The sequence below is a fragment of the Hakea prostrata genome, chromosome 8 (genome assembly GCF_041222555.1).
Source record: "Hakea prostrata isolate BN-2017 chromosome 8, UWA_Hpros_2, whole genome shotgun sequence".
Classification (NCBI taxonomy): Eukaryota; Viridiplantae; Streptophyta; class Magnoliopsida; order Proteales; family Proteaceae; genus Hakea; species Hakea prostrata.
In genome coordinates, this window is record NC_142607.1 from 14,567,272 (window position 1) to 14,692,596 (window position 125,325).

Sequence of the window (125,325 nt, forward strand, 5' to 3'; positions counted from 1 at the left end):
CAAGGCGTTTTTTTATATAATTAATATTGGCGGGGCTTTGCCCGAGGGGATTCGAACTCTGACCTCTTATGTGGAAGCGTGGAAGCGGTCTTTAACAACTGAGCCACCCCTCGGGGTTACGATAGACAATTTGGGGCAGAGAGGATACAAAAGGGGTGTAAGCATCACAGGTTTCGCGTCTATGTAATGTATTTTAATTGCTTGCTCTCACATGATGGAAGATTTTCACGAGGAAGAGAAGGAAGGGGTCGCATGTTGATGCCACCAAGTGGGGATATTAAACATCAATTAGGTACTATTATTATGACAAACAAGATCAAGAAAGAACTGATCAGTTTGATGTGATGATAGCAAATCCACACCCGCACGAGCACGAGAAAGTTTTGAGAAAGCACAAAGAGGGTCCCTCCCTCCCTAGCCATTGTCTTCTCTCTCTCTCTCTCCCTCTCTCCCTCTCACAGAGATAAGATTGAAAGCTAAAACGGATAAAAAGGCGAATGGTGATCGAACATAGTGGTGGTTGGAGCGATAGCAAAAGCGATAGAAGCAAGTGGGTGGGTGGGTGGGTTAATGGTCTTCATCATCCCACTCGTGAGCCATGACAATGAGTCAGGGGGGGAAAAAGTCCAAATTTTAACTTTAAATTGAAGACAGACCAAACCCAAGGAGACCCAAATCCAAGACAACATCAGAAAGTCGATTAAGACTCTTTTGGACCAGTTCTTCAAGATTCAGTTTGAGACTTACTGCAACTGAAATCGATTCTCACTCTCAGCTCTCAACTCTCAAGTCACTTTTCAAGGTATCAATCCATATAAGCTCTTCTGTCTCCATCTTTAAATTGTCTTTTATAACAACTGTTTGATTTCAGCATCTTCATTTTGTGCATATTCTTCAACTCAGTGAATTTGAGTTGGGTATTTTGATTTAATCCCAGAAGCACTGTAAGCTTGCTGCTATCTGTGATCCATCCAAATCTGAAAATTCTACCAAGTGGGTCGCCTTGTTTCATCAGAAGACTGCCTCAAATATGATAGAACACTCCACTTCATGCTGATTTCCTATATTTATCACTTACTGCTTTATGTAAATGTCTCTGAGGCCAAAAATAGAACATCTGGGGAGACAACCATGTTTCAATACTCAGGGTTTTTCCTTTGTTTCTCTCCTAAAAGAAGGCACACCACCTTCAAATGTTCCTGCTTGGTCCATCTTGCCATGGTGCACTAACAGAATAGTCAGGCTTAGTTGCAGTGATTATGGTGCATAAAAATGGCTCGATCAATTTTATGTTATGGGCATTAAACATCTAATTTTGATTTATATGGTTGCTTTCAGCTCCCTCAAAGATAGTGCTTAACTCCAAGCAGGAAGAGACTGCTATGGAAGAGGTAGTGAAGGATGACACAACCTTTTGCAATGGTTTGAGGGTTGATATACCACTGCAGACGGTAAAGGATACAGAGATGAGGAACAATGTGACAGGGTTAGTGAGTCAAGCACCCACTTCAGGGCTTGTAAGACAAACAAGTGCAAAGGCCAACTGCCTCTGCTCTCCCACAACACATGCTGGTTCCTTTCGGTGCAGGCTCCATCGGTCACCCACTCTCCAACGCACCAAAAGTGCTACTCTTCGTGAGTCCCTTCCAAAGGAAAACACTGAGACCACAGTAGTGGCCGAGTGATAAAGTCTGCTGTTTCTGTAAACTCTGTAAAATTCTGGTCTTGATTTGGTTTCCAAAATTTTGACATGTAGTATGTGGTCTAAGTTGTACCCAGTGTTGTCAAGAACTCATCAGATCACAGAGAGATTAAACTCAAGAGGCTGGTTTGTAACTCCAAATATTATAGGATTCAATCTGGATAAAAATATTTTGACTGAATCTAATGACAGGTTTACAAAATGTGGAAACTCAGAAAAGCATGTAAGCGTAGTTCAGTACACGCTGTTACAGACTAGAGAACAGAACCATAATTCAGCAAACTGTGTAAACAATCTTAGAGTAGGTAATTACAAACAAGAGGACATTTATTGGATTCTTCAAGCAGATATCAAGTTCTGGTATAAAATTGAACAGCATAGGTACCACAGAGAAGGAGACACGAAGAACAAGAAAATATAATGGTCAAGAGCCTCTTCTCATGGTTTACAGATAAGCTCATCAGTACAACAGGAATGGACTACCCACATAATGCAAGATGTATTTCTGTGAGAAAATTGACCATCCAATGATCTTGTTATATGCACGTTATTGGAAGAAAACAAGTTTCAATATCCAACAGTTTCCAAAAAAATTTTCGGCAACAAATGATGAAAGGGAAGGGCGGGCAAAAACATTCCAAAAAGCACAGAAAGCAGAACTATAAGAGGGCAACAGCCAACAGAAGACAAAAAATAAGGCCCCTGCCCCCCCCCCCCAACCACTATAAAGCTTTAATCCCTATGAACATATTAGTATTTAATTTATGATCTGGTATGTTGATATTTATGAACTGAGGCAAATTGGAAAGCCACTGATAAGACAGTCCTCAGGAAATAATTAAAAAAAATATACTTAATTTAAAAGATATAAAATAGTCTTCAAGAATACTGAATGAAAAGGTATAAATTTTGAATACTTGCAGGCACAGCATTTATTTTATGGTCTCCTCTGACATAGTTCATTGGATTTTTACCATAATGTGTTCTGGCATTATTAACATCAATAAGCTGGAGAAATAGAGACTAACATGAATTAGACTCAAGAAATATGGTCTGGAATACTAAGCTTGGGCTAATATGTAATGCCCAAGAAAGAAAGAAGGCAATATTGCGATTCTCAATGTATAGGCCTCCCTGCTAAGTAGAATCGATGAGTTTAGACAGCAAAAAAGAGAGGGAACAATTGTTTATAACAATACAAAACTAACAATTGAAGCCCACTTTGGTCATTTACAAACTTGGGTTCCCAGGCATTTTGCACAATTGGAAACCCCCGTGGTTTTCCTTTTGTTTCCTGACGATTCAGTTGTTTATTAGGATAAAGTACACAAGCAATGCTAACTGGGATCTGATTTCCTATAGTTTACCAACAAAGTTGCAAGCCAAGGAAGATGAAAAGAAAACAAATAAACTATCTATTGACCTACCCAATGACATTTTCCTGCCTAATGTTACATGCATAATAAATCAATGCCTGTCATTCACATTTTTGTTGATAGACAACAACTTACTGAAGATTCTCTTGGGTCTAGTAGGAAGAGAGCAGAAGGCCTTAAGCCTAGAAGTCCTCCCAATTCCATCCTGCTGGACGTCATTCTCTCCCTCGTCATTGTCGTCTTCTGCTAGCTTCATCTTTAGAGTTGACAGCTTTGCCTTAGGAGATTTGAGGCCTGAAACGCTCCACTCATCTTCTACCAGACCATTGGTGTCAGATCCTAGGGGTGGGAGATGCTTTGATGGATCATGTTTTTGACCGGCAAGGAGTGCCTTGATGTTATTAGGGAGCTCAGTTACTTGGCCACCTGCCATGGCAGCACGCGCTTGCTCGAAGAAAAGTACTTGTACTACTACCCTCAGTGGGAGTAACTCATTCTGTGCTGCATGCATGCATGCTTGCATTGAAAGCTTCTTGCAGTCCAGAATGCGGCACAACCGTTTACGTTCACTCTTGTTGAGTTTTGGATGTGCCTGAACAATCAGATATAAAGAGACATACGCATGACTTCTTATTCTTGTTTTATTAACAAATGGGCATATAGGTACACATATACTAGGGCATGATTTGTGGAGTTATGGGAAATAATGTTAAGAATTTACTTCCAGTATACAGAATACCCTGGCAGGGCATCTAAGACCTCTTCAATGGGATATTCCTAGATTAAACTAAAATTTGTTCTGATGATTTGGTTGGTCACAAAGTGAGCTTTCTTTCTTCAGATCAAACCCCCTACCCAATATGGTGTCTCAAAGAGCAGGGTTAGGAGCATTTAATATTGTTGGTCTGACCTATTTGATCTCCCAACAGGAATTATCAAGTAGAAAAATCTACTGAATGGATCACACTTTTTCTAAGATTTGTTACCAACAGAATCAGCATGAGCAACACCCAGACTGGACATCCAATAAGCTAGATAAGCATATGTATGGTAGTCAATTTGAAAGTATGACCTCTAGCATGAGAGGTTTACTAATAATAAAGGGGTAGAATATACCAGCCACTAATTGACGAACCATGAAAAACATAAAATCGAGATGATCCAGGATGAAAGAAAATAAATAAATAAATTTGTGTAATGCATTTTCTTTCTCAAGCAGAGGAAGAACTAGGGGAGGCCCATGAGGAAAATAAATTGTCATAAAGACTTAATATATGAAGATTGGACAGAGTTTGTCGCTCTGAATTTACCTTGAGGTAAATATCAATTGCTCTGTAGAGATCATCATGGTCGGGCCTAGCGAAATCTGGGATAGCTTCAGCAAACGCAATCATCTTTGACAAAGGCAGATTGATATCTCGAGCAATCTCTTGAAGATAACCATCCACGAGTTTAGCTACCTTCAATTTTGAGCTATGAGATGCAGAGGAAGACCTCCTACTCTCCTGAAACTCAAAATCAACATTCTCTGCAGATCGAGACCTCCTCCTTTCAAACCCAAGCTTGGATCTTGGAGGGCTAGTGGGGGGACTCTGACCCTGCAACATGAATTGCTCCAATATGGTCATGACCATGTCAACATCATATAGAGTATCATTGGTGTACGAGAGTGACGGTATCAAAAGATCATTGACTGTTGCTTCCTCCAATTGAATTCCCACTCTTCTGGCTAATTCCATCTTAGAAGAAGAAGAAGCACCAAGTATGTTTGCAGCCTTTAAGAGCTTAAGCAAAAAGCTGCAAGAAACAGAACCTCTCTCCATGGGAAGTAAGCTCACTATTGATTCCAAAAGCAGCCGGTGCTTTGAGGTTATCTCTCCAATGGAGTCCGAATAGTTGTCTGGAGTTGCTTGTTTGCTGGTGGCAATCCCTTCCTTAGACATAGTGGGTAGCCATCGACATGCATAGATAAGCAATGCCTCACCGATGAGATTAGCAGGAATCCTTCCACCAGATTTAATAGCTACCATAGTTCTCCAATATTGGTCTATAACCAATTCTGCTATATCTTCAGCCCACCATCCCTTTGGTGCCAGCTTGTGTCTCTGGCTCTCTGTTCCGGTGCAGGAAATATCATCTCTACCCCCTCTTGAATAACTCCGTGACAAACAAACCTTAGAGGGATGGGTCAGTACTTTGGAAGCAATGGCATCAATACATCTACCTGTGATGCCAAGATCTTCTGACCACAAAGAGAAGGATTTGGTGCTCTGTAGTGTTAGAATGGAGTCCCTCCAACCCCGGAGAATGCATGAAGTGAAGAAAACTTCAAGCTTAAATATGAGATTTCCCTTCTCTGCATCCTCTGTCATCTGGAGATACTCAGCAGCACATCTTAATGAAACAATGTTGAAGGCACTTACGGTGATGGTAATTCCGTAGCAGAACTTGGCACAGGTCTCAAAGGCCTCAACCCCACCAGGGAAGTCTGGGAGTTGGACTATTTGGTGTTGGGAGGAATCTGGTGATTCAGAGCATAGCTGCTGTAAGCGTGAGCATTTGGAAAGCAGAGGAAACTGTTTCACAACAAAAACTGTAGTGAATCACAATAGTACGGTAAGAACAACACCAGCAGAGCTAGCAAAATCTCAAAACAGGAAGTTCCAATACTGGGTCTTGAATTTTATTTACCTTGTGAAGCAAATATCGGCAATCCTTGACTTGAATTATAAGATCACTGGCGACTTCTGAAGAGACAGACCTGCATTCGAGAAAAGAGAAGAGCCTCAGATTTTTCTATGCAAAACGAAGAACAAACAAATCCCTAAACAAAGAACAGAGATTCATAATCCATATTTCCTTGTACCTACCTTACTGCCTCGTTTGTGTAGAAAGTATCAGGACGAGATCCAAGTTTCATAAACTTCATCCTTCTGAGCTAAAATTTTCCGTTCAGAAATTCCTCAACGTGAATGAATAAGCAATAAATCCCCACTCCATGACAGGAGAAAGCTTTTCCTTGCTTACTGGAAGAAAACCCTCAAGTCAGTGTTCAAGGGGAGAAGATAGCTTGTTATACAGAAACAGACAATTAACAGAAGCCGAAACAGACAATTGACAGAACCCATTTTCGGCAACGAGTGCGCCCTACTTTTAGTTACGAAGGAACCAGTCCAAGATTCCCAGAAGAACACCACCCTTAGCAAATATGATCTTCTGAAAGTAGAAAAGCTTAAGAATTTCATCTGGATGTAAATCCAAGAACAGGGCCTGAGGTTTAAGGAATTGCAGTAAAAAACAAATACGCAAAGGAAAAGAAAAGATCCACACGGTCAAAAGGAGAAGGAAGAAAAACGAGAATTGATGTCATCGCAATCAAATCCCCTCCCCAGATTTTGATTTTGATTTTGACAGGAAAACAAAGGAATGAGAAGCAAGAAGCATAGAAACGTCGTCACCATTTCCAAATTTTGTAAAGCATAAAAAAAGAGAATAAAATTTATCTGGGTTTAATTAAGAAAGATAAAGGCACCTCAAAAACAAAAAAACAAAAAAAAACTGAGAAAAAAGCAAGTGTCTGGCACTCTTTGCAGTCGGAAAAGGCCGCCGGGAAACTTAACAGTTCATAACTGTGAGAAAGATGAGTTTTGTAGGCAATCATAGTAGTAATACCGTGGGGTTCAAACTTCAAAGTAGAACTCCAAGCGTGAGAAGCTATCTGCAAAGCTGCTGCAAAACTGCGAAGAGGGTGCCTTGTGGTGCAGCACAGCCCAGTCTAGCCAGAGCCCCTCCTCGCGGTGCTCTTCTCATCAATCATCATTGATCCACTCCCACACCCTCCTCTTCTTTTCTCTGCAAATTCTCATTGTTTCAGTTTAGATTATTTTAAGTCAAACACTAATTTATACGCAACATGGTACGTCCTCTCTCTCTCTCTCTCTCCTGTCAGAGACTCTGCTTTTTTATTTATTTTTTTGGTAAGAAGTAAGAACAGAGACTCTGCTTGTGCATCATCAAATCATCAACTGTCCTGTTCCAATAACAGATCAAAAAGAAAATATATATGAAACATACTAGAATAGGGTCATCGCTCAGTAAACAAACCTCAAAAATTGGAAGACCCAAGAAGAACAAAATCCTTTTGTTCTTTCGCTGTTGGCTTGGTGCTCTTGACTATTCAGTATTAGTATTTTATTTGTAAAAAGTATCTACACAAAATGAGACAATAACATCGATTAATTTTGGCTTGGTGCTCTTGATTATTCAGTATTAGTATTTTATTTGTAAAAAGATATACATAAAATGAGACAATAACATCGATTAATTGATCTCATATAATGGCCTAAAGCACTGATATTTGAGTTGATTTCATTGAATGATTCATGATAATACATTTTTTTTCTTTGTAAATATGATTACGGTTGTTGGAAGAATCCTATACCATGATATTTTCCTTAAATATGATGATTATTGGGTTCATGCATTTCATTATAAATACAAAGATCAAATGGAATGATGTGATTTACATTAATCTTTATGAATCTTCTACCAAAAGATAAAATGTTTCTATAAATCTTCCAATCAAGAAGACAGATTTTTCTCAACCGAGTTGAACCCAGTGGATTTCTGGGTTTCCATGGATTGGGTAGTCATTCGCCATCGTTATTCTTTTCCTACATCACACATCTTGAAGTAGCCAAAAGTGTCAATTTGTACAGCTGAGTATGAAACAGAGAAAGAAAACTTATACCACAAAAGTACAAAAACAGAGAAGTTAGAAAACAGGGGACTTGGAGACTTGGGCTGCTTCGCAAATCGCACTGCATTGGATTCTCCAGGCAAGTAGGGCCCATTACCACCAACCAATCAGCATTAAAAATTTTGTTCTTCTTTTCCACAGAAATTAAGCCGCAACAGCTCACAAATTGTCATTTACGAACGGGGTTTGTGGGTCACGGACAAGACCCAGCCGGGCAGGCACCCGGGTCCGTGTCAATGTCTAGTTTTGTTTTTTTTTGGTGAAGATGTCAATGCCTACCAAATAGGCAAATAGCTTTGGTTTTGTGAGTGGCATTTTCGAAATTAGAGTGAATGAGCAAGGGTAGAATAACACTAGAAATGGAGGGAACCCGTGGGGTCGGGCATGGGTAATGGAATCTGGGTATTTGTGGAAGAGCTGTCTAGTTTTTCCTTTTAAGGCTTTAAGGGAAGGGCGAGCAATCCGCACGCTGTACGGGTCACTATCCATGTCACCCGATAGGATACAAACCGACAGCTACTCCACTTGGTGGGACCCACCATTGCTCCTATCTCTCTATCGCACTCTCTACGACAATCTTTAGATCTTTCAATGTCTCATCCGTGATTCGATTATCAATGTAATCTATTTTAAGTATGATTTCTAATTTTTAGGAAAAATGATTTTTAATTTAAAGTAGGATTTTTAAGCTGGTTGGGCTCTATATGCCTCACAAGCGGAGTTGGAAGCGATGTATAATCCTTCAAGTTGATTTTGTTTTAATTCAACTCAAATATCAGTGTTTTTACTATAGGGATAAAGAATATCAAGCTCTTCTCTGATTGTAAGGCAGTGATTTCGAGTTTATATGGTGATTCTACTGCTCTAGATTGATTTTGTTTTAACTTAGTTTAACATATTAAGAAACCTTTTGTTGGGGTTTGACAATTGTATTGTATTACATATTTATTATGCATACAATGTTTCTGTCAATTTGTTAGCTAGAGGGGCCCGTTGTTTGATATGTCTAAAGTTTGGTGGATGTAGCCACCACGTCCACGTGGGCATGAGAATTTGTACAGTATTTCTCCTAGGCAGATCTCCCCAGATTTGTTTATTTTAATGAAGTTTTTATGTGTTTTGCCACAAAAAAAAAAAAAAAAAAAAAGGGGAAAATTTTCCTATAAGATCTTATGAAGAGAGAATTATTTACAAACATTATTGCCTCATAATATCAAGCCAAGGGTTTCAATTTGTTTTGAGGTTAAGGGTAAAACCTTATGTATATACAATTATTATGTTGTAACTCCAATTCTTATACCTGATTTTGAAAATAGATTCGCATTGACGTATTTTGGTGAGCAATATGAATAATCCATTTTTGGAGATCTATGATGGAAGCAAGGGCTTGGTCCGATCCATTTACCCGATTGAAGTCTATATATGTATTTTATATTCACATATAAGATTATTGGGATATTTGGAGATTTTTTTATTTTGGGCTTGGGTGAAAGTTTTTGTAATATTGTTTCTGGTGACTGATTGTAAAATCTCCAATGTTTTTTTAATTATATATTGTAAAAAACTTTTCTTCTTCTCCTGTGGACGTAGCACACCTCATTGGTGTGTGAATCACGTTAAGTCTTAGTGTATTTTTATTTATTTATATATTTTTTTGATTTACTATTCTTAATGTTCATTTCAACAAAAATAGTAATATCTCTTATATAAAACTATCAATTTCTATTAGTTTTGCAAATTCAAGATTACTAATCATTACCTATTAGTGAAAAGATTGTGAATTCAACTCTTGTTGTGGCATATATAATAGATAGAAGTTTATAATTTCTATCAATATTTTAGTTTCACATTAACCCCAATGCAAATCCAACACTAATTACCCTAACTTTGACTGAACCAAATTGAAGTGACATATTTTTAATACCCTAATTTCAAAATCTCTATCTACCAGAAGAAAATAAAATAATTAAAGATTATTAATCTAAAGTTAACAATCAAAGTGGGAGTGGAAGGGACCCACAAAGTCTCACTTCCTCGGCAAAAAGGCCAAAAAGCCACTAGTGTCACCAGAGAATTTCAAAAGCAACAGGGCCACTCATCAAGACTCACATTTGCCTAAAAAGAAAAAAGGAATTGTCTGTTCCTACTATTCTTTTATTCTTTGGAGAATTTTAGTTGTCCCCTCATATATGGGTTTTTATTTTATGCTAACAAAGAACAATTTGGGTTCCCCCCCCCCCCCCCCAAAAGAACAATATGGATTTTGTTTCTAGCTACAACATTGATTTGATCGATTTCTTAAAAACTAGACCTGTAAACGGATCAGATTCGGCTCGAATACGTTAGTATCCAAATCTGATTAGCAAAACCGTTATCCGAATTTCATCTCTAGTATATTGGAAATATAATTTGATTATATACTTAAAATAAATATTTGACTAATATATAAGATATAAATCGTATGACAATAATACCCTACATATGTAATGTGGTAAAGACAGTGCTGTGGTCAAGGAATTAGGTGGAAAAAGGTTAGGTAATATCTCATTTCTCATCTTTTGACTTAGATTATACCTAGAGGACATAATGCATTGGGCAATGAGGATATCACACAGCAATTAGGGGAAATCATTATTTCACTAACTGTTCTACCTTTGATTTCTCAAGAAATGAAATCATATGTGTTAGGTTAGATTGGGTTAGGTAACTAGCTTAGGTTAGGTTAGGTTAGGTTATTGACAAGGTAATTTGTCTTTAAGAAAAGTTTTATGTGATATGTATTATTTCCAATTCCCTATGGTTTTCAAAGTAATTCATTGGCTGTTTGATATGGATCTAGGGACAATAATATAGGACCCACATGATGAATGATGATCACACAGTTCCTACTTATTGTAGAATGATGGGACGTATTTGTTGGTTGAATGCCTCTTCCCTACAAGTCGGGATCCTCTACTCTCAAGCGAGAGAGGTCAATGAATTTTTTCTTACCTTTCTACCGCATATTAGGAGAAGGGTTAATTTTTACGTTCTGATAAAATGAATAAAAAAGTGGGAACCCCAGTAAACCCTACCTAATGCAAGGTCAAGACTCAAGAGATGTGAATGGATCACAAATCTCTACCTTGCTATTGATGTTAACTCATTCAAAGCTAAATCGAATATTTTTGCTTCACAAAAATACCAATATAGTTTAGCTTCTCGCAACTTCTATACTATAATATAGTAATCAATTAGTTATCAACATCGACCTTAAAACACCTATATCAAGCAAGCAAAGTAAGATAGTATACCATTTCCATTTTTTCTAAACCTAACACCAAACCCAAAACCCCAAAAACCCTAACACCAAACCTAAACCCAAAACCAAAAACCCTAAAACCCTAAAAACCCCAACCCAAAAAACCCTAAACCCCAAACCATAACCCTAAACATCAAACCCCAACCCCTAATTTTTTGTAATTTTATGCCTTTCGTTTCCGATTTTTTGAAAATTTTCCTATAGGCTTCTTTTCATTTATAATATTAGTACTTGCCCCCTCAATGTTAAATCTTGGTCTAGGGTTTAGGTTTTTGGATTTTTAAGGTTTAGGGTTTGGAGTTTAGAGTTTAGAAAAAGAAAAGTAGAAAAAGTGATGTAAAGTAGAAATTTTAAACAAATGGGAGAGGAGTGGGGGCCATGGCCCCTCTGGTGATCCAAATTCTTATATAAATCTTCATATTTTGAATTACATTTGTTATGTGTGATCCAAATTCTTATACTCAACTTTGAATATTGATCTATACTAAAATATTTTGGTGGGCTATTCAAATGACCTAAGATCTATGATGGAAGAAGAGTGATGAACTCAATGGGTAGATCCGATTACCCGATTGGATCTTTATAAATATACACCTTACATTTTCCTATGGAATCGTCATGAGATCTAGAGATTTTTGCTTGGGATTTTGGATGATAACCTTGTAATGTTGTTCTTAGGGCTAAAGATCTCCTTAGTAATCTTTTTTCTATACATTCTGAAAATTTTTTCTTCACCCATGTGTAGGTATATGAATTGCATTAAATGTGTGTATAATCTCCATTCTTTGGTGTCGGTTTTGATGACTATCTTTGATGTAACAGCCACTAACAAGAAGGCAAGGTGAGGTGGAATTGCAATGAGTAAACACTAACTGTTTCACGAATGGACCCATAGACAAATTGGTCCTTGACATTTACATCAATAATGACTCTATTTGCAATTTGCTTTCAACAAGAAACACTTAAATAATAAATGAATTCAGACTTCAGAGTGGGTTGACCAACAGCACAACCTCATGCTTCTCTTGGATGAGGAAATTAAGACCCCAGATTTGGTGAAATTTTAAGGCCAAGCGAGGTAGCTCATTCATGTAAAACTGTCACCATACTTTTGAGGAACCGACTTCCACTGATTCTGATCCTGATATGTTCTAGAATTATCAAGAAATCAACCATCAAATTTCGATTCTTAGAATTGATATTTTGAACCAACGGAGGTTGGTCCAAGTGGTAAGCAGCTTGGTTTGTTTAAGCAAGGTTTTGGTATCGAAACCTTGTGGATAAAAAAAATCACCGCTGAGAGACTCACCCACCATAACCAGGTGTGCAACCTGGGTCGAACACTGGATTAGTTAGGGCAAAGCCCTGAAAATCGAGATTGACAACCAAAAAAAAAGAATTGATATCTTGAGCAGTGAAAAGTTTGACATCAGAGAGAAAAGGATATTCCAATTCACCCGTGAGTGAATGATTGGCACATGACATGCCTGCCTAATAAAGGGTCTGGAATTCCAATGTAAGCTTATCACACTCATGATTATGGTCCAATTGGGTGGGCCTGGGCCCTGGGCCATCTCGTTTGAGGTCTTTAACACAAACCTTTTACTAACTAATAATGGTAACATATAATTTACTGAAAGGCTAATTTTTACTTGAAATTAAAAAAAAAAAAAAAATCAAAAGTGAAATTATATTAGACTCTCCATAGCTACCCTAGAGATTAAAAACCTGACTGTACAAAGAAGGGGGGTGGAGACAGCCACCAAACATGACATAAAGAAAACTTCATAGCTCCTCTGACCAGGTAATCTGCATAAATATTGTCCGACCTATTCATGTGACAAAAGACGACTGTCTGAGAATGAGTTTTAAGCCTAATTACATTTCTCACAACATCATCATTTGCCCCGAATCCAAAAATTCAGCACACTCATTGAGGGCATTAACAGCTACCAAACAATACGAAACAACTAAAATGCGAGAGAGGTTTAAAGAGATAGCTAAAAGTAAGGAGTCCGGAGAAACCAAAGCTAGCTACCGAACATGCAATAACATAATCTCCACCAGGATCCCAAATGACGCTTCCACAACCACCAAACTGAAAGGCTGAATCCCAGGAAGCATCACAACGTATTTTGAAATAATCCTCCACTTGAGTTTGATCAAAGTCATTTTTAGTCTAAATAAAATGATATTTTGCATTTGTTTCTCTTGTGGTATTTGAAAAGCTCAATTGAAGATATTATCTTTTCTCTTCAACTTACCTAGATTTAAAACAAAAGGTACAAGGTACCAATAATTCAGTATTGGAGTAAACACCTGCTGGCACCTTTTGAAGCACTTTCACGTGTGAACCGTGATAAAAATTTCATCTCCTTTCGCGCACGTTAGGAAGCGCCTAATCACAAAAATATATATATTTCAGAATAGAGAGCCATTGCGTGTTGCTTGCTTCGGAAGTAAGCTTCATCTTTCTTTTTTCTGAAAACCCCCAATCTGCTCTTGCTCACCACTACTAATAGGGTCTTGGTTGATTTCCCTTCCTTTAGCTACTCAGATGTTTTAGTTCGCTAACTTTTAAAAGTTCAAAGAGTTTTAATTGAATATGCTAACCATTAAAAAAAGGAAATTGAAAATTTATAAGGGTATTTATGGTCATAAAAATGACAATATGCTCTTAATTTATAAGGGTATTTATGGTTTAATTCTTTATCCTAAAGGGTAAATGTCTGTGCTCATCCCATACTTTTTCAAGACACATAAAAGTGAAGTCCATTAAGGTCTATCTTTGGTTTTTCTTTTGAGGATTAATGAGAGGTGGGTTCTCCTCATTATGTGTGGTGGATAGGTTTGAGAATCTCAACTCCCAAGCTTCATGGTCCAAATAAAAATTATAGAAATAAAGGGAGGAAAAACAAAATGAAAACAAATACGTGCTACATAGGATCAGTAGAACTCACCATTGATCTTGGTCTATGGAAGGGGTGTAGGGGGCGACATAGTATGACCAAACCCATTATCCGATTGGAGTCTATATATATGTATTTTATGTTTGTTTACCACATTTTTGAGTGATTTGAAATTTTTGATTAGGGTTTTGACTAAAAGTTATTGTAAGATTGTTTCTTGATGAATGATTATGAGATGTCTTTCTATACTTATTCCCCATAATGAAAAAGTTCTTCATTTTACCTCTTTTTTTTTTCCACTATGGACAACCAGAAACTGTAGAATGGTTGCAGATTTCTTCTTTTCTGTCTGGGAATTTGGTAGCCATGGATTTTCAACGAAAGATTTGCTCAGCTGTCTGTATTAAACGCCTCCAGGTACGATACCCGAACTGTTCTTGTCAAATTTGCTAATTCGGTGCCCGAAAGTAACTACAACAGATTGAAGAGCGAAGACTTTAAAGATGGGGGTCAAAGTCAAAACTAATCAAAATGGAATTGGTGAGCTGTAAAGATCGTAGCTCAAATTACTGTTCAAACACAAACACAGTTTGCCCATCACCTGTTCGATTAATTACCCCTTACAGTCTTAATTACCTCTTCTCCTTTGCATGGAATATCTATCTATCTCTATTTTCTTTTTTCAATCAAAGATGGCTTGCAAAGCATGCTAGACAACATGAGTGTGAAGCCGACACATAACCCTTTTGTTTGAAGAATAATATCCACAATTAGTCATGGAATGGTGAGGTTAACTGCATCATTAGTATTATTAACTGCCTGTCTTGCTATGACTCCATCCTTTAACTTTATTTTGAAGGACGGTTGGACATTTTTTTGCTCCCCCCTTTTCCTTTGAATGCTTTGGACTTTTGACCACTCTGTTTTACCTATTTGATCTAAGTTAGGAGAGTGACTAGGGTCTTGTCCATATCCCATATTGGTATCAAACTTGCTCATCGGTTCCTGTTTTGGTTACAACTACTGATGAAGGAATCTCAAGGAGTTCAATCTGCACTGCTATTTATGAGTAATGGGCTGTCCAAGAATTAACCACTGGCCTCTTCACACCTCAATCCCAATGGATGACAAGAACAGAACTCTCTCTCTCTCAGTATCTGCTTTTAATCTGATTCCAAGTTTCTTTTTAAATTACAACCAGTCATTCTACACTTTTGCAAAGGAATTGGATTGCTTGGTTTAATTTCCTTGTCATGTCTTTCGCTTTTTCTTCACCACATCCTTATCCTTCTTACTGATCACCTTCCCTTTTCTATAGTTATCCTTGGAGAAGAAGAAAGAGATCTCATCCACCGATCAATTTGATGTTGTTTGCTTTTGTAGTTGAAACAGTAAAATCTTGAATGCTTTTTCTTTTCCATCCTTTTAACTGGTAATACCTAGGGTTGTGTTCAATGTGAATCTTATGAATTTATCTTGAAGGATCAAGGCTATGGCTGTAAAAGCAAAAGCAGCCACCTTTCTTGAAAGAATGAGTTTCTCCATTTGAAAAAGAAACTAAAAAGATTTAAGAATGTAATTCTGTTTTGTTAATGGCAAACACATATGCTCTTTATCTTTCTCTTTCTCCCATCCTCTTATTCCTTTCCTTTCAAATTATGAAATAAAGCTTGTAATTTATTAAGTTGATCAGGTCAACTTCTAAATTGAATCATAAGTGGAATAGTTGATCATAATTATGATGATAATGCAAATCTAGCATCAGCCAGCACAGATAAACATTAATCCTTTTGGGTTTTATATTTGTTTTTCTACATAGAGAGATATGTCTGGTCCTCTACAGAGGCTCCATGAACCCACCAAGGAAAAGGCTATGTAAGTGTTGGGTTATCTTTAGCTTTAGAGAAAGTAGAACCAGATGTGAATTCTTGATACATGTTTTGAGGCTTTTAATCATGAAACAACTAGTTATCTCATCATGATCTATCCTTTATGTGACACATATGCTGACGATATGTCTCAATTCTTTAATATTTTAAGAATCATTGAAAAGTTTGTTTTGTGAATTGAAATAAAATGAGAAATCAAAATTAAAAATGTGTGATTTGAGGGGAATCCGATGATACTCACAGTGTCACACACATTGCCAGGACAAAATTGAAAAACAAGAGATTAAAAAAAGAAAAAGGAAAAATTTCCGTTGCCGGGACTTGAACCCGGGTCTTCCGGGTGAGAGCCGGATATCCTGACCAACTAGACTACAACGGAAGCTGTGCTTATTTTTTCGTATACAATCTTACTAATTCTTAAAGCGTTAACACTCACTGAAACGCCCATTTTTGTTTTTCGTTTAGGAGATCTTTTCTCGAAATGTTGAATTTATCATAACATTCACACAAGAACTCAAGAATTAACGTGGTTCGGCATTCATTGTGAAGCCTACATCCACGACAATAAAACCCCAATCAACTATATTTCTGGGATGATGTTTCATTATCTATAAATAGAAAAGAGTAAGAGTTTTACAAGAAGTTAAATTCTAATATAACTCTCACTCTCTTCTCTGTTAGTCTCCTTATAGAGTTGGAAGACTAGCAATTTACATTCATAACTCGAAACGAGATTGGTTTCTAGGATCACTTCTGGGCCTTTTAATAATCAATCTGACAAAGCACCTAGTCAACATTTTTTTTTTTAAAACAACGTCTTCAATAATGAGCCCAAGGTAGCTGCCACTTGGGTCCCCTTGACTTAACTATATTCAAATGTCACTGGTCATTGTCGTCTACTGTCATGAAACATCTTATTTTGAGAAGTGCATTTATCTTTGTTGCTTAGTTGATTTGGGACACATGACACCATAATCAACATTTAATGATAACAATATTGACCGAGATTGCAAGCCACAACACTTCACGATAATTAAGGAAACCAACTGACTAATGCCAAAGTTAAACCCAATTAGTTTGCGATAATTAAGGAAACCAACTGACTAATGCCAAGTTAAACCCAATTAGTTTGAATATTTATCCTATTCATTTCTGCTCCATTTTCTTTTAGAGGCTTTTTACGTGTGAATTTCTTTTGTGGACTTTAGTTTTTAGTGAATCATAAACTGATGTTGAGTTTTTTTTTTTTTTTTGGATAATTACTATTGCCCCCTATACTTTGATTTTATTACTAATGTATCCCCTGTATTTTGCAAAATTACTAATCCAACCTTTAACTTTGTCTATAATTACTAATGCCCCCTACTGTTAAGTTCCGTTAGTTTACTGATGATGTGGCATCTCCATATTTTTAAAAAAATCCCAATCTCTTTACTTATTTACCCTTTTGTCAAGTTACAGTAATACCCTTAATTAATTGTAGAGAAAAAAATAATCATAATCTGTTTTACTCTAAAAAAAAATCACCAAAATAAAGAAATAATAATTGAATAAAATTAAAATAGAAACCGAAGAGGAGGGAAGATAGAATTCCAACTCAGATTTGGAAACTGAATATCGCCTACTTCGTTAATTCCTTCTCTGGCAAGATTTTGTGTTTCATCAATGGTGGGTTAGTAAAGCGGTTAAAAGTCTAAACTCCCATGGGGAGGTGTTACGTTTCGTTTCCAATATTAAAAAAGCACCAGTCCCCCCCCAAAAAAAAAAAAATTTGTGGTTTCCTTCCCTACGTATGCTAGAGGAGAAGGTGGGAAACCAAATCGAATTTGAATTTTGCCAATTTCTTTAATTCAAAATAAATAAGTTTAGTGAAGGTGGAAAACCAATATTTTTTTTAATTCAAAATAAATGAAGTTAGGGTAAAATTGACATTTAATCTGGTTTTTATAAATGGGTAGTATCGTCTTTTGATTTCTTAATTTTAATGAAGGACAAAGTGGACATTACATATTCAAACTTAACGGCTACTTAACACCGTTATAAGGAAGGGGGGCAACAGTAATTTTGTAAAGAACAGGGTTTTATTAGTAATAAAATCAAAGTACAGGGGGGCAACAGTAATTATCCCTTTTTTTTTTTTTTTTTTTTTTTTTTTTTGTAACAAAGGAGCTTTTTATATATAGGGAAATTGGGGTTAAAATAATTACATATGCTGCCGGTAAGGATTGAACCCACAATCTCTCCACTGAGAGGTGAGTTCTCAACCACTGCACTATCCTTCCATTGGCAATATAATATATAACGTGTGGGTTCCAAGCAGACTAACACTTATTAAGTATATTCAAATTTCAAACATAAAATGATCAAAGTACCCTTCAGGTTATTTAATAAATTGTATTAATCTATGGTTTTAAAAAGAAATAAGTGATCATTAATCATTAATTATATGGTTAAAAAAGATATAATAAAAAAAAAAAAGAAAAAAATTATATTAACATAATGTATTAAATAACCTAAGGGGTATTTTGGTCCCTTAACGTTTGAAATTTGAATATACTTAACGGAGTCTAATGGTGTTAGTCTCGTTAGGATCCACAAATAATATATTGCACTAAGGGGACCCACACGTGAAAAACTCTTTATTATTTAATTTTATATTCTTTGTCAGAAATAAACCGGATAAATTTCCATTAGAATTCTGGGCTTTCCGTGTTGCTCCTTGCGGGATCTAGACATAGCTAGTATTCCAAGCTCATATATTTTCTCATTTTCATAGCCCATGCAAATGTCGGTTGAATGTTTGGGTTAGGCACTTCCTATTAGATTAGTTATGGCCCATGCAACAAGCCTGGGCTGCGAAGTTCATGGGTTGTCTACGTGTAGCATTGAATGAGCTTGGGCCCATACTTTCTGGGCTTAAAACGAGGCCCAAAAACCTTTATCCACGTGATTGGATCCAGGAAGTACCACTTGGGGGTCGACTAGTTTCGTTCGAGGTTGGTTGTTTAGCAGTTTAGGCAATCATGCTGACTCGGACGGGGTTACTTGGGCATTAAGTATCCCAGTAAACCCACTGGGCTTCCAGAACTGGAGCCCACCTATTGTGGGCCCGCGTTTTCCTTCTTTGAACACATGTTGGAATTGGGGAACATCACCCATTTTTCCAGGCAACTTGTGCTGTTTCACTGGACTGGCAGCTCAGACGCCTTTTGGTCCATGTACTTTGTTGACCGTTCGATGTGCATCCGCAACTCATTTCTCGATATAGCTTACGCATTATCCAATGCATTTGCGCCACGTGTATTCGCACTTCGAACGTTGGAGGTATGGTGCTATCATCCAGATGCTTGTTACCGTTGTTTGTTTGGCTTGGGGAGGAAGTCAAGGAATTATCCACTACATCCACGTCTATGATTAGACATCATGTTCATCAATAGGCGCGAACCCGAGGCTAGCTCAACGGTCGTGGACAACCAAACGAGGCTGTTGCTTCGGATCCGAGCCTACACCGACATTCTCCGAAGCCTCAGCTGTTTTTCCCGCTCTTGACTTGACTAGTTTACTTCGTTTAGTGGAGAAAGGAAATTTCCTTTTACTCTCTGTAGTCTCTGCCTCAGTCTTACTCTTGCAAGCCCTGACCTTCTCTGTCTCGCTACGAGATGCCCAGGTTAGAACTTAGAAGCTTCTAGTTCCTAAAGATTTAATGTTTCTAAATTCGTTCCGTTCGATCACTAGCTTATATTTTGTTTGATTTATTGATCTGAAATCTTCTAGGATAGTGAACATGTAGGAGTTCTTGATTGTTGGCTTTTTATTGAGCTCCCTTTCGTGTGTTTGCTAGAGATAGTTACATTGATTCTGATGTTGAGAAAGCATATCGTGTTTGAGACAATAGAGTGTTAATGCGCAGAAGATGTTAGTGCTACTGAACTCATCTAAAGCTAATATAGTGTTGGAAGGCTGCAATGCTTGAGTGATTTTCTGGGTGCTATGGTGATAGACTTGTCTTACTAGAACTTGTGCTTATTCTGTAACTCTTTGGATTCTGGAAGAATGTAGAGGTCTTAATGTTCTAAAATGAAGGGCCAACTCATGCATTGAAACCCAAGGCATTAAATTCTTCGGTGAATTTTTTGTGGTTGCAGTAGTTATTAGTCTTGTACCCAAAAATGAATGTGGTTAGAGGCAGAATAAATCTGTCTGGCTTTTTAGGTATCCGGTGACCACCCTCTGTACAATGTCTATACCTCAAGCGATTTCAAATTCTGCTTTATTCTTAATCTGATTTTTCTTCATCCAATCTCCCACAGAGCATTAATACTTTTGAATTCGCATTCATAGTTTCTGAAGTTTCTTGATTAAATCGTGTACTAGTGGGATACCTTGAATGCTCCTATGTATCATCGATGCTCTATCTATTCAACTTGTATTTAAGTCCTCCCCTTTTGTGTTGAATAGTTGAATGTTTACTTTATCTCTGCAAAACACAATTTTTTGCAGGACTTGGCTTATTGATAGTAGAGCAATTGCAAGGAAGGTTAGAAATGCTACTCAAATTACTGCATATCAAGTCAGAAATAATGGGGCGCAAAGAGAATGCCCGAATTGCCATTATCGTATTGACAACAACGATGTAAGCTTTACAGTTTTATTATTTTCATTAATGTGGTTATCCTCTTTATGTTTTCAAGCTGTGTTTCAATGACATGAACTAGGATGAGGTTGAGATCCAATCAATAGTGTCATAGTGATGCTAGTACCTGAAAGTAAATTCATTTTGCTGGGACAAAAATTTATGTTGATGCTTTGATGTAAATATCTAATGTGAATGAACCAACCTTCTCTATCATCTTTGATTTTGATGCATGTTCCAAGCAATGACATACGTTTTTAATGGTTGGGAAGAGGGGTAGTGAGAAATACCAGAATCTTGACACACCTGGAATAATTGCATTGTGTTTACTCTGAAACTCATAACCCTCTAATGTGCAATTACCTTGTGGAACAAATAAATGTTCACAATTTTTTTCTTTCTTTGAGTATTTGTCATAATAGGAGTCCTACTGTCTTTTGCAGATTCATGAATACAGGACATGAGAGGATTTGAAAATGTATATCGACACCCACAATATGAACTACAGTAATTACCTGCAGTTATATTGAGCTGTTGGGTAACAGGATGACAAGTTTGTTTTTACCCATTCTGGATGTCCAGAACACAAACATTGGTGACATTAACATACCATAACTTTGTCTAAATACCAACGATCATCTTCAATTTCAGAATCAGTAATTTTTCCAATGTATCTCTCCCACATCACCCTCCCCCCCCCCCCCCCCAACCTGAAAAGAAAAAAGGCAAAACAGAAACAGAAAAAAAAGAAGAAGCCTTGTGAATTGTTCCCTAAATTCTACTTTACTTTCTAATTGGCTGAGTGTGAGAGGGATAAAAGATCGCCTTTGGTCCAGCATGAGATGGAAAGTCTGCTGTACAAGATCTTGTTGGCAAAAATCTACCAAAAGAGATATCCTGACCATCCAAATTCAAGACTTACGCTTCTCTTTTTGGATAGAGCTATATATAAGCTAACTAGAAACACAGCTCGATGAATAAAATTAAGATTACCTTCTGTTTCTGAGTGCATATCAATGTCTCACTTTAGCTATCCCCTATGACTATTTTAATATTTGTTGAATTTGGAAAATGTTTTATGGAATGTAGCTGGACTAGTGTAGCAAATATTTATTTAACTGAAACTGCATTAATTGTTCTTGCTGTGGAGCTTGTAATGTGCAGGTTTCCATTGACTGGCCAGGTCTGCCTGCTGGTGTTAAGTTTGATCCATCTGATGTAGAGCTTTTAGAGCATTTAGCAGGGAAGGTTGGGCTAGGGAATTCAGAACCACATTTATTTATTGATGAATTCATCCCCACACTTGAGGGTGATGAGGGAATTTACTATAAACATCCTGAAGATCTTCCTGGTAAGTGAGTTCTCAGATTCTTCTGAACCAAGTTGATAAAAATACCATAGTTCTCTGGGACGTTGAAATTTATTTAATTAGAAAACAGAACGATCAGATTTCTCAAGGTCAGGCGATTTATAAATCATCTTTGGGTTGTTCATAAAATACTCTAATATGGGTTCACCAGATGAGGCTGAATTTCTGTGACAGGTGTGCCCAAGGTCCCTTGGATGAGATATCAAATTCCAGCCCAAACAAAATCCATTCCATCTCTGGGACAATGTGCATTCTTGTTTTGATAAGAATGAAGAAGCCCTTCTCTTATATTGGTTTATTTAAAAAAGATCAATTCTTTAAGCTGAATTACTTAGCTCTTACCTGGTCGGGTTCCAATGCCAAAAAGATTTCATTTCTCATCTTTTCCAGACAAAATGTGATCGAGTTGGTGTTTGCTGATTCAATTACTCTATTTGGTTTCCCTTTAGGTGCCAAGAAAGATGGAAGCAGTATCCATTTCTTTCACAGAACAACTAATGCATATGCAACTGGTCATCGCAAGCGCCGCAAAATTAACAATCAATGTCCTTTGACAGAGGAGCCTGTCCGCTGGCATAAGACTGGTAAAACAAAGCCTGTACTACATAATTGGAGTTCATAAGGGATGGAAGAAGTTTATGGTTCTCTATAGAAGTTCCAAGAAGGGGTCCAAGCCAGATAAGTTCAATTGGGTGATGCATCAGTACCATCTAGGCATGAAAGCTGATGAACAGGAAGGCGACTATGTTGTTTCCAAAATTTTCTACCAACAGCAGCAGAAGCAACAGGATAAGAGTGATTTCAATCTAGCTACTGAAGAATCTGATGGAGTAAAAGTCCAACCCAGTCCATGGACACCTAAAACAGATACTCCAAATCTACATCGACCAGGAAAACGTCCTTTATTTGATGAGGACAACGAAGAGAAGGTAAAGTATTCAACTTTGCGGCCAATTTTTATTCTGAACTGTTGGACAATGAAATGCAAATGCTCCACAGGTGGATGAGGAAGGATGCTTAACTGATGGCATGTGATAGGTGTGGTGTATGTGTAGCAATTTTGACTGATTGTCTGATCACTTATTGCCCTCCTCATCCACTTTTGAATTGTCAGACCAAGAAATTATAGAGTGGAAGCCCTAAAAGTAGGGTTGGGATTTTTCTGATATAGGGGGCTCTACGTGAGAATGATTTGTCATGCCTAAGGGTATAGAACACCGATATGGAGGTTCTGCTCTCTTGGACTTCCCATGTGGCTTCTCTAAATGGGATTATCGGTTCCTTTGCCACTTCTTGAGTAACTATTACTGATTGATGGGGGGAAGAGACATATGTAGATTGGTACAACCGGAGGTATCATGAGAATTTTTCCATCTACATCCATTGACTTAGAATGTTTAAATCGAAGTTCTTGTTGTGAATGTTGACATAGAAACCTCCTGGGCTGAAAACTGATTCAGCATAGAGCATGCCAACTCTTACATTGATCATCAATTAGGTTAGCTTTAGTTTGTGATCTCTCCCCATGTATCCAGGGGTGGATGCTGAGTCCTGGACCTGCCAGCAAGCAAGGCATATACATGTCTTGGTTAGATCAACTTCCATTTTATTATCATTAAAGTAAAATAGTTTAGTCATATTTCTGGAAATTGATCAATTTTCTGTATACCCTTGCATGCAAAATTGCAGAATCTCAGATATGACCCTTTTTCATCATATGGATCTTTACTGAAATTGTTTCTTGTGGATTAGGAATCTGAATTCATCCGGGAGGCAACTCAAACCCCTCTGCCTGCTATTCATCTTGATGATGAAAAGCTGGATGTGTCATGGTGGGCATGCGATTCTCAGGCTGTTGTGGACCCTGATCCAAATGGTGTAGATGACTCATTGTTATGCAAGGAAATTCTCGAGTCTTATGCTCCTATTAATTATCCAGGACTAAGAAATGCCTCTCAGCTCCTGGACTCCAATGGAAACCAAAACGATACAGTTGAAGGAGATGTCACTGCAGCTGACGGGATCCCTGATCTTGATGGCATTGATCTTGGTACTCCACCAGATTTTGAACTTGCGGTAGGCCTCTCTTCCTTAGCTTTTTCATTGTTGGTTTACAGTAATAATGGACGAACTAGATGTAGGGAATGTGTGCTTTGTGGTTCCCATGTGAAAGTATGAATATTTACATCACCAAATGAAGGAGCAGATTTTTTTTTTTTTGTTCATTCTACCTTTCCTTCCCCCCCACCTCCCCTTTCTTTTCTGGCATAAGATAGGTACCTGTTTCTTGGGGGATGGACGGAAGCTTCCCTGGAAGTTTGAACTCAAGACCTCTTAGTGTTTTGGCCTTTTATTCTCCTCAGTGTTCTCAGCCTCGTGCATAGAGTTTATCACCTCTAGCTCGAAGTCTTTTTGTTCCAGTTAGGGTAAGGATTGGAGGTGGAGACAGTTGTTCATGTTCACTTTGTTATGTACAAATCTAGTGGGAGTCAACCCTTGGAATTTGTTTTCAAATTTTTTGTGTTATATTTCCACAGTATAGTTTGTGATTTCACCTCATAAAGACAGACAGCTTTGATTCCATATTACTATCAAGCATTGCAATTTAAGCAGAACATAATATTCTATCTTCTTATTCTCATATTGCAGGATTTGCAGTTCGGTTCTCAGGAAAGTATTACGGGTTGGTTAGACAGGCTTTAAGGAGATGAAGTTAGGCAAGGTCCCCATGGAATGCATGCAGTAGCCCAATTTTGTTTCAGTTAGTGGAGTGATGGAACTTTGGCTCTGCAGATGAAGTTTACAGTCTTGGCCACAGTGAGTGGGTCAACTGTGTTTTGGATATCTGAAAAGGTTTTAGAGCTGCCAGTGCCATTGAAATTGAAGAACTAGTTGAAGCTCTTCTAACTGCAGCTCCCTCCCAGTTTCCCAATGATACATGGGAGATTTTGGCATGACTGCAGTTTGGCTGGACTGGGAAATGATCCTTAGCTTTTCCCAACTCTCAACTTTCTGTCCTTCCGGTGCAGAACTCAATGTTTGGCCTTCCCTCAAGTGGAGCAACCACTAACCAGGCTAATTGCAGCCTCAGGTATAATGGTTCTTCCAGGAAACTGGAGAGCAGCAACTTATAAATGTATTATCTACCAAACAAGAAGTGTATGTGTGGCTTCATGCTGAACTTATTGCTTTGTTATGAATATTTACATAAAGATTGTGGTATCCCTATAGTGGCAGAATCAAGTTTCAATGTGAAAGCTTCAGTTATGGGCCGAAGCTGAGGATGGGCTTTGCAGGATGTGTAGAAGCCCAATATTGTTGGTTTTGGCTTGTAGTCACACCAACCTTGATTGGGGTGGGGACCATAACAAAGATGGGTGGCCTTAACTGGTGGGCCATATTAATTCCCAACCATGTGGGCCCTAAAATTTCTTACCAAAAAATATGTGGGCCCTAAAATACTCAATCCAGATGTTAGTCTTCAGAGCTCTCACAGCCCCTATTTTTCTTTTCTGGTAAACACACGGCTCCTATGATGGCTAACAAGGAGTAGAGTCACTAATATCTTACACGTAATATATGTTTCCATTCCCACTAAGCTTGGTGAGATTCTCACGCTTCTACCTCAATAATTTCTCTCGTCCACCACAATTTTCACATGAATTCAACCTACCCACCTGACAGCAGATCCATGGCTGTTGAGTTCCTTACATTAGTGGTTTTGTGTCCATCCATGCTTGCCTTGTTTCTATTTTCTAGTTAGAATGCAATCTGCTTTGGTACAACCTGATGTGAATATGGTTTATCAATTCAGTTCGGATTCCATTTAGTTGGGACAAGACTTATTGTTGTAATCCATCTGGGAATTTCTGATAATGTGTATAAATCACGGTTGATCCAATCCAGATACCTGCAACCATGTTCCATATAACTTCTCCAGTACTCTTCACATGACACTTCATTCATTGGATGAGAAGATATCTTGGGCGATTAAGAATCAGATTCTAATATATATACTAAAAAGGTCTAATGCTGTAAGCTGCGTGCTTCTGACCTGTATAAGAAAAAGAAAAAAATTTAACAATTTATACAGTATTTTAAGGTTTTTTTTTCACCAAGCTTCACCTTCAAGGAGATCGAATTAGCCAACAAAAGCAGCAGTCAAGTTCCATCAATGAAGACAGGGCATGAAGGAGCTATCTATTTTTTATTTTTTTTTGGGTAAGATAAGCAACTATGTACTTATGTTCATCTTTTGGTCAATTTTTATTTTTGTTTGTTCCACGAGATCTTTATTGCAATGCAAATATAAAAAGGGGAAAACACACTGTATAAGGTTTCAACACAAGCAGAGTTCTGAAGACAGTTTTCATAAACTTTTGCTGGAGGCTGTTTTGTTCCCTTAATCTCGGGGTCAAAGGCGTCTACATTGGGACTGTTGAAACTACATTTTTTTCCTTTTAAATTTTTTAAAATTTCTTTTATAATCTTCGTTTTTACACATAGCACTTGCCCCCTTCCCCCTATTTTTTTTGAAACTCAGAAAATTCATTGTCTTCTATGTAAAGTATCAATACTTGACCCCCTCCCAAAGTTCAATCCTAGTTCCACCCCTGCTCGGGTTACAATTGCAGTGCAAATATCCTGGCTTCAAAGGCTTTTTATACCATATATATAATTGAATAGCTCTATTTTAGTATTTTAACAGGAAAAATAATAATATCTATCCATATTACATTTCCCACCTTCTTTGCTCCCCCATTTACACCATGGACCCACACATTATCTCCACATAAAATGTCGTCTCTAAAAGTATTTTCCATCACCCCTAGTAGTGGGAAAGTGCACTTACAAATTACAATAATGTTAGAAACTTATCCCCAATGTTTTTGATATTCCTTTAGCTCTTACATCTTTATGCTTCCTTTTTTTCTTTCTTTAATACTTTTCATCGAACACAAAGAAGACATAAAATATTTGCAAAAGTTACTCCACCGATGGCCATGTCATTGATTCCCACGGTAGCACCATAAGATTCACGAAGAAAAGGAAGCCCAAATGGCAAACTTTCATGCGTCGACGAAACCAGTGGAGGTTCCATTCTTCATTTATCAGATGTTCTTTCTGTTTCTTAATGATATATCTACAAGCTTTGCCGCCTCAAATTAGTCATCAAACAACCCCCAAGTTCTGAACTCTTTCCTGGGACAAAACTCTGTTGAGTCCTGAGTTGAATGAATTTTCACTGCTCGGGGCACTTGTGAATGACCAAACACTCAAATCATCTCATGTCCCTCTAATGATGGAGCCATGGAGGCCATATACCACAGGGATCTAGAAAACAATTACAACAGGAGGTAACCTGTTACAGGTATAGACTGCATTTCAACAAACCAAGACTAGACTAGACCCACATGCCAGCTTCATAATCTGAGAACTTGTAGAGCCTCAAAATAATTTTGGAAGTCAATTTAATATTTCTCAATCAGTCTCTAGGGTTTACAGCAGGACAGTGATGAGGCAAATGGAATATACCAGTTGATAAACTGCAAATACATCACAGAATAATAGATTGAAAATGCTGGCAGGATAAACACAGCAAATTCACAACTAGAAACTAACAACCCCAGACAAGTGGGGATTTTCCAATTGTCTTGTTTCACTGTCACCTGAACAAACTCAAACCCTATGGAATGTAAGAATATCACCACCACAAAGACATCCAACTATATTATTCCCGATTTAGAGGTTTCTTAGATTACTTCCAGGAGAAATAAAACAATGTTCAAAACCACCACAAATTTCTTCTAATTGACACAAGAAAATAGTGAAATCAACATTATCAAGAGTTCCTATTTTAAGCATCTCAATGTACATGTCAACAAATTAAAATGAGAAGAATACAAGAATAGATTAGTCTCAAAGAACCAAAATTCCCACCATACAAAAGCTCGGGAAATGTCATCAGTTTTCAATTTGGGGGAATTAATCATACCACCTCCAAGGTGATTTTCCCCACATAGCAAGCTTGTTTGGCAAAAAGACATGATCTCCACATGGACGAAACCAAACAACAGGAAAAGAAAAGAAAAAACAAAGGGGAAATATACAAAGTTTCACGCAGGATATACTCACCCAAGCTCCCCCCTCTCTTCCCTCAAAAGAATGATGGGTACATGGTCTTTCTAATCTCAACACCACAACACAGTCATCAATTGCCCCACAGGAACACTCTGGAGGTGTCAATAGTTCTGCCCTTTATAAACTTTACACTGTAGAAACTCACTCAACCTCAAAGAGACTTAGCCACTGTCTCTTTTGCAGTTGCCAGGCAAGAGAAATTTATACTTGTCAGCATTGTTTAAAAGAAATGCTGGGAGATGAACTGCTGAATGGGAAGATGGTATTGGTCCTAACTTTCCAATGATCTCCTTGAAAGTGTACTCCTCAGGAAGCATGTCAAATAGGTCGGCACCTTTGCAGATTACATCTTGAAGCCGTTTCGGATTTAAGAAATGAGTAAATCTCACTCGATCAACATGGCTGTAGGCTTTTATCTTAAATATGAATTCACTGATACGACGGAAACAAAAGCTACAATGCCACCCAGCATCTGCCAGGAGATCATCCGTCTGACGATAATGTGCATACCTTGTCTTCCCCGTCTGATACCTGTGGACTGAAGCTCTCCAACTCTTGTCATCCAGAAAAAATTCAAACGAATACAAATAGTTCTTCAGTTGAAGATGGAGGATGGGAGGGATTTCATCACACCACCTCAAGAGATTAATCGTGTGGCTGCTTGGTATCTCATCAACATCTGACATAATCAACAAGTCATCATCAGTGATGCCAGCTATTTTGAGGAGCTGATCAAGTGCGACTCGCTGGTATGCCTCCTCAACAAACGGGTTTTCTCCTTTTTTAAACCTCCCTCCAAAGGTCCCATAAGTTAGCCGGGGCTCAACAAATTTGAATTGATGTCGATGGCTTGCAAAGATCAGAGGCTTTGGCAATCCAGTGAAGGTTGAATTCGATTCTAGCAGAACAAATTGGGTGATGTAAGGATACAGTTCCTTCCACCGTAAGGTAAGGATATCCACTTCATTGCTGAACAAGACTGCATCAAATACTCGTCTGGGTGACTCACGAATTCCCCATCCATGAAGTTTGCAAAGGTGCTCCATTGAGACATTCTCGTGATAATAATGCGGAATATTATTAAAAGGTTTGGGTGGAGATTCCCATAATGGCCGTAAGAAATATGAGATCTTCTGCCCATGCATATAGATAGCTAAACTGCATGTTGGAATCATAATGAACAGAAGCATGAAGATCTTCAAATCCAACCCCCGGAGAATACAACGGAGTCTTGACAAGCCCAATGCAGCACGCGTTTTCTGCAAATTGAAATTCAAGGATACTTAGTTTCTTTCCCCGGAAACCTAGAATAAAATAAATAGAGACGAAAACAATAGAAACGCGACCCATCCCCAAAATGACGATTGAACATCGACGAAAGTAGATAGAAGCCTAGACCATAATCTATCATTTTTTCCAAGTTGAAATAAATAGGAAAAACTGAAAAGGCCTGGACGAGGGTCATTTTGCTAGCATGAATAAGCTCTCTCCAGTTATTCAATCGCTAATGGAAATAAAAGAGAACCTTCCCCGTTCAATTCCTTTTTTTTCTGCAACGAAAAGAGGTAGAGCTTCGGATCCTCATACCCAAAATCCACAACTGAATTACTCCAAATCATAGATTTCAAAATCTCACTAACACACATTGTAGGTAAACCCTTGAAAAAGGGTCCAAAAGGGGGATTTTTAGGGCCACAAAAATTTACAAATACATTCGAAATTCTAAAGAGAAAACAATACAATAGCTAAGCAAACCCTTATGTGGACAGAATTAGGGTTCATCTTATGATGACGACTACCAGGAAAGTGAACACAAAACAGAGACACCAATTGAAGAAAACAGGAAGTCGTTTTCCATTGACATAAATTTTTAAATTAACAAAAATCGGCGAAGTAAAGGGCAGACGAGAGACCGAAAGAAGATCCTATCTTAAACTGAAAATAAATAATAAAATAAAAGGAAAAGAGCAAAATACCTCGCCACAATAATCTTCACAGATATCATCCGTCTTCTTAGAGCTGTAATATCCACCGTCAGGCATTATGAACACCCAATTTGAAGAAGAAAAAAGAGAGTATTTGGGGATCAATTCACGCTCCAATCTGCCTCTTTTTTTTTTTTTTCTCTTCTATCTCTCTCCCTCTCAGCAAACCAAGAGGAAATAATAGATCAAAGTTCAAATCTCGCCAAAGGATAGAAAAAAACCCACTTGAAAACCCAGGCAGAGAGCGTTACAGAGCTCAGCGATCTTCGTATAACCCCGATCGTCTCTTCGGCTTCTCCACCAGCTTCGGCAATTATAGCCGTTTGGTGGTTTTCGCCTTGATGCAGATACTCCACTTCGCAAATACAAAACCGCTCACCCAACAGAAAAAAAATTGGAGGAATATAGAGAAGAGAGAGAGAATCGAAAAACCCTAAAAAAAATCTAAATTTTTTGAAGTGAAACCACAAATGAAATAAAAAAAAAAAAAAAAAGAAATAGTGAATCTTTTTAAAAAAAATTTAAATGTACAGAAAAAAGAGAAGAAAGCCTGTGCCTCTCTGGAATGGATGGCAGTTGTAACTTGTAAACAAATACAGAAGAGCCGTTTCTCTTTGTTTTTTCTGTTTTTTTTTTTTCTTGTTTCTCTTCTCTCTCTCTCTCTCTCTCTCTCTCTCTCTGTAACGCTTCCTTCCCACTTGTTTTTTCTTTTCTTCTACTCTCTCTCTCTCTCCCTAATCACAGCTTTATATACACTTCTATCAGACATTGCCTGTCTTCTACCATTTGATTCATTTGACCATTATACCCTTCTCCTAATTCCCAACAGATATAAGGGTATTTTAGGTATTCAGAAGATACGCTGGGCCCACGCGCCAATAGACCAGGTCGGTAGACCCAAATGCATCCGTTATGTCGTTTTGAGTTGATATTTTCTTTTCTCCTCTTTATTTATTATAATAATAATAATAATAATAATAATCATTTGGATTCTTTAAAATAATACTTCAAATAATGAGGGGAGGTGGTTACCAATAAAACAAACAAAATAATGAGAGAAAAGGTGAAAACAGTTCCGGTTTTAATGGAATTAGGATCCGGATCCGTATACATCCGTCCGTTGATATTTCACTTATCATGTTTTAAGAAAAATCTCACCAATTTAGGTAGGAATTTACAGAAAATTTAAGGGCCTCATTGGCTACTTGAGTCAGCAGATTTCAAATATCTAAAGATTTCAATTAGATTCAATGGTGGCAATTCAATCAATAAAAAGACATTTCTCTATCATCGACTTGGTCAAGGAGATTAAGGAGTTTAAGAGAAATTTTAATCTTTGTAAATTTGTTCATCATGTTCGAGAGATCAATACACGTACCAAAGGTCTTGGGTTCGCATCTACTCGGCGGCATTGATATTAACTTGACCGGATAAACTTCAATTCAAAAAAAAAAAATCTTTTTTGTAGATGCTACCCGGTATGTTGTCCTCCCTTGCTAATAAAAAAAAGTTTTAAAGCTTGTAAATATTTTTTCCCCCTTTTTCAATAAAAAATTCATTTTTCTCAAAAAATATATTTTTTTGAGATTTACTAAGGCATAATTAATTGAACAGTAAGATTCATACTTGTTTGTAAGTGGGGAGGTCGTAGGTTCAACCCTTGCTAACGACATTTTCAGTATTTAAAAATCACCAGTACCACCAAAAAATATATATATATTTAGAGTTTTCAAATTTATAAAGTCATGATTCATTAAATTAACTTTTTGGTTAACCTGAATTTGTGGAATGAAAACCTTAGAAAACTCTTCGTTTTTGTTAGAAAGTTGAAGTTCGGACAATACCGTCCAATGTTTAACTCTTTTAATATTATGAGTGAAATTTTTGTGCTTTTTTATAGAAAGAGTGAAATCTCTATATTTCACCCTATACCCTTAAATTTAAGATTCATATTTTTAATGTAAAAAATAAATCTCTAGATTTTATGAATCCATGAATTTCTATAATTAAATAAGTATAAATCTTGCATTTATGAATGCAAAGATTCATGTACCTAAACATGCCTAAGATTTTTTGCCTTTTCTATGTCACTTTCAGTGGACCCCACTTTTCTATATTTTCCATCCTTTTTTTCCTTATAAACAAACGGGGCTTGTAAGTTGTAACACCAAAAAGGGGGGAACAAGAGAAATGTGGACTTGCGTCAGAGACGGGTCGGACTCGGTCATAGGTTGGTAGACATGGAAAGATGATTAGATGAGTTAGTGACGTGTTTTAGTTTGGTGGACTAATTAAATGTTTTTTAGAGACTATAACAACGCGTTTCAAATTTACAAACTAAACATTGAATCCAACAATACAGGACAACAGGATCCAAGTCTTAATTAAAAGTCATTAAACCAAATTTATTTATCAACGTTTGTTGGTTCAACTGATCATAATCAGTTCAACTGACACGTTTTATAACGTTCGATGGTTCAACTGACCGGCTTGAGTTGGTTTGACCATAATCAGTTCAGCTGACACGTTTTCTAACGGTTTCATGGTTCAACTGATCGGCTTGAGTTGGGTTTGATTTACCCTTTCTGTTAGTAAGAAAAATCAAGTTGCTACACCTATCCAGTATTTAATAAAGTAACTCCTTGAATGAGTTAATAGATGAAGAGTTCAAATGAGGAATCAAATATGGAATTGGAATCTTGAATGAACCAGGTCAATTACAACTCTTAGATAATCTTGAATTGAATTTTTATTTTTATTTTTATTTTTGATTTGGCGGTGATCTTGGTGAGTGTGGATTATCTCTCTTGACGACTCTTTTAATGATATTATAACCACAAATTATGTAAGAACCTACAAATAAAAATATTGTAAACTCCTTATAGTTCGTGGTCAACAATTGTCAGGGGAAACAATCCGGATATTATCTAGGTCTTGGTATTTAGGCTTTTTGGTTCAAAAGATCAAATGGACCACAGCTGATGTGGTTGACTTCGATCTTATTTTTTGGTTCTTAGATCGAAGGGTAGATAAAGTCAGTGGTTTATTTTTATCCGAAAAAATCTCATTTGAGTTGAAAATTGAAAATTTTCAAAAAATAGAATTAAGTACTCGACATGTTAGATAGACACTAGAATTCGTTTATTTAAAAAATATTTCAACTCAATTTAATTTATTTGACGACAGAAGAATTAAGTACTTGACCATGACTTGTCATTGGGACCACTAGACCCAAAAGAGCAACCCATAAATCTGTTTTTTTATTGGTTGAAAAACGCATTAACACTTTTTTTTTTTGTGAGGGGGTTGAATACACCGATAAATATGTTGAGGTAAAGTAATTGGACAAATCAAATTTATCAAATAAGTAATTGTATACAACTAAGGTCCTAGGATATTATTTTTTCGAAAATCGTCTTGGACCCCTGTAACCTCCCTCGTGGCTTGTCTGAACTAGTTTTAGAGGACACCTGTGGGAAGCGTTATCAAAGGATGTAATCTTTCTTTTCTTTCCAGTTTCTAATTCAAAGCACCTTTTACCACATAAAGATTAAAAAATTTAAAAAGTCTATTTTACTCCAAAGTTTATATGATTTCTAAGTCAAATTTAGCTTGAAATAATGAACAAATAGATTTTGTTCAATAATTCATAGTTTGATATACAAGAGACAATTGACATCAATAAAGAGAATGGTCGTGGTGGTGGGCCTGGTGGCAGTAGTGATAGTGATACTAGATGGTAATTACTTCATTAACATATAACCCCACCTAACCAAACTTTATAAGATAATGTAATGGCCTTAATTGTTTTCTTTATTCAAATTATAGTTTGTTTGTTATCAGTCACATTTTAAGCTTGTTTATATAGAGGGGGTAAATTAGACATACGGGAGAAGCCATAACTCCAAAGAAATTTGAACTCTTGACCTTTTACTTCTGAAGTGGTTGGTTTTTTTGTCAATTGAATCAAACAAAATTTAATTTAATTACTAATTTAAAACCAACATTTTTTAAGTTTATGCATCAATTAAAATGCCATTTTATTTGTTATCTTTATCATGCTATTTTCAATACCATCAAGATGTTATTTAATTATCCACAAGGCATGATTTCATGTCTCGATGTTGAGAGTGTGTAGCCATCATGCCTTGCACACGACCATGTACTAACATCATGTCATTTTCTTTGTAAATGTGCGATATGTGTCAATTACATCAAAATATTAAAATCCATTTACAAGTCACATTAATTTTATTTTTTTTAAATTTAATCACAAATCTTTGATGTAACTTATAAATAGATTTCAATCATTTGATGTGATATTAGAACACATATCATACATTTACAAGGAAATGAATGGTCCATTCCTGACAAAGAAATGGACTGAATAAATTTCTAGTTTCAAGCAAGAAAAACAAATTTATGAGTGCAATCTATGTAGATGTAATGGTGATAGTAACACTTGTTGGAATGCTTATGCCATGCCACATGCAACTATTACTGTTACTCCTTCAATGCATGTCACATGACAAATGTAGGAAGACAGGAAAATCAAACAAATGAAAACAGAACCCAAATAAATCAAATATCTTTTCATAAAAATATAATTTGTTTACCGTAAAAGCTTCATGTACTGTTGCATTCCCATTCAACTTCACATGGTTTATTGAATTTCAACCCCCAAGGGAAAAAAATTTTTGGGAAGGAAGAAAGATTTTCTATCTTGACCGGAGAGGTCTATATTTTTCTATACCTCTTCACCACATTATAAGAAAGAGAGATGCAAAATATGAAAGAAAATGATAAATAAATAATTCTAATATTTATTTTTTAAACCATTTAAAGAATCTTAATAGATCAAGATATTTTCATCTTAAATATGCAATTTGGTAGAAGCTTAGGATTGTAATGTTTTACGTTTTCCAATGATGATTCTTCCAAACAAAGATAATTAAAATTATTCATCAAATTAACTACATTAAAACACACCGCCCGCATTGAAAGTGAAGTCAAGTACACAAGTAAGATAATAGTAATAAAAGATTTAAAAATAATCATCTATACTAAACGTGGGAAACGAGATTGTTGCCATGTTCCCTTCATTAAGAGGTCGAATAAGATTAAACAAAATAATACTTTAATATTGATGTAATTTTTAATTTACATGTCAATTATATATTTCTCTTCTCAACCCCTTATTGTTTTAACTCAATTTTTATTAGAAGATGAGGTGGAAGGTTTATGTTTGATTTTGATCGAGTCTAATTCACCCAATCTAATCCAAAACCTATCTTTTTGACCATGACCAGGTTAGGCCCAAACCTTGACACTCAACTTGGTGACTTGTTTTCATACCCTATCTTCTCTGCTATTTTCTGTCTTTCAAAGCATGAAAAGGTTATCTTAATGGTGTCATATAGCCAGTGAAGCATGACAGTTTCAGAAGGCAAGAATTCTGGGAAGTCAACATATCAGGCCACATGTCAGTATCTTATGATATTAACTTCTTTTAAATCAAGATGATGACTAACTATATCTAATAGAATAACATATAATTCATATTCTAACATGGAGCAGCTAGACCAGGGTCGTCTTATTCTCACAAGTCGGCACCTTCTTTAATCATTCTTATATGCCTATTTTGGGTTTATTAGATAATAGATTGTTTCATCAAATTATCTTGTATTCAATCATTTGATAGATTTTTATTTAAAATTTTTAATGATACTTTATCATTTTCATTATTTTATTTGGATATTTATATTTCAGTCATATATTTTGAGTCCTGAAGACACATACCATCACTGTTCAGGTAGAAACATGGCATGCTGCAGGCATCCACCGTCTGAAGCTGTGTCTCTCTACACATACAGAGCCAGCAAAGCAAAAATCATGAAGAAACAACTAAAGAAAAAGTTTACTAATGCAATATCTCAACAGTTCTGGATAATACATGAATCATCTAAAAGAAATAAACCATACCAACTACCCTCTTTTCACTTTCCATATACTAGCAGTCCTTAATGAGACTCATGAACTATTGAATGCTGATGGGTCATCCTAAGATAAAAAAATTATTCAACAAATATTGATCTCATAGCATGTTTGAAATTTTTAAATGCATCAAGCTTCTATGGCATGTGTGGAACACAGCATTCCTAGGTGATTCTACAACACATCTTGTTATACAAAGCCATAGAAACAGCTTACCAGTAGTCGTTGCAGGAACAGTATCCTTCTTTGAAATGGTGGAAACGATTACGATCTCTGACAATAATTTCTCTACTATATAATTTCGATATGATCTTTGTTGCGGTGTGGCAGTCAGTACAGACTCTGAGGTTCTTAGATATTCGAATTGTGGTTCCAGGTGAAGTTCTAATAAGACCGAAGGCAATAGCCAACTTCTCACTATGGTGGGAGACTGATGCTTCTTTTCCATCTTCCTCTGCATCCAATCTTGCCTCTGCCGTGTTAGGCACATAACCAGCAGTCTTAATTCGCTCAATAATGTCCTCAATTGCACCATAAATCTCCTTTAATTGTGGATGGGAACTGTCTTCTGCAAAAAATTCATGAACCACTCCATCCAACTCAATTGAACTACATCCTGGTGTCTTCTTGATTCCCTTCTCTTTCATCAGATTCCTTACCTTTAAAGCATCCCCCCAGCAGCCCACAGATGCATAAATATTAGATAGGAGAATATAATCCCCACTATGAGTGGGATCCAGTCTTGCTAGCTGTTTCAAAGATTCTTCCCCAATTTCAACATTTTTATGAACCTTACACGAAGCCAAGAGTGTTCTCCAGACAACAGAATTAGGTTCAATAGGCATGTTTTTTATAAATTGATATGCCTCTTCAATAAGACCCGCTCGACTAAGAATATCAACCATACAACCATAGTGCTCAATCCTTGGCTCAATGCCAAAGTCTCTGTTCATACTAACAAAAAATCCCCGACCCTCATCGACGAGGCCAGCATGACTACAAGCAGAGAGAACCCCTATGAAAGTCACATCATTTGGTTCAATATTATTTTTCTGCATCAACGAGAAGAAATCAAGTGCCTTTCTTCCCTGACCATTGCTAGCTAGACCTTGGATTAGCACTGTCCAAGACAAAACATTTTTTGAGGGCATCTTTTCAAACACGTCAAGTGAAATATCTGCAGATCCACATTTTGCATAGAAGTCCATTAGGGCAGTCCCAAGTGTGACAGTGAGCTTCAATCTCTTCTTCTTTATAAAGGAATGGACCCATTTTCCTGTTTCAAAAGCTCCCAAGACAGCACAAGATGAAAGAACACTGACCAAAGTAATCTCGTTAGGATCCACCTTTGCCATTTGCATCTGGTGGAATAGAGTGAGCGCCTCCCTACATCGGTTTGATTGACTGTAACCAGATATCATGGCACTCCAGGCGACAACATCTCGTTGTGGCATCTCATCAAACAACCTCCGTGCAGTATCCACCTGACCACATTTTGCATACATGTCCACAAGAGACGTTATCAAATTTAGATTCCCCTTAAAACCCTTCGACCTAATAGACTCATTTATCCACTCCCCTAATTTCAAATTCCCCAACCTTCCGCAGGCTGTCAGGACGCTAATCAAAGTAACATCATCAAACTCAACATTACAATGTAACATTTCATGAAACAATTCCACAACTTCCTCCCAGAACCCACACTTAGAGTAACCTGCAAAAATGGAATTCCAACTAACAACACCTTTCACAATCATTTCATCGAACACCCGGCGAGCTACTTGAACTCTGCCACAGTTAGCATATAAGTGGATCAAAGTATTCTGAACAAACTCATGCGGCCCTAAACCAAATTTGAATAACAGTCCGTGGACTTGCTCACCCTCTTTCAAGGCTTTTAATTTGGAACAAGCTTTCAACACACAGGGGAAAGTGTACGTATCTGCGTCGATCGAGCTTTCTAGCATTTGCTTGAAGATGATGATGGCATTTTCTGGGCATGATTTCAAGGTAAAGCCTCTAATCAAGATGTTGTACGCAGCAGAGTTAGGTTCATCGATCGAACGGAAAATTGAAAGGGCGTAATCCATGCTTCCAGGCATAAGGATCGAGGAAGACTCAAGGAGGTGTTCGGCGAGTCTGGGGTTTTGAATTTGGCCGGTTTTGATGACATGGGCGTGGATTTGCTGGGTGTCTTTGAAGGTTTTGCATTGCTCTAGTATCAAGGTTTTCGGATTTTCTGGAAATTGGTGAACGACGGTTGCTGTTTTGGATGCAGAGGTGAAAGTCATGGACGACGATAAACTGAACGCCATATGACAGTTCACTGGACGTTGTTAGTTAGGCCGTTTGGGCTCAGGTCCGGGTTTTAAAACCTAGAATCGGTTTTCGTTGTTGTTGCGATCCGGACCGAGTCGGATGCTTGGTGGAATCGCCCTGGTTAGGCAAGGGCCAAGGGGAAAGGAGAATTACAAACTCGACAAAGGCTAAGTGTTAGGAAAAGGAAAGGGGGAGGAACCGCTGTGGGGGGGGTTGTTTGGGGGAAAAAAGGGGGGGGGGAAAAAAAAAAGGAAAAAAAATTAAAAAAAAAAAAAAAAAAAAACAACCCCCCCCCCCCCCCCCCCCGCCCCCCCCCCCAAGGGGGTTGGGGGGGGGGGGGGGGGGGGGGGGGGGAGAGGAGGGGAGCAACCCCCCTTCCCCCCCCTTGAGAAAAGCTCTAGTTTTTTTTTTCTTTTGGTAAAACAAAAGTTGTAGTCGAGTTTTAGGGAAAGTGGGCTTTAATCGTAGTAAAAATGGGAGTTTCATTTTAAAATACTTCACGTGATAGATTCTTAGACTTCATTGGGCACTTCTTGGAGATTTCTTCTGAAAGAAGCTGAACCTTCTGGATTCCCTACCCAAGCTGAATTTTCTGGATTTTGCACCTCACATGAAGAGAAAATTTTCTAACTCACGTTGTTAGATTCATGACACGTGTCTAATATTAAAAAAATTATTTTTTTAAAAGAAAATACCGAAAATCTTCTCTCCCGGGCTCAAAAGAAGATTTTGTTTTTAAATTAAACAAGTGTCATGTAATCTAACATGTGGGTTGAAATTTTTTCTATACATATGGGTAGAGGATCACACTCTTTATTATGGAATAATTATTAAAGCCCCCTTTTACAATAGCTTAATTAGGAACTCTATCCTACCTTTTATGCTGATGCAAAATTCTCCAATTGCTGTCATCCAGGTTGTGAATTCTTGATACTCTAACTCGAGAAGGTGGCACTAGGTCATCTTATCAATCATATTGTTTCTTGTCATAATCCATTGTCTGATATGTTTACTTTCTTCCTTGGAAGGAGATTTAGAGTTTGTGAACCAAACTAGGCCTAGTTTCAAGGAGTATATTAGGAAAGACCAATGTCCAAAAAGTTAGCGGTATATAGCCAAAACTTGACAATCCCAGACACGAAAACTAGCAATGATATGATATTTACCCAAAGTCAGTGGTAAATCACCGAAATATCGCCCGAAATATCGCGATATATTGCAAATAAATTCAAAATATCGCTAAAATTCTTAAAAATATCGAATGTTTTATAGACGTGGCACTGAAAAATTTCCCATTCTCGTAAATAGAAAACGAATGCATGGGAAAGTGGAAACCTCAAAACCTATGGCGGATTCATACTATTCCTTCTTCTCTAGCAAGGGAAAGGCGGTAGCACACGCTTCTGCAAATTCTTCTTCTAAATTTGTGATCTTAGCTTGGTTCAATCTACTCCAGGTCTTGTATCTTATACTTGCTATTTTCTCATCCCATTCTAATGCGAATTTGCAATGGTGCCTCCCAAATTTGATGAAATTTATGTTTAAGCTTTGCAGAATCGCTAGGAATCTCTCACTCTGTGTCTCTTTCTCTGTCTTTTCTCTCTCTCTCTCTCTCTCTCATGTCTTGGACTCTCTCACTCTTGCTGTTTCTCTTTGTAAAGTTGACTCTCCTCCTATGTCTAGGACTTTCTTGCTCTTGCTGCTTCTCTTTGTAAAATCAACTCCAGCGAATCCATGTTGGCAAAATTTCGCCGATACTTCGGGGTTTTGGTGGTTTCGCCAGCCACCAACACCCCTTCTGTCGGCCACATTTGGTACCTTGAAAAAGACACATGTCCTGTGGAGACCGTGTGACTTATATTTTATATATAATGCTGATGTACTCAAACATTACATTAATACTATTATTATTAACATTTGGGGTAAACAAATATTACATTGTTGAATAATATGCTATTCATTGTTTTTTCCTCATAAAACTAATGACAGGAGCAGGAGAGTGCCAAGAGAAGCTCTCATGGTTGCTGGCGTTGGATTTGCTTTTTTTTTTTGTCCCTCCTCATTTACCTCTCTTGTTTGTACAGGAGAGGACAAGAAGAACCCAAAATGCTGAAAGCATACACAATGCCGTCACAATCCCCACTAGAACTGCAGTTGATACAATCTTGATCGGACTACTGGGTTCCACCGCCGTCACCAGTGAAACAAGGATGGATGGAGACATTAGCAGGAGTTGATTGATGAGGCACTATATATCTTGTGTTTGATCCTGTCTCTGCACAGTAGAACCTCAGTGAATAACGGCTCATCTGGGCTTGGAAAACTAAGCAGGTTATCTGATTCTGCGGAGGGCAGAAGCTTCCTCTGTGGTAAAATTCAGATGCTCCACCGACGTCAAATAAGGGCCAACTTCGAAAATCAAAACCCATCAATGGTTAAGAGTCCAGATGCTCTATGATGCCTCTATCCACATGATTTTTAGGAAAATTCCAAAAATGGAAGAATCTCAAATCTTCTCTCTGCGTCATTCCAAAATGTGATTTTGTTTCTAAATTGAACACGTAAAATCTAACCATATAGGTTGAAAATCTTCTCTCAATGTGGATAGAGGATTTAGACCCTATTGTGGAGTTAAGGTAAATGGGTACAATCATGAATACAAAAAAAATAAAGTACATACATCCATTATTGAGGATATATGAGCCCTAGTAAAATACATAAGCCACTATATTTTGTGTACCTTCTCACAGAGTTTAGCAAAGCTGACCCCCTGGCCTAGAGAGGGCAAGACTTCACACTTTGGTTGTCTGACATCTGTTCAAGGCCTTTGCTTTTCATTCCAAAGAACTTTTGTTTACACAAAAATAAAGAACAGTACATGGTATAGACATATTCATTTTTTTCCTTTGCTAATTCTTTTTAAGTTTTAATTATCAAAATGCATTCTAAACCCAAAATCTATTGTAAGAATATACATTAAATGTATTTCACAAACACAAAATGAGTAAACATATTAGATTGGCCACACCCAAGCAGGACAGCTAATAGATACATTTATGTGTGACATGTTTTTTTGATAAGAAAACATCAAAAGATAGATTAAGACAGACAGTTACACAGTCTGTCTATAATACAATCAGTTCTACAGAAAGCCTTAGCAGCAATACATCTAAAAGTGTTCCTGAGTGTAGGGGATTTAAACATACTAACATCAACATTGTTAATACAAGAAGATAAATTTAGCAAAATAGGGATTAGATTGATTGACCATTACCGAACCTTCTGATGAGGAATTAGTTGGAATATGCCTTCATCATTGCATCACAATTCTTCCCATTGAACTCCTTTTTGGTTGGCATAGTAGATTTCTTGCTGAATTCCATAGATAATAGCCTATAATCTTGTCCTGTTGTTGATAAACTCTTTGTTAAGGGACTTTATTTTCCCTTCTAAAATTACCCCCACACTCCATGCTGCAGTGTCTAGATATGTGTTATGTAACCCTGCACATAATAAAGTTGATGAGTGCATCAATTTTAAACTATCACTGTATCACATATACATAAATTTGAAGGTTCTAAATATGAACACTCCTGTGGGACTTGGGTATTATTGGTATGCATTGATGGTGAGAGCTTTAAATCCATCACCAAGCTTTATCTATGACATGTTGGTCCCAAATAATGGAAACCATAAAATAGAGAATCTAATGCCAAAAGCAGTAAGAAAACAACATGTGCTCCATATTAATAAAATTCTCCGGAATACCCAAAAAAAAAAAAAAGAATAATAATCTCGCACGGATTTCTTTGTGTTCTAAACAATATTCAGATTGGAAAAAAAGAGCATTATCAAATTATTAAGAATGTAGACAATGAAATTGAACCATGGATCGATTTACAAACTCAAATCATCAAGCATTTTTCCCTAAAGAGGATTCTCTTTCCCAAGCTAGTGGATGAAAACTTTCACCTTCAGAATAATTCGAAATTGATCCAGTCCCTCGTTATTCTCTTCAAACCTCGTCCCTGTACGAAGACTAGATTTTTCAGATTAAATTTCAAAAGCCCATTTTTCTAAACAAAGAACAATATTTCAAACACGTAAAACCAGAAGACAACGTTATCAAATGCCTACCAGTATTCCAGAAATTGAGGTTGATATCATTGTTGCCATGGCCCTTCTGCCTTCTGGGAATCTCGTCTTGGATAGAGCATAACTTTGAAGGAGAATCTGGTAACAGAAAAAGCCTAACTTTTAAGGGAGACGATAATGTTTTAAGGAAAAGCAGATTCAGAGAACCATGTGAATGATCACAGCTATAACTGTCAACAATGCAAGCTCAGCTCTCTCCCGTCTTTAGTGCGCGGTCGCCGCTGGTAATCTTTATTCTCCCCGTCTCGATGTCTTTCACGATAGAGAAAGAATAATTCTTGAATTGATCGATACCCTGTACAGTCCACAAGGCCTAGGATTGATGACAGTAACAAGCAAGCACTATAAATAGGAGTGGCAAGTAAGCAGATCAAAACAACTACCTTCTTCTTCTCCTAGGCATTTCATCATCCACCTGATAGGCCAGAGCTCATTTCTCAACAGAAGCCAACCATGATGATGAAAAGGTGGTCCGTGGAAGAGGTCGAGGTAGATCAGGGGAAGCAGCAGAGGAGTCAGAGCGGGTGGCAGGATTCACATTCTGCAGATCAGTACCAGTCTTACGTGCGGACACTTCTAAAGTCGCCCAGCGTCGCCGAACCACCACCAGCTGCTGCACCTGCACCTGCACCTCCACCTGCACCTGCACCCCTTACCACCAAAACCACTACCATTACAACCACTACTAATCGTCAGGTGGAGTGGAACAACCGCACCTCAGATTATTACCATGCTCATGTCAATCGTATGTTGCGCTCGCCCAGCATCGTCGATGCACCTCCGTACCCAAAGGTCTATACCCTCTTCAAGAACGACACTGGCCGTCTGAACTAAGCATAAATCTGCAACTGGGATTATCTTTATACACATAATAAGCGATGTATGCTCTATCTTCTACCTAATGTCTCCTACTAGTATTACTTAAGACTACATCTCTGTATGTAAGATAATGGCAATAAGAATCGCAGCTCTGGCCGCGCTTGTTTATTGTCGAAATGTTATCTCACACAAGCACCAATACAAGCAGGTGATTTGCTAAATGGTAGGTAATCACTCTCAGTACTCTTTTTTTTCGTACAACCCTCATGATGAAGTGCATAAGCCGAAGCCTGTCAACTCTCAGTAGTTTAGAATTTTCATCGGAATTTTCCAAGCTCGTGAACTCTAGTAGTTTAGGGTTTTCGTCGGAATTTTTTCAATGCTCAATTTGTCGCAAGATGGACTCCATGCGAACTGAAATTCCACATCAAATCGTATCAACCAAAGAACTGTGTACAAAAGAAAATGTTTTCCAAGATAAAGGCAATTTGTTAAAACAAAGCCCTTTTCATACTAAACTTAAAATCTGACTTTGGACCATTTGATAACCTACCAACCAAGTGTTTCTCCATTGAATTCGATTGTGAAGGCGTCAAAATGTCGAGTTCCATGAATAATTCTACCCAAGCTCTTTCACTTAAGCCTTGCTTATGAACTATTTTTGCTTTGAGAAACAAATGCATATGGTCGTGAATTATTTTTTATACAAAACATTTCATAAATTTTAATTTATGTTTTAAAAATCATTTGAAATAAAACAGTTTTCAGTTATCAAACTCTTTAGTAAAGTTTTTGCGTTGACTGTTTACCAAAGTTATTGCGCTTTGAGGCAAATCAGAGAGATATCAGTAGGGGTGCAAGTTTGGCCCTGACCCATCGCTCTAAGCTCATTCTGAGCTCGAATAAGGCTTGGGCTCAAGATTTTGGCCTTGAGGACAGGTTAGAGCCAAAATATTCTAGTCCCGACTAAGGCCAAAAGAGGGCCTGAGATTATTTTTGGCTCATCGGGCTTGTTCCAACCTGTCCCTAATTTTTTGCCCTGACCCTAACCCTGATTTTGTCCCTAATCCTAGCCTTAATTTTGCTCTAAAGCTTGATCTCAATGAATTAGGATAAAGGATAAGGATACTGCCAGGGGTAGAGCCAAGTGTATGGCCAATCAAGACTAGGGCTAGGGATGGGGCCAATTAGGGCAGGGACAGGGGGTCAATCAGGAAGGGACAAGACCAATCAAGGTGGGAATGAGCTTGGCTTGGCCCTGTAAGGTTTAGGGTCAGGGCGAAAATGGGCTTAGATTAAAATATATATTGGGCTTGGGATTGCAAAAGTCTGCCCCTATTGCAGCCCTAGATATCAGAAATTGGAAGGCATGCTCCCCAACGCAGATTCCAAGTACAACCCACAAATAGAGACCAAATATAAAAGGTTCGCTTAGAAAGCTCATCGTTAGAAATGAAGATTTTTTTTAAGACATCCTTATCTTCCTCTTCAGCTCTTCTACTTAGGTTAGTAGAGACAAAAAGATAAATTGAAAATGGGTTCAAAAGATGAAGAGAATCTCATAAGACTAAGCAAAGGTAGACCTGGAAGAGAGATGGGTTTTGAACCGGGGGAGGTGAGGAAGGTGGACGGTTGTTGTCAAGAGGAAGGGGTGGTGGTAGCCCTTGATGGTAGAGTTTTCAAAGGCCTGTAGAAAAGAAATGGGTAAAGGAAAAATTTTAAGAACTGGATCACTTAAATGAGTGAAAGTACATTTTAATAATTTGACTAATAGAAGGATATTTTAATCACTTAACCCATAAAACTAACGGTCAAATCTTTGAATTGTAACAATGGATAACTTAAAATTTTACAAAAAAACGCCTTGAGGATCTAGCCGTGGTGCGCGCAAGCTGGCCCGGACGAACCTCATTCTAAAAAAGTATATATATATACTCAAAAGTAAAAAGTGGACAATTTAGAATTTTACCTACTTAAATGAATACCATAAAAAGACCTCTCAAATATACTCAAAAGTAGGGGTGTCAATTTATAGCTCAAACAATCGCACCGGCCCGTTATAGCCCGAATCAAAATGGGCCGTAATTGGGTTGAGAGTTGTGGAGCCTGCACCAACCTAAAACCGAACCGCAACCCATTATAATCAGTTTTACAACCCGTTTCGTAATTTTACATTAAATAGTATTTGAATCATTATATTATCATTAGGTAATTGGTATAGACAATTAAAAAAATTAAGCATGAATTTAAAGATCCAATAGTCATTTTACTACTTAATATCTAGGTTATTGATTTCTATAGAATGTGTGGGTTTTTTTTTAATGGAAATTGACCAATAGCAACTTTGCTTTCCATATAATTTTCGCTTTTGTTGTAGGATGTTCAATTGTTTCTTCTTATTCTTTTCCTTACACACCATAACCGTTAGTCAACTCGAATCTAAACAGTTAGTTAGCCCGAATCCAAACCGCACCAAATCGAAACCAACCCAAAACCGTTATTTTGTTAATGTGTTGTGTTTGGGCTAGTGTTTTTTAGCCCCAAACCACACCGTTGACACCCTTACTCAAAAGTTATGCTTAGCTTCGCCTTTTTTTAAAGTACCATAAAAGGACATCTATAAGACCAAGGAAGTCTCATGTTCAAACCTCCTACCCTTTCCTATCTTATAAGCTCCCAGTCCCAGTGACCGGGTTGAGGTTAAAGTGTCTAATCACAATGACTCTCTGATCCACATGTCCAACAACTCATCAGCTCATGAGAGTCTTATCAACATTTCGTTGCATGTAAAACGGATCCACCAAGACAAATATTACAAAAAAATTTTTTTTTAAGGGCTTGTTTGGTTACTTGAGTCTCGAGATTTCAAAAATCTAGAAATTTCAAATCTATGGAGTCATGGTTCATAAAATTAACTGTTCGGTTAGCCTAAATCTTTTGAATGAAATCTATAGATTCATCTTAAAAAAACATTTATGAGTCATGGTTCAAATGTTTAATGTTTTTATAGTAGAAGTGAAATCTCTGGATTTCACCTCATACCCATAAATCTACATATTCACATTTTTAGTGTAAAAAGGTGAATCTCTAGATTTCATGAATCCAAAGATTAACACAACCAAATGGGTATAAATCTCCCATTTGTGAATTTAGAGATTTGAAATCTCCTGGATTCATGTAACCAAACAGGCCCTTAAGAAAATACCGAAAATCTTTTCACTCTCTCACTCGAAAGAAGATTTTGATTTTAAATTGGACATATGTCATAAATCTAACATGTGGGTTAAAAATTTTCCTAACCATGTGGGTAGAAGATCCATACTCTTTATTATGGAATAATTACTAAAGCCCCCTTCTATTATAGCTTAATGAGTAACTGTATCCTACCTTTTATGCTGATGCAGAAATCTCCAGTTGCCATCACTCGGGTTGTGAATTCTTAATACTCTAACTCGAGAAGGTGGTGCTGGGTCATCTTATCATTCATATTGTTTCTTCTCTGTCATCTATTGGCAATATGTTTACTAAGGCTCTTCCTTGGAAGGAGATTTAGAGTTTATGAGCCAAACTAGGCCTTGTAGTTTGAGGGCAGATAATAGGAAAGACCAATGTTCAACAAGTAGATGATATATTGCCGAAACTCGACATTCCCCCACGTGAAAATTAGCAACGATACGATATTTACCCAAAGTTGGTGATAAATCACCAAAATATCACTATATATTGCAGAAAATTCAATATATTGCCAATAAATTCAGGATATCATTAAAATTCCTGAAAATATCGAATGTTTTAAAGACGTGGCACTGAAATTGTTTTCCTTTGTTAACTTTTTTAAGTGTTCATTATCAAAATGCATTTAAAACCCAAAGTTATTTTTTAAGAAAATTTATCAAATGTATTCCACAAACACAAAATGACTAAACATATTAGATTGGCCACACCCAAGTAGGACAGCTAGTAGATACATTTATATGTCACACGTTTTTTGATAAGAAAACATCAAAAGATGTATTAAGATAGACAATAGTTCATCCATAATACAACTAGTTCTACTAAAAGCCTTAGCAGCAATCCATCTAAAATTGTTGTGTAAGGCATTTAAACAAACTAACATTAACATTGTTAATACAAGAAGATAAATTTAGCAAAATGGTGATTAGATTGTGTTGTTCCATTGGCCTAAAATGAAGGTGTTGTCATTGTTGAGAAAGTAGTTGGCTTAATATGGAAATTAGATTTGAGAGAAAGAATCCAATGTCAAATAAAGAAAACTGACAAACCTTTTTTAAGGTCTCTTTCCATTTTTCCGATCAAATTACCTCTTCACTCGGATGGTACGATCCAGTGTCCGATTGAGCCGCAATTTTGGAACGGTGAGCTGCATCAACTTCTTAATCTATCAAATCCATACGGTGGGATTGATTCATGTGGGAGACCTCTAAGTTAGTCCGATGGGGACGTCAAAACACTCCTTGTTTAAGTGAGGAAGTAACTACCGAGTTCTGATTCATCCAACCTGAGTCCAGTTTTGATCAACCTCTTCATCGGATGGTCATCTATGTGTCCGATTGAGCCGATTTTGGGGAGCTGATAAGCATGGAACTTCTTGATCTTCAAATCCAACGGTGCGGATTGTGCCTTAACAAATCACATAGAAGATGCATCAGGATAGGAACTGGGACTTCTGATTCAAGTACTCCAAGGTGGAATTACATCTATAAAGGAGAGCATGGAACTCGAGCTGGAAAGTCACGCACCCTCCCCAAGACTGAAAAAATCTGTTGTGGTCGAATTTGTGCTGAAGGTTGTTGCCTATGGAGGTGAAAATCTGAGAATAACAACATATGTTTGGTGACTAAGAAGAGTGACAGAAGAGGCTGCAACCAAGAGGAAGATGGAGGTCATCTCTTCCTAGATTGTGCTTTTGTTAAAGAGAGAAAACTGAAAAGATTGCTAGAAAAAAGCCTTCGGCGACAAACCGCCACAAGTATTGTCAGCAGCCTCTTACAGCTTGCAAATTGGTTGGACCATCTGATTGACTATCCTTCCACCGGTTATGTTGGTAGTTATGAAGAATCTATCTCATGCCTGTAATTTGGGGAACTTGATTATTGGTTGAGATCTGTGACCTTGCAAGAAACGATCTCATATTCAGCCTTGGTAAGCGTACTCCACTTGATGTTGTCAACAGAGCAATTGGTCTTCATGGTGAGTTTTGGAAGGTGCAAGATGACAAAAGAAACAGAATTTTATTATCTACACCCACCCACACTCAGTTATTAAGCACTGCCTCTCCTCTTGATGTTCCCATTGGCTGGCATCTTTATCAAACTGATGCATCTCTTAAATCAGTCCCACTTGCTATGGGCTTGGGCTATGTGGGGTATAAGGAAGATGGCTTGCTGCTGAAGGCTGTTTCTATCAAGGCCCATTTTGAAAGTGCTTTAATGGGGGAAGCAATGGCGTTGAGGTCGGCTATGTTGGACGCGCTTGCTGAAGGCTATGATAGAGTAATTTTTCAATCAGATTGCACTACTCTCATTAGGTCTATTCAGAGTCCTATAATGGAAGTGCCATTATACATTGATCCAATAGTTCAGGAATATGCCAACAAAATTGCATCACAATTCTTCCAATTGAACGCAGATTTGATGTAATACCGATTTCTTGCTGAATTTCATAGATAATAGTCTGTAATCTTGTCTCGTTGATGACAAACCTTTTGTTAAGGCACTTCAATTTCTTCCACTCCTTGGCTATGTTCCTCAGCCTCGCCACCATGCCCAGCCTTAATGAATCTATGTTATATACCCCTGCACATAATAAAACTGGTGAGTGCATCAATTCAAAACTATCACATATACATAGATTTGAAGTTTCAAATGAACACTCCTGTGGGAGTTGGGTATGGATATGCATTGATGGTGAGAGCTTTAAATCCATCACCCAGATTTATCCATGACATGTTGGTCCCAAATAATGGAAACCATAAAATAGAGAATCTAATGCCAAAAGCAGTAAGAAAACAACATGTGCTGATGTGCTCCCTATTAATAAAATTCTCTGGAATACCCAAAAAAAATCTCCCACGGGTTTCTTTGGGTTCTAAACAATACTCAGATTGGAAAAAAAGAGCATTATCAAATTATTAAGAATCTAGACACAATGAAATTGAGCCATGGATCGATTTACAAGCTCAAATCATTAAGCATTTTCCCCTAAAGAGGATTCCTCTTTCCCTAGCTAGTGGATGAAAACTTTCTCCTTCAGAATAATTCGAAATTGATCCAATTCCTTGTTATTCTCTTCAATCCTCGTCCTTATATGAAAACTAGATTTTACAGATTATAAAGGATCATGCTTGGAAGCAGTGCACGGTCTAGATGCATTTTGGGGTTTAGAGCAAATCTCAACCGTTGAATAAACACTTTACTCAACAGTCCAGATTTTCTCTAGACTCCAAAATGCATCTGGGTCTTTGACAGCGCTGCTCCCAAGCAAAATCAGACTGTAAAGGTGAATAAAAAAGTTATTTCTAAAATAAATTTCAAAGCTTCATTTTTCTAAACCAAGAACAATATTTCAAACATGTAAAACCAGAAGACAGCGTTATCAAATGCCTACCAGTATTCCAGAATTGAGGTTGATATCATTGTTGCCATGGTCCTTCTACCTTCTGGGAATCTCGTCTTGGATAGAGCATAACTTTGATGGAGAATCTGGTAACAGAAAAAGCCTAACTTTTAAGGGAGACGATAATGTTTAAGGAAAAGCAGATTCAGAGAACCATGCGAATGATCACAGCTATAACTGTCAACAATGCAAGCTCAGCTCTCTCCCGTCTTTAGTGCGCGGTCGCCGCTGGTAATCTTTATTCTCCCCGTCTCGATCTCTTTCACGATAGAAACAGAATAATTCTTGAATTGATCGATACCCTGTACAGTCCACAAGGCCTAAGATTGATGACAGTAACAAGCAAGCACTATAAATAGGAGGGGCAAGTAAGCAGATCAAAACAACTACCTTCTTCTTCTCTTAGGCATTTCATCAAACACCTGATAGGCCAGAGCTCATTTCTCAACAGAAGCCAACCATGATGATGAAAAGGTGGTCCGTGGGAGAGGTCGAGGTAGATCAGGGGAAGCAGCAGAGGAGTCAGAGCGGGTGGCAAGATTCGCATTCTGCAGATCAGTACCAGTCTTACGTGCGGACACTTCTAAAGTCGCCCAGCGTCGTCGAACCACCACCAGCTGCTGCACCTGCACCTGCACCTGCACCCCGTACCACCACAACCACTACCACTACAACCACTACTAATCGTCAGGTGGAGTGGAGCAACCGCACCTCAGATGACTACCATGCTCATGTCAATCGCATGTTGCGCTCACCCAGCATCGTCGATGCACCTCCGTACCCAAAGGTCTATACCCTCTTCAAGAACGACAATGGCCGTCTGAACTAAGATAAATCTGCAACTGGGATTATCTTTATACACATAATAAGCGATGTATGCTCTATCTTCTCCCTAATGTCTCCTCACTAGTAGTACCTTAAGACTACATCTCTATATGTAAAATAATTGCAGTAAGAATCGGCAGCTCTAGCTGCGATTGTTTATTGTCGAGATGTTATCTCACACAAGCACAAATACAAGCAGGTGATTTGCTAAATGGTAATCACTCTCAAATACTTCTTTTTTTTCGTACAACCCTTATGATAAAGTGCGTAAGCCGAAGCCTGTCAACTCTCGATCAGTAGTTTAGAATTTTCATCGGAATTTTCCAAGCTCGTGAACTCTCAGTAGTTTGGGGGTTTTAGCCGGAATTTTTTCAATGCTCAATTTGTCGCTAGATGAACTCCATGGGAACTGAAAATCGACATGAATCAACCAAAAGATGAAGGTAATTTGTGAAAACAAAACCCTTTTTCATACCAAATTTGGAATCTGTATTTGGACCCATTCGATAACCTACCAACCCAGTGTTTTTGCCTAATATTTTCGATTGTTCTTGGAAGAGAAACACCGTGACTGGCGTTAGAATATTGTCAAGTTCCATGAACACTCCTTCCTAAGCTCTTTCACTTAAGCCTTGCTTACCTACAATTTTTGCTTTGAGAGATAAATGCAATAACAAATGGTCAGTTACATCAAAATTATTTTTTAATTTATGCTTTAAAAAATCACTTGAAATAAAACAGTCTTATCAAACAATTTTCATTAGCAAAGTTATTGCATGCTCTTTGAGAGAAACCAGATAGATATCAGATACAGGATAATAGCAAACGCAGCTCCAACGCAGATTCCAAGTACAACCCACAAACAGAGACCAAATAAAAAGGTTCGTCTAGAAAGTTCGTCGTTTAGAAATGAAGATTTGCTCCCAGACATCCTTTTCTTCATCTTCTATTTAGGTTAGCAGAAAACAAAGTTACGCTTAGCTTTGCATTTTCATTAAAGTAACATAAAAAGGACCGACCTCTATAAAACCAAGAAAGTCTCATGTTAAAACCTCCTACCCCTTCCAATGGTATAAGCTCCCAGAGCCGTTTTTAACCGGGTTGAGGTTACAAGTGACTAAATGTGTTCTTTAATCCAACAATGGCTCACTCCAAAATACCACAAGAATCAAAAAGAGAAGAAGACTCAAAGTATGAGGATGAAAATGAGCAAGCATAGAGTGATCCATTTCATCTAAAACAAAGGTCTACAAGAATCCAAATCTAATGCTTAAAATAGAGTCCCCCAAGTTTGGGGCCCCAATTAAACAAAAAAAAAATCCAAAAATCCAATGTTAGTTTTCTAACCTTTATTACTAAGTTTAAATGTATTCTGACCTAAATGCCCTTACCCACTCAAGTTACTATATTATCTTGACCTAAATGCCCTTACCCCATTCAAATTACTATATTGCCCATGGTTTAAAGTTCCCTCCCAACATCTTTGTCTTGCCGTGTATCCAATCCCTAGGAGGGTCCCTTCACCCATCTTCCTACACCTTGCTTGGAATCAAGAGCTCCACTTCCCCCAAGGATTAAGATAAATCCGGACAAAGCAACTAAACCACACAAGTCAAAGGATGTTAAAAAACAAAGCACAAAGAAAACCCTAGATTGCTGAATGTTGTTTCTTCCCATTTTGGCAAACCCCAAACCCTAACCTTAAATAGGAAAATAAGAAGAAGAAGCCCATGCTCCAAGGTATCTCTAAGAGTACAAACCCTTGACTCATGACCAATACTGCCACAATTGAAATAGAAAGACCGAAGTTTCAAGTCCGAGAACCAAACCCAAATAGGAACAAGTTTTGAACAGTTTAGAAGCATGCTTGGTCAAAGAGGGTAGAGTATTTTTCAACTCAACCGACCAGGGAAGGGGCGATTGAAATCATTAAGCTTTTTAGGGTATTGATGGTAAAAAGATGGGGAAAAAAATAAAAAAGGGTTAGGATTTTAACAACTCATGGGAAGATGAAGGCCCAATTTGGTATCAATTTTCATTCTCTTGTTAAAAGAAATCAATGCTTTCTACCCAAAAAAAAACTGAAATCAATTCTAAAAATCATTTTTTTTAGGGATAATTATTGTTGCCCTCTTGTACTCTGATTTTATTACTACTTTATCCCCTCTACTTTTTAAAGTTGCTAATCCAACCTGTAACTTTGTCTAAAATTACTAATGCCCCCTTCCTTGATGTGGCATCTATATATTTTTTTCCAAAATCCAAAAATAACCCTATAATTATCTCTTTACTTATTTAATCTTTTGCAAGTTATAATATTATCCTTAATTAACTATAGAAAAAAATTAACTTTAAATTTTTATTTTTTTTTCTAAAAAGAAACTACCTAATAAAGAAAGACTTGATTTTTCTTCTCTAAAAAGAATTAGCCTAATAAAGGAAATATGTGATTAAATAAAACTTAAAATAAAAACTAAAATATTAGGAAATATCAAATGTAATTCAAAGTTGAAAATTGAAAATCTCCTAATATATGCTAACCATTGTACAAAGTGTGTGGTCCCACTAAAGCCAAAATTTATTGTAAAATATAAGATTTTAAGGATATAATTATTCAATATACTTTCTAAAAATGAAGGTAATGTCATATTTTTTAACTTCTTAATTTTAATGAAGGGCACAATAGACATTACATATTTGATGTTAACAAATTATGATAGTCATAAAAACAAAGATGGGGCAATAGTAATTAATCCTTTTTTTTAATAAAAAAATTAAATTGATTTGGTAGCTATTGTCAAGAATAAATTATGAAGTCAAAAAGATTTGGTTAGTGAATAGCAATAAATAGTTCTATACTTTTTAATTTTTTTTGGCTCTCTTTAATGAGTTCCCATTTATTACCTTTGACAGCTGCAACAGTGTTTAACTTCAAAGTTCCTCTTTGGGGTTGCCATGTTAAAGAAGTATTCATTCTTACTGACAGCAGAAACAGGGGAGCAGACTTGAACCATTGCTGTAGCTTGTGAAAAGACCAACATACTCTTGACAGCAGAGCTGACTTGAACCACTGCTGCAGCTTCTGAAAAGGCCAACATACTCTTGGCAACAGCTTGTAGAATCTCGATAGCAGAGACAGCAGTTCCCTCACATAGGAGCTTGTACCTTGCATTCCAAGCTCGAAATCCATTCCTTTGTGTGCTTCTCCTCTGTAATGTCCTTCCATGCTTCAATATAACAAGGCAAAGAGACGTTAGAATTAGATGCAGTATAGCCCAACTCTGATAAGAATTATGCAGCTCTGGCCACAATGCAGTCCAGAAGTAAATGTTCCACAGTTTTCTCCTCATGCCCACATCTATCATAGCAGGGATCTACCTTAAGATTCCTATATCTTAAAGTTACTTTTGTGGCCAATCCATCCGATAGAGCTCCCCATAAAAAAATTCTGAAGCTTGGGAGGGGCTTTAACATTCCAAATTGTTCTCCAAACCCTCCTAGGTACCTGAATTTGCTGAAGTTCCCCTTCTCAGTTGACCACTTCTCTATCTACTTGATCTCAAAGGAAGAGGTAGATTGATTTGGTGGAGACGATCCCATTAGTTGCAGGCCCCTAAATTAGAGGATATCCTTCATCTCTTATTTTAGGGGGAAAAAGGTGAGGGACATGTTTTCTAATTTTGGAGTAAATGGCATTCTTATCCTTGTTTTTGAAGTCATATAAGCACATGCTCATAAAGTTACTGCAAAAAGTTGTCAGATTTTTTCTAATTTTTTAGATAAAAATAGGCTTGGGAATAGATATCAAACACACAAAAATGAAAAATTATCACAAGATGAGAATGAAAATTGATTCTGAAAAGGATTTTTCATCCAACTGAGTCACAGACTCTTTGTAGATAAACTGAGTTGAAGGAGGGGAAAATAGAATCAGTGAAGACTCCAGGTGATTCTCGGATCAGGAAAGTGGGTTTAATTTTTTGAAATTTGAATTGTTGCTTATGTTCGAAGGATCTCTACTGACCAGGTGTTGACGCCCCACATATCCCTGGTTACTCCCAGGGGACGAGCTGAATCCGGGGAGGAAAGGGGAACCAAGGCACACGTGACTCCAGGGAGTAGGGAAGCCAAGTGGAAAAAATGCTTCTGCACCATATATAGAATTTTCAGAGGTTGTCAACAAATTGAAGCATCAAGGAAAAGTTCTGTAAGGTAGAATAGTTAGAAGGGCAATTTCAAAAACCCAACTACATTCAACCAAAAATCATGTACTAGCAACACTACTAGAATTGTAGAAGTAAAGAGGAGGGACGGCAAGTAAGCATAAGAAAAACCATCTAATTGCATCAATAGGCACTTCTTTGCACTTTTTACCCGGAGAATTAGTATATCCTCTGTTTTTTTCATGTTCTTTTTCAATGACCATCCATGTATCCTCATGTACTTACTTCTGTTAACAGATACTAGGTTTGATCAGTTCATCAGAGTGGACATGAAAGGCCAAAGAGTTGACTTACCAGAAGAAAGGAGCATCATGAGAACTAACTGCAAGCATGCCAACACTCCTCGTGCTGCTTCCATGCTCTTCATGGAACTCTCTTGCTATTCTTCACATTTAGGTTTTATCAACCCACTAAATGCTTTGTTCATTTGGCTACAAGGAATGTAAGGTACAGTAGAAATCAACATTGTTTGACTTCACCTTACTTAACAAAATAAAACAATAACTAAAATAAAAATAAAAAAAGACTATTCAAATTTATCACACTTCCATAAAATGTAACCAGACCCCAAAGGAAGCATATCTCTGCTTCTCCCTTGTTAAAGCAGAAAATGTGTTTCTCATTCATTAAAACATGGTCTCAACAACAATCAGTTCCCCCCCCCCCCCCCCCCCCCAAAACAATGCATTGATGGTAAGAGGTCACCAGAATGCTGGTCATTTTACTAGTCTGCTTTTTGGGCACTCACAGCTGCTAGAAAAGGGCATAAATAAGTATCACATACAAAAAGACATAAAAACTGGTGAAATCTGGGGCAATATGACTCTGTCATTAAGGGTTCAAGTTGGAATTGTGGGCAGCCAAGTACACCAAATGGATCAGAATTGACCCTAAACTCATCCTTAGTTGCTTAAGTTGCATATCTATTTCCAGCTGCCAATAAGTCCATTCTATCAACAAATATTTCATGGAAGTTTACATCATGCATGAACAAACTGTAAAAATGGCAAGCTGGTTTTCCAAATCCAACGTATAATCATAAAAGGTTTCAAAAAGCACATACAAAACTCCATTCCCCACAGCCTAATCAATTGATTTGATCACCAAACATTCTCTCGACCAGTAATAGTGTAGTTGGGATTGAAACCATACATCACCAAGCATCAAAACAGTGATCAAAGATGCAATATCAACCAAAATTTATGAATGACATTGTAATTGTTCTATTGCAAGTTTATACTACAACATCTGCATTTTTCTTAGAACCAAAAAGTTTCAAAACATCACCATGTTTGCGAATGTGATGAGGACACTTGTAGAGCAAATCTTGAGCTTCAGAATCCCTACCTTCTTTGAAGAAGGATGTGAAGAGATTAACATAAGCAGAAAGAGATGGGTAAGCCTTTACACTTAATGCTTTCAAGAATTCCTTAGCATCATCCACAGTCCCAAACTTGGATATATACTGAACAAATGGTTCCTGGAATGGAGGGAAATTATGTTTCTTCATTAAAAGAAGAATTTTCAATGCTTCCTCAAGTTTCCCTTGTCCAAGAAGCTTTTGAATCAAAAGTTTATATGTAGCTTGCCAAGGTCTCAAACGGGCCTTGTCAACCATCTCAGTGATCAAAGCATATGCAGCATCTAGCTTATTCTTACTACACAATGCAGTTACCAGGACTTCTAGGAGATCGGCATCAGCATCATAGTTCTTCCCGATCATATTAGTAAAACAAATTAAGGCCTTTTCAACTTCACCAGCTTTGCAATGCCCCTGAATTAAAATGGTCCACGTCTTGATGTCAGGAACACAATCATGTGCTTCCATCTCATCCAAGGTCTTACATGCTTCCTCTAGCCTCCCTGCTTTACAGAGTCCATAAACCAATTGGCTGTAGGTAATGTTGTCAGGTTCATAACCAGCATTTTTCATGGTTTCTAAAATCTTTTCTGCTTCATCAAATTTTCCGACACTAGTCAAAGACCTATGGATCCCATCATAAACAGACTTGGACAGTGGATGCCCTGCTGCTTCATATTTCTTTACAACTCTGAACACTAAATCCAAATCTGGGGTGCCAGCCAATGAGATATGCCGCAACAGCATACTGCAATTCTGAATTGAAGGCTTGTAGGGGCCATCCATCATTAGCTCATAAAGCTCCACAGCATCCTTTATCATCTTGCTCTTCTGGAACTGTCTGGAAAGTTTTATATAGGTGTCAAGATCCATCTCATGGCCTGCCTCCTTCATTTCCCTGACCATGTTCCAAAACTCCTCGATTGATTCAACCCACCCAAGAACCCGAAGAATTGCATTGTAAGTAACAGTGCTGTGTTTATAACCCAGATGATTAGCAGCCCAACGGAAAAACCCTAAAGCCTTTAAAGGCTGACCACGAAGTTCTTTTAAGACCCTCAACATTGTATTCTCTGATAAAGAAAGCCCAAGTTGCCCCAATTTCTTCTCAATCTCATCAGTCCAATCCGAAGCCATAACGAGCTCAATAACTTGTTTTACAATAGAATCCGTGATACCTTCCTCACCCATTTGAGAGTATAACTTAGTCAGAGCATCAGCATCAGTGACCATTTTTGCACTCTTGAAATTACCAACTAGTGTCACGTATGTTTCATTGTCAATAACAAAACCCTCATCCCTCATTTTCTGGACCATAAGCCAGAACTCTTTCATTGAGTCCCTGCGACCTAAAATCCTGAGCATTAGGCTATATAAAGCAGAACTGGATTTAAACCCACGTTCATCGGAAACCCAACAAAAGAAATTCCAAGCTTTTTCAGGGTCCTTATCAAGATTCTTCAATACATAAAGAACAGTTTCGTGGGTCAGCTTTGGATTGGATTTTTCTAGCTCCTGTTCGATCGCATCAGACCATTCACTGGTTGAAATGAGTTCCAAAATAGAGTTTGGCACTATTGAGAAGTGCAACTTTTGATGACTACTTCGAAAACTAGAAACATAAGCTTGCGATGAACCAACACAAGAGAAGTACGGAGAGTTAGTGTACTGCATCACCTGGGACTGAGAACAGGATTGCAGAAACCCAGCAGCGGAAGGACGACTCTGAATGAGCGAGTTAACACGCCTGATAGACGCTAAAATTGCATTCGCCCTCTTCATGTTGATCTGAGAAGTTGATAATCTTGCTAGAGAAATGAAACTGCCAAGAGTTGAAATGAATCAAGGCTAGGGTTTTGACAGGGCTTTGAAACTCTGAAGTCTGAACTTCGAAATTTTCGTTTCTTTACTCGTATCGGTTTTTGTTTCTTTCGGTAAATGTCTGGTCTATTGAAATTTTCGTTTCGTTACTCCTCGGATCATAAATTTACTATTTACACAAATTTAAAATATAGATATACAAAAATTATTGAAAAACAGTCTCATAAATTATTGAAATTTCACTGAAATCTCAATGAAATATCCGCATTTTATCGAAATTCAATCAACTGACTCAAATTCGGCATCATAATAAGGGACTTTAATGTAAATAATTTATTTTTAAAAATAATTCAGAAATATTCCAAAATGAAAAGCAAAATAAGCATAATACCCCCCCAATTAATATATATCGAATTGGCAAAGACAGTCCCAAAATGGGATCCACATCCTCGAATTCCTTCGCAACCCGATCTCCCAAGATTGCGCCAGGCAATTTAAGTAATCCAAAGGTTACCCAACAACCTAGAGTTTAAATAAAATTCAAATTTATGGGTGGGTTTAAATAAAATTCAAATTTAGTTTAAATCGAATAACCATTGGATTACTTAAATGCCACATGGCACAATCTTATGAGGGAATTACATGAAATTGTAGGGAAAGGAATTACAGAGGATGTGAATCCCCCAAAATGTCTCCTAGATTTGCATAATAGTACAAATTCTATAGTGCCTGTTTGGTTACATGAATTCAAAGATTTAAAATCTCTAAATTCACAAATGGGAGATTTATACCCGTTTGGTTGTTTGATTCCCTGGATTCGTGAAATCTAGCGATTCACATTTTTACGCTAAAAATGTGTATTTGTAGATTTATGAGTATGAGATGAAATCTAGAGATTTCACCCCCTAGTATAAAAGCATTACACGTTTGAGCCGTGATTCCATAAATGTTTTATCACCTCAATTTCTTACAAATTAATATCTAGTCTATTTATCACAATAAATAAATCATCCATTGCAGTATATATGACATAGCATCACATAAAAACATTGAGGTCCACTTACAATTATTTTTTAATTTAATCACAACTCTTTGATGTGATTTATAAATGAATTTTAATAATTTGATGTGATGTTATGAGTTATGATATATGTAATACATCTACGTGACTACATGGTCCATTTCCTTGTTAGAAGTTGACTAAATCAAATTTCCATTTATAACATGGTCCATCTCCATCATTTCTCTTAGAATTTACCATACGTGTCAAAATAAAATCTAATGGTTGATATTAAAGATAATATTATTATTTTATTTTATTCCTTACTCCTTTCTCTCTCACTCTACATCTTCTTCACTCATTTTTTCTCATCATAAAAAACCCTTACTGTTCCACAATCAAAAACTAAGAATTCGATTTATCTTCTTTAGCATTTCCTCATTTTTCATTTGCAAACACATTCAATGGTTTTCTTGTAAACGTATTTTTTCAATTGATTACAAATCAAAAGTTTCTCAACATCTAGTTAAAGCTCCGCACACCAATGATCTACAGGTATTCAAATGCATATCCAATCATTTGTCGTGACTCCTTTGTTCGTAGAGAAAAATAAGTAAAAAAGATGGCAAAACATTTTTTTAATGTAAGATAATTATGGCATTTATGTTTTTATTCCGACACGTGACTCAATTCTTAAAAGAAAAAAAAACGGAAATAAACCATATTAGATATAGACTTGATAAAAATCTGATTTTTTTTAAGTATAAATTTAAGAAACATTTTGAAATATCTAGTTATTTTAGTATGTATCATTTTACAAATTTAAGAAATATTTTGAAGTATTTATGTCAATTTAATATATTATTGGAATGTTCTTTTCAATCTTCATTTCGAGTGTCTATATATATATATATATTTTTGATTTCTTTAATAAAAAATAAGAGACATGAATCACGTTGTGGCATTAGATCCATGCTCGAAGCTCCATAGATGGTCCACATCAGTCCCCACTTTTCGTGCAGTGCACAGAAAGCTAAATGCCATTAATAGATAAAACCATTTGAACCCATTGGTCGAACCAAGTTGAACCCAATTTTTATATTTAAGATCTCACGGTATACGATACACCACGTAGTCATCCAAATAAAAGTACAATTATAAGAAACTAAAAAAATAGCAAAATTACAAAAGTAAACGTGTGAATGCGTTGATGACGTGGTCTCTGAGTTTGTCAGAATAAATAATAATTTATAATTCTTTCTCGAAAAGTCTTCCAAAAGCTTTGAAACCGAAAGAATCCCAATGCGGTGTGCGATGATCATGGAGTCATGGACACTGTTCACCAGAAACCCATTTTGCCACGTCTCCCTCAAACTGAATCTTACTTTCTTTCAGTGTCTCTGAAAAGCATTTAAGGGCAGAGCCACTGGCCAGAAATTGAGGAAGACGCATAACAGGAAGAAGAGAGAGAAGCTTTCAATTCAGGGCTTGGGAGCAACAGGAGTAGAAGATAGAAGTGGAGACTGGGACTGAGAGTGAGAGATTCTTTCTGTTGCCGGAGAAGATTAGCTAACAAGACTGCTCGATTATCCTTTTAAGCAGACGCCATGGACTTCGATTTCTGGACTTCTAGGGTTCAATCCACCAGGCACCTCACTGCTCTCCAAGCTGCCAGACTTAACTTTGGTAACACAAACAAACCCACTTTTTTCTTTCTCATCTCTGATTCTCTATCATGTATTTTTGGGTTGGAATTCATTTCCTATTTTGTTGACTTTGGTTTTGGTTGTAGTTTTTCATTATGGTTTTTTGAGTATATGAGGTAATCGGTTGTTAGGTTATGGTCTGTTGGGTACATTACCTTTTAGTCAATGGGTAGTTTAACTGATCAGACTGCTCTGCCTTGAAATTGTTGAGTGGGTTCCCACCCTCCGCCCTCTTCGGCGCCGCCGCCGGGGTTGGGGTGGCAGGGGAGTCATATTCTTTGACTGTGTCTTAATATGGATCTGCTAAGCTTTTTAGTATGAAATTTACTGATTATTTCCTTGGATCACCATGTCCTCTACTGTTTTTCTCATGCTCAACAGAAAACCAGTTGAGCATGGATGATTATGAAGGAGATGATGACGTGAGGGTTTGCCTCCCCTGCCCGTTCTGTTATGTGGAAATTGAAGTTCAGGTGCTTGGTGCCCATCTACATGAAGAGCATTGCTTTGATACAAAAAATGCGGTATGTACTGTATCCGTTACTTCTTCTTTTTTTCTTTCACCACTTGAGTTTTTCTTTTCTTGATTGATTTTCTTCATATTGGAAATCAAATTCATTTGGTTTTTGGAGCTCCTGTTCGATGGATAAACTGGCTGGAATGGGAGCCCATGATTTCAGAATAAATCATTTGGCATATACTTAAGGTAGCAAGCGTCATCCTTTTCTCCATCTGCCCTAAAAATGAAAAAAAGGAGGAGAAATAAAGTGAAAAGAAAAAACAAATGCGGCTACTGAGTCAATATGCTGCTACATCTGTCCATAGGGCTTAATTTTGAAGGAATCAGTTGCTGAAAAATTACCGATTGTTTTTTTTGTTTTTGTGTTGTGGGGTTGGGGATTGCTGGAGATCTGTCTTTCTGTGAGCTTCATTCTTATGCACCATCTACTTCTGGAACAAGAAGCATGTCCTTAGTGATTGGTAGATTGGTCAATCTGCCTGGGAGCTGGTTTCTCAGCTGCATGCAGTATTTTAAGTTGCCGAATTGATACTTTAAAACATGGTTGTCCGATATAGTTTGAAGAATTCTAGTTCCTCCTGTTTCACTCCATTTTGTATAGATGTTGTTGACCTACTATGTTATTCAGATCAGGGTAAAAATATGGTTGCCTTGTAGAATGCTATATTCTGCCAGACTGGAAATCAAGATCCAATTCAAGAGATACCAAATATTTGGGTCATCACCAAATACCAAATTTTTGGGCTCCTTTCCTGAAGAATAGTCTAGAATTGGGTCATATATGTATTTGGCCTTCGTAATTAGCCATCTTGATGGCCTAAAATATGGACAGAAAGTAGGAAGACCAAACTTCTATTATTGGTTTAGTTAATAGACTTGTCTTAAATCTATTTGTTTTATTATTGCAGTTTCCTGTACAGTTCAGGTTACCCAATAGCTAATGATTGGGTTAGACCTTTCCTTTTTAGTCTGGGGTGTCTTTTTTAGAGTTAGTTTCTAATTTTGAGATCTAGTTTAAGCTTTAAACCATGCCAGCCAATGTGGCTATAAATATGAATGTAATTACTCCCTTGAATCAGTAAGTGATGAATTGAATTAGAGTTCTGTTTATTTTTGCTGGTGAAGTACAATGACATAGCATCTACCCTTCTCCACTTCTTATGTGATTTCTTATCTTTTCTTCCTCTATATTCGTTTTCCAAGAATATCTTCAACAAAAGTAAGTTGAATTGTCCCCAACCTCAGATTCTTCGTTTTCTAATCTTGTAATCTTCTAAATTCCCCAACCCTAATGATTTTTCCTTTCTATTTTTGTACTCCCTAAAACCCAAAATTCAAACTTAAATCTACACTGATCTTACAGTTTAGGACTGTCCCAAACTTTAGGGGTCATTCTCATATCATTATTTAACTTCTCACCAGGTATCACCTCATTCCAATAAGTTCTCATCACATATCTCAAGTGCCTGCCCATCCACCTGTACATCCCATTACCGTAGATCTCTTTAGAGCTATCCGACCACCATAATTTATGTTCTTATGTATCCCAGTCAGTTAGTGAAAAATCCTAAAACCTATACCCTTACTTTCTGCGTTGAGATCCTGAAAAGATGACCTCTAGTTGAACCTCTTCAATCTAGGCTACATCAAAGTGCCAGATTTTATATTTAACATTGCATGTATATGCTCTTCAGTTTGGCTTCAGGTCTTCTAAATTTTGTAGGAAATAAGTCATGGTGGTTTAGTTGAGAATTTCCCCAAACTTCACTGTTCTCTTTTCCATATTCAATTTTCTTGAGTCTTGGAAGTTCAGTTTAGTTCTAAACCCCTCCCCCCCCCCCCCCCCAAAAAAAAAAAAAAAAAAAAAAAAAAAAAAAAAAAAAAAAGAAGAAAGAAGAAAGAAAGCAGAAGAAGAAAAGAATCCCCCCCAAAAAAGAAGTTCAGTTTAGTTGTTGTTGGACCTTTTCTTTCTAAATCATTTTTGTTTTCCTATTTTCAGGTATGCCCTTTATGTGCGGCCAACTTAGGCAAGGACATGATTGGACATTTTACAGTGCAGCATGCACATTCATTAAAGGTACCGTTCACAGTTCTTGGGATCATTAACTGGGAGGTAATGACTGGCTTAAGATGAAGTTTTCATTCTAATATCTTTCGGTGTTGTCTCTGCAGAGGAGGAGAAACTCTCAAAGATCAGGCCTATCGAATAGTAGTTCAGCCATGCTTGGAAAAGAACCAAGAGAACTGAGCTCCTTTTTTGGAGTCACTTCAACAAATTCTAGGGGAAGCGTAATTGATTCCACAACGGATCCACTGCTTTCACCATTTCTGTGCGGTATTGTTATTCCAGACACCAAAGATCAAGATACACACTTAAAAAATGATCTCCCAGATTCATCTGCCATGAAAAGGTATTATATTTCTATCAATTCACTGATCCTTAGAATGTATATTAATGTTATTATTAGGCACCAGCACTTAGGCAGATCAGGTGGGCCTATATTTTGTGGATGGGGAGACCCCAAGGTCTGCCACCCTGATAGCTTTTAGCCCAAAGGAGTACACTAAGTTGAATTTAAATCTTTCAAAATCTATGGACTAGGGAAGGGTGCATGGGCATACATGAAGGACTGTAAAATATACAAGGATGGATGGACATGCATGGTATTCGATTCAACTTGAGTCTTATATTTGATTTGTGGCTAATCTATAAGTTCTAAACTAGTCCAATGGTCATTCACCCTAAAACCAATTATCTGTAGGCTGTGATGAATTTTCCTCTATTATAACAATCATGACTTTCTGCAGTTTTGGTATTATTAATAATGAGGGTTCATTTCGGAGCATATGCCACCCACCTGAAAGATTAAGAGTTGCTTACATATTTTGGAGCTTTAAATCAACTAAAGCAGTAGAGACCTTACCTTGAAAGGAGTTCGGGAACTAGAGGTTCCCACCAGTATGCTTATTTTGTGAATATGAAGTTCACCTGAAAACGGTTTCCTCCAAAATAAATCTGTATGCATAGTAAATCCTACTATCAGATCATATTCAAGCCCTTATGCTGTAATTCTAAAACTTACCTGATTTTCAGTTTGGTTGTCATTTTATATCTTTGATTTCATCAGGCCAGATTATAAGTGCTTGTTGTAGCAGTTTAAATATGTTAGAATCATATAATTTTGGAAATTTTGGGAAACTTTCTTGTTTCCTGAGTAGATTTTACACACACTCACACAAAGAGAGAGTAGATATGCAAAAGAAACGATCCTCACATAAAGACAGCAGAAGTAAGATGAATGGTAAAATGACAGGGTAAAGTCACCCCTTGATACTGTAGAAACACCAGTGTTGACCACACATACGAATGGTTTGGAATGCCATCTGTGCCATGTTTCCAATGTATTATGTGCCAGATCATATAATATCGTGGGAAGTATGGATAGTTGAGACAAAATTGATAGCTATCATCAGGGATGTATGGGACCTCCACAGTGAATACATGGAGACAATATATCATGTGAAAGGGGATAGGTATTAGGGTCAGATTCTGGATAGAAGGCTTCTAGTCATGCTTGTGCTGGTCAAAAGTACAAAGCTTTGTCAAACTTCAAACACTCCCAACAAATCAATGCATGGGTAGTAGTAATCAGGATTAGCCATCTGAACAATTGCACTGCATCAGGAGCCTTCCTGCTACCAAGTACAAATTTTTTTTTATGGGTAAAATAAGCACTAAATTACCTAGTGGCAGAGATTCATCAAGCACTAATTTTGCCTATAATATTTTGTCCACTGGTGGTCTATCTCTGTGGAATGGTTGGTTTTTGTGGGGAAGGAAATGCACCATTTTTCATAATTGAGGACTGCGGTAATGCTGATAGTAGTTTCAGTGAATGAACTGAAACAAATTTTGGAAAGTAAATATCTTTTGTGGCAAAGAACTTGTTCAATGTTGAAAGACTAATTTGCAGTATTTGGTAATTATTGTTTTGTTGCAGCATGGAGCCAGCTCCATATCAGATGAAGCTCAAGAGCAACACTATGGAGAAAGGAGCAAGAGGGCTGAATTCTCTCAGCAATTGATCCTGTCAACCATTTTCTGAGGCCATTATGTCGTACTTCTCATCCGACTCTGGACGAGGAGACTCTAGATTCCCGGCATCCGGTATCCGTAGATCGCGCATTTTCTTCAGGAACCCCCATAGCTACTAATTCAATTCTGCAAAATTGTTTTTCTTCCACGTTTGGAAACAGCAGATGCGTACATCCCAAGCTCGCAACATTTCTGCCCATTGTAGTTGTTAAAGTAAATGTATATCCGTTTGTGTATCTGTAATATTCAGAACAAGAATAGCACAACTTAATTTCCAGTGTTAACATCGTTTCAGCTTTCATTGCTAGTTGGTGGCATGCTGTGTCATTAGTTATGCTAGGACAGACAATGAGACGGTAAAAATGGATGGGAAGATGAAGGGTAACGGTAATGAAAAAAAGATATTTCATGAAGAATAAGAATTAAAATAGGGATAATTACTATTGTCCCTGTACTTTGATTTTATTATTAATCAAATTTCATTCTTTATGAGATTATTATTTGCCTTCCTCGCTTCTAATGGTGCTGAGTAGTTGTTAATATTGAATATGTAATGTTTATTTTATTCTTATTTAAAATTAAACTAAAAAAGATGACATTATCTTAATTTATAGAAATTATATATGAATGTCAATTATATCTTTAAGATCTTATATTTTATAATCAATTTTAGATTTGAAAGAGTATTAGTAAGACCTAAATCAAAAAAATTATTGAATGAATTAGTTATTGAGATCTTGTTTGCTTTGTTTTAATTCTTATTAAAATGTGCAATGTAGTGAAAACGAACTCTTTTGTAGTATAAATTTAAGTTTAAGTAGCAAGAGCAGTGATTTGAGAGAAGCAAAAAAATCTCGTGTGTTGTAATTTTGGGAATTTACACAAAAGAACAATCTTTGTTGCAATATAATCATTAAGGATTTATTTTTACACTAAAAGAATATAAAAAATCACATGGATTTTCAAATAAAATTTACCTTCAATGTAAATGTTGTCTTTAAGTTTTTTTTTTTTTTCTTCTGAAAAATTAATTCAAGAATTAGTGGACCACATGCTCATGCTTGTTGAAGCTCTCAAGCTCAACTTAAATTTTCCATAATTAGATAGGAAAATTAGTAACATGTACAATAGTTAACATATATTAGATGATTTTCAATTTTCAATTTTCAACTTTGAATTAAATTTGATATTTTCTTATTTTTAATTTTTATTTTGAATTTTATGTAATCAAATCTTTCGTTTATTCGGTAGTTTCATTTTAAGGAAGAAAAATCACATTTTTCCTTTATTCAATGGTTTCTTTGAAGAAAATGAATTTAAGATTAATCTTTTTGCCTAGTTAATTAAAGGTAATAATTAACAAAATAATTCCAAGGTTATTTTTGAGAAAATATATAGATGACACATCATCAGTAAACTCATGAAGCTTAATGGTAAAAGGGCATTAGTAATTGTAGACAAAATTAAAGATCGGATAAGTAATTTTAAAAAGTACATAAAATAAAATAGTAAATAAAATTAAATTACAGAAGGGCAATAGTAATTATCCCATTAAAATATGATAGGTGAAGAGCCTTAGTTATCCAACCATTCTTTCCACCCCACTATTCTCCATCAAACAGAGCTTTGGGCATATTTCCACTTCAACATTTCTTCCGATTGTTCAACACAAAGCCCCACCCATATGCATTGCACCAACCACTTCATAATTGTGCAGGAATATGGACGTACAGATAAATGAAGCTACTGTTACAACTCAAAGTTGCAAACATGCTGGAGGTGCTACATTTGCAATCTAAACCATGCCAATTAGAGAGTTCCTGAGGTCAAAATTAAATCCTTACTGGGAAAACCATCTCTACAAACTCTCTGATGGTACCTGTTAATGACTAGGCTGAAGATAAGTGGTTGTACAGCAAAGTCCCCGTGGCATCATCATCCATGCCTAATGAGCTTTTGTCTTGGGCAGTTCAATTCCCTTTTCCTTATAATATGCATTTTCGGCTTTTGCCAGTCGATCTTGAAATATTGTCCACTCTTTTCTACATCTTTCCCTCACCTGAAACAGCCATAGAAAGCAACTTCCATATATTAGAACATAAACAGATTGACTCTTGAGTTTCCTGTCACCAAGTGTAAGAGAAAGCTCTTCATCCATGAGAGCTAACCCTCTGGATGGACTGAAAGGGTATTTTGGTTCTTCATAAACAAGGTAGCGTGAGCTAATGATGAAACCCATATTCTAGGGGTCCCATCATTGCATCAAACCACTTTGGATAAAGAGATTCTCATTCACGTTGGGTGGCAGGAAATTTTCCTGAAACAAATAACAGAAGTTCACAAATGGGGTGGTGGTTTGATAGGAGCAACTTGCAGACTCAGAATGGAAGCATAACATACCCCTTCCCATGGAGCTTTACCACCCTGTGCCTGTCCCTGCAGAAAGAGTACACAAGATTTAAAATTACATTTCAAATCCTCAAAATGAATGGCCTCATTGTTTCTTCTTACAATCTTACCTGGTTACCAAGTGACGGAACAGTCTGATGAACTATCCACTGAGCATCTACAACTCCTATTTTCTCATATGCAGGCTGTTACAAGAAATATGAGATACAGAACACAAGTTTAGTAACAAACAGTAAAACTAAGATTAGTTCAATGCAAACAGATATTTAGGGAAGTGGATCACTGACGTCTACACATTTTCTGAGAGCAAAATCAAGGCCCCATCCATGAACCAAGTCATTCTGCAGTGAAATTCAGAAAGGCATTTTCAGTGATGAACTTTTTTTCTGGGGAATTTGTTATATATTAACAAAATGTCTAAATGCTTTGTACCTGTATCATATACCAAACACAGCGCCATGCATTTCGAGAGAAAACAGGTGCCATGATTTCAACAAATCTGCACAATATGAATTGATAAAGTATTATTCTTAATGCTAACTGATTCCCCACCTCAAGGGGGGATGCCAAACACTAAATACTAAAGCAAAGAAAAGTAGGTGTTTTCATACGCTGCACAGGGTGGCAAATGTGGGTCTGAGCACCAACCCGGTTTCTCTTCTGTTTGTCTGGTCAAGCAAAGTAAAGTAGAACAATTTAGACCCAAAGTGTCTAATCATGCAGAAAATGAAAGCGAGGAGCAGAAATATGGTATGGAGACTTTCCCCCCCTTACATGTGAACTTCACTGCCTCCCCTTCTCTTTGTCATCTGCCACGTTAACCCTTTATTTGGCTCTAACCCGGGCTGTGAAATCTCCAAACCATGCTTTCTAACCAATTTTATGTATCTGGAATTGGGATAAAAGAAAAGGACTCAGTGCCATTCGGAAAGAAATCACATGAAAATAATGTCTGCCTAACACTCACTCTTCTGCATTGAAATGCTCAACTCCTAGATCTTCATCCCAGATAAATATGTAGTCATACACTGCAACAATGTCTGGATGCAAAAAGCGTTTGGCATACCACCTGCAATCATTTTCCAAGGATATCAGGAACTTAAATCAGAAAGAAAAAGAAAAGACAACGCAGGGAGCCATGATCCACGTACATGAAGTTAATTTACCGGTACTCAGATTGGAAATAAAATTCCAAAGTGGAGGCAGGCTTACCATTTAGTTTGCTTTCGTACACTAACATGGATAGCACGTTTCGACCACTCAAACTCATCCCATTCACTAGCCCGTCCATCATAGTGAAATAGCATAATTGTAAAGTTTTCTGAAAACTGAGGGTGAAGAACAATTAGCATATAAAGAAGCAATGGGGAGTGAGAAAGAGAGACAGATGGAGAAAGTGTCCTGGATAGTCCAGTCTCACCTTTTTAACTGCAGCATCAATATGTGCTTTCTGGTCATAACCAACAGTGAAGGTTACCAAGTACTTCTGCTTGATGGTTAGGTCCTGCAAGTGTTAACTTGAATTCATCAATATTTGTTTTAGTTAGGGTTTTCTCATCTGTACCTGTACTAATTGAAATTTTAGCAATCTTGTAGTATGCTTTAAATACTAAATGTGAACAAAATTATTAGATGGTAGAGAGCCATTTACCCACTGGATAGAATCTGTGTAAAAGCAGGGGTAAGACTGCATAATTATGACCCTCCAAGACCTGCGGTGAAGTAGTCCTAGATTGGTAGGAGACCAGCTAGGCACCAGTATCTGGGATCTACAACTAACTAACCAAGTTCAGGCATGTGAAACAGGGTGTGAGGCCCACTTGAGGTCTGTGGTTAGGTTAACGTCAGTGTTTGGCGTTTAGTTTTAGTCAAGATAAGATGGAGAAGTCATCAGTGAAGGTGGTTCCATGGAAGTGTTCAGAATGCCAAATTTTAAGTTTTGAGCAAACTAGAATTACGGTTTTGGGTTAGAAAAAGAAAAAAGAAAAGGAATCTCCAGGAGGGAACTACGGTTAAGGGACTGAACCTGGGGATGGGGCCAGGGCCAAGCAACAATGGATCTACGGGTTGTATTTAAACCAAATTTAAGAAAATTTGGATGGCTGGTTAGGGCCAGGCAGAAAATTAGGGTTTTCACTTGAAGTCAAGGTTGAAGGAACCTAAAATTTCAATGGAGATGGGCAGCGAGGTGGATTGCATGTAGGGTTTGAAGTGGGGAGGCTGTGAGATGAATTCGCAAGGTTTCTACTGGTGAAATAAAGCTGGTTTCTAGTGACTAAGTTTGGGAAAAATTAGAAGATTAAACGAAGTATTAGGCTGGAGATGAACCAGAATTGAAATATCAATCCTTTATGCATGTCTCAACAGCACCAAAACTCTTGTGAAATATCATCTTTTTATTCAAATCATCTAATGGGCGATATATATATTCTAAAAGTCCAAATTTAACTCCTAAAAGGACTCCAAATCACTCTAGAAAACTTAAGATAGAAATAGGACTCTAGAGCAAGGATTCCCAACTAGGATCCACTAATAAAACCTAATCAAAATTACAACCCTGAAATAAGACTTTTCGATACATTAACCCATCACTGGGACCAAGATAGTGTTTTGAGGTCCAACTGACTCACTTGGCAATCTTTACTGCATCATGCACTGGTGGGAGACTTGGGAGCCTCATGCAATGGGTTGGGTATGCTATTTTATTGGCTCAGTGCAGCAGAATGGCAGTGAAGAATTACATGCATAATCTAGGTCATGTCAATTATGCCCTTAGATGGAGCCTATCTAAGGGTAAGGATCCATGTTATCAATTATTGACACCATGCAGCTGAGAGTTTCCTGATTTCATGGTCCATTATCTTTCCTCTTACTTTAAATTTCATTTTCCATTTTCCATTTCTACTTTTCTCTTCATTTTTATTTTATTTTCTCGTACTTCGATTTTCATTTTCATTTTCATTTTCCCGCCATTTTACTATAGGAACTTCTTTCTCTTTCTCAACAACAAATTCCTTCTTGATTTCAAAAGGCACTGGAGTTTCAGTAAGTTCTTTCAATCCAAATTTTTCTATATAAACACGTTTACTGTCAGTACTTTCATGCTTCCCTTAAACTAAGTACTTGTTTCCTGTGCTCCACTAAACTAAATGCATTTTCCTGTGCTATGGCAACTCATTGTTTCACAAGCATATAAAGACACATTCTCTTTTGGTCTTTCCTCGTATTCACAGTTAGCATTTGGTATCTGGCTTGCAATACGAAATAAGAACACAACAAAAATACTATAAGGCTGCGTTTGTTTGCAAATGTGGGGTGGGAAAAAAAAAACATGTGGCCCCCATGTGTAGTGGGGTGAGGGAGAAGGAAAGGAAAAGAAGGAATTTTGTGGAAAAATGTTAATTGTGGGTCCCACTTTTCATTTTTTTCACACTTTTCTACAAAGTCTCACACATTTTGTGGGGTTTTGAAAAGGCTTGGGGTGAGAAAGTTAGGTTACCACCTCACCAGACAAGTTTTCTTAAATTAAGGAAACTTGTTCTCTAACTTTCCTACCTCAAGCAACCAAACAAACTACAGTTCTAGGATTTAAAGGAAAAATTTGTTTTTTCAAGAATTTTCCCACCCCACCTTTATTCCAGCAAACAAACACAGCCTAAGGCAAGTCACCTAGAATAGAGCATCAGCGTCTGGCTTAACAAACAACCAGAAGTCGGTACACATGATTTTCTCAATGCAACTAATGCTCTGAAAAACAAAAAATGCTGTCTAAGATCCACATATTACAACTTTCAGAAATAAAGTACAGTAGAAGAAACATACCTCAATAGGCTTACCCCACAATCTACGCAGGTAGAAGTCAGACTCAACTGCAACAATGCCTGGTGGAAGACTTTCTGCACCCCGCGGATTTGTTGGAACCCAGATCTAAAATCAAACACACCAGGTAGTAGCAAAAGTCAGTAGAGAGAACGTAAATGAACAAATACTAAGCAGGCATGCTACTGAACACATGAAAAATCATCTGTTAAATTGGACCTACAAAGGTCAGGATTTATTCCAAACACTATCAATGACACAGAACCTGAGATGCAAGGAGATGCTTCCCAAAAAGCAAAGATATAAAAGCCACAAAGTGGCTCCTGATGTGCTGAATGCCCGGTCAAATCTCCATGATCAGCAATGACAGCATGAAGGGAAATTTTAGAGCAGGAATAGTTCCCACAATCCCAAATGTTCAAGTTGGAAGACTTTCTGCTAGAAATGGGAACAGTGGGAACTATGCCAGGGGAAGTTTGAAAAATCTATAAAGATAAACATCACAACTGGCCCACACAGAAGCAAAATTTTCAAGGATATCTGAAGACAGCTGAGCTAGAGGTGAACTGGTGACTGGAAAGTTGTGCAGCATGCTTGTGAATACTCAATTAGATCCAACTTTTGCATACGTCAAAGAGAACAATATTGATTATTTTCAGTGATATTTTTGCACTACAGCAGCTCAGTTGGCTGCTCATTCCTCTTGATGAGCATGCACTTCCTGTACCCGATATTACCTCTTTTCTACAAGTAAAATTTCTGACCGTATACCATCCAACAGAACATTCTTCCCTTACGCAGGCATAGGTAAGTATCTACTGTCACATTTCCAAATGTGCTAAAAGCCTCCATCCACTACCCCCAAGAAAAAGGGAGCAAATCCGCTACCACTGCCTTGAGAAGATTGGACGAATTGGTTCTGATGAATTTTGCCATAATCTACAGAAATCCAGAAGTCAGGGTTGAATGTTAACCCCCCTAGATCTCAAAAATATAATTAACGCAACAGGACCAATTAGGACCTTGTTTTCCTATCAGAAATAGTCAGCAGATCGAAGCATTCCATTATTTTCAAAGGCAGCTTCTTCTTCTTCTTTTTTTTTTTTTTTTTTGGGGGGGGGGGGGGGGTAACAATTCAAGGTAGCTAATTACCTATCAGAACTCCCAGACAAAGAGTTTAGCTGGAAATCCCCCGGGAAAAGAGGAGAGAACATATCAAAACACCGGTTAGATAAAGTTAGGGAATCAATAAATTACAGTAGAAATTATCATACTTTCAACTGCTGGGTTAAAATTTTCCCTCATTAATGGGCTTTTATGATACTCCCCCTTTGAATTTAGAAACTTGTCCATCAAATGGATATTGAACAGTCAAACAGCATGTACTTTTTAATCATAAGCAACATAGTTGCCATCCAGGTAAGTGAGGCAATTGAAGGACTAAAAAGTCCAGGAGACACCAATAAGGTGACAAGGCATCACCAAGGCAACCAAAGTGACACCAGGTGACACCAGGTGCCTGGACGAAAAGAGGCAGCATACTGACAACAATAAGAACAGAAATGTAAGATTACAAAGCAAGGTTCTCTTTCTGTTTTTGATATGTAATCATGAAAAGTGATAACAAGAATGAGCCTGTTATTTGAAGCACACCTTTAGAAGAGGAGAAAAAATGAAGCAGTACCATTGCACCACAACCCTAAGTCAGGAAATAATCTTACTAGTCACCTTGAGTTAACCACCAATCAAAAAAGGGAGGGGAGAGAGAGAACCTTTAAGGTGCTGTTAAAATTTTCAGCATGATCTAAGCCTCTTTTATCACCCTTCACAGAAGCCCATGCTCTGTGCAAAAATGTCTGGGATGAAAGCCCTGAATTCCTGTCTTCAATGTACGTGAGGTCGATGGACGGTAAAAGGCTGGATGGGAAGCTCAGCTGCCAAAATTTTGACCACATGACAAAACGTTACCCATAGTTCAACATCACTAGAGAAGTACTATGAGAAAATTTATGTACCTTGGTCAATGAGACCGTGGGAAAGCATACTCCTATAAAGAATCCAAATACCACTCCAATAAAAGTCGTAATAATAAGCCTCATAGTCTCATTTGGCTTTCTTACAACTCCACTACAACAACAGATAAGCCAAACATGGAATACGATAGAGTTGCTTAACTTCAGAAAGAATATTAAATCCATAAAAGGAAACAAAGGAGAAAAGAGGATGTTGGATCTGAACCTGCGTGCGATGATTCCCATTTTCATCTCTATCTTCTGATGCTTAGTACCTTTTTGGAGGAAGAAAATCTGCAGACTCTGTATTCGTAACAATAGAAGCTGTAACACAGTAACCAGGAGTTTTTCCACATTGCTTCAAGGCTGTTGTAGTGAATGGTCCAAAATGCAGGTGTTCATGAGGATCAAAGAAATGATCAAAGAAGAAAGGACCTGAAATATTCAAAAGCTGTGAGAACAAGTGCCATTTAAGATCGACAGTTTCCTGGTTAAAATAAAATAGTAATACACAATTAAAAGAATAAATAGCCAAATAGAAAAGCAATGAAATGTTTTACGTATTAACAAACAGATTGACAGATATGCAGTAGAGGCCGAAACACTGGTGCGAACCTAGGACTGTCAGACTATGACGGAACTTGAAAGCTGAAAAATTTTAGCTAGAATCAGTCTTTAAATATGGCCACAGAGGATATGAATCAGATGTACTCTTCATAGATTAGATGATAACAACAACCTAAAGGAAAAACCAGTTGGTCAACAATTCATACAAGAAACCATACGTAACAGGTGGTTTTACAATAGAATCTCAGGCTGTTTTCACCAAAGCATTTGCACCAAATTTTTGAAACACTACGACAATTTCTAAACCTAAGATGTCCCATATTTAGTAATTCTATCGAAGCTACAAATCACACCAGCCACAGCACCCTGCAAAAGTAAATCAAGGCAACCGATTACTATCCTTTTCACCCCGAATGCCCGAGGCAGAGTGCCCGAGGCAGAGTGAATGACAGAAATTCAACTGCTTGAGCAAAACCACGTGAGCATCTACAGCCCAACCCCACGCAAAAAGCAAAATCATGGAACACAATTTCCAGTAAAACATTGAACCTATTATAACAAACAGCTGTACATCTGTTAATTACAGAATTCTTGTCTGGAACAGAAGGATCCGAAGGGGGAAACTAGAAGGAATAGAAGAAAATTTCCAGCTAAATTCATGTGTGTGTCAATTACTCGCAATGTAAGCATCACTGGAAACTGCAGAAGAAAGATCTACGTTTATGAAGAAGAAAAAAAATGTAATAATTTTCAGTAGAAAAAACTAATTAGGAAAAAAAGAAGTCGGCAGTCTGAATCAATTAATAAATTCAACTCAGAGCTGCAAAGCCAGAAACCAATGCCGGCAAAACCCTAATGAACTGAAAAAGAAAAAAAAAAGTGCGAGATTACTTACATAAGCTAGAGGAATCAAGTCTGTAAACTGACAAGAAACACCGCTCCCGCTGGAAGATCCCTTGAGTAAATGTAGGTGGAACAACTCCAAACTCCCCAACTTCGTATCATCTGTTTTTTCAGCTTTTCAAGTTAGGTCCTCGAGAAACAATGATATCGACGTTTGAATTTTCTTGACAAGCTTTCTTCCGGAATAAACGAGAAGAAACCCGCCAAGAGAATGATTGAGAAATGAAATCCTTTCTGTTTGAAAACCTTGGGAGGAGAATGAGATTTGATTTGATTGCTCTCCTTATAAAAAAAAAATTTAAAATCTTTTCTCTTTTTCGATCTGTCTTTATCCTTTTAGCGAGATTTTGTAAACTTTTCAGAGCGCCATACGTATAAATGTCCTTTAATTTAAAATGTTAAGAAAACTTCGTGAGGTTTGTTTTGGGTTGATGAGCGGTTTTGTGAATTAATTCCAGATATTTAACCCTGCTTTTAATGAAATGACAACGAAACCATCCTTTATTAAAGTCCGAAAGGACGGCGGTGAGTGAATGACAACTCGTTGATCTACTTTTGAAACCTCCCAAGAATTCGGGTTTAGAGAGTCCGAATCCACCTGCCCAAGATAAGCACCCACCAACATGAACTATAGAAATACATTTAAATATTTAGTGTATGTGCTCATTTCCATTTAGATTGTCTATTTTTATATTCGATAAATAATAGATAATATAGAATAATATATTTGAGCAACCAACGTACCATCACGTATCAAGTAGGTTGTGGCCTTGTGGGTAGGTGGGTCCATTCATGAACGGACCAGTGTCTAGATCTTCTCCTTGGTGGAGTAGTTGTACTGACTTTTTCAACGTACTTTAGTGATAGATCTTGCATTTGAATATTGACCCTTAGATGGATCTCCCTTCAAAGATGTGATGAATAAAATCTTGAAAGACCTCTAAGTTGTACACTTCTCCATCACATATTAGAAATAAAATTCATTTATGAGTATTGACAAAATAAATCTCATACAGTATGATAATCCCATATCTGGTGGTTTAATGGTCCCAAATCCACTCCTCATGTGGTTCGGTAGTCCCTATGTGCCAAAATTTAATCTCTTGTCATATCTCTCTCACATTGGACACTTGTGTGCTCTTTGATCTAGGTATAAGATTGCTATTGACTTTTGTGGACTATATTAGGACTCTGATTGAAACTACATTAATGGAGCCAATGATTGCACTAGCAGTTTATTGTGCTAATGCTTGTAGCAGACATAGAAATCAAAACTTCTGGCCTGTCTTACGCGTGGTGTATTCTCTAGTCTATAGTGGAGACTTGTTTTCTCTTGGTAGGATTTTTTTTTATTTTTATACAATAGTGATGTTTTTGCATTCGCTAGATAAGTATTACCACCACAAGCACAAGCACAAGCACTGACCTTGTCAGTGTAACCCCACCAAAGACCTAATATAATTCAAAGAAACCGATAAAGATCCGATGTCTAGGCTGAAAAACGTACAACTGCCCAATATTTGAAATAGAGGAGCAAAGGAAATTCGAACTCAACATGGGCGTGAGGTTCAAACTTCAAACCACTAAACCACCACCTTGTGGTTTCATTGGGTAGGACAGGTGGGGATTCGAGACTTGTTTGCAGTTGGAAACGTAACGTATGGGAGATCCCCTTTCTATGTCATTGATTGGGCAAAACGTTGTCCACGCACTGATGCACGCATGCCCATGCAACGGAACCGTCTCGATACTCCTTCCCGCCCTAAATTTTCTGTGTCAAATCTGGTATCTGGATCATCTCCCCGTCGGCCATGGCTTCCTGACCACAAAAACCAGTGGGTCCCACTGGTGAAATATATTTTTTTTCTTCAAAAAGTATTTTTCACCGTGAGCCCCACTGATGTTTGTGGTCAAGAAGCGTCAGAATCGCTGATCCGGACTCTCAAATCTGCGGCTTCAGAAATCAAAATCCGACTACGGGTCAACCTCCTCTTGTCTCCCATTTCGTGCCTCTTCACGTTTGTTCATGCTGGGGCAGATGGTTCTTCAAACGTTCTTCCATAAAAGATACAAAGTAAAGATGTCAGATATGATAAACTGAACCCATGTCAATCGTTCAAATATGAACCATTCTACCCAAAAAAAAAATAAGAACAAAGAAACCAGCAGTTGAAAAAGAGAAACCAATTAAGCCAATATCATTGTGGATGCACGGGGTTGTGTGGCAAGCATGTGAAACTAAAGTTTCCGAACCTCACGTTAGAGTGTGATGCTCCATGTCACCTTGAGGGCAACGGGAAACTTGTATATGCATTTCAATTCTTATATACAGGTAGCTATACAATAATTAATCATCATCAGTTTAGAAGTTACACAACAAATAGAAGACGACCTGTAAAAAAAACCACCACTTGATGTAAAGAACTTTCAAGCAGCGTCAGAAACCCATTTCTTTTAGTATGGTGAGACCTACAGCAGTGGACGACTTTCTTATCGCTACACTGCTTAAGTTGCACTGCCTGGGCCAGATGCATCTGGATGTGATGGTAACCAGACCTCTATACGAGTTCCACCTGCCCCAAGGGCAGCAGCTGGGTTCCGGGGTGATATGACACGAACAACACAACCATAACTCTCCAGTATTTCACGAGCAACTGACAGACCAGCAACAAAGTTCCATGTCATATTATCTTCTATCAAACCTTCAGAGAAGAGATCAACTCCAAATGGGGTGAGGGAATGCATCTGTGTCTGCAAGAAAACATGGACTCATAAATTCCACTCAGGCACAGTCAACAATAAATGAGTCCCACTGTCATTCTAAAATCACACTGCAATGCATAAATCATAGACATCTGGGTTCTTCTAAAATTGATGCTACTGCACTACAACTAATACATCCATAGGCTTTCTGTGGTCATTCAACATATACTTGGCTGTTTGTAAGGGATAAATTTGGAACAGATGCTTGAGACAACCTGATGCATAATGTGACCAGATCACCAGTTCATCACTTTTCTACCCTTAAATCTAGAATAAGGGTAACCTAGAGCAACCCGATTCTATTAAGTTGCATTGAATGTGGCCATGATGAGCTCTAGACAATGCTTTTACTTGATAAGGTCAATCTTCTATAATGCAGCTCTCTCTCAATCCTCCTAAGAAGTGTGTTAACTGCTCATCACAGAAAGGAAATTCACTACTCCCATCCTGAAACAATTATGTTCATTCTTAAAGTACTTGACTCGACGGACAAGGCAATGTGATTCTGAATGGATGAAACCATGGTGATAATCAGTTTAACCTCTAACTAATCTCCCATTAATTTGGACTTCCACCCATGTTTCTTTACAAATGCATTGTTGATAACATTTATTCACCAACTATGCATGGGCTCACCGAGCATGGAGATAGTTCAATTGATGACTGTCTAAGAATGATAGGATCTTGTATCAAGAACATGTGATAAAATCATAATCGGCTTGGTGGTCTAGGCAGTACCCAACATGTGATGCATGTGGATAGGGTGATGGGGAAGACGCTTTTAAGTGTAGTTTTCCAGATAAGAAGTGGGAATATAGAACATGTTTTCCGAACTAGTAAACAAGATCAATAGCCTAGACATTTGATGATGTGAATACGTAATTTATGCAAAATGTAGAGCGGTTCCTCAAGAGTTGACATCTAAATTCAAGAAAAATGCAAAAGGAGAAATTTGCTATCATTACCATGTAGTGCATATCAGGGCCATCATCGTCTATTACAATGAGAGCCCCACCAGCTGGTGCTCCCATAGAAACAATCTGAACCTTGCCACCAACATGTGTACGTAATAGTGCACCCTCAATCAGGTTGCTCAGTGCCTGACGCAAATCAGATTCTTCAATAGCAACTTGAAAGGATTGCAGGAATTCAGTTAGTTCCACAGTGCGCCTCTGCTTTTGAGCTAATGGTCTTGCAGCTGCAACCAAATCTTCCAGCATATCAGATACATTGCAAGGTCTGCTTGACAGAAAGAAAAATCATAACCAACAGAGAAATTTCAAACTAATAGGCAGAGTAACTAGAACAGCTAAGAAACAAGCAGACATAGAAAGTACAATAGTGTCTAAGTGCAGATACTCAAAACATGAAAAATAGGTGATTTTGTGATTAATATGGTTATTTTTGATTTTGTGAATAAATACCTATCGTTTTGCACTAATAGTGCAGCAGACAAGCAGGAACCATCAGATGAGGGTATGACCCCTTCATTCAACCACATGTACAAGTATCCTATTGGCAAACTGTACTCAGGATCCAAGCCAAACAAGCATTGTATCTCTTGTTACTCAAAGCAAGAAATTTTAAGCAACCTAACAGAATGTTCAGAAACTGGTGAATACAGAAATTGCAAATTTGCAATACCAAACAGTAACGAGGACTCCAAATACAACTTCTTGAACTTCAGTATTAGCAGAGAAATTATCAAGGAGCTTGAAGAGAGAAGAACGAATAACACATCTGTGCTGGGCTATTTGCTGTACTTCGCATGGAAACAAATCTTAAATGGAACTGCAGGTTTGACTGAGACATCTTGGTTTCACAGGTTTCCAAGACAAAATGCTAAGGGGATTAAAAAGTAAGAGTTATGACTAGCTTTGACAATATTTTGAATATTTCAGTAGTCTAGACCAATAAATACCAAGTTTTGACCAATTTTAACCAATCCAGTTCAGTGGTTTCGGCCAGTTCTGAGAAGCACATGTCAAGTTTTACCCCATATGCAAGTTTCAACCTGATTTTGACCAAATTCCTGGTTTCTGACTGATCAGAAAAGTGGTCAGCATTGAAATCTTTGTCCTAGGTACCTTGAATATAGTTAATTTTGATGTTTTTTTTTCTTTTTCGTAATGTACTCCTGCTAGGCAGGTTTTCATCTTCTATTAGATAGAATATCACATATCCACCGAAAAAAAAAGGAGGGGAGTCGAGGAACGCATGTTAGCAATTTCCAATGTGCAATTTTGTGGGGAAAAGTAATCAAACTAATATAACAGGAACACCATTTTGGAACTATTGCACTTGGTCTAGCATTGATTCCTAATTGATTGCCTTGTGTTCAAGAAATTATATGATAGATAGGAAATTGGTAAATGTGTATAGAACGAATACTATAGTTTTTAACAACTAATAATTCAGGCATCCTGCCCCTTTGATCCTATTTGAATTCACACCAGCAAATATCTGTGTCCAGGTCCAGATCCAATAAGGATTAATGGTGGAGAATCATATTCAACACAAGAACCCTAGTAGATAAGGCAAGTAAATATTAATGTTTATCAAGTCTAAATATTTGAACTTATTCTGAGCTGAAAAGTGGTCTTTAAGATTGAAATCAAATTTAAATACGTGCATTGAATGAATCTTGGATCCAAGACACTCCAAAAATGTACCATACACAAGTATAACTCCTGCCAAAGTTTGTTCCTAAAGTAAGCATTCCTCGACAAGCACCCAGGAGATCATGAATTTAAAGAAAATCCGACTGAACACCAGGTAAATATTTTGGCAAAAACTTAAAAGGTTATTTTGAATTTTATGCTGGATAACAAACCTCATAATGAACAGCACCACGAAAAAAGCAGCACAGGGTTTAGGCTTATGAAATTAGAAGATAAAATAAGTCTCACAGCTTATGCAAAACTCAAAACTACCTGATGTTGTGTCGTTGAAGTGCAGCAAGGGTAAGAGGCGGCATAGGCATCTCTAAGTCTTTCCCTGAAGCACTTAGAGGAAAAGTTGGACCTGTACCTTGCACGCCATCATGATGATTTTCGCCATTGCTCTCTGGTAATCTAGTTCTCACCAATTCTTGATGAGCATATGTTGAATTATGAATCTTCCTCAATGTTTCTTCATTATACCGAACAACATTAGCCTGCATGGCATCCAGAATTAATCAGACTGAAACAAAAGGGGAAGGGTGTAACAGAAGGAATGCTGTCAAGAAGCATGGATTTAACAGGAAAGGGGAGAAAAATAAATTCAGTTCCTGAACTCAATTGATGATTTCCAACAGAAGGGACAATTAATGAGACAAGTAGCACAACAGAGTAATGGAAAAATGATCATTAGCAAATGCTGTTAAGTAGTCTGTCGACTCTGTCCTCAACCTCGACCCGGTCTTCTGCAAACCCCCAACCCAACCCAAAAAAGAATGGATGTGATTGGGTTGATGCAGAGATGATGTGGTTGTGTTTGGTTATAAACAGATGGTTATGTGATTTTATGATAAGGTGATGTTGTTAGGGTTACTGTATCGTCAATTGTCAACCAAGAAACTAGTAGTTTTGGTTTCTTGATTATGAGATGGGTTGTGTAGGTTTCCCGGGATGTAGGGGATGACGTGCACAGCTTAGGCTTAACTTTGGATGGATTCCTATGGTGTATATGGCTGTAGGTGGTTTATTGGGAAAAAGAGTGCCCATAAGCAATAACAGAAAGGGGGACTCAGTGTATGGGGTTTGGAAAGGTTTAGAAGTAGAACTTAGGGGATGGGGACTAATACTTCATTGGTTAAAGCAGTTCCAGTGACTGGGCAAAAAGGATTTCAGATTAGATTGCTTGCAATGGAATAAAAGCTTGAGCAGTGCATGTCTGTGTTCTTCAACAAACCTGCTGGACTTCACACTCCCACACGAATGTTTTCTTCAAGAAAAAAAAATGAAAAAGAATTGCAAGAGGTAATGATAATTATGAAAACTTAAATAAAGCAAAAAAAGGAAAGAATACTTACATGGGCCTTGAGAGTTTATCTGATAAAAAGGGAAGAATCACATCTGTCTCCAGTCTTCTACACCGAAGAACAACTTCATGACATTGGGCTAAGGCAAGGGGAAAACAACTCAGACCACCAGAACTCTCAATTACCAGTGACTTAAAGAAATTGTAAAATTGAAGATGAAAGTCAACGGAATAATTCAGGTTTCAACTGAAACCATCTGAAGCACACAAAACCAGGGCATATTATATTGATTCCAGTCTATTCAAACTGAGCAGGTCTGAAGCAGCATAACACTAATTCAATTGACAAACAGTGATTACGGAGGTAGAACAGCAGTAGCGGCAATGACAGGTTGAAGCAGCATATAGAAACTTACTCAGAAAAAGCAAACTGATAGAAGTAGATCAGCAAGGTGAGGATTACTGTAACTTTTCCAGCCTTGCACTGATAGCAATAGCAGAAATAGATGGGATTAGATGTCGAGAAGAATTTCAGCAACATCCCACAACAATCAAAAGGATATCAGCCTTCCTATTGGCAACACATTGGCAATTGCAGTGAAGCAGTAGGTAGAAACCCAAATTTTTTGACCAGCAATTGAGAACATAATCACAGGTATGATTTTAGATTAAAAACTATTTTTAATCGAAACCCTAGTTCTTCTTCTGTTTCTATGACCTAGGGTTTCCTTCAACAACCCAAAAACTGAAAACAACTCTCCAAACAACTATCATGGACAGAGTAGGTTTCAACTACTGCTTCAATACCATCTAACAGAGTTAAATATGACGAACCAGAGAACTGAAGTAGTACAGCATAGCAAGAATTCCTACTTCTACTAGCAATCAGATCAAGAAAATAGAATAAAAATTAGGAAACTAAACTCGGATTATTCCTAATTATAGTAGAAAGCTACTTCCAATCACATTAGGATACTATATAATTATAGCAGAAACCTATGTCCAGTCACATTAGGATACCATAACAAACTTAGATAGAACAAAACCATCTAGCACATGTATTTTTAACACACAGAAAGATAAATAGATACTTAAAAGTTTGTAAAAGTAGGAGATAGAATGCCTTAGTGAGGTAGACTGCATCCTGAAGCTGTTGTAAAGTATCCCTCATACGATCACCTTGCACCAATATGTCTTCAACAATATCATAAGAGATCTGCAGCAGCATATTAGCATTTTGGCTTCTATACTGAAAATAAACATGGATGTAAAGCTAAAGCTGAAAAATAAAAACAAGCAATACAAGCTACAAACCTCACTTCTCTTAATATGAGCAGATAACATTTTGCCCAAAGTCCTGATGCTAGAAAGTGGACCTCTTATCTGTAATTGTAGGTGGAAATACCTTTATAACTGTTGTTCCAAAAGGTAAAATGAAGGCAATTTAAGAATCAGCACAATGTAAATGAAACAACTTACTTGTTCAACAAGATTGCTCATTCTGGCATTATTTTGCCAAGATGACTGCTGCAATAGAGTTGCTTTCTGTTAAGAAATATAAACATGTTATCTGGAGCCCTGGATGACCAAATGCTATGGAGATTGGAGAATGACTAAAATTTCCAGACAAGAAGTATGTCTTGGAGTTAAGAGAACAACAGCAAAAAAACCCAACTCTCCAAAAAGATGAACCTACGAGTCCAGAACCAACTGAATAGATTAGTAAAAAGGCTGTCGCAAGTACTAATTCTTCCAAACACAAAATTATGAACTTTACTTCAGTAATCTCCACCCTTCCCTTCAACTTGAAGTCATTTAATCCAGGTTTTTCTTTCTTTATCAATGGATTAATGAATTGGTGTAATATGGTAAAGACAAAGCTGGGAATAAGCTACCTGATCCATTACATAAGCACAGGCCAACGAGTGAGAAATGTTAGTGGCACTTGAAATCTGTTCAGCAGTGAACTTGTGGTCTGTTGACTCTGTTTTCAACGAATCCTCTTTAGGAATCTGGATTTCCCACATTTTTCTTCCAAAATATGGAGGTGGTCCATAAGCTTCTTCAAGTGACACATCCTGGCTTTCAGCGTCAGAATCTCTGCATTTTCCAAAATCCATCATGGGAAGCTCTGCGACCAAAAAACCCACAACAAATGGATGTTTGACCATAGGGAAGACCATAGCCCTACACTCAGGAATAATTTCCACCTGCAAACGTTCTAATTTCAATACGAGAGATCACAATGAACAAATATATACAACTTAACCAGCATGACCATGCTAACCAAAAACCATACTTGCCGATTTGAAAGTGTGGCTTCTGCTACCCGTGAGCCTGTTGGAATTCCAAAATTACCAATTAATATAATGATATCAGCTCTGTCGGGAACACTGGTTCTGGGGTACAAAACAACTCGTCGAAGCTCCAATTGGTCCATGACATAACTACCAGCAGGTCTTACATATACCTACAGAGATGCTAAAAATCAAAGACTTCCAATTTTGTCTAACTCAAGAAAATGTTCATTTGGTAAAATTATGCAAGTATAGAGCATTTCATAGGGGTGTGCATTATTTGCTAAAAGAAAATTGTTTGTAATTTTTTTCGGCACTCAAGTCTTCTACCGAGTTCTGGGAATCCATGAGTGGAGCTGGAAAAGGGCGAGTTTTAGAATATAAAATTGTTCGGGAAACTGGCTTTAGGTGTTACCCATACCCACTCGAAACAAAAAGGAAGGAAAAAGGAATAAGGGCGCAAATTTCGCAATTCAAAATAGGAAGAAATAACTTAAAATCCTAAAATGGATGTGAAATAATGAACAGCTGAAGAACATGAACAGACCGATAGCACAGCGTCTGGATGGATAATTCTCCGGAAAAGGCTCAACTGCTCCATACAGAGTCTCTGGAAATCGGTGCTCGGCAAGACCAACCCAGTTTGCCCATCTACCTTGATTCTTTGTTCGAATTCAACAGGAGAGCTTGAAGCATTGCGTATGGCCGCAGCGAGCGCAGAGGCTGAAGTGATCAAGTCCTCTTTCTCCCGTCCTTCACTGGTACCAGAGTCGGTGACAAGACGAATGGTTTCAGTTTGAATGTTATTTTCATTTCTCGGATTAGGGTTGTGTAGGCATTGCTGCCCTTGAGGCGTTTCACTATTGCCAGCTAAATGCCTCTGCGAAGAAGCATGTCTTCGGGAAGAACTGTGATTCTTCTGAAAGTATAAGAGAACGCAAGGATTATGGTTGTTGATCAGGCGACGATGGATGCTATGACCGGTTGGAGTAGTTCCGGTAGTGATTGCAGAGAGCATAATCGCGACAACGGATTCTCTAAAAAATTGCAAATAGCTGATGAAGAGGTGATTCTGTTAGCAAAAAACGAAATTCTGGTTCGCATTAAATTGTTGAACTATTGAACTTCAGGAGTTCTTCGCTGGTTCCATTCGAGAGGAAATGAAAAATAAGCAGGGTCATCCCGGGATAGCAAGAAAGTGGGAGTCTGAGAGGAATCTGGATCCTCACCCCGTCGGGGTAGCACAGAGTGCTCCCCGACGGGTTCCTGAGCACACAAAACGTGGGGCCCACGGGTAAAATGTAATTTATTTTTTTTTGTGTTTTTCCAAAAAGTGTTTTCACTGTGGGCCCCAACTTAGCTTTTTGACGTCTGAGAGTGACCTGCTGTATTCTGTGGCAGTAGAGTAAACGCGCGCAACTAGATTTACATTTACTACGATAGTTGGGAAAAGAAAAAAAATAAAATTACTCCCTTAAGTAATAGGAATGACATAAAAGTCTTATAAAAATTAGTGAAATTGTTTCTCTAGAGGTCATGGGTTCAATGACTTCAATCTTAAAAGAGAGAGGAAGTTTTCAATCTCACCCTCAGGAAGTTTTCTAATTATCATCACACCCTCTATTACTAACACTGTAGTTTTAATTCATTTTTATTTATTTATTTTCAATATTACTCCCAAATCTGAAATTTAAAATACTTTCCATCCCCAACCTTTTAAAAATTTATGATTGGAAGTAGAAAAAATCAAAACCAGTAGAAGAAAGATGAAGAAACAAGTCAAGCATATAAATTTTCATTTAAGTTTGGATTACCTTATTGTTAGGGGAGAATAATGTGCTCTCTTGACCCTGTTTAACCACAAGATAGGATGAGACCTGTCTTTGGATATTAACTGTTATGAAAGACCTTTGGCAAATGATAGAAATTTTCATTTATGTCGTTGAAGAACCTTACTTGTCGGGGAGAACAATGGTCGGACTCTCGAATAAAGACTAATTGAACTGATCAAAGATTGGATGAGATCATGACTTTGGAAACTAATTGCCTATGTAAGTTTTATAATAGACCTGAATAGTATCCAGCCTCTTTAAAGATAGGGATAAGAATTTCAATCAAGTTGAGTATTTTGAATTGTTCTTAGATTTCATATGAGACTTCACAACTACAATTCCAAGGAAAACTCTCTTGGAGGATAAGATTATTTTTCCAGGAAGTAAACAACAATTATAGAGATCTATTCAAACTGCATTAACGCAAACGTATCCCTGATCGATCACGTTTTTTGCAAATTGTTCACTTGCAGGTTGTTCTCCTCTAACACAGAGGTGATCCAGTGTCTTTTCATTTAACATTATTATTGTCATTTTTGAAATATTTAACATGTTTTTATTAATGTTTAATTGTGATGTTATAAGGTGTCTGATTGGTAAATTAGATAACTCACAAGGTGATTAATTTTAAGGAATAACTCAGGTGGTGACCCTCAAAATTTCCCAATAAGAAAACCCTAAATTAGAAAGCATGGACTCAACCAGAATTTCACGAGACAACAATGAAGTAATTTAATTAATTAATCAAAAAATGATGAAGTAATTCAATTAATCAATCAGGTAATTTAGGGATCAGGCAGCCGCATGCTTCTTGTAAATGATCAAAATTAGCACGTGATAATAACGAAGGGCTGATCTATCTGGGTTCCCTTCTATTCCCTTTTTGATTTTTCCGATTTGGGTGGGTCCCCCACTCTACCTGCCACGCGTATTAGTTTACGAGTGACTGAAAGAACGAGATTTTTTTTTTAATGTTTACGATGATTTCGTAACGGCCGAAATCGAATAAATAATGGAATTTTTGTTGTAGAAACTAGAAATAAGCTCAGGTTTCGAAGATTACCAGTGAGCAAGCATGTCAAATGCGACAGATACTTCCAACCTTGCGAGCCTCGTAACGGAGTACGATAAAGTGATGGAAGACCAGGAGGATTCGATGATGGAGATCAATAAAATCCATAAAAAGCTTGTCTCCTGTGAGTCTATCCAATTCTCTGGCTAAAAGTTGTATATTGGAATGAAATTCTAGTTTTTTTTTATACATATCATTAATTTTATTCTACATTAATTTCCCATTTAATGCTTAAAGTCATTGGATTTTGACTGCCAGAAAGGATAAATTACTTAAGCTGTTTCTCTACGGAATGGGATTATGTTTGGGAGTTCATCCACGCGCTGACTGTTGAATTGTAGATTAATGATTAGGGTTAAAAGCAATTCTACAAGAATAACCAGGGAAAAAGGGCAATGGTACCATCAAATCAATAACAAAAAAAGACAGGGTCAATAGTCGGGTAGAAAGAGAGCTTCTATGATTCCTCTTGAAGTGTTTCAGTAAGGAATTACAGAGAGCAAGATGGGATCATGGAGAGCACAATGAGAACTCAGCAGCTGAGATGGGAAAGAAAAAAAGGATTAATCAATAGAGGGGCTGAGAGCTATAGTCAGGTGGGTTCTTTGCTGCATGTAAGAATATTGGTCTTGATGGCTGTCTGATTAACGACTTTTGGATTAAATTATGACACGTGTCACCAGCTAGCCCCTCACTGGCTTACCAGGGCTCTGGAGAGGATTTGAATCTGCTAGCTGTTGGGGGATAGCATTAAGTTACCTTTTTCATTGTATCTGTTAGTCCTTGTAACGGTCCAATTGATCAAGTGGTTGACTATCTTGTAGCCCATCTCCACCTCTTCAACTCTTTTGTATTTATATTTTTATATATCATAGTGAAAGATAACTAAAAGAGTTTACATTAGCTCATCTCCTGATTCCATACTAAGTGAGTTGATTTACCAAAATTTATTTCGACATCAATTTACTCAATTTGTGAGGTCATTTATTAATCCTAGGTTGTATCATGTATGTCAACTAGCTTCTGAAAAAAGGCTTATTTTACTACCTTTCCTGCACTTGATCCTCATGGCATTTGATCTGTCAAATTTATTGCCCTATCTGTGAGACAGCTGTAGGTCCTCAGCTGCACTGAGCAGTCTAAAAATTCGAACCACTTGATTCACCTCTCTTGGTGAATTAATTCTCAATAATTCAGAGGTAGTTCAGGTGAATTGGAACTCCATTGATCCAGACAAGAAATAGGAATGACCTCAATTTATCCAATTAGAAATTCATCTACTTAGTAGGCAGAAAGAGGATTAGGAAAGGCTGGGAATAGGAGGTGTACTCCATCAGGGGCTGTGCTCCTGGGGGAACAAATGGATGGTGGGAATACCACAGCCTCTAAACTTGTCATCCATCCATATCGGTACTGTAGTGGGCTGATCTCTACTCCAGAGCTTCTGATATACTCTGAACTGTCGAATCTCAGACCTGATGTTCTCATCAACTTAACTATTTACATTATTAATTTCTAATGGTTGTGTTGAAGCAAAGACTGTTTCTGTTTAAGGGTTTGAACACATTTTCTTTCAAAGACTCGATATGTGATGGTGTGATATTATTTCTTGCACCAAGTATAGGTTTTGTTTAAGGAATGAAGATTAGCAGCAGCAAGACTAATAGATTTTGTTTAAGAAAAAAGCAGACTACCAGCAGCACGAGTTTTTTCCAGTAGAATCTCAACTTTTGACCAAATTTGTTTGGTTGAAATATAGGACAATTTAATGATTATGTTGTGATAGGAAGACATTTCTACATTTGTGTATTTTCCTGCTGGCAACTGTATCATTATGACCACTGTCCATCTTCAACTCTTTGCTTGTCCTACAAATGGAAAAATAAATCCTTTGCCATTTAAGTTTCAGAGCATCTGGTGAATTAAATTGCTCTTTTGGTGCATCCTATTTTAATTAGGTACCACTACCCGGCCATGGTAAAAAGAAGATTTTCAATTGGCTTATTTATTACCTTACACTGAGCATTTTGAAGTATTTTGTTTTTCTACAAAACCATTCTCTATTTCATTCATGATCCTCGCATGCCCATGCAGGTCCTGCAATGGCTGAGAAGTTGCGTGATGAACTGTTGGGGAATCTTCGAGGATTGTATATAAAGTTGAAAGAACTTTCAGAGACTGAATTGACGTATGTTTAATCCAATAGTTTAGTCACATGGTACAGAAACTCAAAAGCTGGTTTCGATGTTTCTGCTAGGCTCCAGCATCCCCCCCACCCCCCAAAACACCGTTGTTATGGATACCCCAAGGAACAGGCTTATTGTTATTATCTGGGGTTTAGATTCCTCCTTCCTGCTGCCCTTTTGATGGCTGGTTTTTGCACACCCCCCCCCCTTTTTCTTTCCTCCATATTGTATGTTCTCCTTCTTTCCCCTTTGCAGGGTTTTAATGATATTTTATTATTCACCCAAAAAAAAAAAAAAACAAAAAATCAATCTACCGCCCCTTCTTCCTTTCTCTAACAACAATGATGAGTGTTTCTCAGAATCCCTCTGTTCATAGAAAGAAAAGAGAGTGAGCTTATACTGAATCTCTGCAGAAGGGCCCCTTTGATATTTCCTTTTAAAGTTATTCCTTTGTGTTACAATATATCATCAATCCCTCTTCTTTATTTAACTTTTTCTGTCTTTGACCATCTACAATGTCTTAAATCTGTTTAGAAAGTCCTACTCATTTTTTATATTTATTTATTTTCTGCAGCATGTTGTTGATATTCAGCGATAAATTGGATTCTGCTATCCTACACTCTCTGCATCAGAGTAAAGGTTTGAACCAGAACTCCGAATATGTAATATGGTTTCTGACAATACTGTTCCTGTAGTAGTTTTCACCATATGTGGACTAGCATTCAGTCGTTGTGTGGGTATAGACTAATGGATTGGTGCTGACTGATAGACATGATTGGATGAAGTCCTGTCAAAGAGGTGGTCTCCCTAGTGGGTAGAGGCTTCAATTTATCTGTTCTAATAAGAGTAAAAAATGATTTTATGACCTACTTGCAGTTATCTTATCAATGGGGGAGACAAACTGTTAATTGCAAGCTTGATCCCTGCTCACAATCTATATAATGTTTGCATTCCCCTTTATAGTTGCTAACCCTAGCAGTTGTGTAGAGAATGGAGACAGGACTAACAAGGACAAAAGCAAGCGTTTGAGGAGTTCTTTGACAAAGGCTATTGTTCTTGGTATGGTTTCAATCAAGTCCATGGTTTTATGATTTATTTGTGTTCTGATCCTCATATTAATCCTATGAAATGCTTTTAACACTTCCAGATTTCTATGACACATATCCCTAAGCTTAACTCACTGCTGCAAAGGTCTCAATGTCTTAGAATGATGATGTTTCATTTTTCTTCAGAAATATTTGTTGATATTCAGTTTCTATTTGAATATGCTAGTCAAAGTGGCTACCTGAGATTCTAGGATATAGTTATTAACTTATTAAAGCTAAATTGAACACTGAACCAGCAAAATGATGCTTTGGCGCATAAGATTTCTGTAAGATGATGGGATTCCTCTTTCAACTTCTACTAGGTCTAAGTGTTTAAGGAATCAAAAGTGAAGGAAGAGTTAAGAAAATTGCAGTTTTTCCCTAAAGGGTTTCATCATAAAGAAGTTAGAAAATAAAAATAGAGACTTTGGAACACTAAAACATTTGGAGAGAAAGCTCAAGAACATGCAGGTAGGTGACTGATAAGAAGTGAGCTCATCTTTAAGTGGTGCAATTGAGGGCAGTGCAAACCGTGCAATTGTGTGAATAATAATAAATAGCAACTTGTACTCTGTTTATTTAAAAAAAAAAAAAACAATAATATAATCATAATTTATGAATGAAAAGGGAGGAAGAAGTACATCTGGGTTAGGAGGGTGTCCATCATCCACACCATGAATCCTTATGGCTGAAGAGTTTGCTGTTGGTTGAATTTTCGGTAGCAATATTAATTTGCTGAAAGTGCCAATCACTGACCTATTCTTTTGTATGGATTAGGCTCCCAACTTTCACACATGCTATAAATTCCAAGTCATATTAATCCCCTTAAAGTAAACAAGACAGTAATAATTAAAAGATAAATGTCAAATACCTTCATGCTTGCCTATTTTAGCCACTACTTCAAGTCCTATTTTAACAAGGACTAATAAAAGGAGTTAAGAATTTAACTAAAAGTAGAATGTAAATTCATTTAGTAACTCAAAACATAAATCCTAACGCAATTTGAGCTGAACAAACCAGGACCCAAAATTAGAAAACTAACAGCTAAAATCTCCTAAGTGTTGATGAAATCTAAGAGAAGTTATCTTAGTTCAACCTAATTTAAAACTCTTAAGACAGTTGATTGTTATTGTTCGTTGGCATACCCTTCAATTTCCTCATCAACACTTTCGCAGTCTTTTTTAATAGGTTTCTGATGCAGCACTCCATTAGTCTTTTTTATCTGAGGCAGTAAAAGGGCAGCATAGGAGGAGAAAGAACCACAGGGCCATCCCATTCAGATGGTTATACCCCAATAACTGAAGCTGTAATCAGCCTGCAACAGGAGACTTATAGTCAGACCCATACTTGGTCCATACAATGAATCTAACTTGAGCCCGTAAAGAACCAGAGTAGCCATTGACCAGCTTGCTTTTTAAGGATCTTTTGGCTGATTCTGTGGGTCCATGTTGCTGCCTCATGGGAAATTCTACAAGCTTTTTCTAGTTACTATTTTGTTTTTGTTTCTATTTTGTGTTTCAATTACTATTTATGCAGCAGATACTTTTACTAGAATAGCAATAGCAAGCTAGAGTTTCCCTAATACTTGGTTAGCTTCTATTTTATTGTAATTCTGTTGGATCTTCTAAGCTTGGCGTCAAATTAATTTGTACTTGAAGCTTGGCATCTAAGTAATTTGTAGTTGATGGTATGGATATTATAAACAACAAAAGGAGGCAGTTTTCGTCAAGGAATTTCCCTTGACCCGAGGGGTTCAGATGGTTTGCAGAGCTCATAGACTCCTAAGGGTAAAATCTAGGCTAGTTGGTTGTGAAACTAACCTATTTGGCAGTGATACCAAGTCATCACACCATTCCTTTACCCATCTTTTTCTTCCTTTCTGTTTCTTCATGTACTTTATGTTTTATTACTTCCAGCAACTTCTCTTCTGCCTACAGTACCTACCATAAATCTTTCCTTTGTGGTTTAATCTTTTACCCTTATTCACTAACTAGTCACTTCTCTGCAGGTTTTTCACTCAGTATTCCTTACCCATGGTTGTTGTTGTTTCACTTCTTTTCTAGTAGGTGTTTTGACATATTGTTACCACGCATATACCGATCAGCTGGACCTCCTATTTTTTGTAGAATCATTCACCCCCTAGGGCAGCTCCATTCGACCTAGGTTTGGTTCATCAGAATTCCAGATCTAAAGTTACAGCTACCTCTTCTATTTTTTTGATTTCTGATTCGATTGTGGGTCATCGATTAAAGTGAAACGTTGATGATGGAAGCAAACTGCAATATCTTTATCTGTCGAGTGATGTAAACAAACTCTAGTAGTGTGGTTACCTCTCACTATTGCAATATAAGCCTACTTTTTAGTACTTGACATGTCATCAAGAAGAGAAGAAAGAGAAATTTACGTTCTTTCTTTGTCCACAGCCCATCATGCATAATAGGCCACTAATTTGCTTGATGTAGAAGAGGAAATGCCTTTTCTAGATTGATATTAGGTTGTATTCACTGGATTCTCCCTATGAATTAATTTTGGCCGATCTCTTGTAGATGGCAGTGAACAGAGAAAGAAACGAATGAAAGCTGATGACAATATTTCAAGGCTCCACCTTGCTGGATCCGTGCATAGTCAACTTGAGCTTGCTGCCTGTTTAAAGGATGAACAGGTATCTCAATTCTCAATAAAAAATTTAAAACATTGAAATTCATTTTGTGTATATATTTTCAAATTTCTCCACAGTGATGTTCACTACTTCACTTTTTTACATAGCAAAATTGCTCACATTTGATTAAAATTTTGAAATCTTAATGGCGCATCTGTTACATGATGCATATGTCTCCTTGTCTGATGCTCTTTTATCTTTAACCGAACTTGCATGTTGCATTTACTAATTTATTTTCAGGTAGCAGCTAACGTCACACCTGATGGAGCTGAGGAAGATGTGTGGATTGTTGTTAAAGTAATCAACTTCGAGAGAGAAGCAAAAGAGTAATCTACTTCCATCTTTCACCCTTCCCCCCCCCCCCCAAAAAAAAAAAAAAAAAAACAAAAACCAAAAAACCAAAAAAAGGAAAGAATTTTTTTAGATGGTGCCAGGAGAGGAGGCAGGCTGACAAAAACATTCATCAGTATATTCATAATCAAAGGGAAACTTCTGTTCAAGAATGTGGGTGTTGATGAGTGCATCATTTCATTTACTGTTTGGAGAAAGAACTTACACAAATTTCGCAGCACTGCTCTACCTTGAAGAAAATCTGAATTCGCATCCATCATTCAGCTTTTTTTTTCCGTTACTTTGTTCTCAAGTCCTCTTGCCTTGAATTTGGCTTCCCAGAGTAATAGCTTAGCAGAAATATTAGAATCACAGGAAATGTTAATTCATCCGTCAGCTGGATCATTTCAGACTTCACAGAGGAGGGGGAGGATCAGGAATTGGGCCTCCTCCAAGCCAGGACTTGGAAAGATACAACCATGTTTAATTTTCTTTTTTGGGTGAATTATCACTAGAAAGAGGGCTTCAATTTGATAACCTCTTCATCTCACATTGCCATTAGAATCCTTCATTTCAAAAGTTGTATTTATTAGGTACAATAAACATCTAAATCCTGACAAAGAGAAATTTTATGTTGAAATCCAAAAGTTGAATCATGTTATGTCCTGGTGAATTTTCCTCGCACTAGGCTGCAAGAATTCGATAACCCTTTGTCTCACATTGCCATTATAATCATTCATTTCAAAAGTTTGTATTTATTAGGTACAATAAAAGTCTGAATCCTGACAAAGAGAAATTTTTACCTTGAAATCCAATAGTTGAATCATGCTATGTCCTGGTGAATCTTACTCTTACATGGCTGCAAGAATATTGTGTGTCAGCCTTTCGTGTTGTTCTATGGACAATGCAAAATGCCTTTCTAGCTTATTAAAACTAATTGTATCCTAATATTTAGCTGCCTCAAAATCTTGACTGCTACAAGTCTATCTTTATCTGTTTTGCTGAGTTGAATGTGTATTAGTTGTTTCAAAACTGTCTTTATGTCTTGGCTGCTCTTGGTTACATCATGGAAGGTTTTTGGAGTGCTGGTTTTGAACTAGTCTTTGACCTAGATTAAATTGGAAGTATTGAATTTTGGTGAAATTTCATTTCCTGTATACTCATGATACAAAGAGAAAAAAGAAGTCAGGATGAAAATAATTATGTGAACTTAAAATTTCTTTGAACTGAAATTCATCTGTTGCATCTCATTCTTGTGATGCTTACCCATTATAAAGTCTAGAAATCTCAGAAGTTTGAATGAATTAAGAAAGAAGGTTGTTGTTATTATTATTATTATTGTTATTATTATTTTAGTTCCTGTAAGTAATTCCCACAACCAATTGTGATGGCCCACTGAGTAAATTGAAGGTGTGAATCCTATGTAAGGGTTCCTTTAAAAGATGCTATGTGGTGTCCAACTCTTTATCTATCTACCAATTTATGCATACAACACAAACTGAGGCGGCCCCACTACTTGAGAATGGCTCTATCAATCCTGTACTGCAATTTGGCTCCTCTTGCCTCATTACGGAAGGCCAAGTCATTTTTTCATTTCCGTTGTCGGTTGTCCTTTTGATGCCTTCAGGTTGATACTTGTTTCTTCCTGCAGTTAGTGTGGTTGATCACTCCTTTACCAAATGAGTTCATCCCTGCAAATTTCCTCATCCTGGAAAATGTCTTTGTTTCTGATCCTGTTCTCTCTAGTATTTCTACTCATCCACATGTATCATCCAGTATTGTTTTATATTTGATTTCTTGGTTGCCCTACAGGACACTTTCCCTATAATTTTGATTTATTACAACTATCAGATATAATTTTGGAAATTGGTATCCTCTTGCAATTAAGTACTGATCTCTTCGCAGATTCGAGGTGCTTGATGAGGAGCCTGGTGATGATGAAGAAGGTGGAGGCCAAAGGTAAAAATTTCATGCGTATTATTACCCTTTGTTAGTGGAGAGTGTTGGTATTTCTTCTAGCCAATGCTATTATAAGTATTATGTTTTTTTCTTTCTTTCTTTCTTTCTTTCTCTCTTTCTCTCTCTTATTTCCCTGTTGTGTCCTGTTTTGTAGTAGGAGCTCCAATTGAGAACTTCCGACGGTTACACAAATAAATTGATTATTGCTGTTGTCCTCTTTTTTTCTGTCTCTTCTTTTCTGCTTTATTATTATTATTATTTGGTATCAGAACAAGATCTCTAGGGACTGTCTGCTTCTTCTAAAGGTTTCAATCATCATTGGCTAATTTATTTCAGTTTGAGATTTGTGAGTGTTTAATTTTAGTTTAAAAGGGTTGCGATGCTGTATTTTTGGACTGTTTGGAGGATAATTCATGACTGAACATTGAGACATAGGTCATGAAGAAAAAAAATGGACGAGCTTTTCTAAGACTGAGGAAGAAATGTTCTGGAGGTCATTGCTCATCAGCAGTGGTGCAGCATTTTCCTTTCTTCCTTAGGAGTTTTTATTGATCCAAATGAATAGTAGAGGGTATAGAATCATAAAGTAATGATAACTATGAGTAAACATTAAGATAGAGGAAGGTTCAGGCGAGTTGGTCAAGCGCTCACTTGTTGAATGCTTTGTCACAGTTGCTAGTCCCAGAAACAGGGCTGCGTACATCTAACCCTCCCGAAATCCTACTAAAGCTAGGAGCCTTGTGCACTAAGTACGACCATGAGTGAACACTAAAATAAGTAGGAAGAACCCCTAGGAAAAAAAAAAAATTAGTACCCTAATAAAATAATAAAGCTAATGTAAGCCCCTTAACAGAAGCAAAGCCTTTAGTTCTTGCTTAAAAAGTGCATCTAGGAATCATAAGTGATTCATGAATGTTTGCTGCTTCCCTTCTATATCCATGATGCTTCCCAGGCTTGCTTCTCCTCCATGCTGCATTACTTTGTTTTTCCTTTTAATGAATGCCTCTTTGAAGCAATGCCTCCTAGACATTGCCGCAGTTTGATTGTTTGGATGCTTGTAATCCAGGCTTTAGCAGGGCAATAGCAAATGTTTTGTCTTTGACTGAAGAGACTGGTCATCATTTAGTACCTAACATGTTGTCATATGTTGAGTTCGGCTGAGGGAGCTTCTTTAAATGCGATCAGTTGGTTCAATTTTTGGCCCAGACGGCCAACTCTGAAGTGAGGCATTGCCAACCAATTTTTGTATGGGGTATAATGTTCCTCTGTCTTCATCATTGTACTGCTTTGGGCTATAATTTATACCCCACTTGTAATGTTCTCTTATCGACTTCTTCTTCATTGCCAATTGGGAATTGTACCTTTGCTTTCTTGAAGATTTATTCCAAGACGTCAGCATATGGACTTAGTATTGTGACGGTTTTCACTATATAAAGGGCAACGAGAGCCTAGAGTTATTACTTAACAAGAATGTTTGGTCTTTACATTGATGGAGGAATACACCAGCAACCTCCCTTGAGTTCTGTAGGTACCCAAATCTCTTGTCAGCATTGTGGTTCTTTGCAATAAAATGTTTCTCCAATAGAAGTCAGAAAGGATTTCATCTTTCCAGTTTATAAGAACAAGGACTGTTATGGTGTGAGCAACTTTGAAGTCAAAAGTGAGGGGGAAAAAGGAAAAAAGAAAGAATGCATGTGTCCTTGCGTGGAATTATGCTCTTGGAAAAGTATGTCTGCTAGATTTATGAATGTATGTAGGAATAGTATGCATATCTTGTCCTGAAGAGAAGCCTTTAAGATACTAATATCACCTCATTAGCATTTGAGATTTTGATCATTCCTATTTTATTGCCCCTTTGGAGGTAAAAACCCTTTTTATATGATGACTTATGTATTTTTCTTAATCTTTCCTCTTTTGTTCCCTATTGGAGTTAAAATGTTGATCTATATGATAATTTTTCTACTTCACAGCAGAAAGTACAAGCTGCATATGTCACGCATTATTCCTTTTCCAAATCCACTTGACCCTTCCAGTGCTCCAGATTTCCCTACTGGGAGACAAGTTTTGGCTGTTTATCCTGAGACCACAGCATTATATGAAGCAACTGTAGCCAATGCTCATCGTAAGGTAACCAAATGATAAATCAATTATACTTCTTTCATGCTTAAACATTGATTTATGTGACTCTGCTGTTCCCTAATTGTTGAGTCTGATTACTTGTTTGCTGTTTTCCATATGTGCTCTTTGATGAATCTGCTAACTTCCAGAAGAGAACTGATGAGTAAGTTGTTAAACTTATTTATTTTGGAACATAAACCTTTAAGTTCTTGGAATAGAATTTGTTAATTTTTTTGGCTATATGAACCTGTGAAAAGCATCTTCTTTCTAAGCTTTCATGTTAAATACTGAACCATGGTGAATGAATCAGATGCAATGTTTCCTTTGAATACTAGTAGAAGTCCTCTTGCAATTGTGATTTTACCTTTATTTATTTATTATCTGGACTTCAATGTCTTCTTTTGAATATTAGGGATGCCCCAGTTGAGTTAAATCTATCTTACATAGATGGGAAATCATGTTTTAGGTTTGTAGTTGCTTGCAATATTAAAAAACAATATTAAAAAACAATGTCTTTTGCATGATTGTTCCAGTTACCTACTGGAGTTTAAAGATGATGAAGAAAATGGATCTCTACCCCAGAGGAAAGTACCCTTCCACAAGGTTGTTGAGCTGCCTGAGGGACATCGCCAGTGACAATGTCTGTTGTGTTTGCATTGCCGCTGTTCGTGTTCTTTTCCAGCCAGATATACTTACTGTGTATCTCATGTTCCGTCGCATTATAGCAGTTCGAGTTTGTGGGCAATTACTTGTGCTATTCCTTGTCTAGAACTGTATAGGTCTTGTGATAATTTATTCTTATCAGTGGGTTTTGGTAATTTTCCAAATTTTCCCATTGAATTTTTCAGTTCTTGCTGTTGCCAGTCATTTCCCCTTTTTCTAAGGTCCAAATATGGAGTAGAGAAAATGCTTCTTTACATTGTGAATGATCTTGAGGTAATTTTCCCATTGAATTTATCAGTTTTTGCCGTTGCCAGTCATTTCCCCTTTTTCTAAGGTCCAATATAGATTAGGGAAATGCTTATTGACATTGTGAATGATCTTGATTTAGCTCTTGCGAAGATGGTTTATGTGAAAACCCCCTCAAGAAAATCCAAAATAATCAAAACTGATGTCATTTTCAGGCTTTTGTTCCATACAAAATACCCAACTTGCTCATATCTCAAATCAAATCTTGCTTAAAACGACCAATAAATATATGAAAACTACCCTGCCATGGTCATAAACAACGTCTGTAAAGGAACAGGGACCAAAAGCGAGGACTTTGATATGAAAACGCAACTGAGAAAAATCAAGCTAGGGTTTTAGAGGAGGTAAAGTGTCAGGGAGATGAGTTAATTGGACTATGTTGAGATCAAAACCTTCAAAAGCACAGAGGTGGACAGGTGGGGAAGAGAGGGATGGGCCGCATGGGGAGTAGAGCAGGAAAAGAGGGGTGACCTGCAGGAGAGGAAGAAAGGTAAAGAAAAGATGGCAGGGGAGGCCATAGGGGGAGCAGGGGAGGAAAAGGATGGCCTGTTGGAGAAGATGGGAGGCAAGGAGAGCAGACATAAATGGTTAAGGAAAACCAAGGCAGGGAAGCACGGAGTTGAAATCGTCTAATCCAACAGGTACAGAATTATGCTCTCCTCACACCTCTTCACCTCATATTTAAGAGTGGAACCTACTTCTTATGATTGAGTTTATCATTGCTTAGAGGTGGATAAGAGTGTAAATGGTGGACAAGTCTCTGCTTGTGAATCCGGATCATCACCCCGTCACGGAAGCACTAGGCTTTCCGACGGCTTTACCACCACAAATAATGTGGGACCCACAGCTAAAAAAATAATAAAATAAAAAACCCATCACCCAATGAATCCGGATCATCTCCCTGTCGGGGAGCACAGAGGCTTCCTGACCACAAAAACCAGTGGGTCCCACTAGTGAAAATGTTTTTTTTTCTTTTCCAAAAAGTATTTTTCACCGTGGCCCCACAAGTTGGTGGCGCCCCCCCCCCCCAACCCCTGTGTTTTTATGGTGGAAAGTCGGGAGCACAGAATACTCCCCACCGGGGGGTAGAGGATCCAAACTCGGAAGCATGACCCAACCGAAGGGCTCCAAACCATGGTGCTTGTCACAACTTCATGTGATCACATTTCATGTAAAATACTTTCTGGTGGTAGAATACCAGCGGTTGAAATGGGAGGCAAGGAAAGCAGACATAAATGGTTAAGGGAAAACCAAGGCAGGGAAGCACGGAGTTGAAATCGTCTAATCCAACGGAAATGCTCTCCTCACACTTCTTCACCTCATATTTAAGAGTGGAAACTATTTCTTGTAGTTCAGTTTATCATTGCTTGGAGGTGGATAAGAGTGTAAATGGTGGACAAGTCTCTGCCTGTGAATCCGGATCATCACCCCGTCCGGGGAGCACATCGTCGGGGGGGTCGACGGCCTACCACCACAAATCATGTGGGACCCACAGGTAAAAAATAAAAAATAAAAATAAAAAAAACCCATCACCCAACCTCTGGGTCCCCTGTATTTATTGTAGCTGATCCGGACTCTTTGCCTGTCGGGGTAGAGGATCCAAACTCAGAAGCATGACCCAACCGAAGGGCTCCAAACCGTGGTGCTTGTCACAACTTCATGTGATCACATTTCAGGTAAAATACTTTCTGGTGGTAGAATACCAACGGTTGGTCACTTGCTTTCCATCCTTTTAACTGACATTCTAGTCAAGATTTGTTTCTCTGGGGTGCTGGGTTTGCTGGAAGCCTGGAACTCATTCTACCACACACTAGTAAACACACTGTTTCTTTCTTCCATCCATGGAGGCGACTCACAGATACTTCTACCAAATGTATAAGCTCTTTTAACACGCAGAAGCTTTTACTAGGAAGATAACTTATTTTTTTGGTGCTATTTCCTAACTGAAACTTAAAAGCGAATTTGACTCGGTATTATAACCATTTTTGGTGCCATACACTTAACTGAAACTGAAACAAATTTAACTCAGTATTATAAGCATCAGATCTCATCAGATTAATATTTCTTTCCCAGCAAACTCAGGAGTCAGGGCTCTGCTTCGTTGGATGTGACAGCAGCAAGAAACCCCCAGAATGTCAAGGCATGGTAACGTTGCTGAGAGAACCTTCCATCACAACTTAAAAAACGAAAGGTGGAAGAACATGGACATGTCCACCTAAGATTCTTGATCTCCTACCAAAGATTGCTGATCTAAACATTTAAGTAGCAGTATCAGAGAATTTGAAATAGAAAACCCTAGACTTCAGACATTAGGTGGTGAAGTGGTAGATTTACATACTGACATGTACAGATTACTTTGCTCAAGGCTTCCTCGATGAAGTCAGCAACTTCCAACAAGGAGAGACTTACAGAGGATATTCGAACAGAAAACTCCTGAATTGGATAAACCAACATTTACAAAAGAATCAACAATGATGATTACCTTTCGACCAAAAAGACAAAGGACAAATGAATTAAATAATGAAGTCTCAAGACTCCAACAATTCAACTGGTATGATTAGAGTCGAACTTTGTGACTGCATATGGTACCAATGGAGCAAACCAGGCCTTTATCACAGAGACCCACTTCTTTCTCTTTATGATTAATCAGCCAGTAAACAACCTTCCTTGAGCATATCATACAAAATGGACTTCAACTTTGAAACCCCCCAACAAGGCAACACCGGGGAGAAACTAATCAAAACTAGACCAGTAACCATGCAAACGGCTTGAACATCTAAAGATCCTGACATCCTAGCTTCCCTACTAGACCCCAAAGACATGCCATAAAGCTCAGCCCACCGAGGCTTCCCTTGATGGTCAAAGAAAAGCCAGTACAAGCCATCAATGACCAAGGAGGCAAAAGAAGTGGTAGAGTGTGGTTGAAGCAAAACAGAAATGGAAAAAAGATGAATGCTTCCCTACAGAGGAAAAACAATATCTAGAATTAGTGAAAGATGCATCTGCATAAGATTCTTACTCCAGTGCAATTTAAGGGCAAATTGTGCTTCCAGCCAAGCCTTGTCCAAACAGATTGAAAAGGACAAGTAGAGAATACAAATAAATGAATAATAAGAAATATCTAATAACGAGAAGGGCTTACTTCATCATAAGCTATGCAAAGTTTATGCAAATGGAGCTTAGTTTTGAAATCAGTTATGCAATATAGAATTAAAAGCAAACTACTAAAAAGATCAACATCAAAGTAAAGAAGAATGGAAAAAATGACTGCCCAATTAGAGACCAAGTCGTTTAGCAAAATGTTTGACCTTACCTATCAACAATAGAAGCAGCAAGGAAAATCACTGAAGAACAGAACTAGTTTGTTGACCTAACAGAGAACTAAAAGCAACAAATCCAAAAACTATATAACACTTAATCCAGGAATGAGGAAGCACTTGGTAGACTCACTACATAAGGTTTATACCTCGAGCCCCAAACCATTGAAATAGAGGAACTTTTCTACCACAGAAAAGATTCATTCGATTATTGACTGGATGACACCTGCACCAACAGTCCTGCCACCTTCTCTAATGGCGAACCTCATACCTTGCTCACAGGCCACTGGAACAATTAGGTCAACAACCATCTTAACACGGTCACCTGGCATAACCATCTTGGACTCCTCGTCTTTGTCATTCATGATGGAAGCAATCTTTCCGGTGACATCGGTAGTTCTCATGTAGAACTGAGGTTTGTAACCAGCGAAAAAAGGAGAGTGTCTGCCACCTTCTTCCTTTTTAAGAATATAAACAATGGAAAGGAACTTGGTGTGTGGAGTGATACTTCCTGCCTTGGCAAGAACCATACCTCTTTGTATCTCATCCTTCTGGATACCACGGAGAAGGAGACCTACATTTTCTCCTGCAAAGGCTTCGTCAAGGGTTTTCTGAAACATCTCCAGAGCAGTGACGGTGGTGGAGCGAGTATTCTTAAGACCCACAAGTTCAAGAGTTTCTCCGACCTTGACTGTGCCTCTCTCGATACGACCAGTCGCCACAGTTCCACGACCAGTGATAGAGAAGACATCTTCAACGGCCAGGAGGAAAGGGAGCTCAGTTTGGCGCTGGGGAATTGGAATGTAGCTGTCTACAGAATCCATGAGTTCATAAATTTTGTCGACCCATTCGTTGTCCCCTCTCTTGATTGCAGGATTCGCCATTAGGGCTTCTAGGGCTAGAAGCGCCGATCCTGAGATAATGGGCACATCGTCACCGGGGAATTCATAGGAAGAGAGTAGCTCACGAACTTCCAATTCAACAAGCTGAAGGAGCTCTTCATCATCGACCTGGTCCTGCTTGTTTAGGAAAACAACCATATTGGGGACACCGACCTGCTTAGCGAGAAGAATGTGCTCCTTGGTCTGAGGCATAGGTCCATCGGCGCCTGAGACGACAAGAATCGCACCGTCCATTTGAGCGGCGCCGGTGATCATATTCTTGACATAATCAGCATGGCCAGGGCAATCAACATGGGCATAGTGGCGGCTCTCAGTCTCGTACTCGACATGGGCAGTGTTGATGGTGATTCCTCTGGCACGCTCTTCAGGTGCCGCATCGATCTCATCGTACTTCTTGGGGGCACTGTTACCGACGGCGGCCAATGCCATGGTAAGAGCAGCGGTTAGGGTAGTCTTGCCATGGTCGACATGCCCTATGGTGCCGATGTTGATGTGGGGTTTCTTCCGCTCAAACTTACCCCTAGCGGCACGAACCGTAAACGAACGTTGGCTCCTCCTGGTATCAGTGGCGGCGGTGAGGGAAGTGGAAGTCAACCAAAAGATGCTAGAAGGGCTAGTGAAGGAAGAGGACAAGAGAGGAGCTGCTTTGCTTGCTAGGGTTCCGTTGGAGCGAAATTTCCCATTTGAGATAGGAAGATAATTAGCAGTCCAAGTGGAATTTGATGATGACGATGTTGTGGATGAAGAAGCTGTAAAGCGAAGACTCGATGAAGCTGAAGAAGAAATAGCCATAGCAGAGCAGTTATTCAGATTTCCTTCTCTGATTACACAACAACGTTCGAACTCTTGCAACTCTTCTCAGTGCTCTCAAAGCAAGATTGAAGCCGAGAAGGGCGAAGAAGATTGAAGCAGAGCATCTCACTTTATCTATCGGTAGCGAAAGAGGACCTCATATCTACCCTATCCGTTCTTGCTCGCTCCCATACCCCAAATGAGAGAGAGGGTTTATGGTGAGTACGAGTCCACGGAGGCAACATGCTTCACAACGAACCAACGATAGATGGGCCCCAGGATCTCCCCTCTCCTAACCTTTTCATCAAATCAGACGGACGTCATAGCTTGTATACCATGGAAGATCTATGACATGTAAAATTTTGTATACAGCATGTGCATCAGCACCACCAATCAATGTTAGCCGTAAATCTCACTCTGAGGGCCCACTTTCTGCTTTTGCCAACACAGAGTTGCTCGATTAGTAAGGGCCAAAAGTCAGGGTTCGACTCATACTGGAGCCCCTCGACTCCTATAGGGCATATTTAATATCCTCTTCTCCTATATATAAAAAGAGTCCTATTATCAAATACATAAATATAAAATTTTTGAATTTACATAATTACATTGTTATATTATTATATGACATAAATCTAATTGGAGCAACATTACTACCAGAATGGATCAAAAGTTGGTCAGCTGTAAAAGGGATTGGAAAGGAGGTAAGCAAATCGATTTTCATTACCTATGTTCCTTAACTGTTTGGCACCTTTGGTTGCAGAAATACGGTTTTTGGGAGAAAAAAAACTACCCCAAAAGAATTATTGAGGCAGCTCAAAAAGAACATTCTGAATTGAGGTAATCAAGACATCAGGGGGTGAGGAAGTGCTAAATAATGCTCACCTGATGAAAATCAACAATTGGGAACCTCCACCTCAAGGTAAATTAAAGTTGATTGACTGCTTGGTGTAAAGGAAGTGACAAAGGTGGTGTCGGTTAATCAAAATTAGAAGGAAACTTCCCCCCCCACAATGAGAGTTGGATTGATATTTGCAGTTAGGGCCTATTTGATTTACAAAAAGAAAAAAATTATTTGATGAGATATTAGACCTTAATGGATGAAATAATCAAAATTAGTAAAATGGGGGAGTCCTATTTGATTACTTGAGTCATAAGATTTCAAAAATCTAGAAATTTCAAATCTATGGAGTCATGGTTCATAACATTAACTGTTTGGTTAGCCTAAATCTTTGAAATGAAATCTGTAGATTCATCTTTAGAAAACATTTATGGAGCCATGGTTCAAATGTTTAACATTTTTATAGTAGTAAAAGTGAAATCCTTGGATTTCACCTTATACCCATAAATCTATAGAATCACATTTTTAGTGTAAAATGGTGAATCTCTAGATTTTATGAATCAAAGGATTCACACAACCAAACAAGTAAAAATCTCCCATTTGTGAATCCAGAGATTTGAAATCTCTGGATTCATGTAACCAAATAGGCCTTTAGGAAAAAGAGAAAAATATGTTTATAAAATTGACTTTTTGTACAAAATTATCACTAATAATTATTATTTTTGTACACAGTTGTCACAAAATTTAAGAATAGACAATTTTCATAAACAAACATTTAAGAAGCTATATATTTGTGAGTCTTTATTACCGTTGCAGCTATATATTTGTATAAGACATGCACTATTTTGGATTGTATTCTCTAAGTAGCCTACTCCCTCTCTAGAATCACATCACAGTTTTACTGGGGAAAACCACCCAATACCCGTTCCTGATATTGGATAGAATCAAATACAATTTTAAAACACCTGAAAGGAAAATCGATCAACCCAGACAATGGTGAACCTTCCATATTATATCTAGGGAAAATAACAACAATGATAGTTTCCTGTACATTCACCACATTCACCACATTGAAGATGGGAAACCAAAATGCAGTCAAATTGCACAAAACAACCTTCTGTACAGGTCATGTTCTACTCATTTATGGGGCAAGGTGATCACTGGATATACAGATTACAAAACCACCCAAAGTACGAAAAGAAACCAGTCTCTTGCAATTCAGGAAAAGCTCAGGATCATATGTCAGCTGATCTTTAAACTAATGGACACATTTACAATGTTTGTAGCTTACATCAAACACAAATCTGCCTTCTATGGCACAGTCAAGAAGCAACTCCTGTCATCCTCAAGCTCTTTTTAATTTGTTGTTGACAGATGTATCTCCTGAAATATAAGCAAGCATCACTCAGCATGACAGGAATAATTGTATCAAAAGATGAAGGTCCCTCTGACATACTTGACAGCTTGGTTTCTTTGACAGGGACTCCTGACTACTAACGCTTCCAAGCTTTCTGGAATACCAGTAGTCTTGCACTGCTCAATAAGATTGCTCAAGAGGGCTGTCCAACTCATAAGACACACTGTACTCCCTGATGTTAGAAACTTTTGCATGATAAATTGATAGAACTTTTTCACGAGTTTCTCGAGGCAGTTCCTTCACGAGATTCAATATTGCTAACTCATGCTTTATCCTTAGTTCATCTAACTCCTTTTGATGCATAACCAATAGTTGCTCTATTTTCTCCACAGTGACTCTGAAAACTTCTGACTCCACTTCTTTAGGTACTTCACAACTCCCCACTGGCAGATGCGCAGTAGCACTTCCACCGTTTTGATTATCAGACAACATTGAATCAATATGAGCAGCACCAAACTCCATGTTATCTCTATTAATCGCATCAGAAGAAGGTTGATTATGTGGTGTTTTCACGTTGAATTCAGTTTCAGGAACCAGAAATGATGTTTCTTCTTGCTGAATGGGTGAAGCAATGTAATTCGGAGAATCTCCTTTGTTTTTGTCTTCGCACAATGAAACCTCTGTATCTTCGCCCATATCATCAGTTGTCTTGAAATTTATCTGAGAAGACAAGTTAGAAAATGAAGGCTGAACTTGAGGACTTCCACTACGTCCCTGGGGAGAAGAATCTGACCAGTACTTGCGTCCTGAAGGAAGTCGATCCAGAACCCGACGACCTGAAGAAAGACTAGTCTCACTTTTCAATGGGGATACCGCATCTTTACCATCCGACTCATCAGGACTTGCAATGTCATCCATATTATCTCTTGAAATTTTGCTAGGTGTCCACTCGGGGATATGGGCACGGATTTCAGCATCAATCAACTCCGCAATTGTTGTAACATCTTGGTCTGTCAAGTCCAACTCCTGAACCATTTCAGCAGCAACACTAATTGCAGTATCCACCTCAATATCAAATGGAAAGTGGATTGTTCGAACATGACCTGTGCGTCCCAAACACACACATTACTAATTAAGATGCCAATAAGAACAGCATTACCTTGGGAACAAGATCAAATTGAAGATAAAACTACATACCTGTAGAATCTGCAATTCCTAGTTTTAGGAATATTTTGTTGACATCTTTTCTTTGACTTTTCACCACAAAGTCCCAGCTTTCTTCAGGAGCTTCATCTTTCACAACTATGGAAATGTTTCAGGGGATGGGGGTGGAAAACAATTTGAGTCTCCTGGCATAACGAATAAGTTAAAAGGCAAAGATTCTCTATATAATGGTTTTCTTTGAATATCTACCTGACTGAGAGGGAGATGATAGTAAAGATTGAAGACCACTTCCACTCTCCACATCTGATAGAAGAAAAGGATCCATCAAAAGCTCTCTTGCAGACAGCCTCTCAGAAACTTTTGCAATACATTTTTCTATAAATTGTTTTATTTCAAAGTCCTTTACCTTCGCCAATGATGCGGGCTTGATTCCCTATACAGGAAAAAAGTGTGTAAGTTTATTTCAAAAAGGCTCACCAATGGTACATTTACACCATCACATAAATTAAAATTCTGCAAGACTCTATATACGTAAGTTATCGGCCCAGAAGCCAGACTTTTGTTAGTAGAACCAATAAGAAACTGTACAAGTCTAAGTAGAATCAAAATTGAATGCTTTCTAAAACTAGATGTAGTTTAGCGCTGAGCTAGACTGATAAGACCCCTGCTTGTCTCACCCCAAATCCCAATCCACACTCACACCACCACCACAATCACAGCAAGAATAACAAACACGTCAAGGAATAACAAGCACATATGTATAATACAGTCGCACTTCATTCAATCTCAAAACACTAATACAAATAAAACACCAAACACATTCAACCTTTCATATTAACATCCAAAACTTCTACAGAAAACAGCAACAAAACACTCACACCAGACCTTACCCGAGAGCACTTATCTCCACCACAAGCTTAGTTTACCCAAAACTTAGTCATTTCATGTGCAACCCCTCTTCTCCCCATCATCCGCCACATAACAAAACATTCCTAATTGTCTACTGCACTTCTCTCCAATCCCCTTTTGCCAAGTGGATCATCTTCTCTGCCTTTGTGCTGTTAGACAAGGTAGTGGCTGCTGTCTAATCCAACTTGGCCACCTGTCCCTTCTGCTGATCCTGTCCCATGTGTCTAGCTGGGATTGATTCTCTGTAGCAGCTGAAACTCATTCCAAGTCTCTCCTCCTATTCCTATGCTTGTACACCCGGGTTATTAGAGTCTTATCATAAACCTATACCAAAAGTCTTCATAGAATGGCGTCTTTACACCTTGCAGTGGAAAGAGCAACAAAAAAGGGTGGTCTACAATCAGGAAGTAGGACAAGGCAAGAGAAGGGAATGTTAACTGAGGATAAGTAGGGGAAAAAATCAAGTAATGTTGATAAAAGAGGTTTAGTTTCCAGAGAGGAGCTTCTAAAAACAAGAGAAGAAGCAAAAGCTGACCCTGGATGATAGACAAAGGGGGAAATAAATTAGAAAACTAAATGCAGCTCTCACTAATGATTGATGATTGGTATTCATGAACTATTCCCATGGACTATTATAAACAGTTTGTTTGCTGGAATAAAATTGGGTGGGCGAAAAGGGGTGGGAAACGTGTATTGTTTCCAATGAAATTTCAAAAGCTCACTTTGTTTGGTTCATTAGGGTGGGAAAATGAGTAGACAAGCTTCCTTAAATTAAGAAACCTGTCTGCTGATGTGTCACCTAACTTTTACCACCCTATTCTGGATGGGACTTTGTGGAAAACTTAAATAGGCTTGCCCACCCACATTTCCGTGTTTTCCATCACTTCTCCTTACTTTCTTTTCTTGTCCCCCCCCCCTACTGGTGGTCCCACCTTTCAATCTTTCCCACCCCTTTTTCTCTTGCAAACAAACAGCCCCTCAGGCAAAAAGGGGGTGGAAATAAAAGTGCTAGTTAAAGCTCTGATAAATCAATTTTCCCACCAAGCTTCTCCACAAGATATATGAGACTTCCCCGCAATAACATACGTGTAAATTTGAAGTTATAAAGACTTCATCACTGTTGTCACTAATTTGCAACCTTTCCATTATTTTGCCATAACTAACTTCCAATTCATTATCAGAATAGTAAGATGTCATTCTTCTTGTTGGCTAGACAAGGAACCAACTTTTTAAGTGAGCTATAGATTTGAAGGCAAATTTACATGTACCTCTCCTGAGGTATACAACACCTACAAAACCAGTTGTGAAGTTTACATATTTACACATGCCACACTTACTTTTGCAATATAATTGACAAATACACCCAAGCTGTTAATCTGAGACTAAAAATGTTAGAATAAAGTAAATGTTGACCAAATAGCCCTTCCTGATAAAATAAACATCCTTCTTCCATTATTGCCCTTTAATTCTTCTGTAACATTATCGATAGAGAACCATCCATGGCCACACCATCCCTACCATCTTTGGTAAGCCCCCATACATGGATTTGTTCTCAGAAGATGTGTGCTGCTTGACGGACCTCGATTGGAAGCCACAGGACACGGATAACAGAAGAAACATGGTGTTTTAGAGATAATGGGTAAGGCTTTTGGCGTTGCTTGTGGTGGTTGGTAGTTGGGAATCAAATTTGTTGCTGTTGACATTTATGGAGGTAAAACCGCTGGCAGAACGGATAGGTCTTCGGAACAGCCAATCTGGAAGCACCGGATGAGTTGGAAAAGTTGCAGCTCAGACTGATTCTCTCTTCTCTTCTTCTATGCACAAGTTCTACAAATTGTGGTGAGTGGTTCCCAAAGTCTTTGGTTGGCTTCGAAGTTGGACAGAGTGGTTGGTGTTGGGGGATGGATAATGACCTAAAGCTTTGCAACGGACTCCTGGATAGTTGGGAACTACTACTTGTGATAATCATGCCCACTGACACGAGTTCCCCTGGCAGAGAATCAAATTCTGATGACACTGGTGTTCTGGGGTGTCTGCTGACCAAAATGTTGGATCAGTAGCATCCGATCATCAGCAAGATGCAGCCATTGAAGGAGGGGCAGGGATAATAGGAGATGGAGGTGAGGTCTTGGTAATAAAAGGGATGGGGATTTCTATTTATTTCTTTTCTTTTTTCTCGTGTGGCCGGGGGGAGCTGTGAAGGAGAGAACCCTAATTTCTTTCCTTGCAAGAGAAATCAAGGTTCATTAACTGGGTCTTTTTGGCAAAGCACATAGTAATGGAAGGAGTGACAACATCATCATCATTTTCTGCTTTTATAGTTAAACTTGACAATGAAGAAAACTCAAATAAAAAATTTTCCTTTTCGATTAAGAAGAAACAAAAATGGTGTTGAAGTTATTGTTGACTCACAAGAATTCAGGGGTGGGGACATCGGAAGAGTACCAGCATTCTCTCTACTAAGAACACATGAAGACATTTTAGCTGTTCTTCTTTATAATTCAACCAGAGGGAAGAACCTGCTGTGCATAAGGAGAAATGAAAGCTTGTGAGTGAGAGAAAACATGAGAACATCAGAAAAGCATGTGAATGGCTTAAGGTTCCTAGTGGCATTACTGCCGGGGAGGAGAGAACAGAAGAGGCAGATCGAGACATGATTGTTCCATCACTACCATTTTCAGCATTTTCAGGTGGATATTTTGCTCTCTCTAGCATGGAATGAATATTTTCAGGCAAAATCTGGTGGTTTGGTGAGGTGGGCATCAGTAGGCACAGGGAGAGGTGGTGGTGGCAGAGGGAGGTTGAGAACAAGGAGGAGAAGGATTGGGATGATAATTTCAATCTACCCTATAAAGGGTATATTGGTCATAAAATGACTCAAAGCTCAAAGCTTTACCATTTGCAACTAATGGGAACAACCAATGCCTAAATGCGTGTATTTGTCAATTGTTTGAAAGCTGGGGGCATGCATAAATATCAATACCTGATTGGGTTTTTGTAGATATTTAACACGTCAGTGGAGGTACTCGTAATCCTACCAATTTTAATGGGGGAAGGGGGAAGTTAACAGTGATTGGTTTCCTTCCACAGCTAAAGGATAAAAAGCAGATGTGGAAGTAGGAATTCCATTTCACCAGGTAAATATGAAATTTTTCCCCTTTTTGGGAAGACACTTTAATTAGGCATAGAACTTGGACACTTCCCTCCAGATTGATGCTACCCAAAATTTCAATCTACCCTATAAAGGGTATATTGGTCATAAAATGACTCAAAGCCTTACCATTTGCAACTAATGGGAACAACCAACGCCTAAATGCGTGTATTGTCAGTTGTTTTGGAAAGCTGGGGGCATGCATAAATATCTATACCTGATTGGGTTATCTATACCTGATTGGGTTTTTGTAGATATGTAACACATCGGTGAAGGTACTCGTAAACCTACCAATTTTAATCGGGGAAGAGGGTAACAGTGATTTTGGTTCCTTCCACAGCTAAAGGTTAAGAGCAGATGTGGATGTAGGACTTCCATTTCACCATCTAAATATGAATCTTTTTTCCTATTTTGGGAAGATACGTTAATTAGGCATAGAACTTAGACACTTAGCCTCCAGATTGATACTACCCAAATACTTCTTGAATGCAAATGACATCAATTCACCATACTAAATAATGGTCTAACAACTGTTAGAGGAGGCCGGATATGAAATTTAAGATTTGGTCAATTAAAGATTTACAAAAAGAGAAGGCTGAAATAAAATCTAGAAAGTCTATGAGGCATGTCAGGGAAGATCTCAATCACAATTCAACAGACACAAGTCCTTAAATTACTAAAAAAAAGAAGTCCCTGTATACGTGGCTTCCACTAGCATGGGGTCTGGGGAGGTCATAATTTATGCAGCCTTATACCTACTTTCGTGGAGAGATTCTCTCTAGACTTGAACCCACAACCACTTGATCACGATGTAGCAAACACCACCCTTGCACCAACGCCTGCCCTCTAACAATATAAATGAGTCATCGAACTACTCTATCAACATGTTCAAAAGTTTAATATCAAACAAGACCAAACACCAACTAAGCACACCAAACAACCATTCTCAAAAATAGGTAATGAAGTCTGACATCAGACAATTCTCTAGACCATGCGGACCCCAAAAGCAATCACAGATACGGAATGCCTACCATCACTTTCCAAAATGAAAATATTGATGACTGCATATCCTGCCACCTAAAAAGAGCCATCAGCCCTCAGAACTAGAACCCTAAAAGCCCAACAGACAGCCAAACAGAAGGACCAACCCAACTCCAATAATATAGCCCATGAACTGGTACAGGTGGAGAAAGCCAAAGCTGCTTAATGGTGTACTCATCATCTCTGGAAGCAAACTTGCAAGACTTAAAAGAATATATTTAAATATGCAAATGTTTGCAATTTATCTATTGACAGCTTTTAAGGAAATAAAAGAACAAGAAACTATCTTCAATCTAAATGTCAGTCAAAGATTGGGGTTTCTTACTGCTGTCACTTTCTTGTATATTTGAGCTGCATTGGTGCATTCAACATAAGGATATTCAAAGGTGACCAACTCCAGCAAACACATTCCAAAGGAATAGATATCCACAAGCTCATTATATTCCTCCTCATAAAGCTCAGGTGCCATGAACTCCGGAGTCCCTACAATCACAACTACAAAACTCTAGTTTCCAAGAACAAGGTTCCTATTATACTTAAATCGCAAAAAATAGGCGATTCCTCACCGATGACACTATGAGCTGAGCGAGCCTGGCGAAGAATGGCAGCCAGTCCAAGGTCACCAATTTTCACCTCGCCTTGGTTTCCGTTAACAAAAATATTATCACACTTCAAGTCTCGGTGAATAATTGGCGGGTCATGACTGTGGAGATAGAGAAGACCCGCTAATATCTGCCTTGACCAATTTTTCAATGCTCTCAAATCAACATGCTTGTGCTTCTTCCGGTACCTACCAAAATAAGAAACTCCAAATTAGAATATAGATAGCAAAGAGAATCTGGAAAACGCAGGAATAGAAAGCGGAAACCCACTGGCGCAGTGTCCCGGAAGTGAAAATCTCAGTAATGAAGTTGATATTCTTGTGTTTCGTGTCAACCCATGAGTTGTAGAACTTTATTATACTTTTGTGCTTCAAGGTCTTGAGCAAATGCACTTCGGCACAGAGACGTTCCAAATCCTCTGAATTCTTCAAGAGGTCAGCCACCCTAACTTGATTCCATGCTACTTCGATCCCTTCCAATTCATCAAAAGCTTTATAGCTGAAAAAGAAAAACATTTATTTAGGACTCACGGCATAGTACTACATTAGCAACAACAGAGCCAAAGGAGTAATATATTGTCAAGTGCCAAGCAGTACTGGATGAAATAAGGACCAAAAGAAGAGAATAGAAAGGTACACTGTTTTGAATGCCCCCTTCCCCAATACTTCATCATACTGCAAAAACCATCAGAAAAGGTCAAAACACCATCTAAGAACCATATCAACAGCATTGACAATTAAGAGATTTTAAGCGCGTCCAAAAGAATCAAAATGCTCAAATTGTTGAGCTCAATTCAGACTGCAAATAAGGGAATACCACAGAAGTAATCCAGACATAAATTTTACGAACATAGGAAATTAAGGGGAAATTAACCAACAATTATAGTAGATAATAAATAGAGGCTAGGGAGGTCATAAGAAATTACTAACCCGACCATATCTTCCGCTTGGGTCGATCTCGATGAAAGCTGAATCGTCGTCAGTTTCATGTTCGGATGAGGAATCTCCCGGCATTCTCATCTTTAAACGTTAACAAGATGATAAAGCGAAATAACAAATAAACATCTATACTAAAGAATTCCCAAATACAATTACCCTAAGTTCAAATGAAGAAAGAACGAGATTTTATCCAACCCAAAATATGCAAATTGCAAAGGCCTAGGAGAGGAAAGAACGGAATTAGCAGGGGAACCCAATTGAGAATCCGAAGGAACTGGAGATTTGGATGTAAAACTCGAGAATTTCAAACAAGGAACAGTGCGGTTTGAAAACTTTGAAATTCCATAGAGAAGAAAAAAGATAGAGACAGAAAATTGCTGATGTAGATGAAGAGTCAAAATCCACAAGTAGAAGCGTCTGAGGAAAGCGAAGCGTGCAGCTTATACTGAAAAAAATGCGAAAGTGTCGCTGCCGCCACTACCCAGAATAAGTTAACTCTCCTGAGTGATCCAGAAAAGAAGAATTACCTCTTTTGAGTTTCTGGTTGGCTGACGAACGTAAAACGGGAGCTAAAAAATTCAGACCTTCTGACCAAGAAAAACCCAAAAGAGAACCACTTGTTCGTTGGTGATTTATTCTTTACTGTTCGATTCAACGTGCACCCGAGTATCTTCTTTCCTCTCTCCCTGCCTTGGGGGAATACCGTAGAGCAGCTTCGCACAGAAAAGTTTTCTGAACATTTTTCTCCCATATCTACCTCCCTCCGAGGTTTCGACGCGTTGTTGGAATGGATTTTTAAAATCCAGAGTCTCGTTGTGGTGGATATTCTGGAGAGCGGACAGAGACATGAACGCTCTGAATTCAAAGTCACGTGTGAGATTCGATCATGTAGATGCTCCACCTACACTGACAGTCTGACACGGAACTGGTATGACGAAAAAACTCACACGACACCTGAGAAATGGATTATTATTCCATTATTTGATATCATATTGGGATTTTAAGTCAAAAGTTAAGATTTGCAGGTCAATGAAGTTATCTGTCAACCCTAGATTTTAGATCCAAAAATTTATTGCAGATCAGGTTTGCATTGTAGGCATGAAAAGTTTTTGGGTTTACATGGGAGCATATCATATCATATCCAAACTTTAAACTATCCCACGATACATTTTGATACATCTCTCCATTGAATTACACTACAAAACATACAATACTTGATATAGGATGATACGTCCCTTAAAATCACCTTATGGATACGATACTCGATACTCAATACCAATACTTTAAACCTTAATTATATCATTATATTATATATTATATTATATTATTAAATTTTGAAACAGTTGTGGTATGCTTTTTGGTTGACCAAAATACCTCTAAATAAACATGTATCTATTCACAAAACCCAAGAGCTACCAACCCCACGTAACGCCACCTAAAGTCAATCATACTATTATATAAAAGAAAAATATTTTATTAGACCAAAATACCCACCCTTAACTGCAAGAAACCCCTACATTTGTAACCTAACAGACACCAACAACCTATAGATCATGTTCTTAATTTCCACAGAAAAATTAGTCCCGAAGTAAACTCTTCCTCTTAATGTTTTTAATGTTCTTGATTTCAAAATGCATCGCTAAAACTTTCACATGGAAGCTTTCTCTAACTGTCTCTAACGAGTGTTCAGCTTGTGTGATTCAGTTTGAGGTTTCTTGCTTCTTTTTATGAAATAAATAACTCTGAACTTGGAACCTCTCTCTCTCTCTCTCTCTCTCTCTCTCTCTCAACTAGTATAATTGTTGCAGGTTCTTCCCATATTGGTTAGGTTCCTTTGTGCTCAAAAAATCTACGAACCGATTGTCCATGGTCCAACTCGACTGGCTTGCTGATTCTAGTTCGACCCAGTCGGCTTGTTATTATCATTTTTACTTGTTAGATAGCATATAAAAATTCAAATAGGCATCACCAAAAAGTTGGCTCAGTTGGTAATAACCAATACATCTTAGTGAATAGATCATCGGTTGGACTCTCTGTGTTAATATATGTTATAATCTTCCCGATTCCCCATCCCCAATATGTATTACATCACCCTTCAACTATTGGCAAAGAAAAGAGAAAAGAAACAACCCTTTAACCAAGAAAAAAAAGGAAATTTCGAAATATTTGCTTGCAGCTATAAATACTATATTGGAAAATGCTAAGATTACGAGGATGGATATGATGGTAAGACAAAACATACATTACCATTAAAAATCTATACTCTTTAATTTACAATCTAATCCAAATATAAGAAAAATCACACATGCATTTGCATGTGCATATTTACTAGTACACTTCAAAAACAAGTTTCAATATAAATTTCGAGCAAAAACGAGTTTCAAATCGTTACTAGACATATTTGAATTAAAACACATTTTAATCCTCAAAAGAATACCTTTGCGCATCAAATGTTAAATAATTAGAGATTTCAATAATACTCTTTCATATGCTCAAAACTATTTTCTCTAATTCAATCTAAAGCACAACTCGTGACAGTTATCTTGTAGAAGCATAAAGTCTAAGGAGGTCATGGGATTCAATTCTCTTATCCTCGGCCCATGAATCTCAGTCACTATGACTTGATAATAACCTTAAAAAAACATCCAAAGCTCATATGGAATGGTCTAAGTTTTGTTGAGAAATCTATATAAAAAATATAGATATTTTATATATCAAAATTGTTTTTGGGGGAATTTCTTTTAATATAAAAATAAATTCATTACTTATCCTCGTGTACAAAGTTTAGCAAGATCAATATTATCCCCACCAACGAAAAAACCAGCCCCCAGCGAAGAGTCAAGACATTATGATGTCACAGAACACTCCGCATATGGCTTCATATTTTTATAGTTCAAAATCCTTTATTTTATTTTATTTTATTTCTATTTTGTTCCTCGAGCAAGTGACATTCTTTGGGCCCCACCAAATGCAAATAGGCTAGTTAACCATTTCAAGGTTAGGTGGAAATTCAACACTTGAATGGTCACAACAATGTTGCCACCTCATTATCCCCTCTAATCGTTTGCCAAAAGAGGGGAAAAATAAAATAAAAATCCAACCTTTGACTTGTTCTTGAATAGTTTTCATTTTTCTATTTTGCTTAGTCAATGCATCGATTTTAACTCATTCTTTTTAAATTAAATACTACATATACCAATAATTGAAGCATGAACTTCATACTGAGGTAGTGAGGTTTGACAATGCCAATTCTAAACCAAAACTTTTTTAATTCAACCTCAAGTATGTCATACTTAATTTCTAATTATTGATCAAATTTTTTTTTTTTTTTTCAAACTTTAACATCTCACAACAAATATGCATATGGTAGTCCAGCTAGGGAGAATCCAATCATCGTAGCCCTTCTATCACTTATATTTGTTTTTCTTTTTGTCTAAAATGTTTATTTGTGCATATATTGGTATGTCTTTTTGGGTTAATAAAACATACGGACCTATTTTTTGTGCTAGAAACAAAGTTTTTAAAACACCAAAGGGTTGTTTGATAACGTTTATGTTCTAAAACATAGCTTGTCTGTCAGCTTTCCCAATCCATGAACCAAACAAACAACATTTTTGAAATTTCATAGAAAATTTGTTTTATCAAACTTTTCTTACCCCTCTTTTATTCCAGCTAACAAACGGTGCCTAGCTAAATGATGTGGAATTTGGCATTGCATGGAGAAATTGGAAGAATATGAGCAAACAAACATTGAAATGGATAATTTAGGGGTGCAAGTTTGGCCCTGATGGCCTTGACCTGCCCTAAGTCCGGGCTTGGGCTCAAGATTTTGGCCCTGAGAGCGGGTTAGGACCAAAATAGTATAGCCCTAATTAGAGCTAAGGAAGGGCCTGAAATTACTCTTTGGCCCGCTAGGCCCGGTCCCGGATTTTTGCCCTGACTGTGGCCTTAATCTTAGCCTTAATTTTGTCCTGATGCTTGATCTCAATGAATTAGGAACAAAGACAAGTATAGGGCCAAGTATAAGGTCAATCAGGGCTAGGGTTAGGGATAGTGTTAGGGACAAGGCCAATCAGGGCTAGGGTCAGGGATAGAGCCAATCAAGGCTAGGGTCAAGGATAGAGCCAATCAGGGCCAAGGCCAATACCAGAGACAGGGCCAATCAGAGTGGAAATGGGCTTGGCTTGGCTCAGTAGGGCTTAGTTAGGGACAATAATCCTGGACCCTGATTTAGGGTTATGGCAGAAATAGGCTTAGATTAGAATATATAGAATTGAGCTTGGGATTGTGGAACGCCAACCAATATATATCCATTCGATGGATAGATTTTAAACTTTTAACGATTTCCAATATCCACTACCAGCTGAGGATTAATAAACGATTTCCAAAATGTTGAAGCAGGTGAAGACTTCATTAACTGTCCTCGAAAATCATCTATTAGGCTTTGAGGCTGTAACTGTGCATTAAAACTGCCAGGCCACTATGGGTTTTTAGTTTCTCCCTTCGATTCACATTCACCCTATATATAATCAGAGAATCACAATTAACCTTTCCACTTCCACAACAATATCTTCGTTCTTGCAGAGTTTAAGGTTTGAATCAAGTAAGAAAATTAGATCCAGATGGCCATTTACACTGGCGATGGTGAAGCAGAAAGTTAGCATCTGACACCCTCCCTTGAAAAATATGATTTTATCTCGTTTTACTTGAATTTGATTACTTCTCTTTCATGTTCTGCAGAAGTCTTAAGAGTGATGAGAGATCAACACCCAACTCACTTCACACTTGAGATCAACTCATTTTCTTTGCTCTCTAATTCCTCCCTTGAAAGTTACGACTCAGGCGATTTCGAAGCTGGTGTCTATAAATGGTTGCTCTACTCAGCTTATCAATTTACTATATCTTCATCACTATATTTGTTTATGTTTTTACATTATTTTCATTTGGGAGCGTGTGGTCTAAATTAATTAACTGTAAATCGGTGCATGTTGCAGGAAACTCCGTTTGTACCCAAATGGAAACAAGAGTAGAAAAGGTGAAGGGCACCTCTCTATTTACTTGGTAATGTCAGAGACAAATACACTCTCTCCAGGTTGGGAAGTCCATGTCTTTTTCAGGCTTTTTGTGCTTGACCAACTCAGAGACAAGTACTTGACATTCCAAGGTTCCTCTCTTCAACTACTTATTCTTGTTATTAAAATTCATTTTTCAATCAAAAGCTTGTTAACCACTATTACTTTAATGAAGTAACATAACTACCATTGTTGCATGTATGAGTACTCTAGCTGCTGATGGACAAGCAAGACGATTCCGTGCAACTAGAACACAATCTGTTGGATTTACTAGATTGATTACCCTGAAAGAATTCAAAGACCCTAACAAGGGATTCTTGGTGAACGACAATTGTGTGTTTGGTGCTGAAGTATTTATCCATAACGAGACTTTTCCAAGCAGAAGGGAATGTTTGTCGATGAAATCAGTACCTGTCAGCTGCAAACATACTTGGAGGATAAAGAAATTCTCTGAATTGGTTAATGAATTCCACTGCTCTGATAGTTTTATTGCTGCTGATCATAAGTGGTACCTTGAAAGCTATGTTTTTCTTAATTTTACGTATCACCCATAAACCCTATTTCCTGCATCTAAAATATGAGCTTTTCTAAATTTGGTGGTTACAGGAAAATCAAGATTTATCCTAAAGGTAATGGTTTATGGAAAGAAAAATCGCTTTCGTTGTTTCTGGAGTTGAAAAATTCAACTATGCTTCTTCCTTCGCGAGGAGTATATGTTGAGTATAAATTGCGAATAATGGACCGGTGAACAGTAAAGACATGGAACATAAAGGTGAGCCATTTTATCCAATTTCCTCCATTGCAGTGCACAACATGCAATCTCATTTTGAAAATTACAGTTGTCTGGTTAGAATTCTTTGAGACTTGTTTTTATTAAAGTATAGATTTGCCTTCCTTCTCTATTCGTGCTTGATTCCATAAGCACTCAACATGTGAGATGATAGTTGAAGCATACATTCTACTTGTTGGAGTAATTGAGAAATCAGCATGATAGTTGTGTGTTGTAGTTAGGGTATTTAGTTTATGGTAGTGATTTGGTGATGGAATATTAAAAGGAACATATATTATGTGTGGGTTCCAAGTAGACTAACACCATTAATCGCCATTAAGTATATTCAAATTTCAAACTAATGTTGGGTTTTTTACTTCTGGGTCTTCTTAGGGTACCATAAACTAATGTTGAGTCCGTAGCGCAATATATTAAGTGTGGATCTTAACCAGACTAACACCGTTAGTTGCTGCTACGGATATTTAGATTTAAAATGTGGAGAGATCAAAGTGCCCCTCAAATTATTTAACTCACAATCCATTATCTAGTTGTTGCTATTTGTTCAAGAATTATGAAGAAAATATTTTAAATCATGCAAGGAACAGTGCAGTTCGAAATTCTTTGAAATTCTATAGAAAAATGCTGATGTAAATGAAGAATCAAAACTCGCAGGTCACATGAAGCGTCTGAGTCCTCCAGAGTGATCCAGAAAGAAGAAATGACCTCTTTTGAGTTATGGTTCGCTGACGAACATAAAAATGGAAAAAGCTCAGATCAATTAACCTAAGAAAAACCAAAAAGAAAAACAGAAAGCTCAGATCTACACTCGTTTGTTGGTGAATTTTAATGGTTTGAATCAACGTGCACGCAAGTATTTCCTTTCCTCGCTCTCTCCCTCTATCTTGGGGGAATTCCGTAGAGAAGCTTCCCACAGAATCGTTTTCAAAGCAAGGTTACTTCTCATTTTAATGGAGATTCTGGAGAATGGAGGGAGACATACACCCTAAATTCAAAGTCACGTTTGAGATTCGATCATGCAGATGCTCTCCTTACAGTGACACGGAACTGTTGAAACGAAAAAAAACCTCACACGATACCTGAGAAATGGATTAGTTTTTGATATCATACTGGGAAACGTTAAGGTTTGCAGGTCAAAGTAAGTTATCGGTGCAACCGATGTCTATAAACCCTAGTTTTTAGATCTGAAAATTTGTTGCAGATTAATAAAGAATGAAGTAATTTGGGTTGTTATGCAAAGATTAACGACCCGTTTGATAAATCCACCAAAAACAGCAGTTTTGATATCTCTTGCTGAAAAATTGGCCAAAAACTGTTTGATAAAACCATTACATTTTGCATGATTTTTGCTAACATAAATTGAAATCTATAAAAAAAAATTGCTTCACGAAACACTTTTGACACAACATCTATTTCTCGAAGTAAAATTTGGTGCGGATTGGATTTAAGTGAAATAAATTTATAAAGGGTATTTGAGAAAATTGACACTCTAAATATAACAATGACAAATTTTATTACAATATTTCAAATTTTTTACTTCGAAACAAATTTGATCAAATGCATAAATAAGTCTTTCTGCTTCTAGAAATATTCAGAACTCTTTTTGGTGTTTCTCAAAGCACCATAAACACTTGGTGAATTATCAAATAGGTATGGGCGTATTTGAAATGTCACCAGAAAACAGTTTCTAGTATTTCTTGCTTCAAGGAACAAAAAATCAGTCAAAAACCATTTTATACATTGTTTTCTTCTCGTTGATTTTTAAAACATAAATTAAAATTTATTAAAATTTCTACTTCAAGAAGTAGTTTTGACACAATAACTATTTGTTTTTGCATCTATTTTTAAAGCACGAGTTGAGGACTGACTAAGTTTTAGTAAAAGAGTTTAGAGGAGGATATTAATGGATTTTTACATTCTAAGTGTTAGTAGAAATAAAAGATTAGAAAAAAAGATTTCTTTTATATTTAATGGATGAAAAGTTTTGGATCCATGGCAATATATACTTCAAAAACAAGTTCTAATAAAATTTCAAGCGAAAATTGATCTCTCTGACCATAACAAGATTGTTTTTTAAGTCGAGTCAAGCCTGTGATGATAACCAAACAAAACCAAATTACAGGTTATCTACTTTCTTTTAATATTAAATAATTTGTTGATAAATTTGAGTTTCAAACCTTTACTTACACAAACTTGAATTAAAACACATATTAATTCTCGAAAGAAAACCTTTGCACATCCATCAAGTGTTGAATAATTATAGATTCCAATAATGTTACTTTTTCACATGTTTAATACTATTTTCTTAATCTAATCAAAGGTCATGTGAAATGGTCTTTAGTTTTGTTGAGAATCCTATATGAAAATGCAGACCATTTATACATTAGACTTGTTTAAGGAGATTTTTTTTAATAAGAAAATAAAAATATTCATAACTTATCTATGTTTGCAAATTTTAGAGCAATATTGTTCCACTGGATACTCCTACAATTAACTGTTACATCTAAAGCCTGATACATAAATAGTTTGGAATAGACATCTTTATAGAATCTATATTTGGTAATTCATATTCAAATATTCGTTACTTATCTATGTTTGCAAAGGTATTTTTTTTGTTACAACTAGTAAAAACAAGGGTAGAAAATGAAAAACTTTACCTGCAACAAGGGCAGAATAAGGATTAAATATTGGGGGACGGGTGAATAATAAGTCCATATCACTTTTCCAGCGGACAAGCAGCCACATATATATTGTGGGTTCAGGTGGGACCCACCGTTAGATTATTTTATTATATTTTAGTTCAATATAATTATACAAATTTACAATATTAGAAAAAATTAATTTAATTAGTTCAATAATTAAATTAAAAAATTTAAATTAAGTCGTCCTTTTTTTAAAAAAAGAATAACATAAAAAATTAGAGAGAGAATACATATTACTTAAATAATTATTTCAATATAATATTATAAAAATTAATTAGTTCAATAATTAAATTAAAAAAAATCAATTGGTTCATGCCTTGGTGGTTTTCTAAGTTTTCAAAATATAATATTAGAAAAATTGAAAGAGATATTACCTGATAATTGTGAAGATGATACCATTTAAGCCACTTGTGAGAGGTGTGAGGAAAGAAGAGAAAAAAAAAAATAAAGAGACTCACTAAAGAATAGAAATATTAGAAGGGAGAAATTTATGGATAATGAATTAATTTCTAATTAAATTTTTAATTTTTTGTTCCTTAAAAGTAGGAAAGGGTTTAATGGTAATCATTAGATAATGATTAAGAATAACATTTATACCCATCATTTTTATTTTAAAATTATTTTTAATATTAAGAGACCAAATAATAATATTTTACATGTGCAGTGAGAAAAATAAAATAAACAGTAGGAAAACAATCAAATTTAAAAAAAAAAATAGAAGAGGCAGCCCTTATGTGGCTCCGCCACTGATTGACCTAGAGGGTTTCATCCAATTTTATGGCTCTTTTTTTTTTGTAAAAGCTAACTTCAAATAAAATACATGTTTAGAGCCTCAAATGAATAGAAGAAAGTGTGAACCCATGCAATTCTTCATTGTTGGTTTCTCTTGCCTTTGCCATTTGAAAGGAATCTGTGAATAGAGTTGCCAACAACTATTTTATGGTTCAAAATTTTTTAGCTCCCGCCCCCAAAAAACATGGGGCCCACGGTAAAATTTAGCATTGCCAAACGGCTTTTGAACTTTCTTTTTTGGCTCCTAGGACCACATTTATTTTAAGTTCCATGTTGAGAGCTGTCGGACTCATTTGAAAGTAGTTGTGAATAGAGTTGCCAACAACTATTTTAGCTAAAAAACGTGTTTCATACTTTCATTACAGTAGCATTACCAAACGGCTTTTGAACCTTCTCTTTTGGCTCCTAGGACCACATTTATTTTAAGTTTCATCTTGATAGTTTTGGTCCAAAACTAAAAAGTGTTACTTGTTCTAACTTTTATGTGTATACATTTGTAGGACCTACTAGGAATTGTTCTACTCCCTCTAATTTAGATGGTTTCAAAGTTTTTTTTTTTGGGGGTTAGTGACGATTTTGTATATAGTAAGGGTAGGGATCATCACACATATTATTACGAGAGTAGAATTCTGACCTCTTCACTAGGAGGTGTTAATAATTACAAATGTTTACCAAAAAAAAGTTAATAATTACAAATTGAACAATCCTTTGATTTCAAAATTAAATATACTTCACTGGTTGAACTAATAATGTTAGTCTAATTGGATTAGGTTAGAAACCATAAGCAATATTAAAAGATTTTTTTTTTTCTTTTTGGGAATTGGTAGCTTGATATTAGGGGGTGCAGATTATCGCTCCAATAACTTGATCGTCCAAACAAGCCGTATCACTTGCAACAAAGTGTTTGATCAGTATGGCCGGAGAACATCTCCATAAATCAAATCAGTGAATGCACATAGCTTTAAGCAAATTGAAGTGACTTGCATAGCTTTGGGTACATAATGTAGGGTTGAGTGTGCGTGGCTTGTGCCTTTAATGTACATGACTTATATATTGGGTTAGTAGTTACTTGGGCTATTGGATCTACTGATGTTTACTCCATTGATTATCGTTGGATGCAGAGGGTCATGGTTGCTAGTATTATGGATCCAATCCCTCAAGGATTCTATCCTAGAGAACAGTAAGTGCTTGGAAATGCTGCCAACAAACTTACACTACTCTTAGTTGGACTCTTCCCTCGCGCTAACCGTTCTAGACCGGCACCTTCGATTCACATTCGGTTCAACTAGAGCATGAACTATTACATATATTATAGGGAGAGTCAAATCCGTGACTTATTCCCTAAAAGATTGCAGTGATTTGACTGAACAATCATTAGTAATAATATTAAATTATATTTGTACCATGAAAGTTTGATATTCACGCTGATACTCACTCAATAAGAAATAGTCAATTCAGGTATGATATTTATTAATCGGCCTTCTCTGTAGGCACCGGCACCGGCACGGGCATCCGGTTTTGACTTTTGATATTTATTTTCCTGCCACGTAGCACCCAGCGTTGTGTGGTTCTAAGCTTTGTCTCTCTTTTGGGTAAGACAAAAAGACCTACTGTGCCGGTGGACGTTATGAAGTTTCCATTGCCGACATGGAGATCACAGATCATCCAACCCGAATCATACGTTTTCTATTGAATCAATCCATAAAATTTGCGGTTTACTCGGCCTTGCACTACTCTCGAGCCGGCACCAATTTTACTAATGGCACATAACCAGTGGACATTGCGTCTTTTGTTGGGGTATGAATCTGGAGGCCGGCACCAATTTTCCTAGTACATAAACCCGAGTATGCATCTCTCTCGACGGGATGACGTTACAACCACAAATTATGTGGGCCCACAAATAAAAAAATAATAAAATATATTAAAAAAAAAAACCCATCAACCTAATCTTGTGGGTCTCCGTTAAATTCTTAGTCAATAGGCCGTTCCTATTAGGAGGAGGTGATCCGGACTCTAGAATGCGATGGGTCCCAGCGGTTTTTCATGTTTTGGGGTTAGGGCTTCTGTGTTCGTCTTCTTCCTCTCTTCTTTGAGTTGTGCTTTGGTGTTTAATGACTGTAATCTTGCGATTGTTGTTTTGGATTTAGGATCTTTGGTGTGAGATTCATCATTTGCACAAGATTATTACACATTTTTTAAGGTTACAAGTTCCTTCATAGTGCATTGAGCTCAAAACCGAGCTTTGGAGAGTTGAACTAGGTTATGGGCGAACTCATTCATCATTTGTATATATTCTCTTCTTTTATTTCATTATTGTATGGTCATTTTAGCACACTAACCTCTCTCATCAAGGCCTAACAAACTTTTTTTTCTAAAAGTTTCTAAGAGTGAAAAGAAGGATGCCATATTGATAGTTTGCGGTTGTTCTTCATGGTTCATCAACTGGCATTTAAAACGAATTACCATCGAATTGTTGCTCA

General features: G+C 37.4%; 11 protein-coding genes, 1 long non-coding RNA gene, 1 other non-coding gene and 1 pseudogene across 22 annotated transcripts; 4 read left to right on the forward strand and 10 right to left on the reverse strand.

Moving 5' to 3' along the window:
• Window positions 1-2,477: 2,477 nt before the first annotated feature.
• LOC149007157 (Phototropic-responsive NPH3 family protein) lies at window positions 2,478-7,170 on the reverse strand. 2 transcript variants are annotated; one of them, XM_089166746.1, is made up of 5 exons: window positions 6,751-7,170; window positions 5,949-6,104; window positions 5,770-5,839; window positions 4,389-5,654; window positions 2,478-3,670 (listed from the first exon to the last, which is right to left on the reverse strand). In XM_089166746.1, the coding sequence occupies exons 2-5, from the start codon at window positions 6,005-6,007 to the stop codon at window positions 3,170-3,172; spliced, it is 1,896 nt and encodes a 631-aa protein (XP_089022872.1). In that variant the 5' UTR covers window positions 6,008-6,104; window positions 6,751-7,170; the 3' UTR covers window positions 2,478-3,169. The 2 variants fall into 2 exon arrangements, with proteins under 2 accessions (XP_089022872.1, XP_089022873.1); XM_089166747.1 differs by lacking the exon at window positions 6,751-7,170 and adding an exon at window positions 6,230-6,739.
• A 9,072-nt stretch (window positions 7,171-16,242) lies between these two features.
• TRNAE-CUC (transfer RNA glutamic acid (anticodon CUC)) lies at window positions 16,243-16,315 on the reverse strand. Its single transcript has one exon. It is a non-coding gene; the product is annotated as a tRNA-Glu (tRNA).
• A 3,200-nt stretch (window positions 16,316-19,515) lies between these two features.
• Window positions 19,516-25,168, forward strand: LOC149007159 (SUPPRESSOR OF GAMMA RESPONSE 1-like; annotated as a pseudogene). The gene is made up of 6 exons (XR_016175317.1): window positions 19,516-19,603; window positions 20,437-20,569; window positions 21,734-21,920; window positions 22,388-22,867; window positions 23,691-24,014; window positions 24,588-25,168. The product of XR_016175317.1 is annotated as an SUPPRESSOR OF GAMMA RESPONSE 1-like (transcript).
• A 1,569-nt stretch (window positions 25,169-26,737) lies between these two features.
• On the reverse strand, window positions 26,738-30,708 carry LOC149007160 (uncharacterized). The gene is made up of 2 exons (XM_089166887.1): window positions 30,056-30,708; window positions 26,738-29,338 (listed from the first exon to the last, which is right to left on the reverse strand). Exons 1-2 carry the CDS (start codon window positions 30,119-30,121, stop codon window positions 28,241-28,243), a joined length of 1,164 nt encoding a protein of 387 aa, XP_089023013.1. The 5' UTR covers window positions 30,122-30,708; the 3' UTR covers window positions 26,738-28,240.
• Window positions 30,709-35,038: 4,330 nt separating this feature from the next.
• LOC149007161 (pentatricopeptide repeat-containing protein At1g08070, chloroplastic-like) lies at window positions 35,039-38,487 on the reverse strand. 2 transcript variants are annotated; one of them, XM_089167520.1, is made up of 2 exons: window positions 36,275-38,487; window positions 35,039-35,925 (listed from the first exon to the last, which is right to left on the reverse strand). In XM_089167520.1, coding segments are annotated over exons 1-2 (2,100 nt in total). In that variant the 5' UTR covers window positions 38,374-38,487; the 3' UTR covers window positions 35,039-35,924. The 2 variants fall into 2 exon arrangements, with proteins under 2 accessions (XP_089023646.1, XP_089023645.1); XM_089167519.1 differs by lacking the exon at window positions 35,039-35,925 and having other exon boundaries at window positions 35,944-38,487.
• A 2,954-nt stretch (window positions 38,488-41,441) lies between these two features.
• Window positions 41,442-51,018, reverse strand: LOC149007162 (uncharacterized). 2 transcript variants are annotated; one of them, XR_016175258.1, is made up of 5 exons: window positions 50,614-51,018; window positions 42,916-43,145; window positions 42,515-42,827; window positions 42,350-42,405; window positions 41,449-41,880 (listed from the first exon to the last, which is right to left on the reverse strand). It is a non-coding gene; the product is annotated as an uncharacterized LOC149007162 (long non-coding RNA). The 2 variants fall into 2 exon arrangements; XR_016175257.1 differs by lacking the exon at window positions 50,614-51,018 and having other exon boundaries at window positions 41,442-41,880; window positions 42,916-43,903.
• Window positions 51,019-55,763: 4,745 nt separating this feature from the next.
• On the reverse strand, window positions 55,764-58,314 carry BIR6 (Pentatricopeptide repeat (PPR) superfamily protein). Its single transcript, XM_089165850.1, has one exon. The coding sequence runs from the start codon at window positions 58,175-58,177 to the stop codon at window positions 56,270-56,272; it is 1,908 nt and encodes a 635-aa protein (XP_089021976.1). The 5' UTR covers window positions 58,178-58,314; the 3' UTR covers window positions 55,764-56,269.
• Window positions 58,315-60,498: 2,184 nt separating this feature from the next.
• LOC149007164 (protein DEHYDRATION-INDUCED 19 homolog 6-like) lies at window positions 60,499-65,845 on the forward strand. Its single transcript, XM_089166387.1, has 5 exons — window positions 60,499-60,902; window positions 61,304-61,446; window positions 63,442-63,519; window positions 63,615-63,853; window positions 65,444-65,845. Exons 1-5 carry the CDS (start codon window positions 60,824-60,826, stop codon window positions 65,526-65,528), a joined length of 624 nt encoding a protein of 207 aa, XP_089022513.1. The 5' UTR covers window positions 60,499-60,823; the 3' UTR covers window positions 65,529-65,845.
• A 1,095-nt stretch (window positions 65,846-66,940) lies between these two features.
• On the reverse strand, window positions 66,941-75,615 carry LOC149007165 (uncharacterized). Of its 3 annotated transcripts, XM_089165565.1 has the most exons (17): window positions 75,241-75,615; window positions 74,552-74,711; window positions 74,339-74,426; window positions 74,005-74,213; window positions 73,782-73,893; window positions 73,539-73,700; window positions 71,770-71,874; window positions 69,368-69,451; window positions 69,160-69,275; window positions 68,915-69,016; window positions 68,722-68,835; window positions 68,559-68,615; window positions 68,380-68,446; window positions 68,235-68,288; window positions 68,058-68,132; window positions 67,939-67,974; window positions 66,941-67,597 (listed from the first exon to the last, which is right to left on the reverse strand). In XM_089165565.1, exons 4-17 carry the CDS (start codon window positions 74,028-74,030, stop codon window positions 67,484-67,486), a joined length of 1,224 nt encoding a protein of 407 aa, XP_089021691.1. In that variant the 5' UTR covers window positions 74,031-74,213; window positions 74,339-74,426; window positions 74,552-74,711; window positions 75,241-75,615; the 3' UTR covers window positions 66,941-67,483. The 3 variants fall into 3 exon arrangements, with proteins under 3 accessions (XP_089021691.1, XP_089021690.1, XP_089021688.1); XM_089165564.1 differs by having other exon boundaries at window positions 74,339-74,711; XM_089165562.1 differs by lacking the exons at window positions 74,339-74,426; window positions 74,552-74,711.
• Window positions 75,616-77,420: 1,805 nt separating this feature from the next.
• On the reverse strand, window positions 77,421-85,476 carry CSK (chloroplast sensor kinase). Its single transcript, XM_089166029.1, has 9 exons — window positions 84,819-85,476; window positions 84,274-84,444; window positions 83,870-84,184; window positions 83,454-83,519; window positions 83,289-83,357; window positions 83,098-83,190; window positions 80,945-81,168; window positions 78,977-79,250; window positions 77,421-77,999 (listed from the first exon to the last, which is right to left on the reverse strand). Exons 1-9 carry the CDS (start codon window positions 85,287-85,289, stop codon window positions 77,754-77,756), a joined length of 1,929 nt encoding a protein of 642 aa, XP_089022155.1. The 5' UTR covers window positions 85,290-85,476; the 3' UTR covers window positions 77,421-77,753.
• A 1,641-nt stretch (window positions 85,477-87,117) lies between these two features.
• Window positions 87,118-98,598, forward strand: LOC149007167 (SAGA-associated factor 29 homolog A-like). Of its 4 annotated transcripts, XM_089166280.1 has the most exons (9): window positions 87,118-87,299; window positions 89,270-89,363; window positions 89,936-90,000; window positions 92,993-93,108; window positions 93,346-93,431; window positions 95,341-95,394; window positions 97,368-97,521; window positions 97,662-97,675; window positions 98,046-98,598. In XM_089166280.1, exons 1-9 carry the CDS (start codon window positions 87,179-87,181, stop codon window positions 98,146-98,148), a joined length of 807 nt encoding a protein of 268 aa, XP_089022406.1. In that variant the 5' UTR covers window positions 87,118-87,178; the 3' UTR covers window positions 98,149-98,598. The 4 variants fall into 4 exon arrangements, with proteins under 4 accessions (XP_089022406.1, XP_089022404.1, XP_089022405.1 ...); XM_089166278.1 differs by lacking the exons at window positions 97,662-97,675; window positions 98,046-98,598 and adding an exon at window positions 90,349-90,420 and having other exon boundaries at window positions 97,368-97,541; XM_089166277.1 differs by lacking the exons at window positions 97,662-97,675; window positions 98,046-98,598 and adding an exon at window positions 90,349-90,420 and having other exon boundaries at window positions 87,119-87,299; window positions 97,365-97,541.
• A 3,128-nt stretch (window positions 98,599-101,726) lies between these two features.
• Window positions 101,727-103,671, reverse strand: RABE1B (RAB GTPase homolog E1B). Its single transcript, XM_089166148.1, has one exon. The coding sequence runs from the start codon at window positions 103,490-103,492 to the stop codon at window positions 101,999-102,001; it is 1,494 nt and encodes a 497-aa protein (XP_089022274.1). The 5' UTR covers window positions 103,493-103,671; the 3' UTR covers window positions 101,727-101,998.
• Window positions 103,672-105,291: 1,620 nt separating this feature from the next.
• Window positions 105,292-114,458, reverse strand: LOC149007169 (putative serine/threonine-protein kinase WNK3). Its single transcript, XM_089165275.1, is given in 9 exon segments — window positions 105,292-105,888; window positions 105,890-106,790; window positions 106,885-106,989; window positions 107,101-107,284; window positions 112,278-112,435; window positions 112,519-112,742; window positions 112,825-113,052; window positions 113,191-113,228; window positions 113,484-114,458. Coding segments are annotated over 9 exon segments (2,058 nt in total). The 5' UTR covers window positions 113,574-114,458; the 3' UTR covers window positions 105,292-105,758.
• A 3,656-nt stretch (window positions 114,459-118,114) lies between these two features.
• LOC149007170 (MATH domain and coiled-coil domain-containing protein At1g31390-like) lies at window positions 118,115-119,312 on the forward strand. The gene is made up of 5 exons (XM_089167025.1): window positions 118,115-118,148; window positions 118,233-118,362; window positions 118,487-118,656; window positions 118,778-119,072; window positions 119,171-119,312. The coding sequence occupies exons 1-5, from the start codon at window positions 118,115-118,117 to the stop codon at window positions 119,310-119,312; spliced, it is 771 nt and encodes a 256-aa protein (XP_089023151.1).
• Window positions 119,313-125,325: the final 6,013 nt, after the last annotated feature.

Coding starts and splice junctions, on each gene's coding strand:
- CSK (XM_089166029.1), bottom strand. CDS start 85,289: ATGCTCTCTGCAATCACTACCGGAACTACTCCAACCGGTCATAGCATC. Junction 83,191..83,288: donor CTCATATTAAGAGAAGTGAG/GTTTGTAGCTTG, acceptor ATGCTGCTGCAG/ATCTCTTATGATATTGTTGA. Junction 78,000..78,976: donor GCCCTGATATGCACTACATG/GTAATGATAGCA, acceptor GTTTTCTTGCAG/ACACAGATGCATTCCCTCAC.
- LOC149007165 (XM_089165562.1), bottom strand. CDS start 74,030: ATGAAAATGGGAATCATCGCACGCAG. Junction 73,894..74,004: donor ATGGGAATCATCGCACGCAG/GTTCAGATCCAA, acceptor CTGTTGTTGTAG/TGGAGTTGTAAGAAAGCCAA. Junction 68,289..68,379: donor GTGTTTGGTATATGATACAG/GTACAAAGCATT, acceptor ATTTCACTGCAG/AATGACTTGGTTCATGGATG.
- LOC149007164 (XM_089166387.1), top strand. CDS start 60,824: ATGGACTTCGATTTCTGGACTTCTAGGGTTCAATCCACCAGGCACCTC. Junction 60,903..61,303: donor AGCTGCCAGACTTAACTTTG/GTAACACAAACA, acceptor CATGCTCAACAG/AAAACCAGTTGAGCATGGAT. Junction 63,520..63,614: donor AGCATGCACATTCATTAAAG/GTACCGTTCACA, acceptor TTGTCTCTGCAG/AGGAGGAGAAACTCTCAAAG.
- LOC149007167 (XM_089166280.1), top strand. CDS start 87,179: ATGTCAAATGCGACAGATACTTCCAACCTTGCGAGCCTCGTAACGGAG. Junction 90,001..92,992: donor CTCTCTGCATCAGAGTAAAG/GTTTGAACCAGA, acceptor GATCTCTTGTAG/ATGGCAGTGAACAGAGAAAG. Junction 93,109..93,345: donor CCTGTTTAAAGGATGAACAG/GTATCTCAATTC, acceptor ATTTATTTTCAG/GTAGCAGCTAACGTCACACC.
- LOC149007170 (XM_089167025.1), top strand. CDS start 118,115: ATGGCCATTTACACTGGCGATGGTGAAGCAGAAA. Junction 118,657..118,777: donor CAAGTACTTGACATTCCAAG/GTTCCTCTCTTC, acceptor TGAGTACTCTAG/CTGCTGATGGACAAGCAAGA. Junction 119,073..119,170: donor ATTGCTGCTGATCATAAGTG/GTACCTTGAAAG, acceptor TGGTGGTTACAG/GAAAATCAAGATTTATCCTA.
- LOC149007160 (XM_089166887.1), bottom strand. CDS start 30,121: ATGCCTGACGGTGGATATTACAGCTCTAAGAAGACGGATGATATCTGT. Junction 29,339..30,055: donor GTGAAGATTATTGTGGCGAG/GTATTTTGCTCT, acceptor TTCAATTTGCAG/AAAACGCGTGCTGCATTGGG.
- LOC149007157 (XM_089166746.1), bottom strand. CDS start 6,007: ATGAAGTTTATGAAACTTGGATCTCGTCCTGATACTTTCTACACAAAC. Junction 5,840..5,948: donor TACACAAACGAGGCAGTAAG/GTAGGTACAAGG, acceptor TCTCGAATGCAG/GTCTGTCTCTTCAGAAGTCG. Junction 3,671..4,388: donor CAATTGATATTTACCTCAAG/GTAAATTCAGAG, acceptor CTGATTGTTCAG/GCACATCCAAAACTCAACAA.
- RABE1B (XM_089166148.1), bottom strand. CDS start 103,492: ATGGCTATTTCTTCTTCAGCTTCATCGAGTCTTCGCTTTACAGCTTCT.
- LOC149007161 (XM_089167519.1), bottom strand. CDS start 38,373: ATGGCGTTCAGTTTATCGTCGTCCATGACTTTCACCTCTGCATCCAAA.
- BIR6 (XM_089165850.1), bottom strand. CDS start 58,177: ATGAAGAGGGCGAATGCAATTTTAGCGTCTATCAGGCGTGTTAACTCG.